Source organism: Mytilus galloprovincialis, chromosome 5 (assembly GCF_965363235.1).
Source record: "Mytilus galloprovincialis chromosome 5, xbMytGall1.hap1.1, whole genome shotgun sequence".
Lineage (NCBI taxonomy): Eukaryota > Metazoa > Mollusca > Bivalvia > Mytilida > Mytilidae > Mytilus > Mytilus galloprovincialis.
The window spans coordinates 79,313,583-79,442,899 of record NC_134842.1 but is presented as its reverse complement, the minus strand read 5'-3'; the positions used below and the strand labels follow the sequence as shown (position 1 = coordinate 79,442,899).

Here is a 129,317-nt window from a genome sequence, read left to right as displayed (position 1 = left end):
ATGATACATGGCTGTGTACATAATGTATATACAACTCGTCTAAACATCAACCCAACAATGTCAGATCTGCAAATTTGCTTTCGCAAATTTTTGTTCTTCCCTCGCTGGGATTCGAACCGATGCTACTGAGATATCGTGACACCAAATCGCCTGCACTGCAGCCGTCCCGCTAGACCACACGACCACCTGGGCTTTACAAAAATAAAGCTTTCGGTGGCCGTGTGTTACCTTTTCTCGTCAGTTTTAATCTAGTGGCGTACTACAATACATGATATATAAGGCATTGAGATGTTATTGTTACAGATCAGCTCAATTACCTATAGTAAAGGATCCTACAAGTTAATGCAAGATACAGTCACAGAAAATAATTATATTTATAAGTACGTCTGAGTCAGTGACAACTCTACAACAGATGTATCCATCGGATCACCAGCAATGATGGTGATACATGGCTGTGTACATAATGTATATACAACTCGTCTAAACATCAACCCAACAATATTAGATCTGTAAATTTGCTTTCGCAAATTTTTGTTCTTCCCTTGCCGGGATTCGAACCCATACTACTGGGATATCGTGACACCAAATCGCCTGCACTGCAGCCGTCCCTCTTTTGCTTTTTTTATCTTTATTAATGCAGCCGTCCCGCTAGACCACACGACCACCTGGGCTTTACAAAAATAAAGCTTTCGGTGGCCGTGTGTTTCCTTTCCTCGTCAGTTTTAATCTAGCGGCGTACTACAGTACATGATATATAAGGCATGGAGATGTTATTGTTACAGATCAGCTCAATTATCTATAGTAAAGGATCCTACAAATTAATGCAAGATACAGTCACAGAAAATAATTATATTTATAAGTACGTCTGAGTCAGTGACAACTCTACAACAGATGTATCCATCGGATCACCAGCAATGATGGTGATACATGGCTGTGTATTTGGCGATTTGGTGTCACGATATCTCAGTAGCATGGGTTCGAATTCCGGCAAGGGAAGAACAAAAATTTGCGAAAGCAAATTTACAGATCTAACATTGTTGGGTTGATGTTTAGACGAGTTGTATATACATTATGTACACAGCCATGTATCACCATCATTGCTGGAGATCCGATGGATACATCTATTGCTGGTGATCTTATGGATACATCTGTTGATATATATATACTGATAAACCGCTGTAAATACAAAGGTACACAGAAGAAAATAGACATAATACAATATCCCATTAAATAGTTAGTTGTCGGGATAAAGATCCGAGAGAACACTAGTTGGCGATGCACAGAGAAAAGTGTAAGCAGCAACTTTTCTTAATAATTTATTAATTTATTAACGAAGGATGAGAAACTACTTAAATATTGCTCTTCATTTTCATCCAAAATAATTCTTAAATTGACTTAAAAAGTTTGAAACCATTAGAATATATCGAAAGTGGAACCATTTACTAGTATGTAAGTGTGCATGAAAATCAATTAGTGACACTTTCTAGTTGCTTCAATGCATGCATACAAGCATTTTCAAATAACTAAGTTGGTCAGATATAGTGCCATTTCAGTCATATAGAATAAACGCCTATACTGTTATTGTACAAGCGACGCTTCTGTGTGTTTTTGGAGTTGTTGTTTGGCTTTTTTTATTCACCTTTAAAAATGTAAAAACCCACCATATTATGTAGGTGGTTTCCCACGTTATGACCCTGTCATTCAGTGGTTGTCGTTTGTTGCAGTGAAACATATTTGTTTTTCGTTCATTATTTGGTATTTAAATAAATTAGTTTTTCTCGTTTGAATTGTTTTACATATCTCATTTCGGAGTCTTTCAAAGCTGACTATGTGGTATTGGCTTTGTTCAGTTGTATTTTTTTTCTGTGTTATAAAGTCTCTTGTGAGAGTTGTCTTATTTTGCAATCATACCACATCTTCTTATACAAGTATTAGCCAAGAACCCTTCCTGGGTTAACTTTATTAAGAGAGGTTGTCTGCATTTTTTAAAACATGTCTTCGTGGTTTGTTATAACGGGCGTATGACACAGTTGATGCATAGGACTGGTGTCTGTTACGTTGATTTAAAACATATAGTTTTTCGGACTATGTAAGTGTTTGGGTCGTAAAACGATTGTATGCAGTGTTTTATGTAGACAATTTTTGATGTTTTTATTAATGAAGAATGATCTTGAACCTGAAAGCATCAACGTTTTCATCAAGGCAACCATATTTCAGTTCGATCTTTTTAGGTCAACTCTCTTTAGCTAAGCAAGTAAAGGTGTGCTTAATTTACTTCATTGATAGTATACTATTGTTTTAAAGAGAGAAAATTCACTGACCGCAACCAAACAAGACGAAACAATTGCAAACATTTCCACGACAATACAAGCCACAATAACAAAACACTACACGGAAAACTTTTAGCAACACAACCCAAATAAAAACGCGTCAAACGTGAGTATATCAGCAGCTACGGCTTTTGTAGCTGATAACATTTTGGTAGTATCTTTTTTTCGTTTTAAATGCCATTTTTATTTCCTTGTGTAAGTGAGCGGACATTCTATAATATTGGTACAGAAAGTAGCTGCGCTGATTGGGTTTTTTTTAAGTGTGCTTTACTTATACTATACGATTAATTGGCCGAGAGAGACAAAATGGAGGTAAATGTGCACATAAAAAACTGATTTTAACGCATTGTATGCTTGCTTTTACAAACATATCTGAAGAAGCCATATTCGTTCGTTCTTGTTTTTCTTTGTGTCTATCATTACTTTTTCAGAAAATCTGTTGTTTGTGTTTGTGTATAATTCCTGTAACCCACTATATAATTTGCAATCACCATACTATTTATGCGTCCTTTTTAAACTTAGAAGGTACAGTAAGCAATTGGCATTACAAGTCGAGCGGATGCATGGACGGCATAACCTGACAAGCAAATAAGATATTTGATAGACAATTGTAACCTTCAAATGCAGACTTGTTTCTGTATTACTATACTTCACCGTTCATTGCTTGATGGCTGTAGTGCGGATTCTTCTTAATTCTTTTTATTCGATAAATTAAACTAAACTTTACGGTACTAAGTTCCTTTTTTGTGATAACTTACCAAAACTGCTTGGGTTCATTCCACGAAAAGTCTTTATAGTCAAATACCCTCAAGTACAATACATGCTTCATTTATTTACAGGTTTCCGTATTCGATTTTGAACCATAAAAATTGGTTTGAATTGGACTGGGAATTAGACGTTGGTTAAATATTAATTCAAGGACCGGCTTTCTGTGGTCATGTGGGCGTCCAGTAAGGTGTAATTTATGCAGGTCTACAAATTTAAACATAATGAAAAATTTAAACAACTAATCCTCCAAGTATTATGGCTGTTCTTATGTTGAAACATCTAAAAAGTAAAATCACAAAAATACTGAACTTAGAGGAAAATCCAATCGGAAAGTCCATAATCACATGTCAAAATCAAATAACAAAACACATCAAAAACGAATGGACAAGAACTGTCATATTCCTGACTTGAAGACTAAAGGAACAAAGAGGTATAGAAATTTATATCAAATCCTGAAAACGATAATTAGCAACTACACATTCATACGGTTTGATAAAAAAAATTACAGACAGAAACTTAGAGGAATTAAAGATTGTAAATGTTTGTCAGATAATCCAAATTTGCCGACTCTCCTTTATTTAGGAGAACAATATCATTGGAGGTGATATCATGTACGGGCTAACAGACGCCAAACAAAAGCAAGGGTTTTACTGTCAGTACCGCAAGAGTACACAAAATACTGAAACAATATTTCAAACCTCTAGTCATCGCATGGGGATAGCAGTTTGTTGCGAAACACATAGTTAAAACATATGTGTAGTGGATCACTTGGGTGTCATCCATCAATATACGTTATTTGTGTGAATACTTATAAACAATTTAGGTATCCAGTACAGTGAACAAAGATCCAGTTCTTCATATTTAAATCGTTATACAACATCTTAGATTCTGTAAAATTATTTATATTTGACAAACTGATTTATCCCAGTATGCTTTTTAATTTATTGATGTTATAATAAAAACATACAGAGTTGAAGATACGAAAACATGAAAACAAACAAGTCGAATAGAGACCGAAATCATTATGACTTATAATCAAAACGAAAAAATGAGACAACTTTTCTTCCGAGACCAAATCACGTTAATGCTAGGACACCATACGCCTTCAACAATTAACAAAACCCATACCTCTTATCAAACAACAAATTGCTCCGACTAAATGAAACGAAAAGCAATTTAAATGAGAAAAAATAGATATTTCTAATTCGAAATTGTTATCTTTCATATCTATAGATTCGGAACTTTAAAGTCATATGAAACCTCAAATTAAAAAAAAATATGCATCTGTTTTTTATAACTAAATGGATAGTTTTCATTATAAAACTTTTGTACATATACTTTTTTCTGAGGAAAATTCTTTAATTTGTCCACATTTAGAAGAAGTTTACTTATTTTTAATTGCTTGCTTCCAGGAAGCAATTCGCCGACATATTTTCCGTATGCATAGTGACCTGAGCGTAACCCTCCTCGTAAAAATCCGGTGATCGCAATACGCATGAATCTGTCATTAAAATAAACAATTATCTGATTGTACATTTTAAGCACGTGCTCAATACCCATGCTTTTTGTTATTTATTTACTATAAGGTGACAATCGGTAAACTTCGGCTTCAAAACACGGCATTTAATGAGCAGCCATATTTGTTAAATCATAACAGACAGAGAGAAAAAAAATTGACGATTATACGATATATTTGCGTAAATAATGATAAAATCGTGCACAGAGGACTTAGTTTGTGATATATACATGCATTGGTTCAAGAATTGGAAAAACATTATTTTTCACCACTCACTCGTTTCATATGACTTTAAAAGTATTTTTCATGATAATTTCATTTATAACTTACTAAAAAATAAGTTTTAACTGTCGTCAATGTTAAAGGGGCATTATAGCTACAAGATATAAAATTAAAAGAAGATATGATTTTCTTTGTTCAATCATTAAAGAAAGTGAAAAGGGAAATAGTAATTTGCTTTAAGCAGCCAGTTTGGTTCAATTCTGACAAAATCAGCTAGGAAACATCACTGATGAATTATTCACCTGCAAGTTCATTCAAAGCTGGTCGTGGACTTCCACGATCACGAAGAATTGGCACACCCTTACTACGACTTTCCCACGACCACCACGATCTTACAACGACTTCCAAAACTTGCCATTATAACTGAGGTCAACGCGGGATCGTTGTCCTAGTATGATAAAAAAGGGGAGGGGGTAAAGCCGGGTCACACATTCACGATTTTTACAGCCAGCCTTGACAGGGCCATTCACAATTAAAATTTGTCAAAAATCTGATCGAGACCCTGTAAATCGTGGCTGGAAATTTAAACTTTAATTAAAATTTGTAAAAACAATTATTAAATTTTTCAGGAAGCGTCCTTATTCTGCCGTTTCCAGCCGACTTTTTATTTTTTACTAGCTGTTACGTTTTGCAACTTTAAGTATAGACGTCTTTAATCAGGGACAACAACCCTACCAAGGATAAGAAGCCAGTCAAACAGAGCAGTGGCTATATTGATTGATTGATTATTGGTTGCTTAACGTCCAGTGGAAAATATTTCATGCATGATTAGGACAACAGTGGCTGTATTTAACACAAATTTTCGGTATTCTTGATTTGTTATTCTCACAAAAAAACATTTTCATATCATTTATCTATATTCTTAAAAAAAATATTCATGAATATTTATTGATGAAATTACAAGCGATAAGGAATGTTTTTTTTGTACTGGATGATGTCCGCGTATTTTTACGATCGGTTACCAGTTAAAAACGAAAGTCGTGCAAGAAGAAATCTCTGTGGCAACACTACACCAGAATCCCCTCACGGTCATCTTATGTAAAAAATATGTAAATATACGATTTGTCGATTACGCTCAATAAAAAGCCTTTTTCTCCTTAGTCAATTGGTATATTGTATAACTTCCTTTTTTTACAAGTGCCTTTAAAACTATCAATGTCAAGGTGATATAAATGTGTATTAACTTGGATCTAAGCTTTGACAAATATAAAAAGAACATGTGGTATGATTGTAAATGAGACAACCTTCCAGAAGAGACCAAATAACACAGAAATTAACAACTATAGGTCACTGTACGGCCTTCAACAATGAGAAAAGCCCATACCGCATAGTCAGCTATAAAAGGCCCCGAAATGACAATGGAAAATAAATCAAACGAGTAAACTAAAGGTCTAATGTATGTACAAAAAGGAATGAAAAAGAAATATTTAACACATAAACAAACGACAACCACTGAATAACAGATTCCTGACTTGGGACAGGCACATACACTTCAGAATGTGGCGGGGTTAAACAAGTAAGCGAGACCTCAACCCTCCCCCTAACCTTGGACAGTGGTGTAAAAAGCAGTACAACATAAGAACGAACTATGAAAATCAGTTGAAAAGTTGATCAAAACCATGACGAATATTTAGACACTTAACTGAATCATGTCAACTACTTAACCAAAACATACTAATTATTATGTTTTCCTGTGTAAATTTCTTAAAAACAATAATTTCAATTTAGATCGTTTGACTTACAATACAAAAGTCAAACTTTTTATTTTCGTGTTATTTGCTTATTTGAAAAGAACTGAGGCAATTGATCTGGAAAGTAGCATAACTTATTCATTACCAACTTAACCAAACTATGACAAAATCTGACTACTAGACACTCCTCGATATGACAAAATGTCTATAGTACAAAACAACCGGTATATTCATATAATATAAGTGTATTTAAAATTCAGAGTTTAGATTCGTGCGGTAACACTGCTTATAGTCTTAAAGTATTTATACCATACATAGGGATGATTTGTCGTGGAGAGAATGAGAAAACGATATCGTATGAACGGCATTATTTCAAACGTCACGCTCTTTTAAAAAAATCGCGGTCAAACTGTGAGTACATGTACCTCTCTTTTTTAAAATGGCATTACGTATGAAGATTTGTGTACCAGATTTTTGTACCAATTCTAATGAAAATGTAGGCATTGATTTTTTTTTATCTGTTGAAATAAAAATGTTAGGAGTGTTTATCCAAAGGATATAAATTTAAAAAACAACAACGAAATTTTAGTAAATGTCCATAATTTCTACCACTTTTATTTTTTTTTTTAAAGAAGCACATGACGGTTTACTTTTTATTTCATATTTGAATTGCTTAGATGAAAAAAGCTTGTATGCTTTTCATTAAAAAAATCATCATGAGATCGGCAATGTATCGTATTCCCTTAATTAAAACCAACTAATAACATTTATGTACAACAATTCCAACTTCTTTTCGAAAATTTTGTTTGGCTCTGACAAGAGCCTTTCGTTCATATTTGCATTGAAATTCATGCAGGACACAGTCTTGAACCTCGTCATTTGCAGTTAGGATTCATGCATGTCTATCTCCATCATCGTGCCTTCCATTTGTTCCGCCTTCTCTCTACTGTTAAGTAGTTCTAACATGGTGTCAGCCTCTTCTTTCTTCACTGAGGCATATTCAAAGTAGACCCGACGAAGTGAATCGACAATGGCTATTCTCAGGCGTAAATTGTACCGTAAACTACGATGTCCGGCTCTCTCCGCTCGGTAATAACGCTCCATTAGTAAGTGCATCTTTTCGTTAAGTAGAATCATTTGTTTACAAGCTTTGTTGAAACAAATCTTCTTGGTCGCTATTTCCTCTTCGATGTAGTCTTTCTCCATTGCGATAAGTAAACTGACAAATAACGGAAAGGACAGCCATTTTATATCATCTTTCTACCTTTAAGTTAATAATCTCCTTTGATCTTTATCAGGTAATGATGATTTAATTGATAGTGTAATAAATTGCTTAAGGGGTAATTTTTCACACGATAGATAAAAGGTAGTTGTTTTGACAACGCTAGACTGTTGTCTATATAAGTGTAAAAATACTGTATGTAATATTGGTCCCAGATGTGATTTTTAATATGTTTGAATAAGAAAGCATTAAAAAAAGATATGATATTTGTTTTTACAGTAATTAAATTCTCATAACGTATGGCTTGGATCAAATTATTAATTGATAACAAGTGATAGAATTAATACCGACAAACATATGGCATATCTAGCTAAAATGTCGATTGTATTGAGTCATAATCATCTTTTCAGTAAAATATATGATTCTTTAAAGAGTTATCTTTTATATTTGTAAATTTCAAAATACATAATTATTTCACGCATATAAACATACGATTAAGTTCGAGTAAATATGAATAGATTGTTTGAAATATATTTAAAAAGAAAATTAAATTTTAAATAGGGATTGATTAATATAAAACAAAAATGTTTAAAATACAATTCAATTCAATTCAATATTTTATTTAAGTCTCATCTCTCAATAATATATAATACAACATTACATTAAATGTAAAATTGTATAAATATAAAAAGAGAGCCATTCTGTACAGAATTACAAGAGACTATAACATTAAAAATTATATAAAGAATTCATCTATTATAAAACATATTGACATTAACATTATTTACAGTATAAAACATTTCTACGTCTATCTAAAATAAAATTACAGGCTTTGGCACAGCTATAATCATATTATTATCTGTAAATAAAAACACTAATTTCTGTTTATCATAAAAAGACATAAAATCACTACTAAAATGTGTTGCTTCATAATTATTTTTTTTCTAAAATCGCCATATAAAGGACACGATAAAATAACATTGGCTTCATCTTCTAAAATATTTATACAATTATCACAGACTCGATCTTTTAAAATTAATTTTTCAAATCTCCCCGTTTCTATTCTTAGTGGTGCTACACCACATCGAAATTTGGAAAAAGAACTCCTTTGCGAAAATGACATTGGAATTATTTTCTGCAAATTAAGATAGAAGTCCTTCCTTTCGACACATATATTATATTACCCTCTTTTCCTCGATAATTTTTAAACACGGTATTCTAAAACAATTCTCTTACATTTCCGTAAATGTTTTGCTTACTCTGTAACTAAGGCATGTATTTCTTTATATAAATATTAAAGAATATTGTAACATATATTGAAAAAAAAACCGCATATTTCTATTCAACATTTTTTCTGTTTATTTAACAATAAAGAAAGTATTATAAATCTAAACGTTTCATATTCGACACATTTCAGTAGACTTCAATAGACTTATAGACCCCCCTTTTATAATTACTTTGAATGATACAGCTCCTCTGTATTACAGTATATGCATACATATACTATTTACATGCGTTAACAAACACAGGAATTGGTAATAAACGTCAGAAATATCAGTCACATATTATACAGTATGTAAGTTTCAGACACATATAATTCAATGATGCCTTTGATATTGTTTCTGCACTTAAATGTATAGAGTTAGTACTTTCCTAAAATACAAAGTTTCATAGTGTTTTCAACAGAAAATAATTGTACCAATTTATAAGTTGAATGTCTAGTCCAATAATATTTCTTGATAAACTTCTAACGTATATCACCATTATTGAACATTGTAAAATAAAATGAAATTCATCCTCTAATCTCCGTTTGTATCACACAATACGTATTCTACCTTTCTTTACTAATTCCATCAAAACGACCAGTTTCAATACATAGAGAATTTATTTTAGAAAATTGAGAAGGAAGTAATATAAATATATATTTGTGTATTGTGTATACATATATATATATGTTGTGTACAAGTTATCATTTTGTACAAATTATAATTTGTACAAAAATATTGTACAAATTATAATTTGTATTTTGACTTTGTACAAATTGTAATTTGTACAAAAAGTGCTTGTACAAATTACAATTTGTACAAAAATGGACAAAAATTCACTTATAACTTGTACAATTATTTATCATATGGATTTTGGTGAAAAAAGCATCGATACACATTATTGAAATGCTATTAAATGACCACACAGTACACCTAAGTTACAAAATCAAACATTATTTCTTTATCATTCGTTTGAGCAGTTGATCTAGTGATTTATGGAATCAGGTATTACAAACCATCTTTTGACTCCCAAATCGATGACGACCTGTTTTACTGGCATTTTAACTGCTTCACATAGCGAACGTTGAAGCTCAAGAACCGTTGCTGTGAATAAACATGTGTATTTCACTGCTTCAGTTGGACTTTTAGACAAATAAATATCCAAGAAAGAAAGCGAGATTAAACACCCCATTAGGTTAAGGAATATGACTATGCTAAAGTCAGGAATATGTCAGTTGTTTTTCTGCCGTTTTTTTATCAATGTTTTTTTCAACAAGGATCTTTGTTTTATAAATATCAAACTTAACGGAAATCAGTTGAGACAATCTAAGCTTGAAAAAACAACGTTAAACATATGCAGAACAGACAGACAGACTTTTATTTTATAGTTGGTGTAGTATTATAAAATCATCAGACCCAATGGCATTGAACCATCAATCTTTTCACAAACAAAAGTGAAGCTGAACAAGTCATATAAATCCAATCTTTTGAGGTACCAATTACAAATATAAACTATAACTTGTTTAAAGAAAGATTTGATTGTTTTCATGGAATTTTTGAAATAACGAATAAGTGGCAACATATCTTTTGAGATCCTTTTCACGATCATCAAAATGCTATGCACGATCTTTCACGATACAAAATATCAAATTTTACAACTATAATCGTTTTTGCAAACTTTCTAAATAAAACAAAAATCCTCAAAATAACGATAAGAACTCATCAAGCAGTACTATTGAATGATCTCTTTTTTTTTTTTTTTAAAGAAAAAGTAGTTTATGTATTAAAAATTTGTATAAAAATCCTATTTGTTTACTTTTTTCTCTCAAAAATTTCGAAGATCAATCTGCCTTTTGTAGTTGTGAAAAAACGGTGTATTTTGTTAATTAAGTTTAGTGTGTGGTCAGTTAATTACAATTCTATCGTGTGAATCAATGCATTTTTCACCAAAATTCATATTTAAAACTGTTGTACAAGTTATAAGTGAATTTTGGTCAAATTTTGTACAAATTGTAATTTGTACAGGCACGTTTTGTACAAATTATAATTTGTACAAAGTCAAAATACAAATTATAATTTGTACAATATTTTTGTACAAATTATAATTTGTACAAAATGATAACTTGTACACAACATATATATACATGTAGTTCATGACGTTCAAACTGTATATATGTATACTAGACTATTGTTGTTTCTAAGGAAATAAACATCTTCTTCTTCTTCTTCTTCTTCTTCTTCTTCTTCTTCTTCTTCTTCTTCTTCTTCTTCTTCTTCTTCTTCTTCTTCTTCTTCTTCTTCTTCTTCTTCTTCTTCTTCTTCTTCATAGATTGTTTGCGGACAGATGAATTTTCACTATCTATTTACAAGACATTATAGGAAAACATTTTCGTAAATAAAATCGTAATTCTACATTTGAATAAGTACACTAAATTAAATATATTCTACACTTTAGTAATGTTTCAAGCGTAAAAAGTAACTCTTGTTTAGCTTGCTCATATAACCGTTGTTTGGTTTATTGTAAAAATGAAGTATCAAGACAAAGTACCTATTGGTTGTTCCAATAATTTTTCATGTCAAGATCATATAACAGTGTGCCCAGTTTTTGCAATTATTACTATTTATAAAAAAGAAGATGTGACATCATTGCGCCCAATGAAACAACTCTCCACAAGAGATAAAATGACATATAAATTTAAAAACAACTAAAGGTCACCGTACGGCCTTCTACAATGAGAAAAACCCGTACTGCATAGTCAGCCAAAAAAAGGCCCCGAAATGATAAACATGTGGAGGAGTTAAACATGTAAACGGATCCCAACCTCCCCTTACCAGGGACAGTGACGTAACTGTACAACATAAAAAACAACTATAAGAATCATTTGCAAAAGGCTAACTCATCAGATGGATACACATAGAAATATTGCTACTTATTCTTTGAAGCATAACTTTATAATACAATTTTTACTGCCGTGAAATTTAGACCATAATTGGATCATTCTAAGTTAAGTTCATATATACAATGGAAATCTTCCTAATTCATAAAATATATACCATTACATTAGCAGTCAACCTTTTTGACCCCTCTTGATCTTAAGACATGTCTTGTGATGGTCTTATGACTAATATGTGTCTTATGAATATGGTCTTATGACTTGTCGAAGTTGTAAGATATGGTTTGGAAAGTGTCCCAAGTTACAACATGTCGTAACTTTTGACGTAAACTTAAGACAACTCGCGACATGACTCATATAAAGATAATAGATGTGTTAATAGTGAAGATTTATTCGTCTCCACTTCGTCAAAATCTCCCGCGACGTAAAATTTGTACTCCTTTTCTTACTCACGATTTTCCGTATAATATACACATTATTTCTGTCCTTATATATAATACTGTGGATAATTAGTTGAAGAGACGTATACAATAGAAACGGAAAACGTAATATTAGAATTCATTATTTATCACAAACAAAAACTGCCCTCCTATAGGATGCACAGTTTATCGAAAGTGCAAATCGAGAAAACAATTTTTTGTGTGGATTAGTGTAGTTTTCTTTTGTACACGAGATACATTAAGAGAAATCACAGTCGAACGTTGACTTTTGAAAGATTTTTCTTTGAGTAATTGTTTTCCATTTTTAAACAGGGACGGCATTTAACAGGCTCAACATCTGTATTGTGTATTCTAATCTCAAGTATGCCATATATAAAGCTAGAGGGATAGGGATATGATTGTAGTAGGATGATTATGCTTTAAATATTTGTCATAAAGGGCCAACCCGTGGTAAAATCACGATATATTCAAGCCCCCATGAATGATTTCTTTAATTAAGTACGATATTTTTAAAAGGAAAGCGATGTTTTAGCTCTCCTGGCCAAGTGAGCTTTTCTCATCACTTTGCGTCCGCCGTCCGTCGTCCGTCGTCCGTCGTCGTCGTCGTCGTTAACTTTTACAAAAATCTTCTCATCTATAACTACTGGGCCAAATTTAACCAAACTTGGCCACAGTCATCATTGAGGTATCTAGTTTTAAAAATGTGTCTGGTGACCCGGCCAACTAACCCAGATGGCCGCCATGGCTAGAAATAGAACATAGGGGTAAAATGTAGGTTTTGGCTTATAACTCTGAAACCAAAGCATTTAGAGCACATCTGGCATGGGGGTAAAATTGTTTATGAGATCAAAATCTATCTGCCCTGAAATTTTCAGATGAATCTGACAACCGGTTGTTGGGTTGCTGCCCTTAAATTTGTTAAAATGGTTAGTTGACCCCTTAAGGACTTATTGCCCTTTATAGTCATTTTTACCAATTTTTCGTAAATCTTTGTAATCTTTTACGAAAATCTTCTCTTCTGAAACTACTGGGCCAAATTTAACCAAACCTTAGCCACCATCATTATTATGGTATCTAGTTTAAAACTGAATGTGTGCGGTGACCCAGCCAACCAACCAAGATGGCCACTATGGCTAAAAATAGAACAAAGGAGTAAAATGTAGACTTTGGCTTATAACTCTGAAACCAAAGCAATAAAGTCAAATTTGGCAGATATAAATTGTTTATCAAGTCAATATCTATCTGCCCTGAAATTTTCAGATGAATTGGACAACTGGTTGTTGGGTTGCTGCCCCCCCCCCCCCCCCAATTGGTATTTTTTAAAGAAACTTTGCCGTTTTTTGTTATTAATTTGATTACTATTATAGATAGAGATAAACTGTAAACAGCAATAATGTTCAGCAAAGTAAGATTTACAAATAAGTAACACAACCAAAATGGCCAGTTGACCCCTTAAGGAGTTTTTGCCCTTTAAAGTCAATATTTTACAATTTTCATTAATTTAGTAAATATTTGTAAATTTTTACAAAATATTTTCCTCTGTAACTCAAGGGCCAAGTTTATTATAGATAGAGAAAATTGTAAGTAGCAAGAATGTTCAGTAAAGTAAGATCTACAAACACATGACCATCACCAAAGCACAATTGTGTCATGAATATATGCGTGTCCTTTGTTTAATATGCACATAGAACAAGGTGAGCGACACAGGCTCTTAAGAGCCTCTAGTTTTATTTTATTATGATAAACGTATTAATGCCACGATTTTATCATAGAAATGCGACATTTTTTTCATATGAAAACGATATTAGTATCATTACACAATGCACATGTATTCCAAACAAACAATAATCATTGACACTTTCTTTATTCTTGTCATTTGTGATGGCTTAATATTTAAAAAAAATGTGGTGCACCCTTAAAATAACCCGCTAAGCAGGTGCACCACATTTTTAATGCTATTTCTTCATAGACAGGCAAATTCTGTATGCTGATGATACAGTAATCTTTTCAGAAACTAAAGAAGGCTTGCAAAATCCTTAGATATTTTCCAGTTGTACTGCGAAAATTGGAAACTGAAGGGGAATGTTAAGGAAGCTGGCTCGTGATTTTTAAAGTAATTAACTTTTTTCATATATGCATTTTTGCAATCCTATGGGTGTCTACTTTCAATAAAATACCCAAAAAAAAACATAGGTCACCGTGCTAACTTTTCCGGGAGCAGCCTATTTATGAACATACCGTTTCAGCCATGGTGGTTTTGCACAAAATATCTCTATTTTGCCCATTGTAGATTTTACCATCCTCAAAAGTGGAAATAACTCTATGATCTGCTTTTATTAAGATAAAATGCTTCAAAACAATTCATTTAGTCAGCAAATTGTTAAAAAATATACATTATGTAAAAAAAAAAAATTTTGGGGGTGATAAATACCAAACCCTCACCCATTTTTTCAACAAATCTTGAAGTCGACCCTTCATTTAAATTGTAACCTAAATATATGAAATAGTAATTAACTTTTTTTCATATATGTATTTTCGAATGCTATGGGTGTCTATTTTCAATAAAATACAAAAAAAAAAAACATAGGTCACCGTGCTAACTTTTCCGGTAGCAGCCAATTATTGGACATATACCGTTTCAGCCATGTTGGTTAGTTTAAACATATTTATTTATAGTGGATAGGGAAACAAGTTTTTCAACTTATATTAATCCCTTTCCACTTTGTGGGTGCGAGTGCTGCCTTGTAGCGGCATTAGCCTACTCTTTTTCGAAATGTACAAGGGTGTCTTTAACGTGCAAGAGATATGGCTCTCTCTTAACACGGGCCAGCCATTTATCGTCCCCTTCCGACGGACTATAATCGTTTCCTCAAGACCATACTCGCAGATGGTGTCAAGGGAGAGCCGAAAATTGAGTTCCTGAAATTTTCATCCCAAACGGGAATCGAACCAGGAACCTTTGTGTTGGTTTCGCACAAAATACCTCTATTTTGCCCATCGTAGGTTTTAACAACCTGAAAATTGGAAATAACTCTATGATCTGCTTTTTTTTCCAGATAAAATGCAACAAAACAATTCATTTAGTCAGCAAATTGATAAAAAATATACATTATGTCAGAAGAACTTTTTTTTGGGGTGATTACTACCACACCCTTACCCATTTTTTTGAAACAAATCTTAAAGTCGACCCTTCAATTTAAATGTAACCGAAATATATGAAATAGTAATTAACTCGTGTTTCCATAGTTATTTTATGTACAAAACAATCATTTGATCATAGTAAACCCAAAATAATAGCATGTCACAGTCGAAACAAAAAAAATACGGTCAAGGGAGACTCATTCCAAAAATATGATTTTTACTCTTTTATGGATTATTGGTTGAGATATCTTCAATCAACATTTGCGATGACAAAATGTTCAACATTCATGGTTTTGAGGTTAAACAAAAACAAACCACACTGAGGGCACTACTAGGTAAATTGCCAATACAACCCTAGGGATCTAACAATTACATGTGCAGTTGTGACTTTGACCTTTAACATAAGGACGAGCATCACCCCTCAGCTCCATTAGTACCCATCTGCACAGAAGCAAACAAATACTTGTTACTTGCCCTTGCTATAAGGTACAGGCATACTAAATTGTATAATAAAACTTTTATTGTAATGTGTACAACCATTCCAAAGCCTTAGGTGTAAAGGCCAAATAGAGAGACAGTAACCTTTGTTAAGAATTGTTTAGGCATGAGATTCATATAGTGACGCGGTTTTCAATAAAAAAAAGATTTTTATTGATAGACATGAAGATGTTCAATGTACATATACAAAAGACAATGTTACATAACTAGTAATTACTTTAAAGAGGTTAATACCCTGCAGGAGCAATACCTGACAATATAAACTTCCCCATAAACTCAATAAGGCATTACTCCCAAAAACCTTTAACCAAATTCTATCACAATTTTTATGTATATTTATAATGACACTCAGCAAGAGAATCAAATACAAAATATTTCTGTATTACATTTACCTAAGATTTTAATTTATGAAGGAAACATTTTGAAATTGGTGATAACTTAAGTTAAGGGCAGTAAATAATATAAGGAGTCCTTCTACACTTTTTGACTGTTGAGATCTATATTAAATAATAAGTCATGAAGTTTCACCATAGTTTATCCAGGACATATTTGGATATTTATATTTTTTCTGCAGCTATCATTGTTGTCAAATAATTAGGAAATGCTTATGTTTTAATAAAATTTGTAATAATTAGCTCTTTCTACAAGAATTTCAGCCAATTTTTAAAATATAAATATTCTGAAGAGAAGATTTTTGAAATTTTAGTTTACAATAACAAATTCTAAATGAAGACTAGATATAATATTCATTTTGAGATAAGCTGACATTAGACAAGTGCACTTAAAATTATCAACTCTCATTGCATGAATTCTTAAAATATTGTGAAAGAGGGACGAAAGATACCAAAGGGACAGTCAAACTCATAAATCTAAAACAAACTGACAACGCCATGGCTAAAAATGAAAAAGACAAACAGAAAAACAATAGTACACATGACACAACATAGAAAACTAAAGAATAAACAACACGAACCCCACCAAAAACTAGGGGTGATCTCAGGTGCTCCGGAAGGGTAAGCAGATCCTGCTCCACATGTGGCAAATTGTTGCAATAATTTTTGATGATTTGGTCACTCTCGGTCCTTTTCCACAACTTTCTGACAAAATTTTCTGTAATCCCTCTTCTTCTCCTCTAGAATGTGCTAATTTGAGACCTGCATAGTTCAAGTTGCTTGTTGCCATTTTCTTACACATTGTTTTTGATAAAATGTTTTCATTCACAAGAATTTGAAGTGATGGTAAATTAGTTGCTGCAACATTTAAACTTTCATGGCGAAAGAGTGCATAAGCTATGGTATTTAGCAAGGGGAAAACTAAACAAAATCTGAAATTTACACTGCAGAATGATTTACTTGAAATTGTTGATACATTTTCGTATTTGGGTGTCATTTTAAAATATAATGCTACATTTTTTGATACCAAAAAGAAACTTGTAGATCAAGCCCAAAAGGCACTGTTACAATATTATACGGAATGAATCTTTACCTATTGATCTACAATTTAAACTCTTTGTTTCTATGATAGAACATATCTTACTGTATGGTTCTGAAGTTTGGGGCTTTGAAAACCTGAAAATTATCGAAAAAAATCACTTGAAGTTCTGCAAAAGGGCGCTGAAAGTTAGAAACACTACGCCTAATTTTATGGTTTACGGAGAATTGGTTAGATTTCCTCTTGAAATAAAGGTGAAAATCAGAATGATTATATATTGGTGTAAAATTGTAAATAATGAATCAAAACTATGCAGTTTATTGCATAGACTGATGCTTGGTTTAAAGCCTAAATCTAAATACACCTTTAAATGGGTAAATTGTATAGAAGCAATATTAAACGATACTGGCATTGGATATATTTTTGCCAATCAAACAGGCTACTGTGATAAAATGTACTTAGAACAAATACTTTGTGATCAATTTGTACAACAGTGGTTTAGTGATATTGAAAACTCATCACGAGTACAATTTTACTCAATATTTAAAAAATATTTTACTTTAGAAACATACCTCCTAAAACTTCCTTAATAAGGAGGCTTTGGATCAAACAATTTAGGTGTTCAAATCTGCGTCTACCTATCGAAACAGGCAGATGGCAAAATATCCCGAGGCATGATAGAATATGTACTTTGTGTAAGAGTAATATTGGTGTTGAATTTCATTTGTTATTTAAATGTACTTATCAAAAGATTGTTGAATTAAGGGAAAAGTTTCTACCAAGTTACTGTGGAGGCAGTAGAGTGCCTCCTCGTGCTTCAGGTTTATGCTCTTATAATATACTAGATTATGGAGTATGTGTCCGAGCGAGAACTTCTCTAGTTCTTACTTTAGGAATATTTATCAAAAAGTAGTATTTCAATATTCAGTCCCATTCTACTATTATACCCTATCTTTTTCGGGTAATAAATACGAATATCGTTTGATATTTTTAGCCGAACAGATTTATCATTTTTACCTAACTGAATTTATTGTATGCTGATTCATATTCTGGACGCCAATCTTTGCTCCTTTATAATGTAATTCACAAACAAAAAACAAATATGAAGCTTAGAAATGGAAAAATATTAAATACTAAACTCGTTCAAAGGGTATCTACACGTCTCAATCTTCAAAATCGGTTATCTAAAAATACTACCATCGCTAACATTTTGAACAATAAAAATCGTGGTTATCCTTCTATCGATAAGTGTCATGCCAAACAATGACTTACATGTCCCCGTCTTTCCACCAACAATACGGTACGGTCCACGTTTAATGGTCGCACATTTTCTTTAAATTTTGAAACTGATTTAACTTGAAAAACAAACAGTATTATTTATTTACTCACATGAAACAAACCGGGATGTGGTATTCAGTACGTAGGTGAAACTGGACGATATGTATCTAAACGCACTCAAGAACATCTGTATCGTTTTAAAAGACCCAATAAATTCAAAAGTATCATTTATCAACACCTTAAGAAGCACAATCATCCTATTAAATATTTAGAAGTTCAACCTTTAGAAGTAGTAAATAAGCAGCCTGGTGAATCTCATTCAAAGTTTGTACGATCACGGAAAATAATTGAATTAAATTGGATTAAAAAATTACAGACAGTCTACCCTCTCGGTCTTAATAATAATGGGAATTGGTAATATATCAAGAACCGATTCCGTTAACATTTTGGATATAGTTTCTAAACCTGTTCGAAAAAACCGTTCTCACGGTCGTAGAAAAAATCGCAATCAAAGAAAGTTTCGGACCAATCATACCGATATTTTCTAAAAACAACGGCAGACATTATCTGTTAACAAAGCTCTGTTCATTATCGGTTAATAGGATCAATAAAATTGTGGAGGATTGCAACACAATTTCATATAGCAGTCCTAAGTATGAAGTAGTTCAAATTATTATGGCATATTGTTATTCTAAACTATTTCCCAAAATTGATCGCCCTGAAGATCATAAAAAACATTTTATCAAAGTAAAGTATGTCAATAAAGGTTTTGATTTTGTAAATATTGCCGGTATATTTAACGACCATCCTGTTAAAGAACAAACTCCTGGATATTTTGACAATACTGAGCTCCCTCTTATTTGTTATATTTACAAGAAATCTACCCGGACATTTTTGTTTAATTATAACCAATTGTGTAAAGATGTTAATATCAGTGAAAATACACCTACTTCATGTAATTGTAGTAATTCCGAATACATTTATGGACCCATTTCCCATGTTATTAGAGGAGATCTTAACATCGTTCAAGACCGAGAGTTAAAATAATTCCTCAGTAAAGGACCTAAATATCGTCTCCCGTCAATTATTAATTGGAATGATTGTCGTAATATCATCCACAACTCACTCCGTACTTACTGTTTGAAGTGGATAAAACGTGAAAAAGCTGACAAAAAATCTTTGGACTCTTTTTTTAATTCAGTAATGAGCATAGTTGATATACGTATTCAACTGTTCAACATTTGAAGAACATTTTACTATTAACAATAACAACAATAAACCTATTTTTCGTATCAAACATAAACTAAAAGAACTAGTCAAGGAATTTGTTTTTGTCCCGGCCGATAAAGCTGCTAATAATATTATTATTGTTTGACGTAAATTTTACATTGAGGTTCTGAAAAAGGAATTACCAATTCACCAACTAACTCCATTTTCAGAAAACGACATATGTAACAAACATAAACTTTTAGCTACCGCTTTACAAGCAGAACCAACTACAATGAAAGTCCCAACTATGTATTGGCTGCCGAAGCTACACAAAACACCTTACAAATATAGATTTATTTCGTCTTCAAGCCATTGTTCAACTACTAAATTGTCTATTCTTCTTACCAGTACACTTGGTTCAATCAAAAATCTGATAATAAATTGTTCAAATAAAGCCTTCGAAAATAGTGGAATTAATTACTTTTAGAGTGTCAAGAACTCGTTGGAAGTACTTGATAAATTGCATGCTTATATTGGTGATTTTGAATCTGTTCAAAGTTTTGATTTTTCTACCCTGTATACCACATTACCTCACATTCTCATTAAGAAAAAATTCACACGCCTAAATGTGCATTGAAAAAGTCAGAATGTGAATATATATGTTCAAACTCTTTTAGGTCATTTTTTAGTAGCAATAAACAAAAAAACTATGTCAATTGGACATGCTTTGATACTATATATGCCCTTGAATTTTTACTAGATAACATTTTTGTTCGCTTTGGAGATTCTGTATATCGTCAGGTTATCGGATTTCCAATGGGGACTAACTGTGCACCATTTATTGCGGACCTGTTTTTGTATTGCTATGAGTTACAATTTATGACAAAAATCAGCAAAGACCCATCGAAACAACATCTAATAAACAAACTTAATAATACTTTTAGATATTTGGAGGATATTTTGGCTATCAATAATGACGACTTCAGTATGTATACTAAGAAAAATTATCCTGTTGAACTTATTTTGAATAAAGCTAATACTAACAATGACCACTGCCCTTTCCTCGATATTGATATCTATATCACTAACGGAAAGCTTAATACTAAAATTTATGATAAAAGAGATGATTTTTCATTTCCTATCGTTAATTATCCATTTTTAGATGGTGACGTTCCCTTGTCACCATCTTACGGTGTTTATATATCTCAACTTGTACGATTCGCTCGTGTATGTAACAATGTTTAGATTTTAACGAGAGAAATTTATGTATTACTGAAAAATTATTACACCAGGGTTTTCGATATCACAAACTAGTCATAACATTTACTAAATCTTATCATCGGTATAAGGACATCATTCGTAAATATAGCTCAACATGCAGACTTTTGATACGTTCAGGTATTTCACATCCATTTTTTTATGTAAATATATATAAAAGGGATATAGTTACGATACTGTTGTCAGGTCATTAAAGATTGCATATTTTGGCATTAATATTGATTCACTTATAGGGTCTTTGCATCGGAACTAAACACATTTATTTAAAAACCAGTTGTTGGCATGACACGGGTTATGTTCTTCTCATATATATTATGATGGTATGATACTAAACCCCTAACTGGAAGGATTGTGCCTGATATTCATATGCTGAAATCATAATCTTTCAATCAGTTTAATTGAAGTCTGGAGCTGGCATGTCAGTTAACTGCTAGTAGTCTGTTGTTATTTATGTATTATTGTCATTTTGTTTATTTTCTATGGTATCATCTTCTGACATCAGACTCGGACTTCTCTTGAACTGAATTTTAAATGTGCGTATTGTTATGCGTTTACTTTTCTACATTGGCTAGAGGTATAGGGGGAGGGTTGAGATCTCATAAACATGTTCAACCCCGCCGCATGTTTGCGCCTGTCCCAAGTCAGGAGCCTCTGTCCTTTGTTAGTCTTGTATTATTTTAATTTTAGTTTCTTGTGTACAATTTGGAATTAGTATGGCGTTCATTATCACTGAACTAGTATATATTTGTTTAGGGGCCAGCTGAAGGACGCCTCCGGGTGCGGGAATTTCTCGCTACATTGAAGACCTGTCAGTGACCTTCTGCTGTTGTTTTTTCTATGGTCGGGTTGTTGTCTCCTTTACACATTCCCCATTTCTATTCTCAATTTTACTACACAGTGAATCCTAATTATAAAAAATGGAAGGTCTTCTTTCAATATATGTAATGTACAACTGTATAAACGACTTTCTGTATTTATCAAAAACATTGCCAATATGTTCTGAAATTGTTAAAAAACCATAGTTGTATGTTATTGTTATATATCTTTACGCTATATCTATGTCATTGATACCACAAAATTACTTCGTCATATTTATATAATGCTATTATCACGGTATGACCTCATGTTACACATGTATCTGTGTCTGAGTGTTCAAATAAAATAGAATCTTGAAAATGAGAAAGAGATTCAGTGAAACAACACTAAAAAGAAAACAAGTATAACAAAAGCAACAAATAAGCACTATATTTTAGACACATACACTGTGAATGGATTAAACATGTTCATTAGCGCTAAATTCTCCCCAAAATTGGGACCATTGTGGGACAGCGCAACTTCAGAACTAGCTATAAAAATCAGTTAGAAATGGTTTGCTCCTCCAATCGACACAAAACATGCACACAAAAAACTAACGTGAAGCCAGAGACACACAGTATCTTATAAAGTAGAAAACGTGATGTTGAAGCTGATGATCAGTTTCGGTTTTCCCTATCAACATTCCACTGAACTTCCAATGTAAACATAAGAAGAATTGGAAGCTAGCTACGATATTGAACGCAACCCTAATATCGCTATGCTGTATTTGTATACTATACAGGGTTGCGCTTGAACATAGATATTGATAGCAGCTAGGAAAAAATCTACATAGCACTACGTAAATCCGCTACGATATTGAACGCAACCCTGGGTTGCGTTCCAGGGTTGCGTTCAATATTGTAGTTGCTACGTAGTGCTACGTAGATTTTGACTATTGCACGTGTAGCTATAGACAAGTTGTTACATATATAGCTGCTACGATATTGAACTCAACCCAGATATCGTTTTAAAGCTCCGCCCACTGCCGGACTACGTTTGTGTATTTCTGTTGGCGAGTTGTGTATGAAACTGCTTGACCTCAGAATGTATATTGCAGTCGCATTCTAATGACGTATTGCCTTTTACGAACGAAATATTAATTCAATACGTTGTGTTTGTTTTTGAGCATTTTTGTTTTAGAGCAATAAGAATTTTTTAGAGCAATAAGAATTAACCAAATTTTCGGATAACTGATCAACATTAACAGCAGGATTTTCTGCGCCAATCATCAAGTTTAAAACTTCAATATGTACATGTATGTGCAACACAAAATCAACCATGTCAATTACAGCATGTTAAGTACATGTCAAGTTCAGATCAAAATTCTAAAGCGTAGGACAACTCCACTTTTGTTTCAAATCGGACAATGTTTTAACTGTTGAAATTAGTTGTTATGTTAGAATAGATAAATATTTACTTTGAGCGATGTATTATTGTTCACCATTTTAGATAGGTTTTTTGAGAACCCGTCTGCAGAATGTGTGATTTTGGTATTACTACGCGGGTCCCAAGGGATTTTAAATAGAAAATAAATGAAACAAATGTGAGTTTTTTTCTGTCTTTCAAAGCACAAACAAAATACAGATTTAATTGCAAGATAAGGACAATAACTGTTTGGTGTCTTTAAATATTAGCTGTATTTGCACTACTCGGCTCGAAACCGGAATAATAGCTCGCTAAAGTTCGCATTACACCTTTTCCTTAGCCTCGTACAAATACAGCTGCTATTTAAAGACACAAATTGTCTATGTAACATCTTGAGAATCATTTTATTTTTTTGTATATATACACGTGTAGCAAACTTTAAAATAAATTTTTATCTGATCAATAAAGAATTATATATTAGTTTGTCAGCTACATATACTTGACGTTTACATGGTTAAGGTAATTTTTTTCATAACACTTTTTTGGTATGCAATCATTTTAAATATAGACAACAAGTTAGCAATGGCAGATAAAAGGGGTATGGGGATGGAGTTCCGTATGTTGGAACCTCCTTGTTGATGATCAATGCTTTTGATCTTTTAAAATGGCTGGATCCGCTCCCGAGTAAGTCACTTTAAAGTTCAACCTTATTTGGTCTGAGCTGAATTGTTGTTTTGGGATAGATATCAACAATATGTTTTTTTTAAATTATTTTGGGTAAATCTTGAATTTACATTTGTAAATTCGGGGTATTTTGTTTCTCAGAGGGTCATTTGACACATGCGCTTATTTCAGTACTTTAATAGTTTGTCTTATTTTCACTTTATACATGTATAATGTGTTCTTGCTCTTATCCGTACCACCTTGCAATATCAGGAAATCTCAGAAGTTTATACGATCTTTCAATGATAAGAATGAAGGATCAGTATTATATGTATATATAACAGAAAATTTCTAAAATAGTTCAAACAAAAGTTAGAAAAACTAAGAGAGAGGGGTCCAGACATAAACAAAATTTGAGGATGTTATTGTACTCTTTACAACGGAAGCCAACTAGTTACTAGAATGGTACGAATAGTAATAACTTATTTTTTTTAGCAATAACGAATAACGGACCGAGAAAACAGTTATTTCGTAGTGCACTTCTTTAAGACAAAAAAATCAACAATAATACCGAACTCCGAGTAAACAAATGACAATATAACATCAAACGATTGGATAACAACTGTCATATTCCTGATACCTTTGATAACTATTGGTACAGGCATTTTCTTCATTGTTGAATAAAACTTTGTTTTATAGCTAGCCAAACCTCTCACGTGTATGCCAGTTGTATTTCATTATAATGACAAAAATGTGTGAACAAAACATACAGACGAAACACATTAGGTTGAAATGTCAAAAATAGGCAACATTTTGTTATAATCTTAGTCACTATATAAAAAAACCAAATAAGTAGCACTCCAGCTAATAATCATGCAAAGGCTGATACATCCATAGTTGAGGATATTCATCTGCTATAGTTTAATTGATTCCAATTGAGGCAACATTAATATAAATGAAAATTTGAACCCAAAAAATCAAGCTGTTACTATGGAAACGGGTCTTGCTAGCAACAATGTTTTAATGACCTTACAACCCCTACATTTATATATATTTTTTGTAATTGTACTTTTTCTTATTGAAAAAAGTACAATACTGATGGACTGTATAAAAATTATATACTAGATCTTTCAATCGATAATGTTCAACTTAAATAGGAAACATTTGAAAAGATGGATGCAAGTAAGGAAACTGTGTTACAATGACAACTAAATTACTAAGTATTAAAACAAAGAAACACAAAAAGGCATATTGACAAAGCACGTTTACAATTTGATTTTTAATAAAGGATACTACCGAAACAAAAATGGTTGCCACTGCATGCCTTTTTTGTAAATTTTGACACAGGCGAGGGATTACATACTATAAACACATATACCAGGTAATAGGTAACTTGCATTGCGGAGATTCAAACTTTTTATATATTTGTCAACCAAGCTTTGGCCGTCAAAACTTAACATAATGTATATAAAATATGTAAAATATGTATTTGTTAATATAACATACTATTTTATCTCAATGTAAGTGTAAAATTTAAGTTTTGAGTGTACAGTTTAATTTTGGTACATGCCAAACAGGCAAAAAGCTCTATTTCAAAACAGTCTTTTTTTAAGTTGAAGTAATGCAATGACTTTTTACAGGTTTATTAAAATGATTTTCACTATAAACGATAGTAAAATAGATAAAAAGTAAGTAACATCTGGTAAGAACGTACACAATGTCAAACTACTTAAAGTATAAATCTATGATTTCTTATATGATTATACTTTAATTCACCATTGTCTACATAAGAAAATGCCTGTACCGAGTCAGGAATATGACAGTTGTTATCCAATCGTTTGGTGTGTTTGAGCTTTTGATTTTGCAATTTGATTAGGGACTCTCCGTTTTGAATTTTTTTCGGAGTTCAATATTTTTTTAAAGATTTACTTTTTGTTATCCATTCGTTTGATGTGTTTGAGCCTTTGATTTTGCCATTTGATTAGGGACTTTCCGCTTTGAATTTTCCTCGGAGTTCAGTATTTTTGTGATTTTACGTTTTTTTTATTCATTCATTTGATGTGTTTGAGCTTTTGATTTTGCTATTTGATTAGGGACTTTCCGTTTTGAATTTTCCTTGGAGTTCAGTATTTTTGTGATTTTACGTTTTGTTATTCATTCATTTAATGTGTTTGAGCCTTTGGTTTTGCCATTTGGTTAGGGACTTTCCGTTTTGAATTTTCATCGGAATTCAGTATTTTTGTTATTTTACTTTTGTGTACACTGGACACGCGTTTCCTCAACAAAAGACTTATCACTAATGATTCCAGATGAACTACGAAGTTGAAGAGGATTGAAAATCTAAAATTTCGAGAGGTTTTGCTATATACAGCTGAGGTAATCTATTCCTGGGGCAAAATAACTTCTTAGTTTTTCCAGCAATTCAAAAATGGGTTAACAGTAAATGTGTATTATGATCGATCTAACAAGTTTTGTTCAAATTTATGTATTAAATAACATGACAGGACATATGAATAAACATACCTTTTAATACTGAAAACATTGAAATATTCAAAAACAAACAAAATGTTGGGGTTAAATACGTTATATTTACAATTTTGTTTTGTTATTAATACTTTATTTTCATGAACCGGCGAAACAAATTTCAGTTCATTAAGAGAATTTCGCATTTGTTAATATTTTTTAATATCCAACTCTAATACTGAAACTGAAATTGAAGAAAATGCTCTGAATAGACTTTTTGGAAGTTTTGGGGCTTATTACAAGAACAAAGTGTCAGTGAATACATTGAGTTGGACAGCAATGTATAAATGAATTTAAAATTACTGAATCATGACTTTTAAATAATCAGGCCTCAGTACTTAGCAGACCTTCCTTAGGTATGTTTTTTTTTTGTTGAACAAAAAGAATATCGCTTAAGTGTGCAACACGTTTAGAGAGATACTGTAACTTGCAAATTTAAGATATAATTGATAGATAAACGTCTGAAGTTGTGTTCCAAGATCAATCTTAAAAGTATTCTTTCTATTGTATGGTTCCGTTTTTTAATGAAGGGAACGGGATTGTAGTTACGAAGTAAGGAACATATTCGATATCATCTCTGAAACGGATATTCCATAATGGCCACAACTCGTGGTGGCGTCCGTAGAAGTTACGAGTGGATAATTTCAACTTTATCATTTTGGAATTCTTGGTTTTAAAGAAAAATAATTTGTATAATGGCAACAGATGTATAACGCTGGTCAAAAGTCATAAATCGATTGAGAGAAAAACAAATCCGTGTTACAAATTAAAACTAAGGGAAACACATCAACTATAAAAAGGAAAAAAAACACGAAACAATGCAACAATGCAACAAACATAGAAACGACCTTTAAGATAACAACTGCCGTATTCCTGACTTGGTACAGGACATTTAAAGAAAATGTGGGTAGAACCTGGTTTTGTGGCTAGCCAAACCTCGCACAATATGGCAGTGTTTAAGATAGGACTCAAATGACAACATTACATGACGGGAATACAGTACAAACACAATAGATGCTCCTAAAGCAATTATATCTTAATGATTTCTGATATTATAAAATAAATCTCCTTATTCATGAATAGAGTATTCTAAACCAAATATATCAACATTAAGAACGGACAATCCATTGGTTTTTTATTTACTTTTATGCTTTTAAGATACAAGATTTTGTAATAAGGCAGCACCGGGTAATAACACTTATACAGTTAGGGTGTGTGTCGGGGGGGGGGGGGGGGGGTGAATAAGACATAAAATATAAAAAACATTCCTCATCCTTAAAATTTAGTTATGTTCATTTACCATTTGAATGAATTATATAAATGAACGAAATTTTAAGAAAAAGTAAATAACACTAAATGAATTTCATGCGTCCGAAGAGTTTTTTGGGATTTCCCTTCTTCAAGAAAGCTCAAAGCTGATTATTTGAAAACATTATATAGTTCAGTAATGTATGATATTCCTTTTTTTTTAGAGAACGCAATACATCATGATGCACAGGCGACGAAATAAGGCTTGTTTTTTAAAGTTAGCTATAATACTGATGTTTTGCACATATGCATTATACATTTCTCTCCCCGCTCTGAAAGATATTCTTGCAAACAATCAAATACGGCATACAGACTGGGACAAATCTCACCCCAAGAAAGCTTACCAAACGCAGAGCACAAGCAGATGTTTAACTAAAATGTCGAATGATTCGTGCAAAACATGTTTGAATGGCTGGAGTGGAAAGGATTGTGGGATACCACCGCATCCAAGTCATGTCACCATAACGGAAAGAGACGAGCCCTGTTATATAGTACAGGCTACAATAGTAAACCATGAGATAGACATATTAAAATCAAAGATAGACAACTCACTTCCTTACACGGATGAGTTAATTGTCATTGAAGGAGATAAGACATTTGCATTAGAACCCAAATCATTTTATGTAAAAAACCACGAGAAGGAGTTATCGTCCTTGATAAAATTACGTCAACTTCATGTTCATATAAAGACTACCAATAAACATTCTTGGGATGTACAAAATGAAATGCGCTTAGGTAATTCTAACTTACATAATTTTTACAAAGACATACCATTAAACTCGCTTGTTATTTTTACTGACCTTGACGACATTGTCCGTCCAGAAGTTCTTCATTTTCTTAAGTACTACAACAGTTCCCCATATCCGACTGGAGTCGAATGGGATACATTTTTGTTCGGATTCTTTTTCCTTGATTCTGTGTTATATAATCCCTCTTCTTTTGGAACTATATTCCAATCACCACTTGATATTCGTGGACAGCCAAAAACATGGACTATTCCTAAAGGAGGATGGCATTGCCGATGGTGTTTTACAATAGAAGATATTCAGTTTAAATTAAAATCTTCACCATATGTTGATTTACCACGCATTGCAGATAATCCAGAAATGATGAAACCATATGTTATCTATGATCATATCTTTAAAGGAAAATGGTTTCTCGGGAAAAAACGTATTCCAAGGATTGAACCGCAAGACATTCCCATCAATACACCGATTTATTTGAGATCGTACGACTGGTGGATAAAACATCCCCCCAGAAAGACGGCTTAGAAATAAAATAAAACATCCTTTGTCTCTTGTGGAGCGTTGTCGCTTAGGCAATCATACTACATCTTCTGTTTTATATTTGTACATGCTGTATATACGATTTTTAATTTTTCTTGTGAAATGTTATTGAGACTATTAGTTTGTGGCAATGCGTGAAATATGGCTGTGGTATTTTAAAATGAGACAAAATACAAAATGTGTAACAGAGGGACATTCATTAGTCGTAAATAACCTGACACACCATGACAAAAAAATTTACCAACACCTTTACCCATACAACTGTACACAAAACACAACATAAAAAAACGAAGACCGCGTAACACGACCCCAACAAAACACCGGGGTTAATAGCATGTGCTCCGGAAGGGTAATGCTTTCTATTTGAATAGTCTGTATCCTGTGGTTCGCGGTATTTAGTGTTATACATCTAATTTAGAGTAATATATGTATATGTAGATAACTTTCTGATGTGAATATATTTATGTCGGATCCAACATATGGTCTTCAAAACTATTTTTGATACACATGTTTAATTCATATAGCGAGAGAAATAAGAAGGAAAACTGGAAATTTAAAAAGTCCAAACGAAATAAACATAAACAAGTATAAATTGAAAACAACGTTCAAACCTATGATTGCGTTGTATAAATACTGCAATTTTTATACGTGTGCATCATGTAAAACAAAATTAGTTGTAGAGGGGTCTAAATACAGCACAAAGAACATTTTCCAAAAAAATGAAAAAGTATATTTTAACAAAACGCATTTGACTAAGAGGTCGAACAACTGATGTTCTTAACCCCTGCTGAATGTCATTGACGATTTCCAAATAAATTGATCACAAGATGTAACAAATAAACTCATCATAGATACCAGGACTAAATTTTATATATACGCCAGACGCGCGTTTCGTCTACAAAAGACTCATCAGTGACGCTCGAATCAAAAAAAGCCAAAAAAAGTACGAAGTTGATGAGCATTGAGATCCAAAATTCCTAAAAGTATTGCCAGCTCTTCAGTTAAAAACCAAATGTACAGAGAACAATTGAGGGTTTCTTTCCACCTAAACTTCGATAATAGAGAATGAAATTTAAAAAACGGTGTAACAAGGTATCACTTTTGGTGTAATTTGTAACTTCAAACTATTCTTTGTACTTTTTTTTTTTTTTTTTTTCGAAAAAGGGTACTTCTGGTAAAAACAATGTCACTTCCTGTACCTTTTAAATGGTCAAATGTCTACAAAACCAAATGAAAACTAATGGTTTTAATAATAAAAAAAAAAACAATTGTTCAGAGATCAGTTGAATGTTTTCCACATCAATTTAATAAATTATTGATGAGAAGTGACTTTCAGTTTTCGGAAGTTCTACTGGCGTCCAGGCAAAGGTTGCTTCATACTGCTTCAATAAATAAATGAAATAAAAAAAATATATTTTTCCTAGATATAAGGGAGATAATTTTCAACATCCGGTCTCACAAGATAGATTTATTTACACTGATTACAAAAATATATGGTTTCTATATACTTTTGCCTGTAATATGGGAGATATAAGGTACTTCCGGTTTAATGCAATTCACTTCCTGTAACAAATGATAGGTTTATGTATGCATATTAAAAAATATTTAGTTCTAAGTACTCTTCCATGAATTAAGTGCAAAATTCCTACTTCCGGTTTACTCCATGTCACTTCCGGTTGATATTTTTCGGGGTCACATGTCAACCAACAATTTACAAGGACTCTGGCTTTATCATAGTGATAGTTGGAGTAATGATTAATAAACCATAAATTGATTTTTCAGGTCCAATAACTCTTACAAGATGTCATTGAATTGTTTCAGACCGAATATATTATATCTTAATCACAATAAGGAAAACATTTTGTCCTAGTTCCTTTTATATATTTGTGATAGAGGAACAAGTAGAAGTCCAAATTTAGAATTTGACCTTGACTTTTGACTTTTACCTAGTTTTCTATTCTTTGGACCAAGAACCTCAAATCAACAGACCCTATGGTCTCTATCACTGATGATCTACCAGCTACAAATGCATATCAATTATTTCAAATGCATAAGAGGAAATAACTCTCATATGGAGTATTTGTATCGCCTCCCTCAAAATTGGACAAAAAATCCTGGGGATATAGCAAGCAATTTAGTAAACTAAATTTGTCGCTTTTTTAGAGTTACGAAGGAGATCTCACCACAAAGAAAACAGTGTTGGGGAGATATCTTTTACAATTAAAGTCTTTGACTAAATAAAGTCAACTGACAGTTGTATACCGCTGTTCAAACTCATAAATCCATGGACAAAAAACAAAATCGGGGTAACAAACTAAAACTGACGGAAACGCATAAATATAAGAGGAGAACAACGACACAACACTAAAATGTAACTAACACACACAGAAACGGACCAAGCATCAGACAAAATCCCACGAGAATAACAAATATAACATCAAAACCAAATACATGAATTTGGGATAGACAAGTACCGTGACACGTCTTATCGCAATGTCAATTTACATTCAAAAATAAACAGTGTCAGTCTCAAAAGTGCAATAACTGTTCGATATTATATGCAAAAACTGTTAGCGATATCTTGCGAAACCTCGAAACAGGGCACGTCACAAATTTAGGGTAGGAAGAAAAGAAATAATCAGAATAAATACAATAGGTCTTTCTATATAATAGTGGAAAGACCTAATAATGAACCAGTTATAATTTTCAGCAAAGATCAACATCTTTAACGTGATATTGACGTTTGTCATTGACCTCAATTTTGAGGTCATAGCATAGGTCAGTGATCTCAAATCAAAATATTCAAGGTCATTCACTTGTAAGGTTGGGGATTAATGATGTACCTGATTTCAAATACATAATGGGAGAAAACTCCTACCGAGACCAGTCAGGTCCACGAGGGAAAACCATCCGAACTAAAAAAACTGGTATTTGATAGATTTTCCTGCCAATAGTTATCAAAGGTACCAGGCTTATAATTTTGATACGCATTTCGTCTACACAAGACTCATCAGTGACGCTCAGATCAAAATAGTTAAAATGGCAAACAAGTATAAAGATGAAAAGCATTGAGGATCCAAAATTTCGAAAAGTTGTGCCAAATACGGCTAAAGTAATATATGACTGGGATAAGAAAATCCTTAGTTTTCGAATAATTCATACTTTTGCAAACAGTTAATTTATAAAAAAAAAAGGTAATATAATTGATATTCAGGCCAACACCGAAGTGCTGACTACTTGGCTGGTGAAACCCTCGCGGAAGAAACGTCCACCAGCAGTGGATTAACGGTAAAAAGGATGGAAAATCCATCTTGTATTTACTAGTATACAGGAAAAAAATATGATAACCCATCCAAAAATGAAAACTATTACATATTGATGGATACTGTGGATTAATAATTATTCGTTGGATACCAATTTTCGTGGATACGGAATACTATGTCTTAATATTCAGAGTGACTACAAAACTTCATTCGTCACAACTCGGCCGATTCCGTACCAGTAGAAGGAGAGTTGCGGATTCACCCGACGATTGCCGATTGCAAAAAACTAGTAATTTCGGAGCACTCTGTCTATATACACTGCAACTGGTCATAATGATGGACCTATCCAAGGAGGTGGAATAAAACTGCATAGTGTCCATGTGCTGTAGTATGAACCCTTAACATTCATGTCATGCAAGAAATAGATCAAGTATGTAAATTCCAAAAGGACCATGTTTCAGATGACTACATTTAAGAATTGAATGCTTCTTTTTGTAAATTTATTGGGGTGTAAAAGCGTATCTGTATCTGTATCTGTATTTCCCACTTGTGTAATTAGGATGGGTACGTCACAGATTCCTTTCGGCTATTATGTGACGGGTTGGTCTGCGCACAATTAGTCGCGCTTACTGAGGAGTGCTGATTTAAACTCCTCGGTAGTAGTGGCGCACACTACTGAGTCTTCCAGATGGTTCCAGTTTATTGCAGTGCGCACAAAAATAGAGTTCTTGTATTGTTCTGTCTTACTGGTTGGAACTATGACCGCACGTTTGTTGTTGCGGACTTGGTGGTCTATAATGTTTTTTGTTACAAAGTTATTATATGTTGTTGCTTTGATTTGTCTCTTTGGTCTATGAAATTGGATTAAATCGTCGGGAGGAAGCGCTGGTATCTTCCCCTCAACCACTTTTGAAAAAGAAGATCAGTCGTTGTTGTTGGCGTCTTGATTGTAATGACGGGAGTTGAAGTTCTTTTAGCATTTTTGTCATACATCCTTCCTCTCTTGATTTGTAGTCTTTGGTAATGAATCTAGCACCGCTCTTTTGTATGGATTCTAGGTTGTCAATGTCTTTTTGGGTATATGGGTCCCAAATAATTGATCCATACTCCATTATTGATCGTATGAGAGCTATATATGCTGTTTTACGGCATTCCATAGGACAGTGTTGTAGGTTCCTTCTAAGGAAGCCTAGGGTAGAACTGGCTTTGTTAGACGTATTTGTTATTTGTTCTTTCCATTTAAGATCTTCTTGTATTTGGAGTCCTAGGTATGGGTTGGATGACACTTGTTCAAGCGTGTGGTTGTTAAGGTTGTAAAAACGCTGACTTTTACTTTTCAGGCTAAGCATATAACATTTTTTGGCGTTAAAGCGCATACCCCAGTCGTCGGCCCATTTTTCTAGTGATTTGAGATCCTCTTGTAGTTTGTTATGGTCATTTTGGTTTTTGATTTCCCTGTAGAGCAAACAGTCGTCTGCAAATAGTCGTACTGATGAGTTTACTGCATCTGGGAGATCATTTATATCACACAGGAAGAGGATGGGTCCTAGTACCGTTCCTTGGGGGACTCCGGATTCAACTGAAGCATTTCTTGAGTTTTCTCCATCAAGTTGTACTCGCATTTTTCTTTCGGTTAGGAATGAAGTTAGCCATTTGTGGATATTTCCTCTAATTCCATATTGGTCTATTTTGTGCAAGAGTCTATCATGAGGTACTGTGTCGAACGCTTTTGAAAAATCCAGAATCGCAATATCTACTTGGTTTCCTTTATCGTAGGATTGTAGCATATCATGGATTGTAATGGCAAGTTGGGTCTCACAGGAATATCCAGATCTAAAGCCGTGGTTTAGTGATGTTAATACATTATGCTTTTCCAGATGTTTAAGTATATGACAGCATATGATGTGCTCAAGAAGTTTACATGGTACTGATGTCAATGAGACTGGCCTGTAGTTTTCAGCCGCGTGTCGGTCTCCTTTCTTAAATATGCTAGAGATGTACCACTGTCTAGTGAGAGCTGGAATATGAGTGTTATTATTGGTGCCAGATGTTCGGCGCATTGTTTTAGTACTCTGTTTGGTATGTTGTCAGGACCAGATGCTTTGGATGGGTTTACTCTTTGTAGCAGCTTTTTTACTCCTTCTGATCTGATGGTAATTTGATGTATGGAGTCTTTTACCCTGATGTTTGTTTTGGGTAGTGTTTTAGTTGTTCCTTTTGTGAAGACAGACGCAAATTGCTCCAGTAGAATTTGCGCCTTCTCCTTACTGTCGTTTATGAGCTGTCCATGTTTCTTTAGTGGTGCAACCCCTATATTGTCCTGTTTCCTTGACTTAAAATACTTCCAGAAAGGTTTTGTGTTGTTCTTATTCATTCCTTCAATTATAGCGTTGTTAATATAATTGTTTTCTGCTTTCCTAATTTCTCTTTTGCATGTTTTTTGGAAATGGCGGTAGTTTGTCCATGATTTTGTTCTTTTGGCCTGGTTATACAAGTTTTGTTTTTTCTTCAGCATCTTTTTGATCTTTTGTGTTATCCATGGTAGTCTGTTGTTGGACTTGACTATTTTTGATGGTATGTTTTTATCAAGGCTGGCAAATAGGTGTTTCTTGAACATCAGCCATGCTTCGTTGACATTTTGGTTGTTTTGGATACTGTTACTTATCTGTAGATAGACCGAAGTACATTTTGTATGAAGCGCTTCCGCGCTTCATTCTAAAAATGTGCGCACGGTCACCGCTTTTACAACCCTATAAAGTTACAAAAAGAAGAATTCAATACTTATAATTACATTTTTTTTTAGCTATAAGATCATGAAACACGATTTTTATCAAGTTTTTATTTCATTCAACTGTGCACTTTATTGTGGGACCTCGTAATATCATGAATGATAAATTTTAATGCAATTGCTTAATAAGGAATACTGACACGTGCTGTGCAGTAAGCCAATCAGAATAAAGTAGTATACTGATCTAACATACATGTAATGTAATTATATACCTTTAAGTTACAATAAGGTTGATGTTTGATGGGCTTCATTTTCGAAAGTACATCTGAATATTTTAAAAAAGAAGATGTGGTATGATTGCCAATGTGACAATTCTTCACAAGAAACCAAATCACACAGAACTTTTAAACAACTATAGGTCATGAGTGTGGTAACCTTAAATGAGGGGGAGGACAGGTACCCTTCTCCCTTCTCCCACCCCTCTTCTCCTTTCTCCTACCCCCTTTCTCCCTGTCTCCCTTACCCCTGTCCTCCCCCTCTTAAATGGAAATGATATAAATGTATATTGTTGGTATCATATATTTGACTAGAATATTTTATATTAAGGATGTACTTAGGTCAGGTTTTGGAATTTGTGTCAAATGTTCAGACTCCTTGGTGTTTTTCCATAAAATACAAGGTAAAATATTTTGCCCCATAACACCCTTTTATTTTTTCAATTGCTCATGAAAGGTAATTTACCAAAATTTTAGAAGATTCTTGATTTTCTTTCTTTTGTTTTGAAGACCCAAATAATACCAATGCAAATATAAGGTAAAAGTCCGAGTCAGCCTTTTCCCGCCATATTTTAAATCTCAAATATCTCGAAAAGGAGGTCCAAGACCTATCAATATTTTTCTTTTTCTTTTTCTGCTCCTGCAATATACATGGGAATGCAAAGTTCCCAAGACTTCATGAGGAATAATATCCATCACTCTGTGACCCCTTTTTCTATTTGATTCTGAGGTGAAATTAATTAGCCGTTGATTCAATATTCGTCCATCGTTTTCGTTTTTCGCCTTTTTGCGTTTTCGTGTTTTCGTGGTTTCGCGTTTTTTGGCCTTTACCGGCCACCATTTTGTACACATACATTACGTCTGTAAATACATTTCGTCTATAGCACAACAATTCAAACACAACTACAAACAAATCTAACAATAACGCTAAAAACTTGTTTATTGTCGTTGGTAATGAATTTGATAAATTTAAGACGCCAATAAAAAGTTCTTGTAGTAGATTCGAAAGACATTACATAGAATACACTTTCTTATCACAAGCAGTATAATCAAATTTAAAAACATGAAGTTGAACGTTTTTTTAAACGTCCCTGTCGTAAAATAAATCCCGAGGAAAATAAGCCTGATTTCTTTACCATTCGTGCTGTAGTTCGATGAATATAGACAGGTTATTTTTTACAGACTATTTAATAAAGAAGAGAAATATGGTGGCCGACTTAAAAAAACATCGGGAGTTAAAGAGGATGGAATCCCCAAGAATGACTGAGGAGTAGAAATGTGGTCACTACAGGTCTTCTTCTGACCGACAGTAAACTCTTGCCAAAGTGAGGTGTCCGTTTGCCCGTACGGGATGTTTCAAGTTCACAGTCAGGCATGTCCGGTCAGAAAGGAACGTTGATAAAATCCTATGTCTCGTGTAGATAGAGTGCCATGCTATCTGCAAGTTAAAAACCCTTTCAACAATTCTTTGAGGGGTCTGTATAGGTGGCTTTTTGCAATAAAATTGAGAATGGAAAGGGGAAATGGGGAATGTGTCAAAGCGACAACAACCCGACCATAGAGCAGCCGAAAGCCACCAATGGGTCTTTAGTGTAGCGAGAAACTCCTGCACCTAGAGGAGTCCTTCAGCGTGTGCCCTAAACAAATATGCATACTAGTTCATGGATAATTGACGTCATACTATAAACTCCGAATTATACACAAGAAACTAAAATTAATCATACCAGCGAACAAAGGCCAGAGGCTCCTGAATTGGGACAGGCGCAACATTGCGGCGGGGTTAAACATGTTCAGTTTGATATCTCCACCGACCCCTATACCTATAGCCAATGTAGAAAAACAAACGCAAAACAATACGCACAACAATACGCACAACAATACGCACAATAAATCTCAGTTGAAGAGAAGTCTGAGTCCGATGTCAGAATATGAAGCAAAAGAAAATAAACAAAATGACAATAATACATGAATAACAACAGACTACTAGTACATTGTAGTTATACTAACATGCCAGCTCCAGATCTAGATTAAACTGATTAAAGATTATGCAAGGCTATTTTTTTTGTCCCTATCCAAATATCTCATTTTTCACGTGGCAGTCCCATTTTTTCTTGCTTGCAACCCAGTTAATCTCTATTACCGTATTTACTTACCGTATTTATTGTTGATTTGTCAGTCTCACCCTGAACCTGCATGAAATAGTTGCCAGAGGCATACATTACACATATTCGAAATAATGCAAGGAAAGCAACCGCATGCTTCTTACTTCGACTATTTTATTTATAAGAGGCATAATTCAACCAAAGGCTTCTCAAAAAAAGCTACTCTATTATCCAATAACTTCAAATCTGATAACTTAGATGGTATCACGGCCTTTTACTTTAGAGATTATATTTCGCAACTTTTCGATTGAACTTGACGTAAAGAATACCATGTGCAGATATATACAACTAGATCGGATTCATACACAAACTTGCAAATTTAAATTCACTGCAATGAGGCTCAGCTGTAGATACGAATTATAAAATAAAATATAACTTGTATTTTCTCATTGTGAACTTTCCATTTTATGTAGCAAAATTCAACGATACGACGGCATGATTTGTGTTTGAAGAAAACATATTCTTGTTACAATGACAGAGTATATGCGTTCCAGTTCATATGGATCAAGGTTTCGTCAACTTTGTAACTGGTTTTCCATACCAGGAGATGCAAAATCTTAGAAATTCTTTGATATATTCCAATTTAAACATGAACAAGATATAAAAATAGCACTTTCTAATTTTAATGTACTCGAATTTGTATTGAAAATTTCAAGTTACCGATTATGTATCAATCAATCAATCAATCAATCAATCAATCAATAAATCAATCAATCAATCAATCAAATGTATAAGAATGAAATTATTTGTATCGTCTGGTTTTCATCTACTTAAGATTTATTTTGTTCACTGAAATTTTCCTCTACATTTTGCATACATTCTATCCATGCACGGAAATGCGTGGACTTTATTTAGAACGTTTTTGCAAAATTTAAAAAGCGTCGCCTACATCCGGTAAATTGATTTTCGGCTTCCAAGTTGTCAGGTAAAATATACAGGTGATAAAACGAAATAAGATATATGAAATCTAAAACTAAATTACTCATTTAATGCGTTTCTCTTTTTCTGTTCGTTTTTTTACATGCCATCACAATAATGGTTCTTCGTGTCATATTTATAAAACTTCTACTTCTACCTCTACCACTTAAAGTTACCACCGTCATAATTTAGCTATATAGAGGTAGCTGCGAAAACGTAGATCTTTTGTCCTTTGAATTTTTTTTTGCCATAGGTCCACAAATATTAATATCATCAAAAGGACCTTAAGAGCTACGTTTTCGCAGCTATTAGCTAGGTTGACTATCCTGCCACTGTTTGGTGTGCACTTGCAAAGGGATATGAACCATAACAATGCCACAGTCCAAGAATTATGGGACACATTTAAATACGAACTCTACGTAAATTTGGACAAGAACATACCATCAAAACTCATCCGCTCTAAAACAAGCTTACCCTGGATAAATCACAAAATTAGGAAAATGTTCAAAAAGAAAACCAGGCTATACCATCAAGCAAAGAGAACAAAGAACTGGTCAAACTACAGGCACTTTCAAAAAGAATGTAAAAGACAAGTCAGGAAAGCTGAATGGGAATACATCAACAACACCATAATGGAGGGACTGGAAAACAACAATCCAAAGCCTTTTTGGAAGTACATAAAATCTAGGAAACAAGACAACATTGGAGTATCACCTTTGAAAAGCAATGGCCAATTAGTGTATGATAGTAAAGGAAAGGCAGAATTACTGATACAACAATTTAAATCAGTATTTACAAGGGACAACGACAAAACATTGCCGAAAACAACAAAGCACATAAAGATCTCAATCCCATTCCTTGAAATAAAACATGAAGGAGTCGAAAAACTACTCAGGCAACTAAATCCATCAAAAGCTTCAGGACCAGACGGTATACCTAATAGAATCCTCAAGGAGTGCTCAAAACAACTTGCACCAGGACTCTCAATAATATACCAAAAGTCAATAAATACTGGAGAACTGCCAAGAGACTGGTTAAACGCAAACATCTCGAGCGTCTTTAAAAAAGGAGATAAACATGCACCAGAAAATTATAGACCTGTATCACTAACATCTGTGCCGTGCAAAGTACTTGAACATATCATCTGTAAGCACATACTAAACCATCTAGACAAGCACAGGGTACTAACATCACTCAACCATGGATTCAGATCCGGATACTCGTGTGAGACACAGCTACTAGTCACACTGCACGACTTCATGAAATCACATGATGCTGGAAACCAAATTGATGTTGCTATCCTGGACTTTTCAAAAGCATTTGACACAGTGCCACACAACAAACTCCTACACAAACTAGACGAATATGGTGTGAGAGGACCACTGAATAAATGGCTAGAAATGTTTCTAACTCAGAGAAGGATGAAGGTTGTCATTGATGGAGAGGAATCGGAAGAAGTTACAGTGGACTCAGGAGTGCCACAAGGAACCGTACTCGGACCCCTTCTCTTCCTCTGTCATATCAATGATCTCCCGGACTCAGTAAAATCAACTGTTAGACTTTTTGCTGATGATTGTCTGCTATACAGAAATATAAAAACTCAACGAGACCACACACTGTTACAACAAGATCTGGTTAGCCTAGAAAAATGGGCCAAAGACTGGGGTATGCGCTTCAACGCAAAGAAATGTTACATCTTGAGCATTAAGAACAAAAGTCAGAAGTTCTATACCCTTGATGGACACATACTCCAACAGGTCAAACACAACCCATACCTGGGACTACAGATATCGGACGATCTGAAATGGACCACCCACATTTCAAATGTAACTAAGAAAGCGAATTCTACACTAGGCTTTCTTAGACGCAACCTAAGATTTTGCCCAAAAGACTGCAAGAAAACAGCATACATTTCATTGGTGCGATCTACGATGGAATATGGGGCAATTGTATGGGACCCTTATACATCAAACAACATCAACCAATTAGAAAGAATCCAAAGAAGAGCAGCCCGTTTCATCACAGGGGATTATAAATCAAGAGAAGAGGGATCGGTCACCAAAATGCTAACAGTGCTGGAACTTGAAAACCTACAGTCCAGAAGAACAAGCCAAAGACTGGTATTTCTGTACAAAGTGGTTGAGGGTTTGGTCCCAGCTATCAAACCTGACGAATTTTTGGTAAAAAGCAAAACCAAAAGGACAATCAAACCTACACGCTTTGTAGACTTTGAGAGCACAAACATAGTTACCAACTCAGTTAAAAACAACTCAAAGGCAATTGATACTACAAACTGTAAAACTGAACAATTTAAGAACTCGTTCTTTGTCAAGACTGTTATTCATTGGAACCAACTGGAAGAAGCAGTAGTGTGCGCCAAGTCAGTTGAGAGCTTCAAAACAGCTCTCCAACGCCGTCAATAGGCGCTCTCTCTCCCGTCGAGTAAAAGCCAGTATTGGTACCTTCGACGTAACGATACAGATACAGATACAGAACGTAACAAGTCCAAAAATAATTTAAACAAATTTTTTTTGGTGCTGTATTCAACATTTATAATACATGATGGTGCAAATGAAAACATTGGACTTAAAATGTAATGTGCATTCAGTAAGCATTTGACAAGTCAAGACTTTCTGCAGTGGTCACTGAGGGAGGTAAGGTGTTCCAATATCAGTGTTCCAGCTAGGTTTTCAAAAGGGCAGGGTGCCAATCCTGAAAAAGGGCATTTAACGCGCGATATGATAATATGAAAAGGGCATATTTTAATAAAAGATGTTAATCAAACATTTGTGTTTAGTCGTTGAAACACAGGTTATACAAGAACAACATCTTTAGCCCATATAGAACTCTTATCTTTCTACTTTTAAGGCTGAAAAACTTGTCAAGCAGCTTGTCACACAAGTTTTTTTACCATTGCTTGGCACAGTTGAACTTTATATGCAGTATGTTTTGAAAGGAGATCTGTTTTATACTGTTTCTATGGTCTACCACATTTTAGTAAATTACCAGTTTCACCTTTCTACCCCTGCTGTGCTTGATGGCAATACAGCACAAAACAGCTGTGCTCAGTAAATTCACAATTTTAGGATATAAAGCAACAGTGAAAAATAGTATCAAAAATAAAGAATACAGAAAAAGATGACCAAGGCACCCTACCAACACTGCTACTAAGACCCTCTTTAACTTTTCCCATAACTCAAAATAAATACCTTAAAACATATATATTCTTAAGCAAGAAGTATGGAGACACATTTTAGAATATGTAAATGGGTTACTCAATGCTAGGAAAAAAATCAGATTGAGTTATCTTTCTTTATTCGGGTGTGCTCCTTCTTTGGAGGATTATAAACAGTACGTAAAAATGATGTAAATATGATCACAATATGGCGGCCGATTTTGTTATTTTCGTATCAAAAATGAAGGCAGTCAATGACAAATACGTCTGAATTTTCTGTTTATTTTACAGAAAACAAGTAAAACAATGTCTTCAACGAGTTTATAATGGTTTTCCAACTTTCTGTCATTACGTTTCTTCCATGAAACTACGGTAAACATCGCAAATTGTGCCCAAGTTGTTGTATGCACATTTCTTCAAAGATAATTGCCGACTGACCGATTCTATTTGAACGAATTAATGTAGATGATCATTAATGACCCATCCGATAAACGGATTACCTATAACAACAGATTATGACACCAGTTGTAACCATTGATTAGCTTGGGGTGGTAAACAAAGTCATAATCTTTTCCCCAGGTAAAATTTAGTAATTAGCGTATCATATCAATACGCAAATTAATATGCAATCGATCTTCAAAAAAGGCAGGGCGCCCTGGAAACTGTAAAAAGGGCACAGGGCGCCACTCGGAAAAGGGCACAGGGCGCCGCGCCCTCTGAAAACGGCCTAGCAGGAACACTGAATATGTTATAGTCCTTATCGCTATTTGTCCCCCATTACTGGATATCACACAGGTTTCTGTAAAATTTTGACGTCATAATACAAAATATCTGACGCCACAATGGAAAAGTGATTGTTGTATGCGTCAAAAGTTCAAGCTGCCGGGTCAGCCGGGATTAGCGATAAGGATGTAAGGTGTATTGTAAGTGGTTAGTAGGATTACATGTACATAATTTTTTACACCTTGTACCAGAGGCACTTGTTTCTGTCCATGGGAAGACCCTCTATCAACGTATATTTATACCATTAATATACCATTGTATACGTTGATCGTGATAGTGGGTCTTAAATATACGTTGATAGAGGGTCTTCCCATGGATAGAAACAAATGCCTGTGCCATCATACACCATCATAAGAGTTGTAATGGGGTACTTTTATGACAAATAACGGTAAAAAATCATGCCAAATTAGCCGAAATGACGTTAATGGTAATTTTTGACCCATGACGGTAAAATGAACACTGTCATTTGGACAATATATAAATCGACTCATTTTGATGAAATAGGTTAAATTAAAAAAAAAATTGAATATTCATCTAACAAATTCCTCCAATTATTGAGCTTATAATTAAATTATACAGAAAACAACATATTATCAGATCTTACTTAGTTATCACAAGTGTTTAATGTAAAACAGAAGTGTTAACCACTTATCACTATAAATACCTTTTCCTTCCGACCTATGTTTCCTGCTCAGACTTAATAAAATACAACTTACAAATACTTATATTTATATTTGTGAGTGTTGACTGATTAAATTCAACGGTAAGTGGACACATTTATATACATACAAATATTTTATGATACAGTAATTCAGAAATATATTCATGTTAATTATTACGTAAAGTTTAAAAAAGTGAATTGTCATAATTTAAACTGTGTTTTAACTGCTTTTTAGCTAAAACTCAAGTCATCAAATCTATTCCTGAATCCTGATACACATGCACAGTTTTCACTGGCGGTCGCCATTTTCGCAATTTGCAAAAAATAATAATTGTGGCGAAGGAAATTTTTAAAACGATTTATTTTCATCCATCTTGTTTATTTACTTTTATCTGGTTTCTCAGACTTTACTTGATCAGACAATACTCCGAATTCACCATGAACTGGTTAAGATTTTGACAGAAAATCAATAATCAGCTGATTGCATTTTATGGCTATGGACAACAAAGGATTAATTAATAAGCATGATAAGGTGTTGATTGTATTGATGACAAAATGATATGTTTAATTAAATGGTGTTATACGCCTCCAGATTTTGAGCTGATGTAAGACTACCATCATGTTTGTCACCACATGTGTTATTGAAATTGCAGATTTTTCAACTTTTTGAGATGTGGCCATTCGTGTCGCTTTGACACATCTAAGGTATAAGAAGGTGTGGTACATGTACATGTACTGTATGAGTGGCAATGAGACAACTCTCCATCCAAGTAACAATGTGTGAAAGTAAACCATTATAGGTCTAAGTACGGCTTTCAACACGGAGCCATGGCTCACACTGAACAGCAAGCTGCAAAGGGCCTCAAAATTACTAGTGTTAAACCATTCAAACAGAAATAAAAACAGCGGTCTTATATATATTTAAAAGGAGAAACACCCATAAACCACATCATATCTGAATAGGGGGAAATATTCTCCTGGTGGATCCCTACCCTTGTCATGCTTGTGTTGGTCATTAATGAAGCAGTCTGAATGTCTTGTTTTAACTTCTAGTCCTTACAGAACGTATGCAATTGTATTGTGTACATTTAGGTGTTCTCTTAATGGCATTATACATGTTATAGCAACATTATATCATGTGCTATATTATTTACCATGATATCACATGCTATATGAATAGAATTGAGAATTGCATGTAAATATAAATGTAGGGCTATTATTTTTATACATCTTTTCAGAAAACAGTGCTAATTTAAGTCAAATGGTCATAATGGTGCTATTTAAAATCATTCTTGTGATAACACTGTAACAGTAGCACAGTATTGATTGCTAATTTCTTCATTATCCTTCCTGAATATATGCTTAAAAATTTGCCACTGGACGTTAAACAAGCAAACAAAAATCAATCAATCCAATTGATTATTTAATTTCCATGTCATGGAGTCATAGTTTTATTTTTACAACAATGCATTTTGTGTGAGCCTGTGTCCATTGTTGTAAAATAAGGATATCCTATACCTATTACTTGTCATGGTCTGTATGTCATTGTATGTAGGTTGCTGTCTCATTGACAATTACATGGATCCCGGTTTAAAGTACTAAAATGATAGGAAATTGAATAGCAAATCTTCTTAGGGACGACATCAAAATTTCAATGGAGGATAAAAAAACTTAATTCATATAGTTTTTTCACTGACCCCCCTACCCCCCTATTAACTTAATTTGGGAAAAATTGATTGACCAATAAGGATACATGTAAAATCGATGTCAATTTATACAAAACTTGCAGCAATTTGACCCCCTACCCCAAACTATTTGAATCAAGTTTTTTATCCTTCATTGATTTTTTTTATGTCGTCCCTTAATAAAGTCATGTTAAAGTAAAAAAACACAACACCAATATCTTTTCATTTGTACATATATATATACATATATATGTACAAATGAAAAGATATTGGTGTTGTGTTTTTTTCTATATGTATATATACATACTAGAACAAACCTGTGATATCACGGGTCCGTGACTGAATTAAAGTATATAACTATGCGCAAGCCTTCTTTTAGTATTAGTATTGTCATCTGATAAAGTCATGCCGATTATAAGATACACAGTATTTCTCTGCTTTCAAGTCTTTCTGTTTGAACCCGTCGAACTGAAACAATAATATTAATAATTTGGAAAACAAAAGGTCCTAAAAAGGAGTATTTTTTAATCAACAGCATTGTCCTATATAAGTTATAAATAAAGTTGAATTCTTTGCTTCGCTGTTTTACGTCATGCCCACTAACAAATTGAAAACTGTACCTATACGCCTTATTTTTAGTCCAGATTTTTAGTATTCGTATTGTTATCTTAGAAAGTCTTACTGATTAAAATACTACCATCGGTAACAATTTGACAATTTAGTAGTGTCAACCCTGTGGTTATGACCCGTGTGTATAGCATATTAATCCTGAATACAACGTTTGGTGGTGCGCCTGTCAGATGCGGAACGTACAGATAAGGTAATAGGTAACAGGTGAATATACTATTGGTATCGGTAGCGGACTCGACCCGGAACTTCTTAATTATTGGCAATATTAATTACGTGGAAAACAAAAGGGCCTGGAGTGGTGTAATTTTTAATCTACACCTTTGTACTATATTAGTTATATACAAAGTTGAATTCTGTGATTCGTCGTTTTTACGTGATGACGGCTAACAAATTGGACCTCGTAATTTTAGTATTATAGATATATAAAACATGCTAGTGAAATAACACCCCCATGTTACAATTTCAGTGATTGACGGCTAAATCCAATTCTGCATGTAACATTTCTAATTAGCAGAAAATGTTAATTACATTACAACTGTTAACTGATAATATATAAGATGTTTTAATTTTCTTTGATACTACCTTACATGATTCATAGATGTAAAACATGTGGGTTTCAATCAGCTGTTTCCCACAGCTATTAAAGGTGTCAACATTTACCTGTCTTATTTGACTGTTTTACAGGTAAAGAACAATTTTTCGATGTCAAATAACATAACAGTTTAAGGTAAGTTTAAAATACTTATATATTTACTTAATATTTTGCTATTGATTCTAATACACATTTATATTGTCATGGTTGTCACAATTGTGCAGTACTAGTACTCAAGTACTGTCAACAGAATTTATTTAGGGGAACCAGATCCTAATTGTTGATTTCAAGGTTAAGAAAATAGGTTATTAGACTTTATAAACCTCTTATATTTTGATGGTACATGTATAAAACCACAAATTTGAAAAACCTCAGGTGGAACAATGCTTTTCCATAATTCTTTAGATTAGCAATATCTACCTCACTGAATAAAAATACTTCCACATCTATTACTGAAAGGTATCCTTGCAACATTTCCAAGTCAGAGGGATTGGAGGGGGGATGGGGGTGTTAAGGGCCTATTAGTAGGACCCCTCTTGTGGACATTCATCATGTTCATCATGTTCATATATAATTAAGGCATAAAATTTGTTTACAAATAAAACTTAAAAACTTTTGATAATGCTAGCCCCCTCCCCCCTCCTAATCTTATCTTACAATTGTAGTAGAGAATACACATTGTTTTGTATTTGTAATCTTAATATGGTCTTAAATTGTCAAAATCACTTGTCTAGATTTGTTTTGTACTTATTGCTGGATTGCTGCTATATAAACATTTGGTACCTAACATCTTCATGTAATACATGTACATAAATATCAATAAATATGCAAGTTAAGAGTGCACTAAAGTGTCAAAAGCTTTTATTTATGAAAAGTCATGAAAGTTGATCTTTTTAACAATGTTTAAAGATCTTTTCCAGGAAAGGAGTGAAATTGAAATATTGATTATTTTGATGATTCAGCTAAATTGTTTATGAGTAATCTGTAACATAACACCTGCATCTTATAAGTGTTTTAAAATTGAGGTAAAAAAAATGAATTAAATACCATTTATGATCATGATGATAGCTACCTGGTATTTCTTCCTGGAAATATAAACCTACATCCTGAACATTATTATAAATTAAAATTTTAGGATTTTTCAATATAATTTAATATATTTAAGTGATCTAGATGTTGTATTTGATAACATGGGTCGTTTTCAAGGTTACAAAGAAGGTGACGATGAACTCTTTTTTATAAATTATTTTTTAAAAAGGTATCAATCTTGACAAAAGTTCAAACAAGTGCATGTGCGTCTAGATGGCCATAAAATAATGAATAGAGAAAAAACAAAATAAGGTGACAAAATACTGATTACAGATTGAAATGCCCCACATACAGAATAAATAAATCATCTATTTTTAAAAGAAAATTAAATAGAAAAATCATTTTCATGATAATCATGATAATTTTACAGAAAATGTGTTATTTTTTAAAGATAATATAAAGAAAAGTAAAATGTCCTAAAACTTTTTGAAATTCAGAAGTTGAAGTATTTCATGTATGTTTGAGCCTTTATTATTGGTACCTTCTATAGTATACTGTAAACCAACTAATTCTCGTGAGTGATTTACTTTTGCTACTATCACAACAGTCTTCACGATGAACTATTAAATCTACAGGCCCGAGGCTTAATTTTTGAAAATTTTTAGTTAGATTCTGTTGGCCTGCAGGCCCTAGAGCAATTTCACTAGCCTGGGCTGCCACTCAGCGTGAAGACTGTCACAAGTAGAAAAATAATGCAAATATAAATCGTCGTGAACATGTTCAACTACGATGCTTCCTTATTTAACTACATCAAGTCAATTTGAAAATCACAGAATTAAATTGCTGCAATATAGCATAGAAGGAACTTCAAGCAAAATAAAGTATCCGCCAAAAATAAGTTGGTTTACTGTGGTATTCTTATCCTTTACTTTCGTACTTGACATTTATATCCTGTTATGTTATGATATAAGTTTATACATGTAGAGTATTTTTATAATAAGACAATTTACAAACAATGTCACGCTCCTGATCACATATTTATTATTATATCAAAGTTATAAATAGAATTGTCCTGGAGTATAAACTGGACACACTGGACGTTTATTACAAAGTAATTGTTCTGATATGTAAATGTGATAATGTTAATAAAAGTGGTTTTGTAAAAGCTGTTGAAAACTCAATTCATCTTTTTATTTGTTTGACTGGATTAAGAAAACTTTTATTTTCGAAAGGAATATTGTAAATCTAGTAAATTGTTGATCAAGAAAGGAGATACATGTAAATGAATATTCAAAGTAAGTGGATTGCAGTCTAAAATACATGTTTTAATGATAATAGTTGGAATAGAATGCATCCATGAAAAGTAAATTTTGCATCAAAACTGAAGTATATGCCATACTGTTAAATCCGAAATGTGTGCATGCGTTTTAATTATTGCCATTTTCATTATTATTGACCAATTCGCCGTTTCAGAATCTAATGCATCCTGGGTAATATTTTCAAAAGCGTACACCAAAGCGTTTTGATTGGTTTAAACGTTATAAACAATGGAATTCAACCAATGACGTAACGTTATTTTCACTTTGGGGTACGAACAATGAAATTACCCATGATGCTTTAGATTCTGAAACGGCCAATTGATATCAATGCATGATTAATTATTCCAATCCTGACACTGTGATATCTGAAGGTCACATGGAGACAAGGTCACATGGAGACTTCTAAATGTCTATTTTGATTGATCTGTGTTGTTGGTTTGCTTATTGTTGGAATACCCTCACTTTATTGTACTCATAACAATTACAAAAGCAGTTAAAGATATATATATAGAACAATGATATTTTTGTTTTGATACTAACTTTATTTGCATGCATGAATATCAAGGGAGCCCGTTAGCAATGGTTAGGGCAAACTGATATTCGAGCTGATGAAATCACAGACCAAGTCAGTATAAATAAATAAAATTCCATTATTCTTTTTATTGGCAATTTGTCTTTTAAACTGTATGTTTTTTTGGTTGAGAATATCAAGTTAAATTAAAAATTTTAATAGTTTAGGACTTTTAAGTGTACAAAATATTGTGATAGTTGTTCCGTTGTAAGACTTGTAAGAATGAGGTCACATGCATTTTATTTATGAAATGATGTGGATGCACTTGAGCAAATAATGTTGCTGCACAAATTCATGTGAGCAAATGATGTTGCTGCACAAATTCATGTGAGCAAATGATGTTGCTGCACAAATACATGTGAGCAAAGATGTTGCTGCACAAATTCATGTGAGCAAATGATGTTGCTTCACAAATCCATGTGAGCAAATGATGTTGCTGCACAAATACATGTGAGCAAAGATGTTGCTGCACAAATCCATGTGAGCAAATGATGTTGCTGCACAAATTCATGTGAACAAATGATTTTGCTGCACAAATACACGTGAGCAAAGATGTTGCTGCACAAATTCATGTGAGCAAAGATGTTGCTGCACAAATCCATGTGAGCAAATGATGTTGCTGCACAAATACATGTGAGCAAAGATGTTGCTGCAAAAATACATGTGAGCAAATGATGTTGCTCTCAAATACATGTGAGCAAATGATGTTGCTGCACAAATACATGTGAGCAAATGATGTTGCTGCACAAATACATGTGAGCAAATGATGTTGCTGCACAAATACATGCGAGCAAATGATGTTACTGCACAAATACATGCGAGCAAATGATGTTACTGCACAAATTCATGTTAGCAAATGATGTTGCTGCACAAATACATGTGAGCAAAGATGTTGCTGCACAAATCCATGTGAGCAAATGATGTTGCTGCGCACATACATGTGAGCAAAGATGTTGCTGCACAAATAAATGTGAGCAAATGATGTTGCTGCACAAATACATGCAAGCAAATGATGTTGCTGCACAAATTCATGTTAGTATATGATGTTGCTGCACAAATACATGTGAGCAAAGATGTTGCTGCACAAATCCATGTGAGCAAATGATGTTGCTGCGCACATACATGTGAGCAAAGATGTTGCTGCACAAATAAATGTGAGCAAATGATGTTGCTGCACAAATACATGCAAGCAAATGATGTTGCTGCACAAATTCATGTTAGTATATGATGTTGCTGCACAAATACATGTGAGCAAAGATGTTGCTGCACAAATACATGTGAGCAAAGATGTTGCTGCACAAATACATGTGAGCAAAGATGTTGCTGCACAAATTCATGTTAGAAAATAATGTTGCTGCACAAATTCATGTGAGCAAATGATGTTGCTGCACAAATAAATACATGACGTCATTGTCTAATATTTTTGAGTATCAAGTCATGTCAAAAACTTTTAAGATCAAAGGGAAGAAGTTATCATTGTTGATAAACTTCAATATTTTATAGCAATGTCCTAAACAAAATATCTCTTTTGCACATAAAATATGTTTTGCTTAATTAATAAATTTTTCAAATGAAGATGGAGAAGGGAGACATAAGTCAGGTAATGTAATAAGCATGTACATGTATAAGCGTTACGCAATCAAAGGTTTTGATACACTGGTGTGAATTGACCATTAGGAACACATGACCTTCAGGTTAAAATATATACCTCTTCACTGTGTTACAATATATGGCTTGTCCCACTGTGATAATTTGGGTAATTTTATCACCTTAGGGGAATTTAAGTTACATGCAAACTGAAAAGGGAATTATGGAGTTGTGATTCTCATCATTGCTTGTTTATATATTTTTTTTAATGCTCAGCACTGCTTTTGAGAAGTGTAAAAACTGCATGGGCACCAAAATAATTGTTCCACAGTGCGGGAATATTAGCTGTAATTCAGTGTTTTTAGCATATTTTGGACATGGATTTTTGTGTTGGGCCAACTTATTAAATGCAGTGGCGGATCCAGAAATTTTCATAAGTGGGGCCCCACTGACTGACCTAAGAGGGGGTCCGCATCCAGTCACGCTTCAGTGATTCCCTATATAAGCAACCAAATTTTTTCCCAAAAAGGGGGGGCCTGGGCCCCCCTCTAAATCCGCCTCTGAAATGGGGGCATTTAGTGTTACCTATTTCTAGCCTGTCAATCAATAAGTTATTTAAAGCATACAGGTAAAAAGCATGAAATAGATTGCAGGAATCACCAAATTTTCTGTACAGGACAGTACAACTGACCATAGCAACCATCATTAAACACATGACTCATCTGTGAAAAAAATAGATACAAACAACTATGCACAGCACATGGAACCGATTCATTATGTTTATCCCAGCTCACATTAAAACTATACAAGAATATGAAATTGGGGTCAGAACTCTAATTTGGCATTAAAATTAGAAAGATCATATCATAAGAAACATGTATACTAAGTTTCAGATTGATTGGACTTCAACTTAATCAAAAACTACCTCGACCAAAAACTTTAACCTGAAGTGGGACAGACGAACGAACGAACAGATGGACAGATAAACGGAAGGACAGATGCACGAACGCACAGACCAGAAAACATAATGCCTTTCTACTATCGTAGGTGGGGCACCTCTTCTATCATAAGTGGGGCATAATAAGGAGATATATGTGATATGATAGCTAATGTATAAGGTTCCATACCTACCCTATACTTCTAGGGAGGTATTAACGACCTTGACTACCTGTTGAGAGTCTCAAATGGTCAACTACAGCTACGAGAATAGAGACAAGGATATAAACAACTTTAGGTCAATTGTCTTTTGGCATTTATCAACATTGTTGTTGATATTATCGTACAATATGTACAAATACTAGCTTAAGAAAACACAAAATAAGAACTAGGTAGTAAAAGTAAGGAATATAACCTGAATTAAAATGTTTTGAATTAAAATGATAACAAAACGATTGACAATTATCTGAATACAGATAATATCGACCGTTATTGAAGGGGAATAATAGGATCAAATAATCGTGGAATTTAGGAAATTGATAACATTTCAACATACCAAGTCTCTCACCTAATTTACTGTTATTTAGCTGTCAACAGAATTTTATTCTTGATAAATGATATGAAATTTAAAACATGAAAATTATAGGGTCTTACTACATTGTACTAAAGTCAAATGGCAATATTTAAATTCCTTTCAGTGAAAACTGAATTATAAAATGTTTATATAATGTCTTTTAATGATTTCACAAGTTTCTTATGTTTTTAACTTTAAACATTTAGCTCAGTTTAACATAGTTGGAATTCATTGCATGTTGAAATATGTTTATAGGGATATTATCAATGCAAAACCTTTGACAACTTTTTAAATGATCATAATTTGAAATGATTATATCAATTAACCAAAATGTTTTTTTATAAATGTTTGAATTGATTCTTGGTACAAAAAAAATGCATATAAAATTTTCAGTAGTGTACTGCATAATCTGGTCTATTTAGAGTTTTGCATGTTTGTTATGTCTGTATACTGCTAACAATGATCCTATTATCAACAGGAGCCTGTAATTCAGTGGTTGTCGTTTGTTTATGTGTTACATATTTTTTTTCGTTCATTTTTTTACATAAATAAGGCCGTTAGTTTTCTCGCTTGAATTGTTTTACATTGTCTTATCGGGGCCTATTATAGCTGACTATGCGGTATGGGCTTTGCTCATTGTTGAAGGCCGTACGGTGACCCATAGTTGTTAATGTCTGTGTCATTTTGGTCTTTTGTGGATAGTTGTTTCATTGGCAATCATACCACATCTTCTTTTTTATATTTAACAAAATCATATAGATTTTCACATTTATTGTGGAACTGTTTGAATAGTTGACCAATATAGATATTTATCCCCAACCACAACTAATGTAGCTGTATTAGGGATATGATATTTTTGTCAATTTTTTCATCCACACTTTGTAGTAATGTTACTCCTCCTTAACAAGAGATTTTATTTCAATTAAACTCCAACAGTTTTATAAGTATCTACTCAGAATTATTGTAATTTTACCAATTACATTTTTCCTTGGTTTCAATTTTCAAAGCATTCTATATTTTTAGAAAAAGATAAAAAAAAAAAGGTTGACCTGTGTTGCATTTGTATTGGCAAACTGTCCAAAACAATTGACTCAATTCCAATGAAAAATATTGTATTCACTCTTGTATTAGGTCATAGCTATGCACCTCCTATCTTATTAGATTTGAATATTTTCCTGGGTATTTAATAAGCAAAACATTGATTTTGCCATATCAATTCAAATTTGATATTGGATACATATATTTAAAAAATATCATTGTGCCAAATAGTGAGTGCAACCAAAGATAGTCCTAAACATGCTAAATGTGCAAGTTATCTTGGACACAGCTGATAATTGTTCTTGGTTCAATAGATCTTGGAACTCTCCACTTTAGAAAAGATAGATTTCCTTGCATAATAGATTGCATATCCATTATATCCTTATATATTATATGTCTTTAATTTAGAACCCTATATTATCATACAAAGCAGAGATAACTCTTTGTCAAAAAACAATTTCAAGAATTTAGAGACAAACAATGTGTGCTGCTATGAATTGATATAATGAAAAAGTCAAAGGTCTAAATATTAATGCAATCATTAGGCTTGATGAAAGCACTGATTTTAATTGTCTAGCAATGATGCTCAATTTCTGTCAACGTTTACGGTATATATATCTATATATATACAACTCGTCTAAACATAAACCCAACAATGTTAGATCTGTAAATTTGCTTTCACATATTTTTAGTTCTTCCCTCGCCGGGATTCGAACCCATGCTACTGTGACACCAAATCGCCTGCACTGTAGCCGTATTAATGTTAGATACAGTCACAGAAAATAATTATATTTATAAGAAAGTCTGAGCCAGTGACAACTCTACAACAGATTTATCCATCGGATCACCAGCAGTGATGTTGATACATGGCTGTGTACATATATATATATATTTAAGATGTTTAATTTTAAGTGATTTAACAAAATTGTATTTGAACAATGTAAAATAGAATTATTTCTGTGTTTGCAACCCTCAAATTCTTAATTGATGGTGGCAATTTTAATCTTCATGATCAGTTACTGTTATTCCTGAAATATCTATATAAATACTAAAATTACGAGGTCCAATTTGTCAGCTGTCATCACGTAAAAACGATGAATCAAAGAATTCAACCTTATATATAACTAATATAGTACAATGGTGTTGATAAAAAATTACACCACTTTAGGCCCGTTTGTTTTCCACGTAATTAATATTGCCAATAATTAAGAAGTTCCGGATCGAGTCCGACACCAATACCAATACCAATAGTATATTCACCTGTTACCTATTACCTTATCTGTACGTTCCGCATCTGACAGGCGCACCACCAAACAGTGTATTTAGAATTTTGCTGTATATTGTTGAGTAAAAAATACTCCATTTCAGGCTCTTTTGTTTTCCAAACTATTAATATTACCAATAATTGAGAGATTGTAGGTCGACGGGTTCAAACAGAAAGATTTTGAAATCAGAGAAAACTGTGCACCTTATACATGTTATAATCGGCATGACTTTATCAGATGACAATACCAATACTAAAATAAGGCATACGCATATATAGTTATATATCAGTCACGGACCCGCGATATCACGGGTGTGTTCTAGTATGATATAAAAAAGAAGCAGTGGTATGATTGCCAAATTGAGACACTTTCCTCAAGAGACCATATGACACAGATATAAGTATGCTAGTGTACTTATCATGCTTATAGTCTAATTTATGCATATTTAACAGCAGATGTTACTCCTGTATACATATTTTATGTAATTTAAAAACAAAAAAAGCTGTTGAATATTTTGATATATTATAAATTACTTTATTATTTAAAAATGTAAGTTGTATTGTGAGAGGAAATTTATTACCTAACATAATTCTTAGTAAATTGTTGTATATATCATGTCCTTGTACCTGTTATATTTGATAGTTAATAGCATTAAAATGTTTTCTACTGTATATGTACATTAAGATTACATACAGATAACATTTAATGTATGAATTTTTAATGTACATTTAACATGATGTACAATTTGCTAAAAACATTATCTGATTTAATTGTAAAAGGTATTGTTTCATGGGCCACCAACAGTTTTTTTTTTCATATCATTTGAAGTTCAATTTTCTTTATGATAGAAGCTACAACTATTAATTTAATACTGGAATCAGATTGGTACGTTATAAGTATTTTGGAATAATGGAAAGCTTAAACATGTAATCTCAATTTATAATTGAAGCTATGAAAGATATCTTATGCTCAGTATTTGGGTCCTGAAACAGCATATATTAAAGGGGCTGCTTCAATCCTTTTGTACATAGCAGGAATCAGCAGCTGAGACATCAGAATTATACCCCACACTTTTCATTTATTTGAATAATAAAAAAAATACCCTGTCATATAATATTTTTAATGGAAAATTAACCAATAGCTATCGTGATCATATTATTTAATAGAGAGATGAATAGATTTGACATATATCTGATGTATTTATAACTGTGGTTTAATCGCATCTATGTTAGGTCTGATATATTTGTTCAGTTTTGAATATCTTATGATGTAATCAACAACCTTATATATTTCATCTAAATTTTTCACCTGTATCATATTCAAGCTTAAAATATCTATCTATAGTAGCAGCTCATCTGTAACCATTCATTGACATATATATTGTACTTTCACCCAAAAACTAATTTAAGTGTCCATGTAATCCTAATCAGGAAAATTGTATTTTTTTAAATTCTAAAGTCAGATTATAAAATTCATGGAGGATTTTTAATCACCATTTCCACGTGTCTTCCATACAATTTGGCTCAATAGTAAAAAACGTCATTGTTTTAAATTGAAAGAAGATTTTCCGTCAAGGATTTTTTTAAAGGACATACAAACTATAGTGGGAATTGTTTGACGAGACAAGCAAACGTATAGTTGATTCGTACCTACAATTAAAGGTATATAGCCAGTATTACCTATCATTACACCATTAATAAAATAATTGGCATTTTTCAGCTCTGTTTCAAATTGAGTATACACTAATTTTAACCTAGATAATTGACAGATGTACATGTATGATAGGAGATTAATTTTATCCTGATTTTTACTTTTAATAATCAGATGTTGTATCATATAGTGTAAGGATATATAGTACATATCGTGGGACGTTAGGTAAGAAATCTGGGAAAATTTAAATTGAATGACAACTTAATTTGGTTTATTCAATTTTATTGAAATTTAATGGTTAGCAGAGATGTATAGAGGTATTATTATGTGAATTTAACTATAAAAATGATGATGTGGAATTTTTTTAATGATTGATATAGTGTGGAAATTTCAGCAGCCTCATAAATTCTAAAGGTTTACATTTTTAACACGTTTAGAGGTTGATGTTTCTGTATAGAACATAATAAAATCGGGAAAATACACATTTTAGGAGCAGATCCAGCCATTTATAAAAGAGTGGGGTTTCCAACTCTATGTTCCCATTCAAATGCATTCCTAAACTAAAAAGGAGGGGTGGGGGCTCCATACCAGGAACGTCCCCTGGATCCTCCACTGTAATTGAATAATTTCGCAAGTTTCTGTATTTGCAAGCTTGAAATAAAGACTATTGCCTGTGTGCACTTAAAGACTCTGCTGGAAATTACCGTTAGATACCCTTATAAGGTTATATGAAATATTGATTAATATATTTCAAGGTAATACATTCATATAAGTACATGCATTTAAATTTTTAATAAGTCTGATCTATATTTAAACTTTCATGGTTGAAACTGTATATTTATTGATAACCAGCTATAGCGTTAGATCTTTCAATATTTTTACAAATTTTCAAATGAGATTTAAAGCTTAACCAGAAGCTGTGATAAGGATTTCCCTATTGTCCTGTTAGTTTTAAATTGGTTGTGATGTCATCCTAGTCTTTCAAGGTAAATTATGTTATTTTTCAAATAGATTACTCAAAGTATTGATCGAACTGATTATTGTGTTGTGGTATGTAAGGTACCTAAGAAAGTTTTGTGTATAATCATCTGTAGAGGTAATTATCCTGTTAGTGTATTTTAAATTGTGTAATTTTAATGTAAATTAAAATTTGAAAAGTATATTACTTAGAAAAATATTGAAAAAAAGTATGAAGTCATTTTGAACTTGAATGACATAATTTTTTATATTCATTATATCTGTAAATATTTTATGATGGGAAAGATCAAACGGTCATGACAGTTTTAACAGTTTGATTGAAAATTATAATTTGGTAAGCATTTTGTACTCAGACAAAGTTAAAATAAGATTAGGAGTGACATTCATTAATTTCCTAAGTTGCTTAAAGATTGAGAAAATAAGTTGTAATTGATTTCACTGTACATTTTGCACTTCATTCTTTGAAAACTCAGCTGTGTTTTGTTTTTTGTTTGTTTATTGGGAAACACATGTGTAGCTTATTTGTTTGGTGTTCAAAATGCAAAAAAGGGAATGTGATAGTTTTTAACATATTTTCTACATATAATATTTTATTTTAGACGCACTCTAGTCTCAGCTTGCACTGTATTTGATTCTTTGAAAAGTGAAATTTATTTTTGGTAAAAGTGCAATATGCATCTATATTTAAATATTCAAGGTGCAACAAGGGATTGTGATAGTTTAGACGCAGAGCTCCATTTCCAAATTCTGTATTTCATTTTGGCCTCACCTAGATGTTATTGTGACTATACTATATACATGATATATAAGGTTGAATGTTCAAGGGTCTCAGAGCTTTGTAACACATATATTGTTTATATGTTTGTGAAAAGATTTACAAATACTGATGTATAGTTTTCAAGTGGGGTTTTTATTTGTAAAAAGAAAAGATTAAAGTTCAATAAAGAACTGTTAAACATGATAAAGAAATAAGATTATCTTTGTCCTTTGAAATAATTTACAAGATAGATCTTTGTTAGATCTTTAACCCTGAACTATTTACAACAGAAAAATTATTGGCATATAAAATTGAAAAAGATGGGAACTTTTTTAATGTCGTAAAACTTTAAATGAGAATTTTGAATAAATTATGTGTGTTGAGTTATAATACATGTTATAAGATCTAGACACAAAAAGCTAATATTGCAGATTTTCAGACAAAAAAGAGATGACTTAATTGAAAATTGAAGGAAAAGAGTAGAATAATGTAAAGATGTGAATTTTGTAGAATTAGTCTTACTTTAAAAGCTGGGAAGATACCTAAAAAAACGCTTTATTCCTCATGTTCAAGCACAAAATTATAAAAAATAAGGGGTTAAATTTGCTGTTTAACTGAGTGACCTTAATTTTCATCTTTCCTTAATATCTTTTTGCAAAATACCTAATTATTTCAAAGAAATAAATGTTCGAGTTTTTATTGTGTAATGTTCACTTGTAGTTTTATGCAATTTCCTCATGCAGACAATATTTTTTTTTTGTGGGATTTGAAATGTTGGTGAACTTGAGATAGAGTCAAATATTAAGTTGAATATTATTACAGTTTAAGTTTTAACATGAAGAGATCCTGCAATTATACTGCAGAGCTTGAAATTATCATTAGTATTATTTATTTGGTTTTTGTGTGAATGTAGACTTGCATGTATAAAGTTGACCCTTTAATTTGTATTATATAACGGGAGTACATACATTGTGCACTTAGTCGTGTTATCTATAAATGGGAGATAATAATCTAAAATCAATCAGGCTGATCATGGACATGGAGGTGTGTAATCTTGTAATTGTTGATAATGTACAGTTAATGGGTCGTTTAATTACCTACCTGACCACCTGACAAGTCTAACACTTGACCACAAATTATGTCTAGTAATTACTTACTTGACTATTACTGACAAATCTAACACTCTACCACAAATTATGTCTAGTAATTACCTACCTGACCACCTGACAAATCTAACACTCTACCACAAATTATGTCTAGGCAATATGTCATTTTCGCTATTCAAGTAGGCATCCTAAGGACACCAGATAGTGTTCCCTCAGAAAAAAACAAAACGTATTTGTAAAATATTATAGACATGTCTGATTGAGTGTCTTCTCCTTCAAATTGTATTTTTCAAGATTTGTATATATACTTTTGTGACTTATGACAATGCATGGTTTTTACTAACTAATATAAGTCAATAGGAATATTTGTATGTTGTTGAAATAAAATTTTTGTTTTTCAATAAGCAACAAAATCTACAAAATTTAAGTACCAGGTCCTTCTTGAAATATTTTTTAATCCACAAGGACCATAACTTATTGTCACTGAAGTTCCCATCTGTGTAGAGGATATGCCTGTACCTAATATTGCTACAGTTTTGCATTAATTAGCTTCTTCCTTTACCTGGATATCTATCCAATTCCGGTACACCACATGCAGCTCTTGCATTGTATAATTTTGTACAAAATTTTGAAAATGGATCAATGCACATTATTTTATAAGATCTTTGAAATTGTAAAGTGTATCAACCACTTATTTGAGAAATGCACTTTGATTATGGAAATTGTTAAGAATCAGCTGTTTTGCATTTTAATTCACAGTTTACAAATATATGCTTCATTCAGGATTTAATAATGACTTTGAATGAATATTATTGGACTCCTACTTCTTTTCTTAGCTTGTAGTAAAATCATAAGCAAAATCAAGGTGATAAGATAAAACTAGTGCAAGCTTAGTCTTTCCTCAGGCTTTTCACAAATCATGTCAATAATTTTCCCACCTGTCTTTATATTGCATAATAAAATATGATAATTTTTAACATAAATCTGATACACGTTATGATGTTTTCCATCTTGAAGAAAGATTTAAGGAAAACAATCAACAAATACATTTTGTGATATATATAGTAATGGTCCTAAGATTCAGATTGAAGGTGGGTTATCTGAAATACATGTAATTGTTATTTGAATTTCATGTAATATTTAAATCTTGTTTTAAAAAAAAAATTAAAAAATTGTAATAATTTTACTTAAGATGTTTTTCCTTTTGTGTTACTGTGAGGGTTTATTTCATGAGTTATTTAGCTGATTTCTGATTTTTTCCTACTTGTACTATTTTCTTAAAAAAATATTTGATTTATAACACGAGTTAAAAATATTTGATTTATAACATGAGTATCAGTTTTAAGACATGTATGAAAATGACAGGTTTTATGAGAGGTGGAATGCATGTTCAGATAAATTTTAATGATTTTAAGTTAATTTTATTTTAAGGCTAAATCACCCCTGGTATTATTTTATTACCTTTCATTTTTCCATTGCAAGTTTAAGAAGACGGTTATGATTGCCAAAGAGACAACTCTCCATCAGAGACCAAATAACGTAGACTAGGTTAGCCACTAAAGGTCACCATAAGGCCTTCAAATTATTTGTAAATTGCATGAGGGCAATAACATTTTAACAACTTCACCCTACTTTAATTGTACTAGATAAACACACAAAACCTTTTGTAGTTCACTTATTATAAAATTGAGAATGGAAATGGGGAATGTGCCAAAGAGACAACAACCCGACCACAGAAAAAAACAACAGCAGAAGGTCACCAACAGGTCTTCAATGTAGCGAGAAATTCCCGCACCCGGAGGCGTCCTTCAGCTGGCCCCTAAACAAATATATACTAGTTCAGTGATAATGAACGCCATACTAATTTCCAAATTGTACACAAAAAACTAAAATTAAAATAATACAAGACTAACAAAGGCCAGAGGCCCCTGACTTGGGACAGGCGCAAAAATGCGGCGGGGTTAAACATGTTTGTGAGATCTCAACCCTCCCCCTATACCTCTATCCAATGTAGAAAAGTAAATTTTTCAAATTATGTTCAGTTAACTTCAATCTAATGGAAGACAATTTGTCTTTTACACAGTCAGATATTATATTGACACAGACCAGTCTTATTTATGCTTGGTACTTTAAGCAAGAAGCAGAAAACCATACAACCCTCCACACTTGATGGGAACCAATCTCACAACCTTGCACACATGATGGCACCCACATTGAAATAAGACTGCTGAAGCTTTTAAAATTATTTGCATTTATGTATAATCATAGCGAAAAATGAAATAACTGTTAGCCAAACAGAAAATACATCAAATTTATTTAAATGATGATTTAAAATTTGTATCAAGTTATGATCAATTCTTTTTCATATAATGAGTTAAGTGAATATTCTTTTATAATTATTTTTATTAGACTAGCCACATACTAAACTCTTATGATCTACTAGTAAAACAAAAGGCTCATTTGAACTACAAATCAGCTTCTTTGATATACAATGCTCTAATGGTATGAATTCAGTCAATATTAATGTAACATCTTGCACACCATGTCACCACACAAATATTTCACAGATTAATTATTTGTTTTATCAATGGAGAAGCGGTAAGCTAAAGTAAAAATGTACTTTTAATTGTAGTCTTTTGATATTTCTCTTAAAAAAATACCTATTTTTGGAGATAAAGATTTATGATTTAGTCCAAAATAAAAGTAATACAAAAAAAGTCATGTGTTTATACAACAATGCTACTTGCCCAATTTTAATATTGCTCAGCAAAATATCTATGTAAAGTTTTATTGGAAATTTTATTGTGCCTAAAATTTCTAATTTCTATTTTCAACAAGTTTGCTGTTTATTGTCATCTTTTATTATAGAGGCCTCGGTTGCCTAGTTAGGTCTTAGTAGTTCTACTGTGATCACTAGCCTGTGAGTCAACTCTGAAGTTGTGAGTTCGAACCCCTGCAGGTGCACTTGACTTCAATCTTAATTGACTTTATATATAGGATTGTCAGTTTTCCTATCTAATGTTGGTTGTATTCTCTGTGCACTCTGGCTATAAATCCTCCATCAGTAAAATTGGCTGCCTTCAAATAGCCAAAAAGTTGCTTTTAAAACTGACATTCAAACACCAACAATATATCATCTTTTTTTCATTACAGAATTTTCCTAAAAGAAAGACTAAACCACCGCTATTGACTGCAGGTCAGAGTTCAAGGTCGAATGATCTAGATGATATATTGACAGACAATAACCCGATCTTAGAGGAAATATTCCAGGAAGAAGACATGGCGCAAGAACGATCAACGCTCACTAAAAATAGGGTAATTCTATGGACTGAAGTGTTTTTGTAATTGTTAAGAGTGTTTTTTTTTCTTCATTTTTTCCCTGTATGTCAATTAGCCTTTTCAGAATCTAAAGGACTATGGGTAATCTCATTGTTCGTACACCAAAATGAAAATAACGTTACATCATTGGTTGAGTTTCCATTGTTTATCACATTGTAAACCAATCACAACATTTTGGTGTACGGTTTTTGGAAATATTACCCAGGATGCATTAGATTATGAAACGGTGAATTAATGAAGTGGAATTTATACTAATGCCTCAGTTGTTTTTATAAATTCTCTTGTTTTTATAACTGGACACGCTTTTGGACAGTCATTGACACTTTCAGTACATAATTTAAAGTGGTTAAAATTTAACTAAAATAAGATTACCAAATGAAAACACACACACATGTATTCATCAAAATATACAAAAATCTAAAGGCTCAGATATATTATACACCATGTTTCAGCCCAAATTAAATTAAGGAGGAGAAAAAAGATAGAAAATTCCACATAAATATTTAAGCCACATTCACATGTGTTGAAACATTTGTAAATCAATTTAAAAAGTAGAGGGACTAATGTCAAGGCTGTTTGTACACTTAATAACAAAACAGACTCATTTTTCAAGATGTACAATAACAAAACAAACTCATTTTTCAAGATGTAAATTTACATGTTTTAAATTTACATGATTTATTTAGTGTTATCAGTTTACAGTTAGGAAGTTTATACTTTTGTGTCTTTTTGAAATAAGATTAAAACAAAGTATATAGATATAATTCAATGTCATTGAATGCAGTCCTATTACAACATAAACCATTTTTCTTGTGATCAATTCTTATTGAATATTTACATATCATGTATATAGGTTATACAAAATGCAAACCTTAGAAATTTCAATTGATCATTCAATTACAGCTTGGTTTAGTTAATTGTAAGTTTAAGTTATCATGTATACTTGGAAGCAGATTGAATTCAATGACTACATATATACTCAAGGAAATCTAGTAAATATTAATGTTAATAATACATGTATTTTGATTTACTACTCTTTCATTTTCTAAATTTCCATAGTACATGGAGTATATATTATATACAGAGTGTTCACTCGCAATGACCAACATTCACTGTAAAAAATCACTCAAAAGTGACTACATCCTCAACCATTCTGTGTTAAATATATATAAAGATTTTTGAAACTGAAGTTTTGCAACTTTTTTTTTGTATTGAATAATATAAAAAAGAAGATGTGGTATGATTGCCAATGAGACAACTCTCCATAAGAGACAAAATAACACAAAAAAATAACGCTATAGGTCACTGTACGGCCTTTAGCAATGATCATTGAAAGCCCATACTATGTACTTTAATTCCTCACTTAACACAACAATATCTTTAACCTAAATTTTCATCAGTTGGTTGCAATATTTAAAAAGTAAATATTGAACATTAGTTTTACAAGTGAAGTCTTGTCAAGGGTTGTGTATATAATTATATATTTATGTTTAACATGTAATTGTCATAATAGAGTTTGTTTTACTTGTATATTTGCCTACAAATCTAACAAATCACTTTTTACCTTTGTATATATTTGTATAGACCTGAATTTGTTTGGTTTGCATATAATATTTTGAAACTCATTTTGACAATAGAATGCTTAGATAGCATGAAACTTATATTATGCATTAAGAATTGTACAATATAAGATCTTTTTAAGCTTGCTTATTGTATACTACAGCTTGGGGGGAAAAAAGGGGGGATGGTATTTTTTTTTTATTTGGGTCGTTCAAATTTATTGTTGATGCATGGAAGGTTAATCTTTTTAACAGAAGTTTATTTTGTTTGGCTTAATTATGAGGAAACAGTTAACTTTTATGATCATTAACAGTAGATTTATTAAAATTTAGAAATAAATTATGTTGATTCTGTTGCAATAGAACTACAATCCAACAACACATAAACACATATTAAGGTCTTTCTTAGATTTCTGTCTGATGGAAAGATACCCAACATGTCCATTAATATATATTGTTAGCTTTAAAAAAAAAAAGTGACATGTTTAAAAAAAATAAAAAGAGTAGGCACTCATAGCGCATATTCTTATATCTATATGCGGTATGTGTAGAATCCTTTCTGCAGGCATCTCAATTAATAAAAAAATTTACAAACTGTTATTAAATAGGAAAGGTGAACTTTCCATGCATCAATTTGTCCTAAAATGAAAGAGTTAACATCTCAGAATCCTAGAATAAATTTTTTGTCCTTGATTCAAAACATTGGGACACTGAATTTAACAAAAAACATGCAAATCCAACAAATATACAGTGGGCACAGACTTTAACCATTTTTGTTTTGTTTTTTTAAATAATTGTAATAGAAAATAGAGAAGAGTTTCGAGGACTTGTTGACTGGTCTGTCCGATGAAAATGACGATGATATTGATGATCTCGTTGATTTTGACAATCTACCAGAGGTTTGTTTATCTATGTTTTATAGATTTTAATTGTTGTTAATAAATCACCATCTCAAGGAATAATGTACAAATCAATGCCCTTTCTTGTTGCATATATATATTATATACAAGGGGAAATAAGACATTTTGAAAATATTAATTTGTGTTTACTGGCTCAGTGTTCTCCCCTGGACCTTTTAGCATCATGGTAATGTGATTCTATATTGATAAAATGTGATGCTATCTGAAGTGGTTTTCTTATAGATTATATTATGGATGTGAGGCTATAATTTTTAGAAACAAGATAGTATTTCAATTTCCCTTGCTTAATTACCAGGATGCTAAATGAAATGTCTGGGGAGAACAAATGCTACTGTTACAGTGGATTCATTTTTATTCGTGGAACACCTTTTTTCATTGATTTTGTGGATACTTTTGAAACCATTAATTCAAATGTTTTAAAAAAAAAATGCATTATAAATTTATTTAGGCTTACATGCAGAATTTCCGGAAACCACAAAATCAAATCTCCATGAAAATGCAAGTTTTATTAGTACTGATGGAATCCATGAAAATTGTTAACCACAGTAATTTAAAAAAAAAATTGACATTTTTGGGTCAAATGATTTACACTGAACACTCAATATTATCAAAAGATTTAACAGAAAAAGCAATAGAAAATACCAAAAAGACAACAAAAAAATCATAAGCTGAAGAAAACATGAGAAAATACACACTGGGTATAATGAACAAATGATGAAAGAGGCAGAATAATAAAAACAAAATGAGTTGAAGAAAATGGTCAATGACAAGGCAAAAAAAAGAAAACAACTGAGCAACAGGAAAAACATCCAAATTCTCAGGGTATATCATATCTGAGGGGGGATAGGACCTTTATTAGGACTCCAGGATTGGGTGTTTTAAAGCTCCGGATTTCGGGATTGACCCTTTCAGGATCTGGGAATTCTTGTTTTTGAATTTTGGGACCTCGGCATTTCGTGTTTTTAAGCCTGGGATTTCGGGATTTCATGTTTTTAAGCCTGGGAATTCGGGATCAGGACCCAATCCTACCCTCTTTCATATCTAGTGGGAGAAAAGTGCAATTTTGGCCTTTCCTTTCTAGCACTAAGACAAAGAATTACTTAACAATAAAGTAATTTGGATACTCAATAAAATCTGCAAATCTCTTACATGTATGTCTTGAAAAAAAATTGAATGCAATTTTAATCCCCTGCTATCTAGGATATCTGAATTAGTCCTTTGTTGCATGCTTTTTAAGCGTTTTTTCATGACATATTTATGATGGTGTTACATGATCCCTAATTATTTCTATTTTAGTCAATGATGTAAGCATTTTATGCATGAATTACTGAATGATTAAACGTCTTGCAGAAGATATGACCAAAATATATCTGCTTTGAAATAGAATTTTAGATTTTAGTCAGTTATATATACATATGACTTTTGTGTTGTTTTTATATGAATGTTTTTATTCCTACCGAAACTTACATGTAACAGTAAATAACAGTTTGAATGTTGACCCTCTATATAATTATTTACATGTTTAGATAAAACTTACATATATATATATATACATATTTTGTGTTTTGATTTGATACACTATATTCCTTTTTTCCCTCAGTATCATGATAATATATATATATTTACATTGATGAGTATTTATTAGTATAAGTCATGTAACTAAGTCACACATTTTTAGATATTCTATAATTTCATAAAATATTGAAGTTTTTTGCAACTGACTTACTATTCTCATGCTTGAAATTATTTATATTTTACAAATGTTTGCCGATTTTTATAAAATCATACAAATAGAACCTATTATCAATATTTTTGTTCTAATTTTAGATGTGTTCTGATGCCACCTTGATAGCAATAACAAAGTCTAACAAACCATACACAAATGCAGCTTCCATGGACGATTCGTTAAGGATGTCTGAATTTGATGCCCCTACCGATTTCACGTCGTCAAAAGCAAACGACTCAGATGTTTTCAGTACCGATGATTTTTTCACTGAAAAGTCGAACGGAAAAGAAGAATATGTAGAAAATGACAAACTGATTGACTTTGGTGAAAGTGAAGTTATCAAAACAGAAAAGAGAGATGAACTTTGTGAGTTTGACTCTCATCGCGACGATGTGAAGGAAGAGGATAAAATGATAGATTTCGATAACCAAGAAGATGATGATGATGATATAAGTGATGAAAAAATAGATGATGAAAATTCCATGGGATCAGATGAAGTAGAAGAAGATGATGATGATGGTGACAAGTATGAACCAAGTTTTGTTGATCAGAACAATGAGAAAGTAGATGTGATGCTAACAGATGAAACTGGTAATGCAGTCGATATAATGGACCAGGATACAGAGGTATATCTTGTTACTATGGTTACACATATTAAGTATAACCGTATAAGGGCTTATTTTTGCAGGTTGTTTATTTTCGCTTATTTTGGCGGATAAAAGAAAATCGTGATAATAAATTCCATAAAAATAAATGCATACCTTCTTGATAATTTTATAACCTCATTTACAGTTAATACATCAAAGTTCAGGTCCAGATCAATTAATTAGATGTCATTTAGGTAAACAAATCATTTTAATTTGCTTTTCAATTTTTCAATATTTTATATGCAACAATTTCAGTATCCACCAAAATATTAAATTGGGATTTAAGGATTTACCAAAATAAATACCGCCAAAAATTTTTGTATACTTTTTTGCCTCTTAATCGCGAAATTTTACACCCTTGAAAATAATCCCCCTATACATCATTATTTCATTATTTTGTAATTTAATTGTATAATTGACTTAGTTTGTTTCATTCAATCTTGATATTTGTTATTTGCCTTCAGAGAATCTTAATTATTCATCATATCCCAGTGTGCCATATTGAAATCTGGTTCAGTATCTACAATACAACCATGAACATGATGAAGTTCGCCAATTGCCTGTGTAAAACTTTTTCATTTAAAAAAACACTTATAATGTCAAGATAATTGAACTGAATTATTCTATTTCAAACACCAAAATTAAATACCAAGAATTTTATAAGCTTTGCTATAGTCCACACTTTTGGATGCCAGTAAACATGTAAGATGGAGAAGCACTTTCTTCATTTAGAAAGTCTGTAACTTTATGCAAAAATGAAGGATGTAAAAATATTTTTAAATGAATTTAATTGGCCTTAGTATTTGTTTGAAGTTATAATAACATTATAAGGGTACCAATTATTCTGCACCAGATGCGCATTTCCACAATCAATGTCTCTTCAGTGATTCTCAGGGCCAAAATATTTGAAAATCCAATAACCTAGAATTGATTTCTCTTTTGATCAAATAATATAAAATTGAAAATGGAAATGGGGAATGTGTCAAAGAGACAACAACCCAACCATAGAGCAGACAACAGCAGAAGGCCACCAATGGGTCTTCAATGCAGCGAGAAACTCCTGCACCCGGAGGCATCCTTTAGCTGTTGTATAAGTGAGAGGTTTAGCGCTATAAAACCAAGTTCAATCCACCATTTTCTACATTTGAAAATGCCTGTACCAAGTCAGGAATATGACAGTTCTTGTCCATTCGTTTTTTATGTGTTTTTTGCCATGTGATTATGGACTTTCCGATTGGATTTTTCTCTGAGTTCAGTATTTTTGTGATTTTACTTTTTTTTCAGCTGGCCAAAAAATGGCAAAATAACAATATGTATATATTGTTACCTAATGTTGTCTATAAATTAAAAAGCATAATTAATATAAAACTTTTTGTTTTCAGGTAGTTGTGAATGGTTTACAGAGAGAAGAGAGCATTGATTTAGATGCTATTGTCCAGGTACTTAACTATATTTAGTACATAAAGAAAAAAACGAAAAGATTAAAATAATACACATGAAATCATTAGATTGTAATTTAACACTTTTAATGAAGAAGCATCATCTAATACACGTTTTTTGTGAGATGTTTATGGTTAAAGGGGACCATATGCATGTTAAAAACAGAGTTTGAAGATACCAAGGGGACTTAATTCAAATTAAAGATCCATTGTTAAACCACAAACATTCTTCTTCATTTGCCGATAGCTTTTATGGTGACTTATAGTTGTTAAAGTCTGTGTCATTTTGGTCCCTTGTGGACAGTTGTCTCATTGGCAATCATACCACATCTTCTTTTTTATATTTGTTCACATTTTATTTACAAATCCTTATCATTGACAGGATAATACTCATTTAGATGTTGACATTGGTAAACAGAAAACTGTCCTGAGAAAGAAAGGATCATTAGCCAAGAGACGTAAACCTAGTAGAACTAGTGTACATAGTATGGGAGCCGCTGATGAAAACAGTCGATATTCTGATTCTACTGGTAAATATTAAACAATGTTAAATTATTCTTGAAACTATTTCGTCTTCATAAATGAGAAACCTTTATTTAAATAAATGGTTGTCACAAAACAAATTGTCAGTCAGCGTAAATACTTAAAGGAGTGATTAAGAAATCACTGATTCAAGAAACAATTTTTTCAGAAAAGTTGGAAGAAAGGGTCTTTTTTTATTAATCACCTTTTTTTTTGAAAGTAGTACAAATAAATCACTAGATTAAGTGATTTAATTTTATTTAAGCTTTAACCATGTAATAAGCAAAAATAAACCCCCTTAAGAAAATTCCCACAATAGAGTTTTTGTTGTCAATATTTATAATTTTTAGCAAAGAAATCAACTCAAACATGTGCTAGTGGCCATCTGGAATCTGTAACACGTACATACAAGGCCTCATTAAATGCAGAACAACAATAAAAACTCTGGGTTTTGTTTAAATGTTTGCATTTAATATTTTGAAAGCACTTTTTGAATGTAGCCTTTTTTGAAATTGCAATAATCAATTTGCGATTTATGTGCATTACTCAACAATCGCAATATGAAGTACATATGAACTAACAATATCCTTTCCTTAAGGTGGTACCTAACACTTTAACAAAAATTAATTTAGCTCGTTTAATTTTCTTAAAATTTTGACAAAGTATTTACTTTGACCCTTTGACAAAAATATAAAAATTTCAAAAAATTTGAACCAACCGTTTAATCAGAAAAATTACACTGGTTATATAGCAGTTTGACAAACACTCATTTTGATCATTGAGAAGCTTAATATTCCCTTAAGAACACAACGCCATTAAAATGTTCTGCTGATTTTACAGAGTTATCTCCCTGTAGTGTTAGGTACCACCTTAACTCGTATGGACATAAATAATTTTATTTTACAGAGCCAAAGCCTGTTATGCAGAATGGTCATACAGATGAAGATGTTTTCTCCCGTAACAGCAGTTCTTCCGTAGATAGCGATGCACAATCTCCTCCCGCCAAAAAGCCACTTGCAGGAATGGTGGCCTTGCCTGGCATGGGAATGGTAAATAATACTATGTTACTTTAACTAGATATATATCCCGACTAGGTTGACTGGATGTCTGGTCTATACCTCATTTTAGAAGTTCTTATTGGAAAACACGTCATTTGAGAAATTTTGATTGATCATGTATGTACTGTGCAATATTATTGTAAAGACAAAAGATAATCATTATCTACTCTTGGTATAAACATTTGATATATATATGTGTACACAATTTTAAGCCTTTGATTTTTGCATCAGTACAGTCAAAACTCTTCAAACAAATAAACAGTACACCTATACACAAAACTTACAATGTCTTGCTATCACGACTTGCACAAATTTTCTGGCTCAATAGTTTTAAAGAAATCATTGTTTGAATCATTAATTAAGGAATGACTGTAATATTTTTCTGTGTATGAAGAAATAACATAAAAAATGTGTTGCACACTGAATATGCGGGTTATTTTTAAGTGTGCACCACATTTTTTAATATTACTATTGTTATTTGGAATAGACAGATAAAATATTACAGTTGTTTCTTATAATTTAATTCTGAATTCCATTTTAAACCGGAGTAAACGATGAAAAAACATTGATGACGTCATGGTCACATGACTAAATCATGTCTATGAGCTGATAAACTAAACAACATCAGTCAATCAGAAGACATGTTACATCCAAAATTAATTATATATAAATAAAAATATGCAGTAGCTTGCCAATGAGAGACCAAATCATGTAGATGTTAGTAATTTTTAGTCACAATAAATGAAACCTCATAGCAAATCTAGTGGGCCCTTTTTAGCTCACTGTTCCAAAGGAATTGTGAGATTTAGCCATCACTTGGCGTTCTCCGTCGTCTGATGTTGTCGTCATCATTGACCGTCACCATCGACCATCGTCGTCCCTCTGGTGTAATCTATTTCAAACGTCTTCTCCTATGAAACTGCTAAACCAATTACAACCAAACTTAAGCTGAATGATCCTTTGGGTATCTAGAATAAAATTTGTGTTTTATTTTCTATAAAAAATATGGCCGCCATGGCTGAAAATAAGTGAGCGATTCAGGCTCTTGAGAGTCTCTTGTTTTTTAAGTGGGCTTTAATATGTTTTATGTCCATATATATTTCAGATATATAACGTATATTTTATATTTTAGCCAATGGGATTGCCTAAGAGAAAGTCTAGAGGTTCTACTCCATCAGATAGCGACCTGACACCAGATGAAGCCAAAAAAGATTTCAGGAACATTGGTGTTAAACTTCCAATTCCCTCATCTCGTGGGTCTAGCGAATCAGACAATCAATCTAATATAACAAGTCCAAAACTTAGGAAAACTTCGGATAAGGAAGCAATGAAATCTCACGTAGAACCTACACACCAGTTTGAAAAACCAAAATTGAAACCAGTTTCACAACCAGTTAGAGAACGGGAAGAAAGTGATGATTCAAAAATGTTTGATATGCCTGCTCTAAAACAAGTGGAAAAATCACCAACGAAAAGTAGAGCTTTCGAACAAAATGATGATATGGATACAAAACATGTCTTTCAAACCCCAAAGTTACGAAAAGTTGATGATGCTCCGACAGAAAGTTTACGTTTTATTCACGGTAAAACAGGAGAAGAAGATGAAACTGAAAGTAGAATTTCAGACGATTCTAGACATATTTTTCAAACTCCTACGTTAAAAAAGGTAGACAATCCTCCCACTAAGACGTTACGAAATCTTCATGGTGATGAATCAGATATGAAATTAACTTTGGGGGATCACATGGGAGAGAGTAGTACAGATGATATAGACATTGGAATGTATTTTGAAAAGCCTCAGTTACGGAACGTTCCTAAACCAACAGAGACATTAAGAAATGTCTATAAAGAAAAGCCTCAAATTGATGTGCCAGAATTAAAAAATGTGCCAAAAATGGAATTAGAATTAAAATCTCCCACTGAGATTGACAACAAATTCAATGTGCCCCAGCTTAAAAGTGTTCAGAAAGAAAGGGAGACTGACAATCAGGAAAAAGAAGAGGGGACTTTTCAGATCCCTACTTTAAGGAGTACTCCTCTACCTAAAAGAAGAGAGCCACCTAAAAGTCCAGAAACAAAAACTTTTGATGTTCCCATGTTGAGACGCACCCCTCGGGTTAAATCTGAAACAGACACTGTGGAATCAGAAAAACCTCCAACTGGTATATTTGAAAAACCCAAATTAAAATCAGCTAGGTCGTTACAACAAGACATGGATGATTCTACAAATAAAGATTCTCATTCAAAACATCGGTTTGATGTTCCTTCTCTACGCAATACTCCCTCGAAAAAGGAATCAAGTGTTCAAAGGTCAGAAAGTGTCAGAAGTGATCATGAAAAGCCATCATGGCTACAGGACACCAAACTAAAATCCACTCGAGGAGGATCCATTGATTCCTCTGGGGATAAAGATTCAGACAAACCCAGTTGGTTAACATCTGATACAAGGAAAAGGCATGATTCTAAAGGTATTATTATTATAGATTAACTTTGCCAAGAATTTGGAATACTTTAAAATATTTAACATTTGACCAAAACATATGAACTCAATACAGCTTATAAATCAACCATGAATGTTACACACTTACGTTTGTAGACCTATTACATTGTATTATGGGATAATCAGTACTTCCTGACGATAATATTGGTCAAATAAACTCTCTGATTTTACATAAAGGAATGGATTATGACAAGTTTGCTTCATATTGTCAGATTGTGACTTGCGCTTATAACTTGAATAAGATGAGAACCAAATGTTTTGATGAGAAAAGTTGAATTCATTTTCTCATTGTAAACTTTCCATTTTTGTGTAGCAACATCCAAGTAGCACATTCATATATGGAATTCTAGTATCTTCCAGATTGATACCATTTTCCAAAGCCTCTATCATCATGATCATGTCTATCATTTCCTATCAGAATTTTCCGGGTTGACCATCGCATGGAAGCTCTTGAACCAATGGTTCTTATTGGTAATTGGTGATGGCAGCTCTTTAAATATTTTTGGAATACCATGACTAACTAATATCAGTCAGGGGACTTACTTAAACAAGTGATTTTCTAAATCACTGATTCAAGTAACATTATTTCCATAAAGGTTGGAAGTTAGAGTTGTCTTTCTTTAATAATCACCTATTTAAGTAGTACAAAATAATCACTAGAAGAAGTGATTTAATATTAGTGTAGCTTTAAATATAGAATACTAATGATCCAGGGACTAATTATGTTTCTAAACTTATCAGAACCAACATCTGTGTTGTCTAGGATGACCAGGTCATTTCAGGTGATGACCTTGTACTGAATCTAGGATAATGACATAAAAATCACTTGTTTAAGTATCAGACCTCAATTTCCTTCCCAAAAATCACTTCTTTAAGTATCATTCTTTTAATAACGGTAACCCCCACAAATTTCAACACCCCCGAACAGTGAAATTGTTATCGCGAACAGTAGAATTTTATTACATAATCTGAAAGATGAAACCTTGAACTTCACAGGAAAAATACTCCCACTGCTGTGAAAAATCTTTTAAGAAAGTATCAGTTCATTATGTAAAGCCATTATTATAGCATTTTTTCAACTAAAATAGAATTTTCAGGTAAATGATAGCATCAAAGGCATAAACCTTGCTACTTAAAAGAAGCAAAAAGTTCATATTTTTTAATATTACTAATTAAAAGATGTTATTTAAACCTATGTGTTTAAAATTTTGAAAAAACTACAAAATCCCAATTTGTGACAAAACCTCGAATTTGATACTCAAATAAGTGATTTTTAAAAAATCACTTATTTCAATAAGTCCCCTGACTGAATATTGAATGTCTGTTATAGTTCACCATTGATATGTTCCTTTTGACTTTTGTCTTTTAGGGCATCCTGTTCTTTGTTTGTCATTTATTTATCATGTTTATGACATCACTGATCATTATTTACATATTTAAACAGATTTTAAACTGTCATTAGCCGTGCAGTTTAACCTGGACATGTTTCAAGTTTTTAAAAATCTGCTAAATTAACTGCCACAGAAAGATTTAAGAACAAAAAGGCCAAAAATATGGAGGCTACCAAAATTAACAATTATATGTTCTATTACTGAGCGTTCATTGTGGATATTCAGAGGTTTTTAACTGGATTACTTTGTGTTTACTGTCCCTCTTTTCATGCAATGTTTCGTTTTTTGGTCTTTATTTTGTCTAAGGAGTCTGGTGTTAATGATTGGTGTGGTCTGTTTTAATGTAAATGTGTCCAGGCATTGTTGTACTGTGTTGTTCTGCCTTAACATGTTCAAAGCAGTCTGTTGGTCATGGTGATGGTGGTTGTTCAATGTGTTTGGTGTTTCCTGTTTACTTTTTAATAACACAAACAGTTTACATTTTACTGCACCAGATGTTCATTTGGACAATTGATAAAACTGAGAATGGAAATGGGGAATGTGTCAAAGAGACATCAACCCGATCATAGAAAAAACAACAGCAGAAGGTCTTCAATGTAGCGAGAAATTCCCCCACCGGGAGGCGTCCTTCAGCTGGCCCCTGAACAAATATATACTAGTTCAGTGATAATGAATGCCATACTAATTTCCAAATTGTACACAAGAAACTAAAATTAAAATAATACAAGACTAACAAAGGCCAGAGGCTCCTGACTTGGAACAGGCGCAAAAATAGGGCGGGGTTAAACATGTTTATGAGATCTCAACCCTCCCCTATACCTCTAGCCAATGTAGAAAAGTAAACGCATAATAATGTCTCTTCAGCATGTTCAGTCAGTGATTATTGAATTTAATTTTGCCAAAATCTGTAGTAAAAATATAAGAAAACAGTGGTAAACATTTTCATAGTAATATATACTAATATTTTTTTGTGATGAGAGCAACTGACATCTCACTATATATAACAATGTTTTCATGTGTTTCAGAAAATAAGAATGTCGATAGTTTTGATTTATCAGAAAGTACTCCAAGGAAATCTTCCATACCTCTACAGGAGACCAAACCAGAGAATGGTATTAATGGTCATCACACACCATCACGGACAAGACTGACGTCAGCAAGCTCAGAACATGATGATGATGAAATAAAAACTAAAAAGACCACAGGTAATTAGAGAAAAATAGGAATAGAATGAGAGTAACAAATTTCAACAAACACATTGATACCTGGAATTTTTCGTTCACGTACAAAGGTTTTGTATTATTTGCTATGCACATTTCAACACAAATATTTTCTCAGAGAATTCAACATCTTTTTCCATGGGCATTGACAACAAATATTGTGTAAGCGGGGAAATATATATATAAATACTAAGCTGAATTAAAACCTGAATCATGTGAATGGACTAAAAAGAATGTTTAGGTAGGATAGCTACCTTCTTCTATAGTTGTCCTTTGAATCTGGTATCTATGATGAGTTTATTGAAAGGGAAAAAAATATACATATTATTATGGTTACTAGCATGATTAGACTGAATCTGAATTGGTTACTTATAATTATTGCCATTGACTTGCAAACATTTATCATCTGTAAAATGGAGTTATCTTTCTTAGCTTAAATGTTCAATGTGTAAGAAAAAATGTAGCACAAACTCAATAAATCAAGACTAAAAAATTAGATGGTATTTAAGTACTTCAAGAAACTGATATCTTTTTGAAAATATTTCTCTAGTCTATTATAAGTTATTACTAATTGATAACGGTATATACAGGGGTCGAATTTAAGCTTTATTGTGTACTGGCCAGCCGGACCAGTGGACAAAAAGTCTACTGGTCCGGCTCCATATCTACTGGTCCTAAAAAAATGACGTTCATTCGACAAAATGATATATATATATAAATAATAACCCCCAGTACTGTGTAATTTATTTCGCAGGTATTTTTTTTGATAAATAGATTGAGATTGCGGTGCAATTTTCCACTGGTCCACCGGACCACCACCTGACAAAGTCTACTGGTCCGACCAAAATTCTACTGGTCTCGGACCACTGGACCAGCGCTAATTTCGACCCCTGGGTATATACATGATATAGATTATTTTATTTTATTCCAATTATATAACTGCAAAATCGCTTATTTTTTCAAAGTTATTTAAAAGTATTTTGAACTTTAGGAAGAGACCAGTATGTACCTAGTTGGCTGAAGACAACAGATACCAAAGGGAAGTCTCCCTCTACACCCAATCTGGCATTTGTTACTCCTACTAAAGATTCATCAGAGGTCCCACAATGGAAGAGAGAACTGGCAGAAAAACGAAGACGACAAAAAGATGGGGATGGAGCACCAACTGTAAGCTTTATGTTATTTGAATAAGGGGAACAATTTAAAGCTGTTTTACTTGAATAAAGTTGAGTTTGTTGGAAAATAGACCCTGAAATCACATCATGACCTTTGTTTGGAACAAGAATGACAAAAAACTACTGGGCTAGTTTGTTACTTAACGTTATGCATGGATAACACTCTCAAATAGTTGTACAATGTTTTTCACCATGCTTTAGTATGAGCCTTTGCTCTGTGTTGAAGACCGTACCTTGACCTATAATGGTTTACTTTTATAAATTGTGACTTGGATGGAGAGTTGTCTCATTGGCACTGATACCACATCTTCCTATATCTAATTAGAGAGCTGAAACCATACGTTCATTACACTAATCATATCAGTATAAAAATAAGAAGATGTGGTATTGTCAATGAGACAAATATCCACCAGTGACCAAATGATGTAGAACTAAGCAACTATAGGTCATCTAGATCTTACAGGCTTTAAGATTGAGCAAAACCCATACCACTCACAAGCTATAAAAAGCTCTGAAATGAGAAATGTAAAACAGATCAAACAAGAAAATGAGAGTCCTTATTTATGTAATAAACAATAAACAAAAAACAAATATGATCAACAACAACAAACATGTAGAAAGCTCTCTCTAAGGCTAAAAAAACCTTACTGAAAAAAATAATGTTATAAAATAAGGAGCTGGATTGCCAATGAGACAACATTTCACCATGTTTTAGAAAAAGACACATTAATTTACAATTTGTTGGATTGTGGGGCAAATAAGTAAAAACATCTGTGTTATTGCAGTTGAAAGTCTTTTCACAAAAAAACATGCATTTTTATTGTCTGAAACTTTCAAAGATTTTTTCATATTTATTTGAAACTGCCCTAAGTAGAGTATGATAAAAAAATGAAGAACTAAAAAAAATTGCAGAGTATTTTTAGCTATAAAATTCCTGCATTAAAAGATTATTCAGTGGAACAGTACTACTTTTTCTAAAAAAAAAATCTGTAAGATTAATGAATATTCATATTCTTTAAAATTTTAGCCAATGAAAGCTGAGCCAGCAGGTGACAAAGGGTTACCTCCCTGGAAAGTAGAATTAGGACAGATGAAAATGAGACAAACTCCTGCAAAAGGTATAGTATATGTATGATCGCTTTCAGGAGACAATATTACTTATGTGTGAACAGCTGGTCAAAGGGAGACAATTGGCTGTATTCATTTAAATCTTCTTGTATAATTAAACATTTGAAATAAAAATGAATACACTGTATGGTTGCATTCTAATTTGGTTTTTGCTGTTTTAATGAAAAATGAACAAATTGAATGATTATTATTATGTGGCTATAATGATCTGCTGACCAAGAGAAACAAGCAGTTTTTAACTTAGGCTTCAGATATAAAAACTGTGGTCAAATTAGTATGTAAATACATTTTTCCGCTTATTGTAGCCTGTTATATATATTTTGCTTGAACAAATATTTCTTGTATAACACTGCATATGTAAAATGTGTTGACTAGATTGGCTTATCCAGCATCATAAAACAATATTGCAAAGTAACCATTGGCATTTGTAAGCTAAGGTCATTGATAAATTTCACATATCAAAATGATAAATTTTTACAATCGATCTGAAGTCTACAAAATGTTTTTAAAACAATCGATACATTTTTGAATTAACAGTAAAACACATGTATAATCAGATATCATATTGAGAGAATATCTACTTCATTCAGAATTTTGTAAATCGTAATTTTTTTTTCATACACAACAACACATTAAGGTGGTACCCAACACCTTCACTAAAATTTATTTGGCTCCTTTGATTTTCATATTTACTTTGACCCTTTGACAAAAATATAAAAATTTCAAAATATTTGAACCAACCGTTTTGTCAGAAAAATTACACTGGTTATATAGCAGTTTGACAAACACTAATTTTGATCATTGAGAAGCTTTAACATTCCTTTAACAACACAACGTTATTAAAACGTTTAGCTGATTTTACAGAGTTATCTCCCTGTAGTGTTAGGTACCACCTTAAAAATAAAAAAAGAATGTTTCTGTTGATGTTTATTCTGATCTTTTAGTTTCAGCTCATGAGACAAAGAAGAGTACAGAACCAGAATGGAAGAAAGCAGCAGATGAAAAAAGACAGAGATTAAGAAGTAAGTAGAATTGTTGTAATGCAAATAAAAACCATTCTCAATAAAATAACAGCATGGGTATAAGTGTTCTTTTTTCTCTAATGTTGACTACAAGTTTTTATTTTATCTAACTAATTTCTTGAGCCTCAGTAGCCAAGTGGTCTAAGTAGTTTTACTACTGAAATCACTAGCCAGTCAACACTCAGGTTGTGTATTTAAACCACGCTCGTGCTGGTGCACTCGACTCCAATCTATTAAAATGACTAGGATTATCAGTTTTCCTATCGAAAGGTCATGGTTTTCTCAGGGCATTGCTGACTTCCTCCAACAATAAAAACTGACCGCCACAAAATAACCTAAAAGTGGCACTTAAATGTGGCGTTAAAACACCAACAATCAATCAATGTAATTAAGGTGGTACCTAACACTACAGGGAGATAACTCTGTAAAGTCAGCTAAATGTTTTAATTACGTTGGTTTGTTAAGGGAATATTAAGCTTCTCAAAGATCAAAATTAGTGTTTGTCAAACTGCTATATAACCAGTGTAATTTTTCTGATAAATTGGTTGGTTCAAATTTTTATGAAATTTTTATATTTTTGTCAAAGGGTCAAAGTTAATATTTTGTCAAAATTTTATGAAAATTAAACAAGCCAAATTAATTTTAGTCAAGGTGTTGGGTACCACCTTAAATTCTGATTAAAATATTTTTTGGGAAATGACTAGTTAAATGAATTCAAAAGAAAATTAATCATTTTATAGTTCATATAGAAAAAGGAGATGTGGTAGGATTGCCAATGATACAAATATCCATCAAAGTTCAAATAAAGTATATGTCAATAATAATAAAAAACATGTACCTTATGGTCAGCTATGAAAGGCCTGACATCAAAAATTATAAACAGTTCTAACAATAAAACTAATTACCTAATTTATAACAAAAGTTTATGAAAAGCAAATATGACAAGTTTATTAAAGAAATAATGTGTGTTATTGGCCAATGCTGTTGACACATATTGTTGACATGTTTTAGGTATAGGTGATTCTTGCTATGATGACGGTAAGTTTGACCTGCTTGGTGTTTTTACACATTTGTGGAAGGTTCATTTTACTACTGATCATTTAATCACCTTTGTGGTACCCTGCAAAACAACCTACAGACTTTTCATGTCAACTTTGGTTCAACTTTCCTGCAGAATACAATGTTAAAGCTTTTGTGGTTAAAGGTTAAATGTCAGATGCAATGTTTACCCACCTGTTCCCACAAGTTTTCAAGCCACAATCACTGTATGATCTATGGTTACAGGATTTTATTGCAAATGAACTGTATGACCTTTGGTTCAAAACAGACTTATATTCAGTGTGCAACCTGTGTTTCAAGGTTTTCATGACAGACGCAGTATTTGATATCCCTTAACCCTTTCCTCCATAGTGACGCCTTTTGACGCCACCCCTTTACTCCATAATGACGCCTTTTGACGCCTGTGTAGTACCTCAGTTGAAACACTTTGACTACAAAGTGTCTGCTTCAGACTTAATAAAATTTGTGTCCAATATCTGACTTGAATTTATTTGATGAAATATTTGTTTTTTCGCAATTTACTTATACTTTAAAGCATATTTTTAGCATTTTATTGAAAAATCCTATGCGAATCAAGTATGCAAAAAAAAGTGTCAATGAAGGAAAGGGTTAATCCCAATATACCATGCTGGAAGCAGTATTTTATATCCCTTAGTTGCAAGGTTTTGCTGTCTTTGAACAAAACCAAAAACAGATTCTTCTCAATTATTTTTTAAGATTTATGTTATTCAAATAGAAGGAGTCAAGGACTTAGATGTTGATATGACATTCTGATGAAAGATTGTTGAAATATACCTAAAACAGACATTTACATCAGACTGTTTCAATTTCATCCCAAAAATATTTAAATGTAACCATGGTAACCCTCCTGATTTTAGTTCTTAGCCTTTTACCAGAATTTCTCAATCTCCATACATATCTGAGTTTCATAGTTTGTCACATGTATGTTGCAAAAATAACAAGCCATATAAATATCCATGTTTGCAGTATTTAAAAGGATTTTGAGCTACTTAAAAAATTATAGTAAAATGACATGCAACATAAAATAAGGCTATAGTTAAGGTTGCAATAAAGTTGGATATATTAAGTTTATTTTATGCTATGAAAGTTCAAATTTATGAAAAAAGGGAATACTTTTCTAATCTAAGATTGTGTGATATGTAAAATGTGAAGCTTTTACCCATTTCTGTTAAGAAGTCTGTGGTTGGATAACCATATGATATTCAGGTTTATGTGATACAATGCACATTGTTTGATGGTTTGGTTTATATTAATCACAACTTTATATGTTTATTTCGTCTTTTAAAGGTTTTGTGGATTTCTTAGCACATACTACATGTACTAGATTATTAACTCAAGGTTTTTCATCACATTGGTTATAAGTACTGTTGAAATACCTTCCAAATTCAAATTTTTTGGGGGAATGTTGATGAGTAGCAGCTTCTGTAAATTCAAAAATTATTGCATGCATTTTATACTTTTTGTGATTTTGTCATTTAAGACGAAAATGCAATTTTAATTTTTGTGATACAGGATTGAGAAAAATCCTGTTTAATTCATATAAAATGTAAAAAATGCGACTTGAAATTGATTATAAAACTGTCACATTTTTGGTAATAATAAAAACGTTGCAATAATTTCTGAATTTACAGTACTACATGTGTCGTTTTAATACATTTGTTACAGTTTACAATACAAGCTTGCTCATAATGCAAGTTTCGATTGCACAAGTATGTAAACTAACGATCTCTGTAAAATTTTAATCTGCAAAGTTTTGAAACAGTATCTAAAGAGTTGTCTAATTTCAACATTAGAAAAGATTATATCATTATTATATTTTCCTGTTCAATATTAAGATTAAGTACCCTTTGACCTATAGTAATGCATTGGTAAATCTAAGAAAAACATTGCTGTCTGACGTCTTAAAGTTCAAGTAATTACATTAGATGTATGTTTCATTAGAATACGTTATTCTGATTGGCTAACTGCACATCACGTTCCTTAAGCAATTGCATTACACAATAAAACTTGTCATTCATGATGACACGAGGTCCCTTAATAAAGTGCACAGGTAAATTAAATAAAAATTTGACTTTAATTGTGTTTTCATGATCCTAGCTAAAAAAATGTAGTTATAAGTATTGAATGCTTCTTTTTGTAACTTCATAGGGTTGTAAAAGCATTGACCATGTGCACATTTGTGCACAAAATGTACTTGGGTCAACACATTTACACCCCAATAAAGTTACAAAAAGAAGCATTCAATTTTTAAAGGGGCACTAGCTACGAGATATAAAAAATCTAAAGTTTGATTTTTTTCTGTTCAATCAATAATGAAAGTGAAATAGTGAAATAGCAATTCGCTTTTTGCAGCCAAAAAGGTTCAATTTTGTCAAATTACGCTAAGAAATATTGATTATTAGTAATTCACTTGCAAGTGAATTAGTCGACCTCTTTAAATCAGTATTCATGTGAACTTTAATTTAACCCCTAGCTAGAGATTGACAACGCATGCATTGTACGTGTACTGGTTATTTAAAGAAAAAAGAATGTCAACAATGAAAGTAAAACTACGGTTAATCATTTGATTACTAATTCGATGCACATAAAATCATTCTTATACGGTTAAAAACTATGAGAAACATCTATTTTTAATCTATAAAATAAAATCAAACAGACCTATAAAAATCCAATTGCACGTGTAGGTTTAATCTATTCATATCTTTATTTATGTTCACATCGCTTATATAGTCATCTGAGGTCAAATCGATAGGTAATTAGATGGCGTCTGGACTAAAATACACACGAAACGAACCTATATATTATCTACCCAATGCTCTGTAAACTGTTTATTTTAGACTTTTGAAAGTTTGGATAAATGTTTTGCATTGTTATAAATCAAATATGAGAATTTGAGTCAAATCGGTGACCATGAATTTGACATCTAGTGCCCCTTTAAATAAAATTCTCTAATAATCATGTAGAAGTTAATTAAAAAAATGGCTGATTTTGAAAGAGGGTGTATTTACTGTAAAAATGTTTGAAACAATGGCATTTTAAAAATACTTAAAACAACAGATCTTGGTTGATTTTGATACTAGTGGTAAATTCTTTTAAGTTTTAAGTTAAGTGACACAATTCAAATTCATACATTTCCACAATTCTTTTGAAATATGACATGATAAAAAATTATCACAAAGTGGTTGAATTATGATGCTGTTAGGTGGCACAAGTCTCAAGGTGGGTAAGGTGACAACAACAGAAGTATTTAAAAAATCTTTGTGAGTTACTTCCCTTTGAACACAGTGTATTATTATATGTTTAATTTTATTTAGAAGCAGTTGATCATGTAGCACCTGGACAAGAATGAAATCTACAATAGGTATTACAACACATGTGTTTTTCTCCTGAGTGATTGCTTTCAATATAATCCTTGCATTATTTTCATTATCAACCCTTTACTCCTAATTTCAGAAAATGCTCAGTTATTACATGTATTACTTTTTTATGTAAAATTTGGCCTCCACTTGTGTATTTTTAGAATTCAGAATAAAAAGGTTACTTGCATTTCTTGGATAGATTGTTAAAATGTACAATGAAGTGGTTTCTCGCCCTAAATAAGAACAGCAGTGGCTTAAAGTGTAATGCTTAAATGTTTTAGTTATAATTAACTTGAATCAAATTTATAGTTTTCAATGGTATATATATTTAAATGCAGTGTAAAAAGTGTTTATCCCTTTCATTTGTTTGAACATTGGTTTGACACATGTGTTATTGCACTTTGGTGTTTGTGTGGAATTTCTTGAGCTGTGTTCACCTTTCATAATTGAAATATTGTTGAAGTTATGTTTCTTTAAATTTTGTATAAGATTTAGATTTGGAGAACCAGAAATCTTTGGGAAAATGCGCTAAAGTCTTACTCATCTTATGTCTTATATGCAAATGGTGTTGATTTAATCTGTCCTCACTTGTTGACTAAGAAATATTTGAAGTGGTGGATTCAGGGAGAGTGTAATTGGTATATGAACTGTACCCCTTTTGATTGGAAAATATTTCGTTGTAAGCAAACAAATAGTTCAAACAAATTTTTCTCCGTACTTCACTTGCCATTAATTCATGGAATAATGCCCCCTTATGACATTCTAGAACCTCAGGCTCAGCCCCTGATTCATGTAAGAGAAACTCCGACTTATCCCCCCTTTTTTGCATGGTACTGAACATTTCAGATGTAAGCTTTCTTATGTATAATATATTTCCTTTCATAAATGTTAGTCATAGTATCTTGTAATAAATTTTCTTAGTCTTTTAATATACAAAATGATTCCTAACAAAGTATATGCTTTAGATAGAAAAGTTTCTTTTTATTCTGCTCTTTTTATACACCAATTTCAGGTTTATAGACTTCAACACGTTCAATATCCCTTATTTCAAATTTGCGCCTCATAACGTACCAATATTTGAAAAAAAACCATTCACTTTTGATTTGTGATGTCAAGCTATTCTTGTTGTCATGGTTTTCCATAGAAAGTTATTTTTTTAATTACAGCAGAATTGAAATTGGTGCATTAACCATTTAGAATATTTATCAAGATGATAAATGTCTTTTTGTTTTAAAGATTTTTTTTTTAATGTATTTTATTTATGTGAAGGTCACTGCACATCCTCATTTCAGACTCCATCAAATCCAACCATTTATAATTTCCTGCAGTACTATCCTATCTGCACTGTAACTTTGTCTATTCACCAGGCTGTCTTAATTTAATAAGTTACTGTGCAGAATTGGAAAACAAGTCCAAGGTGGCCAATGAAGAATTTCCAAAAATCTACTTTTACACATGCAAAGCATCTCTGCAAATGAAAAAAAGAAAACAATAATTTCAGAAATGTTTCATTGTTTTAGTTATCAGGTTGTCTTTGTATCTTGTATACCCTACAATCTCCTCATCCATTTTACAAGGTTTGGTTTCATATCATTGCATTTTTGCTCACATATTTGCATTTTTATGTGTGATATTTTAGAATTTTTTGCCTTAAAATTTCATGAAAAAGTGTAATAAAAATACAGAATTCAAAGGTAAATTCTAATAGGAAAAGTCCATTATCTCATTGTTTTATGTAGCAAACTCTGAGTTTTGTAAGTTAAATGCTGACTTGCAGGTCAGTTTTGATAGCCATGGGCTAGCAGTTCTTCCAATAGGGCTAGAAAAAACCTTCTACCAATAAGTCCTGGGATAGTGAGCTGTAGTAAAAGTTTTTAACCCCTGCTATTTTCTTAAAAACTACACGTATAAAGAATTAATGGAGAGAAAATGTAAACGGCACACTAATTAGCAAGATCAGATCTACAAAGAAGTAAAATCATTGAAATGGTTAACTGACTTTTTATCTGAGTTATTGCTCCCTGAATCTGAATCATAGAAAGAAAATTTTGTAGATTTATTGTTAATTTTTTAATGTAGGCTGATCTTTATTGATTTGTGTAGACTATGACTTATTGCATAGTTAAAATGTCTGTTGTAAATATATAACAATGCACTGCACTCAATTTCAAACAAATAATTGATATTTCCTGAAATATTGTTCTTTTCATTTTATTAATGGACTTTTTAAACATTTTCAATATTCATTCATGAAAAAAGAATTATTTGTTTACATGAAAGTTTTATATTTTTGTTTTTGTTATTTTAGTATTGTCAATGGGATAGGCAGTTATTTGTGTTGTTATAGAAAAAGAAAATCGAACAAATTAATAAAAGCCTTGTTGAGGAAGAATCATCATGTAAATAAGTTAATAAACAAACTGATAAAAATAGAAATTAATAAACTTAGACTCATTAGTTTGTTAAAAAAGAAATTAATAAACAAACTCCTTATAAAAGAAATCAATAAACAGACTCGTAAAAAGAAAAAAGGGATTTTTTTATGACGTATTGTTTGCTTAAAAAATTATTTTTGTTAAGCCTAAGGAAATTAAAATAAGCGTGCCCTTTGGTGCATTTAGACAAAAGATTGAAGTACATAAAAATGTTTAATGTCTATCAAAGTACAACTGAATTTTTTACAGATCATATAGAAAGAGTTAGATTATATGTAGTCCCTAAGATTTTCATCACACAGTTCCTGCATGATTTCTGTTAATTTCGTGATCTGAAAATATGAAGATTCAGAACCTGACATGATAACACATTAAAGGAAATAAATGATATCAGAAATTAATTTGGAAATAGTAAGATTGTCTTCTTTACAGTAATAAAATAAAAAAAGACGAAATTACTGCTCTGTTTTTGTGTGAAATTATAGTTATTATAGACATCTGAATGTATTAGGCGGCTTCTTATTACATCAAACTAGTCATAAACAATAAAGTAAGCCATGGAATATTGCATGATCTTTTGTATTACACAAGAAGTTCTATGACAATGATGTAAGAGCTTGTAGCTGTAAAAATGTCTCAGTTGGAAAATTGTGTCACTTATGATGTAAAGGTTATTATTTGTGTCATCCCAAAGGGAGATAATTAAACAAGTTTTAGGATTCTGGTCAAATTAAATATGGTTTATTAATATTCCATTTTTTGTTCATGAAGGATGAATTGACCCTGTTCTGAACATAATATATTAGATTTCTTATTTCCAAGTGAGCTGCTCCTAGCTTAATGTTAAACTTTGACAAAACTCAAATCATATTTGGTACATATGGAGTAATTGTAAGGTGTCCATGTATTTCCAGTTTGGTTTATGTGACCTTGACCTCATTTTCTCTGATTATGATAAGCTTAATTGATAGTTGTAATAAGCTTTATATTTAGAACAGTCATTGACAGTATAAAAATAAGTTGTTAGTTTAAAAAGGCGAGACATTTCAGCGTGTGCACTCTTGTGTTAACATTAATGTATTTGTACAATTCAGAAGTAAGTTCCAGATCTCCGCAATTGCATTGTTATATTTAACTATCCAGTAAGATTACACTTTGATAAAAACTATTAAAGAATTTTTGTAGGTCTAAATTGATCAGACTATCAACATCTACCTTAAACTTTCCATTTTCACCAAAATCTTAAGATGGTCCCTTGTAAAAGTCGTAATGCCATTGAATGACAATTTTTTACACACAGTTTAAGCATTAATTATTAGTCCTAATGTCTGAAACTGTTAATTGACTTCTTTCAGGACTTATTGCCTTGAAATACAAGCTTTAACAATATTTTTATGTTGCAAAAAGATATTCACCAATATAACAAATGCATAAGATCTACAAAGAAGTTAAATCATTCAAATTGGTAAAAAAAAACTTGAGTTATTACCTTCAGAAATATATAAAGAACGTTTTGTAGAATTAATTTTTTATAACGTAGACTAAGTTTTATTTAATTGTGTCTACATCCGAAATTTTGAATTTTATGCATTTTTAATGCATTTTCTATTTTTATGTATATCATTTTTTAACTTCTCTGTAACCTTTGTACTTGCATGGTTTTATGAGAATAAACTATCTATCTACTGTGCTTTATAATATTGAATAGTTTTAAATGTCCACAGTGCACCCTGAGTATTAAAAAATAATTGACATTTCCTGAAATATTGTTCTTTTCATTTAATTTATGAAACTATCAAACACTTTCAATATTAATTCATAAAAATCATGACTTAGTTGTGTACAAGAACATTCTATGTTTTTGTTTGTTTGGAATTATTTGCTTCTTTTAGTATAATTGTCATGATTGTCAATGGGGATAGGCAGTTATTTGTGTTGTCATAGAAAAAGAAAATCTAACATATTAATAAAAGGATTGTTGAAAAAGAATAATCATGCAAATAAGTTAATAAACAAACTTGTAAAAAAAATAAAAAAAATAGTGACTTTTTATGACATATTGTGTAATTTGAAAACTATTTTTGTTAAGGAAATTCATTTTCAGCTTGCCCTGTGGTGCAAAAGTGAATATGACCAACAACAACCGAAGACCATCCCTACATGTCAGGCTCCGCTAAGAAGTTATGTTTTTTTAAACATTACTGAATGATAATTTGACTTTATTATGAGCTATTTACCCTCAAATTTTTTAATTGACCGTTTTTTGGACTGATTGCTCTTAAAATTTAACCAATTTTTTTTTTTTTTTTTTGGGGGGGGGGGGGGGGTTACAATTAAAGATAGAAAATGTAAACAGCAAACTAATCATTAGCAATATATTAAGGTCTACAAATATGTAGAATCATTGAAATTGTTATTGTCCTTTATCTGAGTTTAAAGAAAGAAATATTTTTAGAAATGATTATAATTTTTGACATGACGTTGGCTGACTTTTATTTAATTGTGTGGACTGTGACTTATTGAAAAGTTTGAAACATTGGTTGTAAAATAACAGTACACTGCACCCAGTATTAAAATAATTAACTTTTCCTGAATTATTGTCCTTTTCATTTTATTTATGTAACTAGGAAACATTTTTAATTATTAATTCATAAAAATGAGTTAGTTGTTACATGAAAGTTTTAAATTTTGTTTGTTTGGATATTCAGTCATTTTAGTATAATTATCAATAGGGATAGGCAGTTAAATGTGTTAATTTTTGTTATAGAAAAAGACAATCTAACAAATTAATAAAAGGCTTGTTGAGGAAGAATGATCATGCAAATAGGTTAATAAACAAACTCGTAAAAAAATAAGTTAATAAACAAATTCGTAAAAAAATAAGTTAATAAACAAACTCGTAAAAAAAGAAAAACAGTGACTTTTAATGACATATTGTGTACTTTGAAAATTATTTTTGTTAAAGAAATTCATTTTAGTGGTGCATTAAGACAAATGCATGAAGCATATAAAAAAGTTGAATGTATCAAATTGCAGCTGAATTTTTTACACCTATCCTAGAAAGAGTTAGATTATTTGTGGTCTGTCAGTTTGATGATTTTCATCTCACAGTTCCTGCATGATTTCTGTTAATTTAATGATAAAAAAAAACTAGAGCTGAAAATATGAAGATTCAGGATTTGACATGATAACACATTAAACGAAATAAATGATATCAGAAATTAATTTGGAAATAGTAAGATTGTCTTCTTTACAGTAATAAAACAAAAGAAAGCTGAAATTACTGCTCCATTTTTGTGTGAAATTATAGTTATTATAGACATCTGAATGTATTAGGCGGCTTCTTATAACATCAAACTAGTCATAAACAATAAAGTAAGCCATGGAATATTGCATGATCTTTTGTATTAAAGAAGAAGTTCTTTGACAATGATGTAAGAGCCTGTAGCTGTTAAAATGTCTCAGTTGGTAAATTGTGTCACTCATGATGGAAAGGTTAATAATTGTGTCATCCCAAAGGGAGATGATTATACCAGTTTTTAGGACTCTGGTCAAATTAAATAGAGTATATGAATGTTCTATTTTTGTTCATAAAGGATGAATTTACCCTTTCCAGAAAATAGATGATACCATTACTCAGATTTCCTATTTGAGTGACATGTTCCTTAGTGTTAACTTTGATAAAACATATTTTTATGTTTGGTTGTTTCATGGTGACAGTGAGAATTACAGTGGTCTATATAATGTTGCAAGAAGGCAAATGTGTTTATGTAGGCAAATTAGATACTTAAATCTTGATCTAAGTAACTGTCAGAATTGTTGATTTAGTTTATTAATACAATGAAAATGATTGAGGAATGGGATGGTAATTGGGGTACGAATTTCAACAGCCACAAAAATAAATGGAGAGTTGGATAGGGTTGGAAATTGGGCTCAATTTTCATAACTAAATGAGCCTACTATTGAGGGTTCAAAGAGATAATGTATTTTACCATTTCAATCACAAAGAACATTTCATTGAATGAGTCCTACTTTTGATTTTTTTCTAGTATAATTTCAGGACATTTAAAAGTCATTATTTATTCATTTTCAACATTGATGTTTTATTCTAGACCCACCTTATTTAAAGATAACATAGTATCATTCCCACTTTCTTTTTCTCACCCTCCCTCCCCTTACTTCCATACTGGTTGACCCACCTTTCAATGCATGCATATTTATATGCATTTGTAATTTGAATTTATTATCGTCCAGAATGTGCATGACCTACCCATTAATTATTTAATGCTACAATTTTTGTTTGAAAGTATGTTAAATATTGAAATGAATGCATCTATAAGAGAATAAAATAATTCTTAATTTTATTATAAGTATTGATTACATATGCATGATATAGCATGCATTTTAAATATTTAAAGTTTCTGTTGCATTATTGCTGAATTGTTGTGTCTAGTTCTAACTTTAAAAAGTGTTTTGAAATACAATCTAAATGGTTAAAACGTGAGGTGACTTAAAGCTCCATAATATTGAATTAGACCACAGCTTTACATTTCACCAAGAAAAATGTGTTTAATTAAATATTATTATAAATGAAATATAGGAATTTGATTAAGAAAATGAGAAAAAATTAATTATGCAAGGTTGTTTTATTCTATATTTAATAGCCAAGCTGCGGGATTTAATTAAAAATTGATATGCAATAGTTGACTTTCTGCAACAGTTACTAATCTCAGTAATGTTATAATTATTTGTCAAGGTGTGTTTTGTTTTCCAACATCTTTGAAGGTCATATTTGTTTTTTTTGTCCTTCAAGTCATGTTTATTGAATTCTATTATTAATTTATAATCCTGATATGGAAATGTTGTTACAATTATATCTGATCTGAGTCAACAAAATGGTTTGATTAATTTTAAATCAAGTTTTTTTTTATGATTTCAAGTATTTAAAGTGCTGTGTTATTTTGCTTTTGTATTTAATATCAAAGTCATTATTGAAAATTTGTATTGTCAACACAATCTAATGTGCAAATAATTATCCTGTCTATTTGCATCTGGATTTTACATTTTAAATTAAAAATAAATATTATTAAAATGCTGATCTTAAAATTGAGTTAAGAGTAAACTTTAAATTCTTTTTTTGTTGTTTAGAATACAATATGATATTAATATCTTTTAAGTTGAATCCGTCGCCCTTGTCTGAAAAGTCACATAGATTATGGCAACATTAGCATGATTAGTATACCGCTGTTCAAAACTCGTAAATCTATGGACAGAAAACAAAATCGGGGTAACAAACTAAAACTGAGGGAAACGCATTAATTATAAGAGGAAAACAACGACACAACATTAAAAGGTAACACACACAGAAACGGACTATACATTAGACAAAATCTGATGAGAATAATAAGTGTAATTCCACTAATAAAAATACAAAGTTAAATGGTTTAGTACTTAACATCAAGTAGAACCTGCAGCATTCTCATTTGCTTGCCCCATCTCAGCAACCTGGTTAGTGACTAATATTAAATCTTTTTGTATTTTTACTTGAAGAAGTTTGAAGTTTAAATTTGAGTGTCACCACTTTAACTGTTCTAGAGTTATGCCCCTTTATAATATTATGTTGGACACATTCTCGATTTATTTACTTTCAACATTTGATGTTGGTTAATAAAATTGAGAATGGAAATGGGGAATGTGCCAAAGAGACAACAACCTGACCATAGAGCAGACAACAGCAGAAGGTCACCAACAGGTCTTCAATGCAGGGAGACATTCCCGCACCCGCAGAACATTATTAACTCATTGACAAACTGTATGGACACATGTCTTTTGATTAGACTGTATGCTATCATCTAGGTGTCTTTCAGATTGGTGTGTCATTTGTATGATGTCTCATAACCAATATTGGATATCCAACTTCTTGAAATTTCTCTGAACTTCAATCTGGAAGGCCTCTGCCTACATATTTATTTATTGTTTATTTGTTCTCTTCCTGAATATGACTGAAATATTTGCCACTGGATGTGAAGCAACTAACAATCAATTATTCATTGAAATAATAAGAGACAGTAGAATCACATATCATCTAGTAGGGTTTTTATCAGGATCACATATCATCTAGTAGGGTTTTTATCAGGATCACATATCATCTAGTAGAGTTTTTATCAGGATCACATATCATCTCGTAGGGTTTTTATCAGGATCACATATCATCTAGTAGGGTTTTTATCAGGATCACATATCTTCTAGTATGGTTTTTATCAGGATCACATATTATCTAGTAGGGTTTTTATCAGGATTTTAAGTTTGAGAGTAAAATTTGCTGGTTATATTGACTAGTAGTTTACATATGTTTGCTGTTTCAATGAATTTAGCATTGATAAAATGACTAATAGATAGAGAAAGTCTAAGTTAAACTAGTATAAAGGAGATTTTTCATTTTTTTTATTATTTTTCCTCCATTCCTCCTCTTCTATACTTTTCATTGATTTTAACTATAGCTATGTCCCTTCTTTCTCCATGAATTTATACCATGTTTCAATGATATATAAATAACTGTATTGAATTTGCTAGTCAAGTAAAACAAAATCAATTATCTGCCATGCCTGAAAAATACTTTTTTTTTTAGATGCAACAGCAACAAAACTTTCCAAATTCAAACTAGACAATTTCATTTTGACCAATAAATCAAATCCTGGAAAAGTTAACATATTTGCAATTACTTGTTAATGGCATTCTTTCAAGTGAGTGAACTTTGAACTTATTATTTGTTTGTCTGTTATTTAGTCAGAACTGATGTTACAAATGACATAAGGTTCAATTAAAGTTCTAACTATTAAACAATATTTTTTCTTTAAGGAAGCTGGCTTGTCATGTTTTGGATTTTTTGTCAGATTTTCGGAATCCTCTGGTTTTATCCATTTGAATGCCTTGAAAAAAATTGCCCGGTGACCCCCATTTTTCTTTTTTAAATTCTTTAACATGTACAATGATAAGCCATCTGTAAAAGTCTTATAAAATTTTAATTACTTTTTAACAGTTTTTGAGAACTTTAACTTGTCAATGATAAAGCTAAGAAAAGTCAAGAGAGAATATTTTCTCACCAAAATTTCAATGGCTCATATCTTGAAAACAAGCACGGTGACCTATATATTTTTCTTGCTCTTTGGATTCCTTTATTAAATCCTTATCAATATAAACTAGTGTTTTGAAAAGTTAATTACTTTGAAACTGAGAAGCGAACTCCCTTAAATAATATGATTAAAAGCTAAACAGATATGATTGAAAACCATGATTTTTTTTAGAAAACAACCATTAAATTCTTCTTCAGATGATTTTTTATGAAAGTTGCAGAAATCTAAAACAATAAAAAAACAGATTATTTTCATGCATTTTTTTTTCTCATTTCAGATTCTGGACTTTTAGCATCAAGAAAGGCAACCAAGTGATAATTTAATTTATTAGTTCCTGCAAAGCAACATTTAACATGTCCTTGATAAGGACCACATGTATCTATAGAATATCATACATTTAGATGTCCTTTGATCAGGGCGACACATATCTATATAAAATATCAAACATTTATCAGCAATACATGTATCATTATGGACATGTAATGTCTAGAAAGTAGCTATGTTTTATATTGTTTGGTTACTTTTTTTTTGTTATTTTTAATTTGTTTTAGGTCAAACAAAATAAATTGTTGTTTTTTTATGTGTTTGACAAATAGATGGTATAAAAATACCACTTTCACTTCATTAAATTTTCCCTGTATGATATTGTGCAGGTCACATATTTTATGAATATTTAATGGAAAAAAGTGTATTCATGTATTCATAAGTACGGTCAAATATTTTATAACTTTGTTCAGATTTTTTTCTTAAATATCAACTGAGTATGAAATTTAAACTTCTACTTTCAGTAAAATTGTGAAAACAAAAATTCAGAAATCTAAATATATTGAAAAAAACGTTCTTCTCTTAACCAACAATATTGCAATGTTTCTGTGATAAAAAACAAAATTTGTGATATTATATTTCAATGGGCATATATCTGATATCTATATTTTGAAATATTACTTGTCTAAAACAATGCTTATTGAAATATTGCTAAAATAATGTTAAATACTGTTTTTGCAAAGTATGGATGAAAAATACTTTTTCTGTCTTTTATTAATAAGAGATCAATAAGGGCTTTTTAACACATGCCACTTAATTGTATATGTTTTTAACTAATATTTATCCAATGATTAAATCTGTCTTATCAAAGCTTTTTGAAAATAAAAGAAAGCCAAATGTTTTGTAATATTTCAGTTGAGTCTAAATGAAGTTATGTCTTCACTTATTAAAAATGACCACTATTTAATAGCTAATTGAGACTGCTGTTATGTTTAGATTGTTACTTTTACGAATTAACATTCCAGGGGGTTTTCCCCTTATTACAGGGTTTATAATAAAAGTTCTGTATATAAATGATAAAAATGTATATTTTTTTATGCACAAATAGTGCCGTTGCAATTATATACACATGTTCATTCCAAATCATAATGTTCTTGGTTCAGGGCTAAGAATTGAACAAACCATTCCATATAAAATTTAACTTGAAAATTGATGTTTGCATTTTGTTTGTTATCGTTTTAGTATTGTTTTTTCATTAGCTTCATGTATAGTACCCGAGATATAAAACTGCAAAGTCAGTATGATATGGAGTCCCTTATTATACATTTTCTCACATTATTCCTCTCAAACAATTAGATGCTAAAAAATCACCTTTTTTACCTTCTTTTAGTGGATTCACTTGTGGTGATCTAAATGTATATTGATATTGAATCTTGGTTCATTACACATTTGTTTACTATCAATTTTGAGGTAGGAGGTAAAAGAAGTTTTGTGGAATATTTTGAAGTGGTTCTTGCTTGACCATGGCAGATTTATGTATGGCTGTAATGTAATGTTTCCTATCTTTGATATTATATATGTTTATCTGTCTGTGTAAAGGTACAAACATACTTAAGTAAAGAATAGTGCTTGCATAGTTATGTTTTTAATTCCTGACTATAAATTTTTGTTATCGATTATAGATAAAAAGCATGAAAAATTATTTGATTCAACTTGGTGATTTTTAATTTCCTTGTCAAATTTCAAATGCATATTGATAATCATCTTCTTATTTAAGTTCACTTTAGTAACACTCAAATGTTACCTGATATGAGCCCATCATGACTATCTTTTCTGCAAAGTGTAAAAAAAGCGGTTTAGTTTTGTTTCTGTAATTAAAAGTATCTTTTTGATGTAAACATAATAATAATGAAGTGATTTTCCCCATAACTTAATAATTTTTACTCTGTATAATACAATTTAATATGAGCTGATATGTTTTTTATGCCCCACCTACGATAGTAGAGGGGCATTATGTTTTCTGGTCTGTGCGTCCGTTCGTCCGTCTGTTCGTTCGTTCGTTCGTTCGTCTGTTCGTTAGTCCGTCTGTCCCGCTTCAGGTTAAAGTTTTTGGTCAAGGTAGTTTTTGATGAAGTTGAAGTCCAATCAACTTGAAACTTATTACACATGTTCCTTATGATATGATCTTTCTAATTTAAATGCCAAATTAGAGTTTTGACCCCAATTTTACGGTTCACTGATAGAAAATGATAGTGCAAATTTCAGGTTAAAGTTTTTGGCTTCAGGTTAAAGTTTTTGGTCAGGTTAAAGTTTTTGGTCAAGGTAGTTTTTGATGAAGTTGAAGTCCAATCAACTTGAAACTTAGTACACATGTTCCTTATGATATGATCTTTCTAATTTAAATGCCAAATTAGAGTTTTGACCCCAATTTTACGGTTCACTGATAGAAAATGATAGTGCAAATTTCAGGTTAAAGTTTTTGGCTTCAGGTTAAAGTTTTTGGTCAAGGTAGTTTTTGATGAAGTTGAAGTCCAATCAACTTGAAACTTAGTATACATGTGCCCTATGATATGATCTTTCTAATTTAAATGCCAAATTAGAGTTTTGACCCCAATTTTACGGTTCACTGAAAATAGAAAATGATAGTGCAAATTTCAGGTTAAAGTTTTTGGCTTCAGGTTAAAGTTTTTGGTCAAGGTAGTTTTTGATGAAGTTGAAGTCCAATCAACTTGAAACTTAGTATACATGTGCCCTATGATATGATCTTTCTAATTTAAATGCCAAATTAGAGTTTTGACCCCAATTTTACGGTTCACTGAACATAGAAAATGATAGTGCAAATTTCAGGTTAAAGTTTTTGGCTTCAGGTTAAAGTTTTTGGTCAAGGTAGTTTTTGATGAAGTTGAAGTCCAATCAACTTGAAACTTAGTATACATGTGCCCTATGATATGATCTTTCTAATTTAAATGCCAAATTAGAGTTTTGACCCCAATTTTACGGTTCACTGAACATAGAAAATGATAGTGCAAATTTCAGGTTAAAGTTTTTGGCTTCAGGTTAAAGTTTTTGGTCAAGGTAGTTTTTGATGAAGTTGAAGTCCAATCAACTTGAAACTTAGTATACATGTGCCCTATGATATGATCTTTCTAATTTAAATGCCAAATTAGAGTTTTGACCCCAATTTTACGGTTCACTGAACATAGAAAATGATAGTGCAAATTTCAGGTTAAAGTTTTTGGTCAAGGTAGTTTTTGATAAAGTAGAAGTCCAATCAACTTGAAACTTAGTATACATGTTCCCTTTGATAAGATCATTCTAATTTTAATGCCAAATTAGAGAATTTATTCCAATTTCACAGTCCTTTAAACATAGAAAATGATAGTGTGAGTGGGGCATCCGTGTACTGTGGACACATTCTTGTTTTTCGTATAACTTGTTATTTATTTATAGATATTTCTTTTCTTGTTTGTATGACAGAATTTTATTCATTGTAGTATTAAAGTATATTTCTCAGATTATAAGTAACCTACGTTCATTCTCTATTTCTAATGTGTCGACCTCTCCTCCAAATTTTTGACCTATTAGAATTTTAGCGTTTAAAACTTGCCAAAATACACCATAGAGATAATTATTATTACAATTTTCATTGTAAAGTTACAATAATCTTGATTTATGTAGAATTATTGTTTATTTAATTCAGATAGATACTATTTATACATTCCTAAGAAGTTTAAATGATTTGAAATGGACTATGATATAATTTTTGATATATGAGCCAGTCCATGCGAAAAGGTACAAAAAGCCCTTTTGGTAAACTTTACAGGACACGTTATCAAAGTTTGTTATAGTATTTTTAAAAAACGATTTTATCCGAAAAAAAATTACATTAATGTAAACATTCATAAGATTGTCAATTCTATCCCGAACTTGTCAACTAAAACCGAAAAAGACGTAGAAATATCTGAATTTTTGGTATTTGAGCAAGTGTAAAATCATTTGTTCCCCGGACTAATGCTATACCGACCAGAAACTACAAAAAATTATGACAATACAGAGACAAAAGTCAATAATTTCCGTCAGTTCTACAGGTTTAAAGAAAGAAAGACAACATTAAAACATGAGGGAAAATGCAAAAACTATGACATCTTGTGTTTCAGAAATTGAAATTTAAGTTAAGTTAAGTTATTTAATATTTAAGTTATTTAAAATTATATAAATCAACCTTAGTTGCACGGGATTCGAACCGTTGCCCGGATTGATTGCATTGAAATCCGCATCGTAAGCGAGAGCCTTATCCCCACTGCTACCAGGTTTAACGTTATCAATTGGCAAATCAAGCCATTTAAACTGTACTTTGAAAATGATTGAAATATATGAAATAATTCACTAAAAATCTTGATAAAACTTGGGGGGGGGGTCTCAACACTCGCAGGTGCGTGTAGCTCACAGCTTGATGATATGAGGGAAAGTAAATGTGTTTTATAAATCACAAGTCTACTACCAATAATTATGCACACTTTTTAGAATTTCGTAAATTTTTCGTTTTTGTACCTTTTCGCATGGACTGGCTCATATATAATTTGTTATCGAAGTGAATTATATAGCTATAAAGTTAAATATTTTCATGAATCACATTGCTGTTCTTTTGCTTGCTTTTTTATAATATAAAAAGCTGTAGATAACTCCTGTCTCAAACTAAAAACAATATAGCCATGGAATGGGCTTTTACTAATGATATAAATATGCCAAATGTATATGTTAATTAGTTTGACAATGATTTCACACTGTGTTAGGAGTAAGATTTGAGTCGACACCCTACAGTTAACGTAAATTCCCAATGTCTAAAGATTCGGTGCATATATCTTCAGTTTTATTTGATGAATGGAATTTACCTATTTGAAATAGAAACCTGCATCCAGGTAATTTGTAAATACACATTTTGGAAGATACACTGTTGTGTAAGTGAAAACTGTGATAGTGAGATTATTGGCATGGTACAGTATATTAAAAGCAAGAAAAACTGAGGAACTGATGATGTCCATTTGGGTGTCGACTCAAATGATACAGTAACAGTGTTAATTTGTAGTAATAGATTAAGCACATAAACAGAGATATTTATACACTTGTTTGTACAGCTGTCTCTATTGTTTATCATTTATACAATAAATTTACTCTATTTACAATATAGATCTTTGTGGGTTTTTTTTTGTGATGTGACTTTTAACAGAAATAAAACATTTTGTTCATTGTCACCTGACCCTGTACAATTTCCCAAAAAATGTGCTGTTGGTCTTGTGGAAGTGTGGCCGTTTTGAGTTTGGAAGGTTTTGAGTAGACTTAGTGGGGTGAAGTACTAAATTTATTCCTAAATATTTTTTTTGTCTTGTTGGTCTTGTTGAAATGTGGTCGTCTCGAGTTTGGAAGGTTTTGGATAGACTTGGTGGGGTGAAATTCTATATTTATTCCTAAATAACTCTCTGTGGTCTTATGCTAGAGTGGTTTGTTGTTTGGATGTTTTTTGTCAGTCCTGGCTGGGTAGCTCACTACTCGTATATTTAAGATGGTTTTGGATGGCACTGGTTGGGTGAAACCCTTTTTAGTTCACCTGACCTGAAAGTTCAAGTGAGCTTTTCTCATCACTTGGCGTCCGTCGTCCAGCGTCCATCGTCCGTCGTCCATAAACTTTTACAAAAATCTTCTCTGAAACAACTGGACCAAATTTAACCAAACTTAGCCAGAATCATCCTTGGGATATCTAGTTTAAAAAATGTATCCGATAACTTGGCCATCCAACCAAGATGGCCACCATGGCTAAAAATAGAACACAGGGGTAAAATGTATATTTTGGCTTATATCTTTGAAACCAAAGCATTTAGAGCAAATCTGACATGGGGTTTCTTCTCTAATAATACTGGGCCAAATTTAACCAAACTTGGCTACAATCATCATTGTGGTATAAAGTTAAAAAAAATTGTCCGATGACCCTGCCTACCAAACAAAATGGCTGACATGGCTAAAATAAGAACATAGTGGTAAAATGCAGTTTTTGCTTTATATCTTTGAAACTAAGACATTTAGGGCAAATCTTTAAAGATTTAAACGTCCATCAGAATAAGATCTATCCCCTAACACATTTTCAGATGAATCCGACAACCCGTTGTTGGGTTGCTGCCCTAAAATTGGTAAGTTTAAGGAAATTTTGCAGTTTTTGGTTCGTATCTTGAATACTATTATAAAGATAAACTGTAAACAGCAATAATGTTCAGCAAAGTAAGATCTACAAATAACTCAACATGACTAAAATTGTCAGAGGACCCCTTAAGGAGTTATGCCGACCGTGCAAGGGCTGTATAGCCAGTCAATGTCGTTAAAAACTTCCATTTGTTGTAAGGAGTTATTGCACTTTATAGTCAATATTGAACAACTTTTTGTCATTTTTGTAACTTGTACAAAAATCTTCTTTTCTATAACTATGAGCCAAATTTAACCAAACTTGGCCACAATCATTACTAGAGTATCTATTTAGAAAAGTGTTGAATGACCCCGCCTACCAACCAAGATGGCCGACATCAGTAAATACAGTAACAGGTGAGCGACACAGGCTCTTGAGAGCCTCTAGTTTCATTCTCCAACTATTGTGTGGTCTTGTGATATCACTAAGCTTGAAAGGTTTTGAGTAGCCCTTGGTATGTGAAACCCTTTTTAGCTCACCTGGCCCAAAGGACCTAGTGAGCTTTTCCAATCACTTTGCGTCCGGCGTCCGTCGTCGTTAACTTTTACAAAAATCTTCTTTGAAACTACTGGGCCAAATTAAACCAAACTTGGCCGAATATCATCATTGGAGTATCTAGTTTAAAAAATGTGTCCGGTGACCTGGCCATCTAACCAAGATGGCCGCCACGGCTAAAAATAGAACATAGGGGTAAAATGCAGTTTTTGGCTTATAACTCAAAAACCAAAGCATTTAGAGCAAATCTGACAGGGATAAAATTGTTTATCAGGTCAAATTCTATCTGCCCTGAAATTTTCAGATGAATCGGACAACCCGTTGTTGGGTTGCTGACCCTAAATTGGTAATTTTAAGGAAATTTTACTGTTTTTGGTTAATATCTTGAATATTATTATAGATAGAGGTAAACTTTAAACAGCAATAATGTGAAGCAAAGTAAGATTTACAAATAAGTCAACATGGAGTTATTGTCCTTTATAGTCAATTTTTAACAATTTTCATAAAATATGTAAATTTTTATTAACATTTTCCAGTGAAACTACTGGGCCAAGTTCATTATAGATAGAGATAACTGTAAGCAGCAAGAATGTTCAGTAAAGTAAGACGTACAAACACATCACCAAAACACAATTTTGTCATGAATCCATCTGCTTCCTTTGTTTAATATTCACATAGACCAAGGTGAGCGACAAAGGCTCTTTAGAGCCTCTTGATTCATTCTCGAATAATTATGTCGATATTGTAGTTGTGAGGTCATTTGTTTGGAAGGTTTTGATAGCACTGGTTGGATGAAACCTATTTGCATTATCTTATAATTGTGTCGATGGTCATGTGGGAGTGTTTTCGTCTTGAGTTTGGAAGAGTTGCGAAGCCCTGTCCGTGTGAAACCCTATTTTCACACACTGTCGTCAATATATACCTTATTAACATTATGAATTAGGATTATTACAATTAATTCCAAATTAAATATTTGTAAGAATGAAGCCTATTTATGCTCTAAAACTAGCATTTAATTTGGTCTGGCATACGACGAAAGTCTCAGTATTTCGTCGCAGTATTCAATACTATCTTGCTGTTGTGGCGGCTGATTAAACTTTGTATAAAGCTTTATATTTTGAAAGGTAGAATACCTGGCTGCTTCATGTCTTGTACGCAAGTAACTTATATGTCAAAGTTTCTGCCAGTCAGATGTTCATTGTTCTTGACCTAATCTTAAATGGTTTACCGATTGGTTGAAAAAAGGGCAAGTCAGTAAATGAAAATGCAACTTAATCTTAACGATAGAGACAGATCATGAGAATAGTGTTGACAGTTAACACCTGTTTCTAAGATATGTCTTAATAAGATAGTATTTATTGAAACTCCTCTTATAATCAACAGTCTGTCTTTCAACAAACTCGTTATGGTATCCGTAAAATTAACAAAGGGATGCATTCAACTTCAACACCTAGCTTCCTTATAAGTAGCAACCATCTAACAAGAAAATTTTGAAAAGGAATGCACGCCCTGTATTATCGTTTCAAATGGGAGATGTATACTTTATATGCTGACGCTGTTACAATAGCAATGGAAAGTTCATGATTGGGAAGCTGAAATAATCTGTTTTATTCCAAAGTTTTGTTTTCAACCGACCCACAATGTCAATTTATTGATGTAAGTAAAGATATGAGAAAGACTTAACTGTATCTGTTATATCCTTTATCTCAAGTTTGATGGAATCGACGAGTTCAATGTAGTTACCAAAGTTTGAATTATTTAGTGAGAGAACATTATCTATATAGTGGAAAACAAGGTCCAATGATACTGCTTACTTCTTTTTTTCTAAGATGTTTCTGTATGAATTCAGTTCATACGAATACAGGAACACATCGATATACAGAGGGTAACGGATTTGTTATCACATAAGCAAAACGACGGGAGCCACATGTGGAGCAGGATCTGATTACCCTTCCGGAGCACCTGAGATCACCCCTAGTTTTCAGTGGGGTTCGTGTTGCTTATTCTTTAGTCTCTATGTTGTGGTATGTGTACTATTGTTTGTCTGTTTGTTTTTTCATTTTTAGCCATGGCGTTGTCAGTTTCTTTTCGATTGATGAGTTTGACTGTTCCTCTGGTATCTTTTGTCCCCCTTTGCATATGACCACTGATAAATGTGTCGTCTTTCTGTTTAGATGCCCACTGATATTTGGAGGACAGATTGTAAAGTGTGTCAGACCACGGATATGAGCGAGACATCTCAGTTGCATATGTTACCACGGATATGAGAGAGACATCTCAGTTGCATATTTTACCACGAATATGAGCAAGACATATCAGTTGCATATGTTACCACAGATATGAGCGCGACATCTCAGTTGCATATATTACCACGGGTATTTGTAGGATATCTCTTTCACATATGAACACGGATGTGTGTTGGAAGTCTTTGTTGTCGATGCACACGGATATGAACATATTCATAGTCATCTGTAAAAGAGATGCATTGCAGATATTCATAGTCCTATATAAACAAAACCTGCACAAATCCGTGGGCATCTTTGATAGTTGTATATTCCAATGGATAATTGGACTTGTGCGTGTTGAGATTAACACGACTGATCCCTTTGTATTAGTAGTCATTGCTTACTTGTTTTCAGCAGCTGAGTTGATTAATGACTGTTTGTGTTGCTTGTTTTGCCAAATTATGCACAAATGAAGGTAAACTGTATTAAGGCATCAAAGATTACAAAAAGGTCTTTAATGTCATTTATTTAGTTTCTTTTTAAGTATGCTGTTGCTGTTAATTGAGATGATTCTTTATGTTTTATTAAGAAAGTAAAAATTTACGAAAATCGGATAAAATAATATTTCGATATAAGGTCATTTCATAATTATGGATTGAATATCAAATTAAAATTTACTTAATTAAAACGAGAAGTGTTTCATTATAATATCCGAAAGAAAATGTTAATCTGTGTGTGTTTTTCTTCTTCTGGAACCACCTCCATGGATTAATTTATATCTTTGAGTTAAAAAAGTAATTGAAATGAGTCAAATGTGTATCAAATTTTAGATAATTGTGAGAAACAAATCTGCATTGTTAGAAGTGGTGCGTTATTTCTACTATTAAGTATGCTTACTTGCTTAATCCTGTTGCCCCTTGGTGGAGCATAGGCCACTAACGATATTTCTCCACCTTGTTCTGTTCTTTGCTAGCCTCTCCAGATTGTGCCACTTGTACCCTTCTTTCTCCATCTCGGCTGCAACATTCCTTCTCCAGGTGTATCTTGGTCTGCCCCTGCTACGCTTTCCTTGTGGGTTCCACTGTAAGGCTTGCCTTGTAATGTTAGTTTTTGGCTTCCTCAGTGTGTGTCCAATCCATCGCCATTTTCTCTTTTTTAACTCTTCATCAACTGGGGATTGGTTGGTCTTTTCCCAAAGATCTTTGTTTGATATCTTCTCAGGCCATCTGATGTTAAGGATGCGCCTGAGGCAGTTGTTAATGAAGACTTGAAGTTTATGAAGCAGGTTTTTTGTTGTTTTCCAAGTCTCAGCTCCATATAAGAGAATGGTTTTTACGTTTGAATTGAACAAGCGTATTTTGGTCTTAAGTGTGATATTTCGTGCTTTCCAGATTGACCCCATCATGTTAAATGCAGTTCTGGCTTTGCCAATTCTGATCTTTACATCTTTAACTGAGCCGCCAAGATTATCCACTACGCTTCCAAGGTATGTAAAGGATTCCACTTCTTCTAATGCTTGGGTGTTAACCATCAGACTGGCTTGGGACTTTGTGTTTGACTTTAACACTTTGGTCTTGTTTTGATTGATGGAAAGGCCCGTTTCTGCTGCTCTCTTTTCAACCTGCTCTAGTTTGTCCTGCATTTGTTGGTGGTTGTGGGATAGCAATGCAATGTCATCGGCAAAGTCTAGGTCATCCAGCTGAGTGAACATGGTCCATTGGATGCCATTTCGTCTGCCATCTGTGGCTTGCTTCATGATCCAATCAACTGCCAGGAGGAATAGCATAGGTGAAAGGAGACAGCCTTGTCTTACCCCAGTTGTTATATCAAAGGCCTCTGTTAATTGACCTTCATGTATAACCTTACTCTGCATTCCTGTATAGGTGTTTCTGATGATGGTAATAAATTTTTCAGGAATGCCATAGTGTCTCATCAATTGCCACAACACATCTCTATCTAAGCTGTCAAAGGCTTTGGCAAAGTCGATAAAAACAGAATAGAGTGATGAATTGAACTCTTGTGATTGTTCGAGGATGATACGTAAGGTTGCTATTTGGTCTGCACATGATCGGTTTTGTCTAAATCCAGCTTGGTTGTCACGAAGCTTTTCATCTATTGCATTTTTGAGTCGGTCTAACATAACTCTATTTAAAACTTTCCCTGGAACTGATAGTAGCATTATTCCTCTATAGTTGTCACAAATGCTTAAATTGCCCTTCTTTGGAAGCTTTACCATGTGTCCTTCTTTCCATTCTAGCGGGACCTCTTCTTCTTCCCAGATCTTTCCAAATAGCTCATATAGCATTTGAGTTGATGTTTCAATGTCTGCTTTCAGTGCTTCTGCAGGTATGTTGTCAGGACCTGGAGCTTTGTTGTTCTTTAGCATTTTTATGGCTTTCTTTATTTCTCCTGTTGATGGTCTTTTACAGTCTACTGCCAAAAGCTCTTCCGAGGGTGGGATGTCAGCTTTTCTTACAGGTGGGTCCTGGTTTAGCACATCCTTGAAATGCTCAACCCATCTTTTCATTTGCTCTTCATGTGTGTTGAGTGTTTTCCCTTCTTTGCTTTTGACTGGTCTACTTCCTTTCTGGTATTTCCCTGTTAGCAGTTTAATGTTGTCATACAGAGCTTTGATGTTGTTTGCTCTGGCTGCTTCTTCTGCTTCTGCTGTCAGTTTGTCTACAAATGCCCTCTTATCTCTCCTTGCACTGTTCCTGACATCCTTGTTAGCTATAGTATACTCTCTTGAGGCTGATTGCTTTGCTGATCTTGTTTTGCTGTTGTTCAGGATATTTTTTATATTTTTCCTTTTTTCTACTTTTACAAGTGTTTCTGGCGTTATCCATTCCTGATGTTTCCTATTTTTTAAACCAACTGATGTTTCGCAAGCTGTCGTGAAAGCATTTTTAATCTCTTGCCAGTGATCTTCTATTGAAATTATTTCCTCTGCTGCATTCTGAAATATTGAGAAGCGATTTTTTAGCTCTATCTGGAATTCTGATTTCTTTGTTTTGTTTTCCAACATTGATACGTTAAATCGTTTTCCTGTTGATTCAATATTTTGATGTTTCTTCAGCTTCAATTTGACATTAGCTACAATAATGTGGTGGTCAGTGGCAGCGTCAGCTCCTCTTTTAACTCGGACATCTTGTAAACTTCTCCTAAACTTCTTGGAGATGCAGACATGATCGATTTGGTTTTCAGTGTTCATGTCTGGAGATACCCATGTTGCTAGATGACATTTTTTGTGTGGGAAAACTGTTCCACCGATGACCAGATTGTGATTTGCACAGTGGTTGGCAAAGAGCTCTCCATTCTCATTCATTTCTCCTAGCCCATGTCTTCCCATCACTTGTTCATAACCAGTGTTGTCGCTTCCTACCTTAGCATTTAGGTCTCCCATTAAGATTGTGATGTCTTTGGAGCTACATTTCCTGGTGGTTTCTTCCAGCAATTGATAGAATTCTTCCTTGATATTGTCCTCTGCACCATTTGTAGGGGCATAGCATTGGATGATGTTTAATGATATCCTTTTATTTGTGGTCTTGAATTTTGCCCTGATGATTCTTGCACTTATTGGCTCCCATCCAATTAATGTTTTCTGAGCTTCTTTTGACAGCATAATGGCAACTCCTTCAGAATGTTGAGCGTTCTCCTCCATATGTCCAGAGTATATAATCATTTCTCCTGATGTTAGTTTTGATTGTCCTGCATCATTCCATCTTGCTTCCGCTATTCCTAGTATGCCTATTTCATATGCCTTCATTTCATTGGCGATGGTTTGCGCTTTTCCTGGAATGTACATAGATCTCACATTCCATGTTCCTATCTTTGTTGCGGATTTAGAGTTCAGAAGTCTCAGTTGTGTAGCTTCCTTTCGGTTTTGGCCATCCAACGTCATTCTCCTTCTATGTAAAGGTCTTCTTTCTCTTTCATCCAAGGTTTGTAAATTTTCGTTTCGTGTTTCTGTAATCCGATTTAACCTCTAAGCGGGGGATTAGCCTACCTAAAGGTTCCAGGTGGTTTTGTAAAGGCATCTGGAATGTAGCCTTCCCCATACGGGTCACTGGCCGGTGGGGCATTTTTTGCCCTCATACGCCCTTTGCCGTTGTCGCTTGGCAGCAATCTTCCGCCGGGGCAGTGATCTCCCCACTATTTGTCCAATAGCTGGAGTGGTTGTCTTGAAAGGACTAACGGTTACCACCAACCGGGATTTGAAATCAGAGTTTTCCTTCTCCTAGACAGGCTGCCTTCCTAGGCTCACGAGACCCATCTTCCCGTCGCCCTTGTAGTTATGCCTGAGGCCTTTCGGTGCTCAGTATCCATCTGTTCCCACGGGGAGGTACTACATAGGACTTGATGTGGAGAGGCTATGTACTGGCAGGGTGAGACTGACAAATTGCTCACCTTTTCACATTTCTGTTAGCCAGCGGCGCTGAAAGCGAGAGGTGACAAGCACACAGACACAAAACACAGCACACTAGACGCATCACACAACATTTAACAGACACTATTAAGTATAGTTTACCATAAAATCGTGTAAAAGATTGAACAGTACATGCAGTATCGGTAATACATTCATAAATAAGTTGTATTCTATATGATGTTTTCACCTGTGAGTTGTTCACCATTCACAAATAAAAACTTGTTTTTATTACCAACCCTGTTCTTAATAGACAAAGAACAATTAAATATCGGGCAACTAAAAATAGTTTAAGTAACGATTTCATGACAAATGAAATGTGATTTAATTTTTGACCCATATCACCATGATCACATGACAAACAAATACACTTCCTGGTGTTGAATACGATGACTGCTAGAGGTAAGATAAAATGTCCATGTCTACAAATGAAATGTTTTCGAGATGAACAACTTTTTATTTATTAAGAAAACATATAAAATGCTGTAATAATTTGGACTGTATCATAAAATAAAAGATATTACTTGACAATCAACCCAAAGGACAGGTAGAAAGAATTGCACGGTGACCGTTATAGTTTGCTATGGAACGCCAAAACTGCCTTATTATGACCATTTTCATAATAGTTATGATGTGCAAACACCGTTTATGATTAAATTTTAATGGTGTGATAATATTCTTATAGAAGGTTTACAAATATACTAATATGTTGTACATTACCGGACAACAATACAAACAAATAAAAATATTATTATTATTACAATATTGCATCAGTAATGGATCACAGGCTTCAAGAGTAGAAGTTGTTTGTGACATCAGAGAACTTTATTTGGCTACCCCGATAAGATCTCACAAAAAAGTATATTTGCACATCATATAAGGAGGTTTGTTGCATATCAATTAATGCCCAACTGAGGGTCTGGATTGGGGGGGGGGGGGTCTGTTATTCTGTAAACATTTAATTTTCACCCCTTTTTTCTCTAATCTTCAAAAAATTAACCCCTTTTTCCCCTTATCTTCAAAAAAATTAGACCACGCATTTCTCTAATCTTCATTTTTTTTGCCCGTTATTCTCTAATCTTTATTTTTAAGGGCATTATTCTTAAATCATTTAACCCCATCCAAACCCTCCCAACTGGACACCATATAAGGATAAACATCACAGCATGTAATTGCTAATGAACATTATATTATGAAAATGTTCATGATAGTCCAAAAAAATAAGATGTGGAATAATTGCTAACTATTCACCTAGGTTTAAATGAAATGCATGTTAGGAATTATGGACATATGTACGGCATTCTACAATGAGAAAACCCATACCGTATGATAGCCTTTAAAAGGCCACGATATGAAAAATATGAAACAATTCAATTGAGAAAGACAGTTTTGGCGTTCCATATTTTCCTGTTGAATTAATTTTTTTCGAGTGCAGGATATTCACTGTGTCTAAACCTCACCGTCAATGGAAAACGGTAGTATTACATTTTTCTAGCATTAGGTTGGCCTTTTGTGTACCCAAGACAGGTGAAGGAAGTCAACTTAGGAGCGCCGTGATTGGATGTAAGGGTACAATATATTTTTTTATTTATCTATGAATAACTGCCGTGTTTATATTTACAATATAAATTTTAAAACCTATTGAAATATTTTCTAGAGAATTATTCGAAAAGGCTTTCAAAATTTTATAAATTTGCTGCAAAATGACGGTGGGCATGGACAACATAAACAAGCTCCATTAGAAATTGGTCATGATACTATTTGGCTTCAATTTTAAAATAGAGTAATAAAGTACTAACACCACACATGACTGTTTTATCCAGGTTTTTATTATAAAAAGTGGTAAAATTAGAAAATGTTAGTATTGTCGCCTATGGCAGAATAGTACCGTTTTCCCTCAAACATTGTTTGGACTCGATGGTATCTAACATCCGGCACAATGACGGAACATCAATAGACAGACGAAAAGATAGGTTTCTCCTTAATTTTTTTTTTTTTATGATATCGAAGAATATATATACATATACAACTATTTTCTATTGTGAGATGCAATATTTAATTTCTACAACCGTTCTATATTAATGGAGAAATAAGTAAAAATGCACGTCAAAATTACGAATTGAGTGAACCTTGCCTCGAAATTGTTTAATTTCTCGTTAAATTGTTCACTTTGTACGAAAAGAAAGGTACGGGAAGATAGATACTGACACGGAGACTGCAAAACTAGTCATTATGAGCATCTCAATACTTGTATTTGTGTATATGGAACGAAAGAAATGGGTCATGTCAAATTAAAATACAACGGTTTTGTCAATGTTTTTACTACACAATCACCCGGTTCCGTCTATATATATCACCCGGTTTTTTTTTTGGTTTTTTTTTTTAACCAACAATTTATGAAAAGCGACGTTAACACGGATCTGAACAATTCAAAATTTAAAGTACATTTGTAGATTTTTTTAAGAACCCTATTTTTTAAGTGACATATTCATGGCCAAATTAACACCATTTATGATCGTTTATATGTTGATCATTCGACTTCTGACTACACTCAACAATTACAAGACTTTGTTTCTAATGTCCTTCAATTTAAGACAATTTGTAAGCATTGATATATCAGCCTATTTCCAAAATCGTTTAAAGGATTCAAAAATCTTCAAATCCTGCACTCAATCTCTATTATGAAAAACTAAAATCCACGCATTCAAGAACACTCGCTCAAAACACGAAAATTGATGCCCACGAACTCAAGTACTTTCATAGTATTCCATTTTCTTTTGTAGTTGAATTTTGATTATGTCAGCTTCTGATCCGTTTTGTTTAGTTTGTGAGCAGAAGGATGTTGTAAAACCTGCTGTCATATGGTGCAATATATGCGAAGGCCTATGTGATGAATGTAGTTTTGTCCATAAATATATAAAAGGTTGTTTATCACCATTACATACCACTGTTTCGGTAGACGACCGCAAGAAATTACCAACATTCATTACAGAAATAAAGCAGATCTGCGAAGACCACAGTGAACCTTTTGTTTTATATTGCGCTATTCACGACGAACCATGTTGTTCACAATGTAGTGCTCAAAAGCATTCAACTTGCTCAGGTTTCCGTTCGCTAGAGATCATGACTAAGAATGCAGCAGAATCAGCATCTCTGACTGACATTGAAAATGGCATTGATAGACTCAGTAAAAATTGTGATATTGTCAGAAGCAACAGAGAAACCGCATTGACAAAATACCAAGAAGAGGTAAACAGTTTGAAGTCCAGTTTGAAATCTTTACGTGAAAACATGATAAAGGTATTTGATCAAATGGAAATTGATATGATCGACAAGGTCGAAAAAATCGGGAAACCATACACCGAAGAAATAGAAAGTATTAAATCTGTTATGACAAATCTTAGCTTGCGATTAAGAGACATGCGCAACGCTTTAACAACTATGCAATCATTCGGAACCAGTTACCAAATTTTCGCTGGGACAAGGAAATTGAGAACTGAGCTTGATAAAGAAGAACGTATTTTGGAGGCTCTCCTTATTGACGGCAAAGTATTAAGACAGAAAAACATTTCTTTTAAGTTTGAATTCGCTTCTTTGCCAGCGGTAGTTAAAAAGACAGTTGATTTTGAAACAGAAGAGACTAATTGTACTCTACAACTTGTGAGAAACAAGTCTATTCAAAGTCAATTGTTAAGGCACAAAATGTATACAATTGAAGATATCAAATTTAATAAGGTAAATTCGTTTGATTTGTCTAATCCTGAATCTGAAAGATTTGTTGCTGATTGTGCATTTTTACGCGAAGGAGGATTTGCGTTTACAGACTGGAGCGACAATAAAGAGGTCGTCATTTGCACAGAGGATGGGGTAGTTGTCAGAACATTTCAGCAAAGGGACAAACCTTACGGAATTTCTCGTTATTTTCAGCATTCAATTGCAATTACGATTCCAAATTTAAAGGAAAGTATTCTTATTGATTTAGAGACAGCCGTAGAGAAAGATAAAATAGCATTCGAAAATAACTGTTGGGGAGTTACATCTGATGGTACACAACGTTATATAAGGATAGTTAAAGGTGGTATTCAATGCGTTGATGATGACGGTAAGTCTCTGAAAAGCTTGCCTGTAGAAGGACTTGTCACTCACGTTGCCTATTCTAACGGAAAATTGTACTACACCCAACATGATCCGAATTTAGTCAAGTGTTGTACTATTGATGGGGATGCAGTATGGCAATTATCGACAGATGGAGAACCTTACGGAATAACTGTGGGAAAACACGGTTTTGTTATCGTTGCTCTAGAAACAAGTAATAAAGTAATAGCAATCAGTCCAAATGGAATATCAACAAAAGATGTAACATCTAGTTTTGATGGTTATAGTTCTCCTTACGCAGTAGATTACGATTTAGACAGGGATAAATTGCTAGTTGCTAAAGATAACACTGGCGTTTTCGTAGTATACGATGTTTCGTTTGAATAAGAAAAACAACCAGTAAAGGGAGTTCAATGACACTAATATTTACAAACACAAATTGATACTGTTTAAAAAAATATAAAGTGTTTAAAGTTTATCAACATTTAAGTGCCACTTGTATGTTAAACGTTTAAAAGGTTATCCAATATCGTTTAACTTTTGACTTGCATAGATCATTTGAAAACACAAAAAGAAAGACTTGGGATCAATCATCATAAAAGACTAAACCAGATTGCTATGATCATAATAAATCAGATCTGTCAGTCAATTTGTTGAAAATCACTAAGTTTCAATGTCTTTCAGAAATATGTCAAAGATCCCAAGCTTCTCCGGTTTCCCAGTAATTATACATCATTGGCCTTAAAATGAAATCAAATACTAGTATTGTTAAATTAAAGGAAATGAGTTATTATTCGGCCGAAAATGTACATGATGTACGGAATAAATTTGAAGAAGTGGTCGGTCCTGAAAAATATTATATATCCACATATTACTACTCCGGGCTAACTTACAAAAATTGTTAAAAATGTTGGATCTTGTTCCATTTTAAGTTTAATGTTTTACTCATATACAGTCGAAAGTAGTGAAGTTTGTTTTTCATTATTTTATAACTGTTGAGGTCTAGAAGAAGAAGAAAAATGATGTTAGAATGCTAATGAGACAACTACCAAGGTCATCGTTGCCGATATAATGAAATTTGTTGCGACTGTCATACAAGTGAGAGCTTTAGCTAGCTGTAAAACTAGTTAGTATTAATTCACCATTTTCTTCATAGGAAACTGCCTGTAACAAGTCTGAAATATGATAATGGTTATCAATTCGTTTGATGTGTTTGTGTTTTTAATTATGCCATTTGACTATGAACTTTCCGGTTTGATTTTGCCTCAGAGTTTGCTATTTTTGCTATTCTCCTTTTCACTTGCCATTTATAAAAACTCAGAGGGTGTCATTAGAGAAGGAGGAACTACATTTGCTTACCTTTCCGGGACATATGAGTTCCTCACCAGTTTGTAAGGTGTGTGTGATGCTTTATCATTTACCTTTTTGTGTTGGTATCTTTTTCCTAGTTTTTTTTATTATAGAAATGGCAAAGTGTAAGCTGTATTCCCTTGATTTTCAATAGCTTTTAGAAGAGAGGCGAAAGACACCAGAGGGACATTCAAACTCATAAGTATAAAATGAACTGACAACGCCATGGCTAAAGCGAAAAAGACAAACAGACAAACACTAGCATACAAATTGCAACATAAAAATTTAAAGACTGGTGTAGAATTCAGCTGGTCCTGAAGGGTAAGCAGATCTTTTTTTTTATATTTCGCCCCCGTCTTAAAATGTTAATTTTTCAAAAGTGTCCGTCTTGTGACCGATTTATAATTGCCTTTATTGTACATTGTCTTCTGGTTTCATTCCGAATATATGATTATCAATGTATTTGAAGGTTTCCCTACCTCCTCTATATGTATCCATTAGAAATATTTATTACAATGTAGGTCCATGATAGCTGTCTAATTCTGTGGGCAGACTGCCATAAATTTCAGTACGCCATATGGCTTTTCGGATTACAACTGACATTATTTCTTTGAATTGGTTCATATTTAGTTTTCATTAACTGTCAAAAGAATCTAGTAGCTTGGCAGAAACTGACAATGATTGGTATTTAAAGGGAAAGTTAATCAAAAGAAAGCATATAATATGCATTGTAAATAACTTTCGAATTGTGTGAAGTGACATTTAAGAAAATATGTAACGCTCTAAAAAACAAAGAAAGTAACTTTTTGTGTCATTTACATCTGTTTAGGTCATCTGAAGAATAAAGAATTTAAAGACTGTTTAGACTCGTAGCATCACTATATAACAGTCAAAAGATTCTAGTAGCTTGGCAGAAACTGACAATGATTGGTATTTAAAGGGAAAGTTAATCAAAAGAAAGCATATAATATGCATTGTAAATAACTTTCGAATTGTGTGAAGTGACATTTAAGAAAATATATAACGCTCTAAAAAATAAAGAAAGCAACTTTTTGCCAAGGCTCGGACTTTAAAATTGATAATTTAACTATCTCGATTAGATAAATCCGATAATCCACTGGTACCAATGTAAGAATATATATGTATCGAAGAACACTGTCTATAAAGTTCAACAAGTTTGTATCAAGCTAATATCAAACAAAGTGCCAATAAGCAGTTTATTTTTTTAAATTCATTGACTGAAAAAACAAGTATTTTCTAATCACGAATTACAAAACAAATGGGATAATGTATCTAGCTTAACAGTGATGTATAATATTGAGTTAATATCATATGTGGTACCCGGTAAAATCCCTCAGAGAAATGTTGCAAAGGTGTTTTTAATTGCAGATATCCTGCACCTTCCGTAAACGAAGCATCGGAATAAGCTTTCCAATCTCGATAAGACAAAAGAATGCAACGTTAACTTAATAAAATTGAGAATGGAAATGGGGAATCTGTCAAAGAGACAACAACCCGACCATAGAAAAAACAACAGCAGAAAGTCACTAACAGGTCTTCAATGTAGCGAGACATTCCCGCACCTGGAGGCGTCCTTCAGCTGGCCCCTAAACAAATATATACTAGTTCAGTGATAATGAACGCCATACTAATTTCCGAATTGTACACAAGAAACTAAAATTTAAAAAATACAAGACTAACAAAGGCCAGAGGCTCCTGACTTGGGACAGGCGCAAAAATGCGGCGGGGTTAAACATGTTTATGAGATCTCAACCCTCCCCCTATACCTCTAGCCAATGTAGAAAAGTAAATGCATAACAATACGCACATTTAAAATTCAATTCAAGAGAAGTCCGAGTCTTATGTCAGAAGATGTAACTAAAGAAAATAAACAAAATGACAATAATACATAAATAACAACAGACTACTAGCAGTTAACTGACATGCCAGCTCCAGACTTCAATTAAACTGATTGAAAGATTATGATTTCATCATATGAATATCAGGCACAATCTTTCCCGTTAGGGGTTAAGTATCATACCATCATAACATATATGAGAAGAACATAACCCGTGTCTTGCCAACAACTGGTAGAGAAATATAATCAGTTATTAATCTGATGTTCAGCGGTTGTCATTTGGTGATGTGGTTCATACGCTGTTCTCATTTCTCGTTTTTTTATATATAGATTAGACTGTCGGTTTTTCTGTTTGAAGGATTTTAAAATTTTAGGGGCCCTTTATAGCTTGCTGTTTGGTGTGAGCTAATGCTCCGTGTTAAAGACCGTACTTTAATGGTTTACTTTTACAAATTGTGACTTGGCTGAAAAGTGTTCTCATTGGCAATCATACCACGCCTTATTTCTAGCTCCTTATATTAATATACCTTTATCAACCTTTTGGTGTGAAGCTAGCAAAACTTGAAGTACTTGAATTCGTCATAAAAATAAATTACTTATATATAATATATATATGTAGGACTCTAAAGTGCGATGGGGACGCTGAAGTACGATGGTCACGCTAAAGTGCGATGGTATACGCTAAAATGCGATGTCTTCACACGCTAAAGTGCGATGGTCCGCCAAAGTATAGGCGTAATAAACGTTTCATGGATTATGACGTGAACAGTCGTTTATACAAACAAAAAAATTTATATGCCATAACAAAAATGTAGAATGTTTGATCATCAACCAAATGTCCATGACTTTCTTAATATAAACATAACCGTGCTGTGTGGGCTGAGGCAATTTTTTTCGGGTGCTTGAAGAAGGTCTTGTGTCCCGCAGTCGACCATTTCACTATACAGATACAAAAGCATACGCATAAATATCTTTAGAAGCAAACGGATACATTGATTTCAGTGTTTATGTTGCAGTTTACTTTGCGGTCCCGTTAAAATATTGTCGATTTTAAGTCGGTTCATGTGTAAATCAGCAATTGTCCGCTACACCATTAGTTTGTTCATTGTAGGAAAATGCAGCCTGTATTTGACTCGCTGCGAAAAAGGAGAAAGCTCGGAAAACATTGCATTTCTCTTACATATAAATTAAGAATATTGTTTAAACAAATAAATGATACACAATGAACGCATTTTGTATTTGTAATTTACAATGACGACTTTAAGGGAAAATGTTCAATTGATAAATGTTTTTCACGGCAAGCTACGCCAATTATCTAATTATTTGATACATGTACCGGCCCGAATTAAAACAAAAATCATATACAGGGTATATTTTGTCACACCTACATTACCATTTTAGCAATTATTACGTGGTTGTTCTTCTTCATTTAAAAACAATCTAATTAAGTCTACCGGTAATTATAGAGTCTATCACATATGTTACAAAATGTATAAAACCTTAGCATACTAGCTTTTGAAAAAAGACTATTTATTAACATCCGTGTTTTAAGTCCTTTTACATTATCCGTTAGGTCCATCTTTAGCGAGATTTACCATCGTACTTTAGCAAGAAAAACAACCATCGCACTTTAGCGTAGACCATCGAACTTTAGCGTAAGACATCATCGTACGTTAGCGTAGAGACCATCGCACTTTAGAGTCCTAAATATGTATGTGTGTTTCCTGTGATCAATGGAGCATTGTTATTACATTTCTCAAGTTAACTGAATTATCGCCTTTACATACTACAGAATTCTCAATTATCTGGCTCAAAAATAGATCATAATATTTTGTTATATGATTGGCGGAAAATTATAAAAAAGAAGAAGTGATATGATTGCCATGATGACAACTCTTAACAAGAAACCAAATGACGCATACTTTAACAGCTATAGGTCACCGAATGCTTTCAACAATGAATAACGCCCATAACGCATAGTAAGTTATAAAACATGTAAAAGGCCCTGAAAAGACAAATGCAAAACAATTCAAACGAGAAAACTAACGACCTCATTTAATGTACAAGTAAAATGAACGAAGAAAAAAATGAAAAACAGTAACAAAAGACAACCACTGAATTACTGGCTTCTGATGTATACAGGAATATACATACAATGTGGCGGACTTAAACATGTTGAAGGCGCCTAACCCTCATCAGTAGTGTCACAGTACAACATAAGAACAAACTATTAACAATTGTAAAGGTCTTAACTCATCAAATCAAAACAAAGCAGAAAAACATCTTACAAAAACACATTGTAGTCGTCACAGAGTACGCATACATCACCAAAACAAAAACAAACCAAGTACAGCTATAAAAACTTATTAAATAATCATGCATATAAGATTTCCATATCAATCAGTACACATCCAACATTCACATGGATTTAGTAAAAGGCGTCATTAACAGTCAGAGAAAAATATGACCTTATGCAATGCAAAGCTACAGGTATCGATAGATTGTAGAGCCATGAACGTGCTTATCATAAAAAAAGCTGATTTTTAATTTGATTTTAATTTACCGACAACAAAACAAATATTAATACCAACAAAAACAATATTCAAAGATCTAATTATAGTGTTTAATTCGTAACCTTTAGAATAAGTGTATTTAAAAAATCGATAAGTGTACCCGGAGCGTATCTGAATTTCCTGGCGTCTCCTTAAAAATAAGGATGTGCTATCCCGTTAGAAATAAGTTATCTACAGGTATAATGTATTGCTGAAATACAAAATATTGGTTTAGTTGACCAAGCTGCACTAAGGAAGGGGATTGTTCTACATGTATTTAAATAAATAACATACTTCGTAAAGCCGTTTCTATTACAGGAAATTAAATGTCAATATTAAATAAATAAATCATATCTATAGTTACAGTCTCAGGAAATTCTCAAGGAATGACAATGCAATAACCAGTTATATATGACAGATGTACTTAAACTGTTAGTTTTTAATTTGAAGCATACTGACACAATTTTTGTCATTCCCTAGCAATATTAAAGGCGCATTTATACAAAAAGTTAAATTCGAAGCATACTGACTCAATTGATCATAGTATCTGCTCATGAACATGTAGTACATCAGTTTTAAGACTTTTTTATAATGAAGGAAGAGAAGGATCCAACAATTTTAAAATGGGAATGGAGCTTATTTGCAGAAAACTATAAAACTAAATATGTATTGCCGAGGATGTATGAATGAATACATAACTTCCGGTGTCAAATTACTAGTTATATGCTTATTCATGACGAGAAAATGTTAATGAAATCTGAATACTAACCCTACTTTGTACAATACCGACACTCTGAGCTAAATTGTTAACGTGCTTGTTCACAAGGTAACCGTTTAAGACAATTGATCTTACCTAGACACATTATTTTAGTTTAATTCCGAGCCAGCAGTCTTTGCTCTTACTCCTTAATCCCACGTGCTTAGTAGAGAAGTATCAATTACCGATTTACATGTCTTTGGTTGGACTCGGTCGGGGTTTGACCCCCGACCTCCAACACTCGAGGCGAACACGCTACCACGATATTACCGAGACCCCGAATTGTCGACTGGAACGAGTCGAAAAATAATTTTCTAATCAAGAGGGACGTTCACCCCCCCCCCCCTTTTGTATATATTCAAAAAAATATATAAGCTCAGGAGATTTGGCATATATATATTTTAACAATAGCCAATGTAGAAAAATAAACGCACAACAATACGTACAGTAAAATTCAGTTAAAGAGAAGTCCGAGTCCGATGTCAGAATATCAAACAAAAGAAAATAAACAAAATGACAATAATACAAAACTAACAACAGACTACTAGATCGAAGCTTTTCATTCAAGTTGTAATTTTGACAATGTGTTTTTCATTCAAATGAAATTGTTATATATGAGACAATATCTGAAAAAGTCTAATTTTTGGCAATAAGAAAAAAACAAAAAAATGCCAATTATTGATCTTAGCAATTGCAATACGAAAGGTTTAGAAATATACTTAAATATAGTCAGATATGTTGGTAACATGAAAGAATCTTGAGTAACAGGACAACGGTAACAGGACAGAGTTGGTAACAGAAAGGATTTTTTTTCACCAAAAAATGCTTTATTTTATAGTTTAAGAAAAATACATCTTTTCAGATTGGTCACAATTGAAAGATAACAGCAAACAATGTCATTTATCCTTTGAAACTGTATTTGCAAGATAAAAAATCTGCCTTGGTAATGAAAAATTCTAAAATAAATTCCTATCTGTTACTATCTACCATACTAAAATTGCACAATGTTCTCTGCTGTTATCAAAAGCAAAAAAAAATCGATTTTTTTCATTCAATATACTGTATATTATTTTGAAATTTATTTAATATGGTGATGATAACTTTTATTAAATGAAATGGTTGGCATATAGTAGATTAACGTTTTGATTCATCAGTGAAATTGTCTTGAACATCCTTCCTGTTACTGATTATGGTTATGCTGTTACTTTTTATCAAGTAACATGACAAAACGTAACAGAAAGGTATTACGCAGTACTTTTTGTTCATTTACTCGAACTGTGTAGAAGTTTACTTCCATTTACATATCAATTTGATAAGATACTATAAAAACACATGTACTGGTATAGTGCTGATTTTTTGGGGGTTGACCCTTTAAATTATAATTTTTTTATAAGAAGCAATATTAAAAAGAATGTTTAATTTGGTGCAGTTGGTGCATTATATACTCTAGTTAATACTGAAACTTAAAATGTTCCAAAAAGATGTCTGAATTAAAAAAAAATTGCTGGTGAAAGACGGGACAAGGAAATTAGACTTTTTCAGATATTGTCTCATATACATTATATCACGGAGGTTCTTATCACTGAACTAATATAATATTTGTTTAGGGGTCAGCTGAAGGATTCCTACGGGTGCGGGAGTTTCTCGCTGCATTGAAGACCCATTGGTGGCTTTCGGCTGTTATCTGCTCTATGGTCGGATTGTTGTCTTTTTGACACGTTCCCCATTTCCATCCTCAATTTGATCTTAAATTATATCGTCTATACAAAAACAGCAGCGATTGCAATGTATGTTAATGAAACAGAAATGTCACAATTTCTTATCATATTTGCAAAATGACTCAAAGGAAATAAAGGTGATTAGCGTGTGTTCCACTTCCTTTGATTTATATGTGACACTACAGACAAATCGATTGTCGATTGAAGGATTTCTTCCGATGGTCCCGTATTATTTGTTAATTAAATGTCAGTTGTTCTGTTTACTTGACAGGACATGACATTTACCGGCAGTTAAAAGAGCTTGAAATGAATAGAAACCACAGAATAATAGCAATACATCATCGCTATTTTTGAATTAGCTATTACATACAAATTCATACAAACGTTTTCCACTTGTTCGCGTTCGCTCACTTAAAGGTTTCGAAACAAAACAGATGAAATGTTTACGAGGTTCATACCAAGTTTAAAGATATTAACAAATAGAATTGATATTCAATTTAATCTGGGCATAGACCATTGTATGAAAGAATACTTTCGTAATTTTATGCTTTACATTTTGTATTTTGTATGGGGTTTCAGTATCAACACGATCAATCTTAAAGTCTTCATTTTTTTTAGGCTCAGAAATTCGACAGAGGACAAGTTGCCTCTTGGGTTAATAACAACTTCATGTTTAACCCCGCCACATTATTTATGTATGTGCCTGTCCCAAGTCAGGAGCCTGTAATTCAGTGGTTGTCGTTTGTTTATGTGTTACATATTTGTTTTTCGTTCATTTTTTTTTTTTACATAAATAAGGCCGTTAGTTTTCTCGTTTGAATTGTTTTACATTGTCTTATCGGGGCCTTTTATAGCTCACTATGCGGTATGGGCTTTGCTCATTGTTGAAGGCCGTACGGTGACCTATAGTTGTTAATGTCTGTGTCATTTTGGTATTTTGTGGATAGTTGTCTCATTGGCAATCATACCACATCTTCTTTTTTATATTCACTAGATCTAACAGGAGAAATCTTAGGAATCGTTGATAAAGAAGAAAACAAGTCTATTGCGCATCATTAAAACCAAGTGAAATAGTAAAACCATTTTACTCTTGATCAAAAGTATTAGTTTGGTAAGATTGAACATCTTAATTTCTTTTACCTCTAATGTCACAATATGCGCCGCTGATATTTGAAAATAAATCATGTCTTGTGGTAAGATAAAAGTACCTGCATATCATTAATCACTTGTGTGTTAGGGACCTAATACGATAAATATGGAGTCATTAAATTCTGTATAATAATGAAACCAGAGCAAAGCATCGTGTTTGCTTTCAACCAAAGATGTTTCCTAGAAGTTAAATGGATGCAATATAAATAATAGTAAATACTAGAACAAACCCGCGAAATCGCGGGGAAATAGAGCATATGTAAACTGTAAACAAAAATATAACTGGTATAATATGGACATACATATATACATATATATATATACACATATATATATATTAATTACAGCAAATTTATACAATTTATTCATAGTATATATGTATGTAGTATACAGAAATATTGCAGTGACCGCCGTGAATAGAAAACTATTGCAATTGATAATATGTATAAATAGCAAATACACTTTATTTATAGTATATGTATGATCATATAGTACATGTATACAGAAAAAAAATGATTGTTCTGTCCCCAAGTACTTAAGCAAATTATGTTTAATTTTAAAACAGGCATAAAGGGCAGCGGAAGTCTTTTATATTTCTCAAAAAGTCGTCTGATGACAGAAACAATTTATTTCCTCCCAAAATAACCCAAACTGAAATACTTTAAGCAAGGGGGATAAATGCTAAAACACACCCGCGAAATGGCGGGCATCCATAGCGTGGTTGAAAGTATGTAATGTGTTGTAGGATGATTTTTTTGTAAAACAATTAATGACTGGAGAATTTCAGGAAAGGTAATAAAAGTTATAGGCACTTGGGGACAGGACAATTGTTTTCCAACCCCTTCTCCTTTTTTCGGGCCAAAATTTTTACTATCAACTCTCAATTTACTAATCGATCCACGGCGGTCATTGACATATTATATAGACCCTCTCTATTTAATAAACTCAGTGTCCGCCGCGGATAGTAAACTTGAAAATGATAGCAGATAGCAAGTACACGTTATTCATAGTCTTTGGTATACACAAAGTACAGAAAAAACGCAAACCGGATGTCTAGTCTGACTTAAAATTTCGTCCAATGACGGGAAAATATCCGGACGCATTTTTTCCCCCGTTTTTCTCCCAAAATAACCCGCGAAATCGCGGGCATTCAGAGCGTAGTTTAAAGTATGTAAAGTGTTGTTGGAAGAATTTTGTAAAATACTGAATGACTGGAGAATTTCAGCAAAAGTATCATAAGTCATAGATTATTGGGGACAGGAACATGTTTTTTTTTTATCCCTCCACCTTTATTTCCAAAGTTCCCAATTTTTGGTTTTCTATCAAATTTCAACATGAACATACATTTAGTATGTTATGAACATTTAAGTAAGGAGCCTGTAATTTAGTGGTTGTCGTTTGTTTATGTGTTACATATTTGTTTTAATTTGTACATAAATAAAGCCGCTTATTTTCTCGTTTGAATTGTTTTCCATTGTCATTTCGGGGCCTTATAAAGCTGAGTATGCGGTATGGGCTTTGCTCGTTTTTGAAGGCCGTACGGTGACCTATAGTTGTTAATATCTGTGTCATTTTGGTCTCCTGTGGAGAGTTGTCTCAACATGGTAATCATACCGCATCTTCTTTTTTTTTGTAATCAATGAATTCTGTAAAAGATTTAATGACTGGAGAATTTCAGAAAAGGTATCAGAAGTTCACATGAATAATTTTAGCGCTTATCTGTATATTATGAACATTCATTACTATATTTAAATAAAGTATATTTTCTTTACTAATCGATCCATGGTGGTCATTGATATAGTATACAGACCTTCTCTATTTAATAAACTCTATGACCGCCGTGGATAATAAACTTGAAAATGATAGCAGATGAAATTCTGAAAATACACTTTATTCGTAGTATGTGTATGTTCAAAGTATACAGAAAAACGCAAACCGGAAGTCTAATCTGATTTAAAATTTTGTCCCATGTCGTTTTTCTCCCAAAATAACTCAATCTGAATAATCATATGAATGGATGACAAATGCGACTGTACACTGTACCTATAGGACATAGAGGCGTGTTGATTAATTTATTGTGGAAAGAAGAGAAGCGACACACAAAATGAGGTCTTCTCGTTTAATAGTATAGATTCTCACAAATGTATGGAAATCATAGCAATTGATCAGACAATTGAGAACGCTGGAGTCGGAAGGAAATACTTTGAAATACAAACTTAGCGTATTATATAATCTACAAATATGTGTGCTGCCATTACTATTTCAGGCTTATGGAGAAAAGTAAAATCCCAAAATACTGAACTCCGAGGAAAATTCAAAACGGAAAGTCTCTAATCAAATGAAAACAAGAGTGCACACGCTGAAATGTCTCGCCTTCTATACTAATCATTGATATTATGTTGATAGTCCTAAGTAAAAAGCTAAGCTTTATAACAACTGTACCATAAACTTAACATTAACCAAGATAATTAAACAAAGACCAATGAACCTTGAAAATGAGGTCAAGGTCAGATGAACCATGCCAGGCAGACATGTACTACCAGCTAACAATGCTTCTATACAACATATATAGTTGACCTATTACTTATAGTTTAAGAAAAATAGACCAAAACACAAAAACTTAACACTGTGCAATGAACTGTGAAAATGAGGTCACGGTCAAATAAAACCTGCGCGACTGACATAAAGATCATTAAATATTTCCATACACCAAATATAGTTGACCTATGGCATATAGTATTAGATAAAAAGACCAAAGCTCAAAAACTTAACTTTGACCACTGAACCATGAAAATGAGGTCAAGGTCACATGACATCTGCCCGCTAGACATGTACACCTTACAATCATTCCATACAACAAATATAGTAGACCTATTGCATATAGTATGAGAACAACAGACCAAAACACAAAAATTTAACTATAACCACTGAACCATGAAAATGAGGTCAAGGTCAGATGACTCCTGCCAGTTGGACATGTACACCTTATAGTCCTTCCATACACCGAATATACTAGCCCTATTGCTTATAGTATCTGAGATATGGACTTGACCACCAAAACTTAACCTTGTTCACTGATCCATGAAATGAGGTCGAGGTCAAGTGAAAACTGTCTGACAGACATGAGGACCTTGCAAGGTACGCACATATCAAATATAGTTATCCTATTACTTATAATAAGAGAGAATTCAACATTACAAAAAATTTGAACTTTTTTTTCAAGTGGTCACTGAACCATGAAAATGAGGTCAAGGACATTGGACATGTGACTGACGGAAACTTCGTAACATGAGGCATCTATATACAAAGTATGAAGCATCCAGGTCTTCCACCTTATAAAATATAAAGCTTTTAAGAAGTTAGCTAACGCCGCCGCCGTAGCCGCCGCCGCCGGATCACTATCCCTATGTCGAGCTTTCTGCAACAAAAGTTGCAGGCTCGACAAAAATCAAAAGCTCAAACACATCAAACGAACGGATAACAACTGTCATATTCCTGACTTAGTACATGCATTTCCATATGTAGAAAATGGTTGATTGAACCTGATTTTATAGCTAGTTAAACCTCTCACTTGTACGACAGTCGCACAAATTACATAATATTGACCACGACATTATAAATAAAAATATCAAGAAAGGCTTCAGCAGTCAACATCGTGGTATAATCTTAATCACTATAAAAACAAACAAATATGTAACACAGACGAACTAAAAAACATATAGACAAGGCAAAAAAGAAAAAAATAAAAGACAAGAATACACAAATTTAGTTACCATACCACAATAACACAATGTCTTGATATATAAGTACACTTCCACGTAATATGTATCAAAGAAACAGATTGTTGAAAACCGTACGGTTGCCTACAATTGCTGGCGGTCCATTTCATTTGAAAGTTTGTTAATAGTTGTTTCATTGGCAATCATACCACATCGTTTTAGTTTATTATAGTATTAATGAATGGGTATTTTTATAATGGCCCTGTTATATGTCCAAGGTCTGTAATAATGGTCGAGGAAGTCTGTAATGGCCCGAGGCAACGCCGAGGGCCATTAAAGACATCCGAGGCCATTATTACTGACCAAGGACATATAACAGGGCCATTATAAAAACACCCATTTCTTAATACATTTATTAACCAACTGAAAAAAGTGTATGTGTTGCTGCCAACTTGATGTACTGTCTTACTCTTTTAATGACAGTTTAGTTTGAAAAAAAAAATAATTTGTACTTCACCATGATCAAGCTTTGAATATACCAAATATCCAAGATATTAAGTTGAAAAAAGTTATATGTTGAAAAACAGGATGAACAGTGATCCCTTTATATGGTTCTTTAATGTTTGTTGCTGGTTACTAAATTAAATAAAATACAAAAAGGTATTATACTCTTTACAGCTTAATTTTATTAATTTTATTAAAAACCCTAACTAGGCTTAATACAGACAAGCTGGACATTAATACAGGGCCATTACAGAAAAACAGGGCCATTACAGAAAAACAGGGCCATAACAGAAAAAAAACAGGGCCATTACAGAAAAACAGGGCCATTACAGAAAATATGTTATTTTTAATAACCAGTCATTTTTGGCAATAATGTACTTAGTTGGATAATAATTGTGTATAAGTACTTCTGAACTAAAATTTATTTTCTTACTTTTAAACCCCAGTATCGAGATCTTATCAAGTAGAAAATATTTCCACAAGTTGAAGGATGCCTTTAATGTCAACACCATTTTCTAATTAGTTTGAGGAATACTTAGTGAAAATTTGCTGCGGGCTAAAGATATATAATCAAAGGATGCCTTATAAGTGATGTTTAAATCCTACAAAACCTTTCTATTTAATAAGGAGGAAACTAAGAACATCGATCTTCTATTAAATAAAGTAGTCTTGTCCAGAGAATTATAATTGACGCGTATCATCAGATATCATAGTTCAGGTGGAAAATTACTGAATAAGGAAGTATTGTTTATATATATGGCGTTTCTAAGCTTTCAGAAGTAATTAATTAGCCTAAATATGATACAATTTGGAATCCTGCTTAGGTTTCGTTTTATGATCTTTAAATCACATAGTTCAATCAAACTGGAATTATGAACTATTTATACCCCCGCTTTAAAAAAGGGGGGGGTATACTGTTTTACCTCTGTCTGTCAGTCCGTCCGTCAGTCCGTCCGTCCATCAGTCCGTCAGTCCGTCAGTCCGTCAGTCAGTCCGTCCCATGAAACTTTCGTCACATTTTTCTCAGGAACTACACATCCACCCTTTCTGTAATTTGGTATCAACATTTATATATGTCAGCCATACCGTGTGATGCGTTTTCAGATTCATCACTTGACAACTTCCTGTTTACCGAACACTTGTCTGATTTTACACATGATAGCCAAGTTGAAAATTTTCGTCACATTTTTCTCAGGAACTACAATACAAGGATTTCTGAAATTTGGTTTCAGGATTTATATAAGTCAGCTATACCGTGTGATGCGTTTTCAGATTCATCACTCGACAACTTCCTGTTTACCTAACACTTGTATGATTTTACACATGATAGCCAAGTTGAAAATTTTCGTCACATTTTTCTCAGGAACTACAATACAAGGATTTCTGAAATTTGGTTTCAGGATTTATATAAGTCAGCTATACCGTGTGATGCGTTTTCAGATTCATCACTCGACAACTTCCTGTTTACCTAACACTTGTATGATTTTACACATGATAGCCAAGTTGAAAATTTTCGTCACATTTTTCTCAGGAACTACAATACAAGGATTTCTGAAATTTGGTTTCAGGATTTATATAAGTCAGCTATACCGTGTGATGCGTTTTCAGATTCATCACTCGACAACTTCCTGTTTACCGAATACTTGTATGATTTTACACATGATAACCAAGTAAAAAATTTTCGTCACATTTTTCTCAGGAACTACAATACAAGGATTTCTGAAATTTGGTTTCAGGATTTTTATAAGTCAGCTATACCGTGTGATGCATTTTCAGATTCATCACTCGACAACTTCCTGTTTACCGAACACTTGCATATTTTTACACTATTAATATTATCCACTTGCGGCGGGGGTATCATCAGTGAGCAGTAGCTCGCAGTTTCACTTGTTGTTACATTGTTGACAATTCGACTTTTCAATTAGAAACTAAGGTCTGGACGAAATTACGAAAGAGGATATAAAAAGAATTATAAAACAAAGTCAATGACAGCCAACTAAATTATTTTAAATGCAAAAAAAAAAAAAAATAAATAAATAAAAAAATAACCAACTAGTGTTGAACGCCGTACTTTGACCAATAAATGTTAACTTTTTATACATAGTGATGACCTGATTTTGTATCATAAGCACTCATACCACATCTTTTTATTTATATTAACAAATAGCGTCGCAAGAAAGAGTGAACGATAATCAAAACTTGCAGAACAAACCGCACATCAGCATCAACAGTTATTGTTCTGATCAAATAATAAATAAAAGATATTTATCTGACTTAAATTCGAGTTGTCCTTCCTAAATACTTAGTATACTCGTTTAAGGTGGTACCTAACACTACAGGGAGATAACTCTGTAAAATCAGCTAAACGTTTTTAATTACATTGTGTTGTGAAGGGAATCTTAAGCTTCTCAATGATTAAAATTAGTGTTTGTCAAACTGCTATATAACCAGTGTAATTTTTCTGACAAAACGGTTGGTTCATTTTTTTTTAAATTTCTATATTTTTGCTAAAGGGGTCAAAAGTAAATAATTTGACAAAATTTAATGAAAATTAAACGAGCCAAATTAATCTTACTGAAAGTGTTGGGTACCACTTTAAAGTTTGATTTTAAGTCAAAACACCAGATAAACTAGTATCTCAATTGTTTGTAAAACAATTGAAAGGTCTCTTCTGTAAAAGTGATGTTTTCGTGATGTACTTTGCCCGACCTTTAGATTGTTACACGACAAGCATAGTATTACTTTCTCAAACTTTTCGCTTTTTACACTTAATGATCCCATCCGAGATTGGAAATATGATATATGTAATGTCTACTTGATGATCTTTCATTTGATATGCGACAACACCCTGTTCTAGAAAGGTGGATGTTTGCACTAAACAACCCCATTCCACTCATGTTTGGTTTTGGTGGGGTTCGTGTTGTTTATTCTTTAGTTTTCTATGTTGTGTCGCGTGTGCTGTTGTTTGTTTGCCTTTTTCATTTTTAGCCATGGCGTTGTCAGTTTGTTTTAGATTCATGAGTTTGACTGTCCCATTGGTATCTTTCGTCCCTCTTTTGGAGGACAGGAATTTAATATTTGAAATGTAAACGATAAGACCTTTTCTGTGACATACAACAACCTTATCTTAAATGAAAAATTATGTTTTGCACTTAATGACCCCACCCAACCAATTTTTTGGGGACGTCAACTTGATATTTGAAATGTACGCTTATAGATTTTCATTTGATATGCGACAACCTAACCATCTGAGAAGATTGATTTTTTGCACTAAATAACCTCGCTTAAGGGGTTTACAATTTTCCTTTTTGAGTAGAGCTCATATATATAGACCTTCAAATTGATATATCAAATGACCCAAAGAAGATGCGATATCAAATATATAAATAGAACTTATGAAACTTACAAAGTCAATGCAAAATATGAAAATTTCAAATTAATTTTTATTTGAATGTTTTTGGTATTTGGTCAAACATATAAACCATGTTAAACTCTTTAATTTCTGAAAATTGCAGGTGATAAGCTGATGTTGATTTAGAAATACATGCCTCCGCTCGCCAAATTTCAAATTGCATTATCCCTTAAACGACAATAGATATCTCAAATTTGTTAAATGATAAATGATCTGCAGTTGAAGGACAACATTATAGAAAAAAATTTGTGACCATTCCGAAGTTCATCAAATCACAATGAATCATCAAATATATGATGCAATACAAAACTTGAGAACCGGAAGTTGTAGAGACGATTTAACCCAGGACCTCTTGAACTTTCAGATAAAAGAAGATCAAGGTCATAGTTTACTTTAAAGGTGAAGGTCAAATTTCATCATAACCTGACATTGACCTCAAATTGAAGGTCTTAAACTACTGATTATTTTTCCGATCTCTTATCGTTTTCTTAATATGTCAGCTTGAAATTGCAGCGTAAATTCGTTTTGCACCCAGTGATCCTTAACATTGGTGCAAATTAAAGGTCACATTAATTAAAGATTATTGGTGAAGGTCGCAGGTCTCTACGACTTCCGGTTCACGAAATAAATTTTTTTTCCAAAATTGTGTTTATTTTTTAAAGGGAAATATCTCCTTATAAGAGTTGATAACAAACTAATTGTTTATATGTTTATTAACATCGCAATTTGTTCTTAAAGATGCTGCAATTTTCAGTTTGATTCTATCTCTTATACTTTTTGAGAAAAAAGCAAATAAAAGAAATTTCTGCAAGGGGATATAACTCTCATAGAGGATAATTAAATCCTATGCAGCCACATATGGTAATACATGATGATTAAATCTTCCTTTTGTACAAATAAGAACATGATATATTTAAAAACAACGGGGGCGCCATGTTGAAAAAAAGCAATAAAAGGGAGATAGCTTCTAAAGGGGACGATGAAATCCTTAACACGGTCATCTGGCTATATCAGATATATCGATGGTCCATATTCGGTATTGATAACTTCAACAGACACGAGGGAGGCCCTGCCAAAATATGCTGGAAGAAAAAAAACATCAGAAAAACAATAAGTTCTTTCCTCACGTAGGGGAAAGACCTCAAATATATCAGCTAGCGATAACAAAACACAGACACTATTACCTACAAGGATAGATCAATGCATTGCTTCCGTTTTCGATATGACATCCTCCCACGTGGATGGGTAAACAGATTCAATCTACTTTGTGTCCTACTACATCAAACTAAATAAACCATTCGCAGTTAAATATTATGCAACAAGTCTGCAAACAATAAACCACAAGTATCAAGGGACATCTTAAAGTCTTTGATTCATCAACCTTCACAAACGTCATAGTTATTTAATTGCATTGGCTTGGAATTAGCTAGTGAATCTTTCAGATTATGTCAGTACAATCATGTAATTTAAGGTTTGTTATAGTACAGGCCTTTTGGAACCTGTCCATAACATCCAAATGTAAGGATAGTTGTTATACAACAGGCCTTCGGAACCTGTCCATAACATCCCTATGAAAGGCCTTGGTAGTTGTTATACACTACAAGCCTTTAGGAACTTATCCATAATATCCCAATGTAAGAGGGTGCGGGTGAGGATTCAAATGGGCAAAAAATGTAAAGAATAGAGAAAACTGGACAAAAAGAATAATAAGGTGATAACATGTAATGTATAGAGAGTAATGGGTAAATAATATAAAGAATAAAGTAAAATGGCCTAAAAAATAAAAACTATAGAAAAGTAAGGACTCCCACATCCAGATACCTATGGAATGATCGTTGTTGTACTTTCAACTTTTAAATACAACATAGTACGGTGTGTTTTTGCAGCAGTAAGCAGGGGCGGATGCAGGAATTTTCGAAAGGGGGGTGCTAACCCAGGGCACCCAGGGCAAAGAGGGGGTGCAAAACATATGTCCCGATACAAATG

General features: G+C 32.6%; 2 protein-coding genes across 11 annotated transcripts; one reads left to right on the top strand and one right to left on the bottom strand.

Moving 5' to 3' along the window:
- Positions 1-38,546: 38,546 nt before the first annotated feature.
- On the top strand, positions 38,547-94,670 carry LOC143076456 (uncharacterized). 10 transcript variants are annotated; one of them, XM_076252241.1, is made up of 15 exons: positions 38,547-38,596; positions 46,208-46,250; positions 62,079-62,240; positions 64,627-64,722; positions 66,571-67,095; positions 68,499-68,555; positions 68,938-69,085; positions 69,984-70,126; positions 71,268-72,603; positions 75,052-75,231; positions 76,238-76,413; positions 77,449-77,539; positions 78,494-78,571; positions 79,583-79,609; positions 92,856-94,670. In XM_076252241.1, the coding sequence occupies exons 3-15, from the start codon at positions 62,205-62,207 to the stop codon at positions 92,891-92,893; spliced, it is 2,931 nt and encodes a 976-aa protein (XP_076108356.1). In that variant the 5' UTR covers positions 38,547-38,596; positions 46,208-46,250; positions 62,079-62,204; the 3' UTR covers positions 92,894-94,670. The 10 variants fall into 10 exon arrangements, with proteins under 10 accessions (XP_076108356.1, XP_076108357.1, XP_076108360.1 ...); XM_076252242.1 differs by lacking the exon at positions 38,547-38,596 and adding an exon at positions 43,258-43,310; XM_076252236.1 differs by lacking the exons at positions 38,547-38,596; positions 46,208-46,250 and adding exons at positions 59,978-60,016; positions 82,966-83,012.
- A 7,663-nt stretch (positions 94,671-102,333) lies between these two features.
- On the bottom strand, positions 102,334-105,695 carry LOC143074158 (uncharacterized). The gene is made up of 3 exons (XM_076249707.1): positions 105,177-105,695; positions 104,028-104,750; positions 102,334-102,348 (listed from the first exon to the last, which is right to left on the bottom strand). The coding sequence occupies exons 1-3, from the start codon at positions 105,693-105,695 to the stop codon at positions 102,334-102,336; spliced, it is 1,257 nt and encodes a 418-aa protein (XP_076105822.1).
- Positions 105,696-129,317: the final 23,622 nt, after the last annotated feature.

Bases quoted from the DNA above. Each gene is read 5' to 3' on its own strand.
- LOC143076456 (XM_076252235.1), top strand. From the start codon at position 59,993: ATGGTCCTAAGATTCAGATTGAAG. The intron at 67,096-68,498 runs GTATATCTTGTT...TTTTGTTTTCAG, and splicing joins TAATGGACCAGGATACAGAG to GTAGTTGTGAATGGTTTACA. The intron at 72,604-75,051 runs GTATTATTATTA...CATGTGTTTCAG, and splicing joins GAAAAGGCATGATTCTAAAG to AAAATAAGAATGTCGATAGT.
- LOC143074158 (XM_076249707.1), bottom strand. From the start codon at position 105,695: ATGACGTTGGATGGCCAAAACCGAAAGGAAGCTACACAACTGAGACTT. The intron at 104,751-105,176 runs GTAGGAAGCGAC...TCAATATTTCAG, and splicing joins TGGGAGACCTAAATGCTAAG to AATGCAGCAGAGGAAATAAT.